Raw genomic sequence first — 130658 nt, forward strand, 5'->3', positions numbered from 1 at the left:
CCTCACGAGATGCATTTTGCATTGAACTTACTGCAGGCTTTGACACAATTTTACTCTCAGAATTTATAAGCACTTTCTTATTAGACCCAGCTGAAACTGACTCACCATCTGCACTTGACTTTCTTTTCTTAGAGGTACCTTCTGTCTTTTCAGTGAAATGTATGTTGTGTTTGTTACTAGATTTCTGAGAAAACTTCTTTACTTCCAAGCTGCAACTCGTTTCACCATCGAGTTTTTTTGGAATCACAAAAGATGACAGGTTAGAAGAATGTGGTTTTTGTGCACTCAGTTGGTTCTTGAAAAAACTCAATAATGGATCCCATTCTTCAACAAGTCTCTTCAAACATTTGCCAAGAGACAACCATCTGGTACTTACATGTTTTAATATTTTCTTTGTTTCTTCACCATGGAGTGCTTAAAATTTTTTTAAGCTGTCTTTTTGTTTGGAACTTTTTTGTAGATAATAGTATATCTATCAACAGTTCATCGATTTTAACCGGTAGACAAGCAGTGCCTTTTTCTCCAGCCAAATTAATTAAATGACACAAACAGCCCATGACAATGAGCCCCTTCTGTTTCTCTACCAAAACTTGAACTGCGCCATTTTTATTACCTAGCATAACTGCCGCGTTGTCTGAAGAAAATCCCCCCATATAACTTATAGAGGTACATTCAAACTTTCTAGTTTACTGACAACTAGATTTCCAATATTTCTGCCAGTTGCATCGCCCTGTAATTCTGGTAAAGATAACCAGTTGTATCAACATTTTGTACATCTTTGTCAAAATACGTCACTGCAATAGGATATATTTTTGAGTCTGTATCGTTAGTTTCGTCTGTTGCCACGGAATATGGTACTCTCTGTAACTGTTGTATAATGTCTTCTCTTGTTTCTCTAGCCATTTCTCCCACAACCGCTGTTGTCTTGGTTCTTCCACAAGCATATTTTTTTACTATTTCTGAATCGGGAAACATTTTGCGAAACAGCGGTCCCGCATGATCAGATACGCTAAGCGGGATATTGTGCTCAAGCAAGAACGATGTAAACAAACACACTGCTTTAATAACGTTATCGGCTCCGTGCCCGGCACTGACAAAAAAACTGTTTATTTTACGGCTAGAATCAATACTTTTTACATAGCTTGTATGTTTGATAGACTTCACGTGATTTGAAATGTCATTTTTACCACCATGCGAAACATCCAAGTCGCACCTGCAAATGCTACAGAAGGCAAACTTGTTGCCCTTTTCAGACTTAAGAACAAATGGAAATTCCTTTGGTATAATCTTCACGAAAAGATTGCCAATACTGTTTTTTTCCTGCGCAACTCATTTCAGTAATGTTTTTATATCATTACACCATTAAAAACAAAACTGAAACACAAAAATACACACGCAAAACATAAGATCGCAGCTTCACACTTTACAAACAATGATAACCACGTGCAACATCTAAAACCTAATCGCCATTTTTACGAACTACTTCGTCATCGCAAGGCCACGATGGAAAACTACAGGAAGCGGAGACACTTGACCGAAGAAACCCGACTACTCACTCTTGTATCTTCGGAATTCTTGCCGTTAGACAAGTGACATGCTACATGGCCAATGACTGCCGATTGCCGAAGCATGGTGAGTGGCGACATCAAGTTATGCAATGCAAAAAAACTTATGTTTATATTATTTAAGTAGTAGGTATATTGTAAATTTGGCAAAATAATTGCATGCTTTTATGGAACTGTAAATTAATTTAAACATCGCTGTTTTATAAATGGTTATTATTTTAAGTCGGGTGAAACAAAAAAATCGTAAGAAATTACATGCTCCCGTACAACCGTAAGAGACACTGCGTATTCGTACATTTTACGGAAAAATCTTAAAAATTGGCAAGTATGAGATATACTCAAAATGAAGCAGACCCCTTTGATTTGTATTGGGATGTATATCTAGAGAAGTTCCAACATTGTGTAGATATTGTTTACTATTAAATGGTTGCTACAGAAATAGAATCTTAGAATTCCCTGACTTTTCCCTGTTTTCCAGAAGTTTAAGAGAAAAATTCCCTGACTTTCTTTTGAAGTATATACCATAAATATTAACGTGCATGATTAAATGTAATATAAAAATTTCAACATGAGGTAAAATAAGGTTTTTTTGTGTTAATTTGACGGCAGAATTGCGAATGTGTTTTTTTTCTTCGACATGGCTGGTGAGAGCTCTTCGACACATATTGCTGAGTTGAATACTTTTGTAGCACAAAGTGCAGTACGCAGAATTTATGTTTGATATGCTCAAACTGTGGCTCCTTGAGCCAATTCTCTTTAAAAGTAGTTTTCTTCGACATCTCTAAGCTAAAAAAAAGTACATATTAATATTTTCAGGTTAGGTTAAAACATTATTGTTTATGAATTCTTAAAAAATATAACTACACAGATACAAAAACTACTATTACAAATTCACACCTAGCAATATAATGGGCCTACTTAGAGAATTACAATAGCAGCATTACAACATGCAATACTCTTGTCACGCAACAGAACACACGGATTATAACAGTTGAAAAAAAAAATTAAAAAAAATAGGTAGAAAAAATGCATAAAACATAACCGCACACAAAAGCCACGTGTTTTCGTATCAGCTTGGTAGTTTTCAAAATGAGAATTGATATTGCCTCTTTATCAAGTGCACTTTATTTTCTTATGATCGCATCAAAAACTAACTTCACCTGAAACAACGCCTTTAAATTCACGTAATAAGCTTTGTACTCACCTTATTCCACGTGAAAATAGCCTTCAAAAGATAAACAACGCCATGCCCGTTCTTCAGTTCACTGCACGTACCGGAACATAATACAAAGTCTCAAGGGCAAATTAAAAAGGAGCAAAACACGAACAAATGAAGGCCTGGGTTCGCTAGTGAACAAACGAGTGCCTGGATTGGCCAGAAGTTATGGTGGGTGGTTGTAACAGCCTATTGCAACGGACAATCGTAGACCATGGAAAAAAAACGCAGTTGCCGTGTGCCTTAAGCAGCAGCCTTTTATCGGAGTCGTTCGGTAGCGGTACGAGCGCATCAAAACAAAGCTTTGTTTGAATTATATGCAACTTTAAAATTTCCAGAATTCGTAGCATTTTCCCTGACATTTCCCGGAATTCCCTGACCATTTTAATTTCCCTGACATTTCCCGGTTTTCTAGTCCTGTAGCAACCATATATTACTTTATATATTTTCTTACCAAATTTAAAATAAATGCCTTCTCATAAGGGAGTAAATGATACAATTTTAGGTTCTGTATCCAGTCACAAAAGTTACATCTACCTTCAACGAACACACATGGTATTTTCGGCAGGATACCGAACAAACGATAATCAGAGAGAGGATTCTTTCTCACATGCATTCCGAGCATTTTATCTGAGAAAATGGTGTGCAGTATTGCCAGATATCTGCGGGAACAGGATGGGAACAGCTACCAGCCGACAATAACTGGAGAAGCTGCCAGGTGAATGAGTATATTGCGCTTTTGAAAGACGAATCTGAATTCGGTCTTGTGTGTTTGTTAAAGAACTAGAGAGAAAGTCTTGCCTCATCTAGAACAGAGTAAACCTAGCTAGGCAAGCATTTTTGGTGCTTACTTGAAAAACTACAAGCTGTACCTCCAAACTGTATCAACTTAGCTCTTTTCAACCATCACACACACACATGGAAGGTATGGTTGTTTATTGCCCTGCCTAGAAGTTCCGATGGGACTGCTGATACCAGAGGAGAAACAAAAACAAAGATGCCAGAGCCAGCATGCATTGCACTGTTTCAGCATAGTAAAATATATGCTTTGACAGGTAACGTACAGGAAGAATTACACTAAAGAATAGAAAACCAGAAACAATTAAGCCCAATATAAACTAAATTTGCAAATGGTACCGTGATTGTACGGGAGGGTTTGAAGGGAGGTTGTCGACAGGATACTACTTCGTAAACAAGAGGTGGTGGTCTGCCATTTTCTTTGTATACATTGGCCCACCTTTCCATTTTTATACTTATGTTCTCCTGCTTCAGTCAGTCAGTCAGTCAGTGAATGTATGTTTACTTCAATAGATGCAGAAAAAACATTTGTAGAAACATTGTGACCAAAAAGTGCTTCTGTCACTTTTATTCTAGCTTATACGTATCACTTATACAAATTTTAACTGTCTCTAATAACAATGTGAGTATTGCTACATCGTATTCAACTTCTAAAATTAAGTACCCTCCAAATACCCAATATGAACATAAAATTTCACAAAATGTTTGTTTTCACTTTATTCAATAAAAGACTCCATGATGTTTTTATGAAGGATTTATTCTTTACAGTAAATAATAAATGCTTATTGCACACTGAAAACAAATAGTGCACTTTATTCAGAATTTAAAATGCACTGATGCTATGTCAAAATGTAAATTGAAGATCAAAAGGCACCATTTGTTCAATGAAACTAAGAAAGCTATATAACATTATAAATTATTATTTGGCCATTTTGTGGTAAACTATGATCATGACAAATTTACTGAAGTGATACTTACTGTGAAGGACAATTCAAAAAAATTTAAATAAGAAAACTTCAATTTAATAGTCAATTTACATTATACACAATAAATTTACATTAAATACAATTTTTCATGTTTTTACCAATGTGATTTTTCTAGATGAAAGTAACAAACTCAAAATTTAAATACACATTAAGCACTTTCAAGTCCATAATAATTCACTAACAAGGTGTACACAGTTTTATAACATTTGACATGAGAATTTAAGTATGTATGTCCAAAGCCAATAAAACTATGCACATACAGGTAGTAAGTCGAAAGGACTAATCAAGCCTTGGAAGTTCAAGAAGTATTTGTGCAATTTTAACAAATCTCAAATTAATACAAAACAATATGAATACTAAGACCTTAAAAACGCTTTGAAACTTTCTGAGCTTTTGGGTGGTTGTTTTAAAAAGCCACTTTTATTTTAAAATGTTTGAAAATAATGTATTTTCACTGTTTGCTACAGAAAAGAACAATGGTTTTAATCCTATAAAATTTTACTATCAAAATAAACAGTTATAGTGAAACTAACAATTTTAAGATGCAGATTTTCTTAATATAAGACCTCATGCCCACAGCAGCATAGGTAAGTCATCATCACACTTTCAAGCCTTACAATTACTAAATATTCATAACCATTTAACAATGAAAATAAATAACTATTTTCATTGCACACACTTGGCATGGCTGTGCTAAATCTTATGCAAGCTTCAGATACAAAATACTGTTGATATTTTTCAACAAAACGGGAAGTTCGAAATTAATAGTATGAAAACATTTATACATCTCACTTTAAACACAAAATAAATCTTATATACAATGCACAATAGCCTTTAAGAATCGACATATTTTGAACTATAAATTATATATTAATATTTTAACATTAAATTTTTGTATATGAAAAACAAGAACTCAATTTCACAGAAATAACACACACAAATGTGCACACATAAAGTTATAACGTAATGGCTCTTAACACTTGGGGTGGAACAATTAACCTGAAGCACCATCACACACCACTTCACCATAGAGGGAAGAGAGAGTTCAATTACAGCATTTAACAATCCCATAACTCTGACTGAAACATGACAATTTGAATACCAATACAGAATAGGGCAATAATTATTGGTACGTGCCTTTCATAACACAAATTTGGTAATATAGCCCTATGATAACTTCTGTTGTTTCGCATCCATCAAATATACTATGCTTTCTAAAAATAACTTATGCTGTTACAGAAAAAGATATGGATTTCAAAAGCCCTTGAAATGTGTCTAGTTATTGTCACTAATGCTGAAATACTTTTGTTTAGGAATTCAAAAAAAAAAGTATATTCACAACAGAACATTTAAATTGGCAGTTGTAAATGTAACTAAGGAGAAATGTTTATTTAAAAAATATATATATCTAAAGCAAAAAAATTTATATCTGTGTTGAATGTTATAAAGATACATGTTTAATATTGGTTTTAAATAATATTAATATTAGAATTGTCTTTCACAAAGAAAAATAAACACTTTTTGCAAGTGACAAATGTCTGGCAACAGTCCTAGCAGATGTTTCTTATTAGTCTTAATCTGGTATGCTCTTCCACATAAATGCAACTAAGATTTTTCACTTTCAATATTGAATATCACAAAGTTTAACAAACAAAGTAACGACTTTTATAAATAGGTTAATATTTACATTATGTTACACAATTCTCGTAGAGAAGAAGATTCACGACCATCATTGTCCAGTGTAGTATTGCACTTTACCGTCAGCTGAATTCACTTCTTTCATAACATCATTCCACGCTGTAAAAATAAAATTGCAACTGTCAGAACAGAAATGTCAAAAACAACACCACATGGCAACAGCAGCTACATTTAAATTGAATACCAGACACATATGAATACTGCCATGCCTCACTGACAACAAGCCCTCAATAGGCACATACAGGGAGGACAGTCCCCCCCCCCCCCCCCCACCGACCCTCACTCGACCTGCTTGCGGCAGGAAGCATAGGAAGATATATTCAAGATGTGTCCAGTTTGCTATGTTTGGTAATCAGTTTGGTTGTGCCAAACATTGATGCTACACGTGCACAATGTTAAAAAATACTTCCACTGTTCATTATTAAAATTAACTATGCTTGCCCGTTAACTGTGAACTATTTTTTAAGACAAATAATTAGGGATGGCCATGCAGACAGATTCTACCTGGAATCGCATCATATTTAGAATGGTAGGTCTCGTGAAAACTGTTGACAATTGGGATGTAAAATAGGTTTATATAAGTTGATTCTTGCCACAAATTGCGTATTTTCTGGCTAGTAAGGTGACAATGTTTATGCAACTCGCCAAGCACTAATATACTAAAAATTCGGAAATGATTTTAAGGTTGATCACAACCGCAATCACCTATAGTTACCGTACTAACTGAAGTTAGATTTCTGTACAACATTAACATAACTTTTTCTCTCCTTACACAGCAACAGAAACTGGCTTCTCAGCCCTCATTTGGAAGGAATTTATTTTTAACAGATAGACTCCTGATTGTTCACAGTATGCTGATACAGTGATATGCTTATTTTAAATGTTAACCACATAGTCAGCACAGAGAGAATTCCAAAGAAGAAATTATTTGTAAAAAATAAAAAAAATATCACAGTAAAACAGTGGGCTGATGGGACAATTGTAAAAACTAAAAATACAAAAAAAAAAAAAAAAAAGGCCAAGACAGCTATGCACAGGCTCACCTATTTGGTTTAAACTGTGTGAGTTGAAGCAGGTCTTTCAACATCCTGAAATATCTTGCATGAGTGGGGCACAAGGAAGTGAGACAAAGATCTTTAAGGAAATTTAAAGGAGAGTTTGAGGGATATTTTTTCATGAATTATAAAGTCAGTGGCATGGCGTAGTGGTAAAGTGGCAATCCACCGGCTTGGGTTCAATACCCACTGGCACATTTTTTTTTTATTTCTCGCAATATTAAACTATTATTTACAGACTTTAAATATATTTTAACAATTAAATGTATGTATTAAAAATGAATATATTCAAATTAGAAAAGTTTACTGTAATTTAGTTAATATATTTATATAGGAATTGTTTTAAATTTTGTCCTGCAATAATAACATGTAGCAAAAATTTGTTAACTTTTGTCTTCATTATCTCCCCATTTGATCCTTTTTCTTACTCTTTCGTGTGTTCAGAACCCAAGGATCTGTCAGCTGTTTCAAATCCCCTATAGTCAGCTATTACTATATATTTTTTTCGTACAGTTCGTAACAGCCTTTACAGTTGTGAACAATCTCTCACCACATGTCTGCAATGATTTTTGATAAAAATGTATTATTTCATTGGAAAAAATTTAATGCATCTTATGATAATAAGTAAAAAGCAGCATAGAATTTTCATAAATATTTCTTTTATTCAAAACCTTACACCCAATTATGTAATTTAACTGTTTCAATATATTTAAATTATGTAGTTAATAGTTAAATATTGCAAGAAAACAAAAAAATTAAAAAAAAAAAAAAAAAACTGCACCAGTGGGTATTGAAAAAAATATCCCCCAAACTCTACTTTAAAATATTTAAAGGGCTTTTACTTGGTTCCTAGGGCCCACTCAGGCGAGATACTTTTAGAACATTGAAAGAGACACCTATCTGCTTCTACTCGCACAGCTTAAGACAAATCGGTGAGCCCTGACTTGAACCCTGCCCTTGTTTTTAAGATATAAAATAATGAATTGTGAAAAAAAAAAAATTGTTCTATGCAAGGAGCATATCAAGTGCCTTACAAGTAAATGTTTTATTTCAGACCATATTTCTACCGAGTGATATAAAGATGGTAACCATTTTTAACACTACCTAAATAGAATTAATTACCCATTCATGTACAAAACCAATAAGTTTATTAGTAATTTTTTTTCCCAAAGTGCACTTGGGCAGTATTGGTATTAGAATAAATAAAAACACCCGTTAGATTTGTCATATATGACAAATAATTGCCACCAAAAGTTAATAACCAAGCAAAATTTGCACACAATAATAAATAATCTCATGTAGCACAAAGGTGACACATGCCTCATGATCACTGATGCTATGAATGTTCTAATGACTTCCGTTTGGAACTGTCTATGCTTAGAAATTTATTTCCTTATTGTATCTCTTGTTGACATTTATCCTGATTCTCTATGACAAATGACAGTGATAAGTATTATATTGATAAACCATACCTGCCAACCTAGAGTTCGAAAACCGTAAGATTTGTAAATCCTATAACTTCAGCAACTCTTTTTAGTACAGTAATGTGTGTTACATATAAATGAATTGCTATGCACAGTTAACATAGTCACAAACTAGGCTAATAGATGCATTGCTGCACAATTAATGGCAGGGCGATGGAAGAAACCCGGGAGCTGAACAGATTAACACATTCAATTCCCAAATGTGCTACATGCTGAAACGAAATTGTTTCACAAATCAAGCACCCAAATAAATCTAAAGAAAATCACAAAATTTAAATTTTATGTTGTGCTGCATTCATTAGACATATGTAATTATTGAAAAAAAATATAGAAGGAACAGCAGTCGTATTGCGTAGTTTAACCAACATACAGATAATTATTCGTTATCATTAATTTTGTTTTGAATATAACTTTGTTCCTTGTATGCCATCAGATCAGCATTTTGTTGGGAATGGTACCCATTTTTGTCTTGCTCTCTGTGTACTGGCATTCGTATTGTATTCCACCTTACCTCAGATTTCACACACACCTGCAAAAAAAATCTTGTTTCTAATTAGATTAGAACACCTTCCCATTGCCAATGTTTGTGAATGCACACATCATTCTGTCCAGAATGAGCTATTCAAAATCATGATATGCTGCACAAAACACATAGCTTACAATTTTATGCTAAGCAATTACATGAGAAAATGCATCTGTATACGACTTGCTGAATGTTGGCTTGCAGTGCTTCATTTTATTGTTAGTTTGTTCACATTACACACTGTGAAACACCAAAAAAAAAAAAAAAAAATCTTAAGATATGTTTTATATCTATACTAATAATTAAACTGTTCAAGGCAAAATGTACATTGACTGAATTATGAAAAAACTATAGCTGTAATAAAGTTTATAAATTTTTTGTCTAATTGTTTGTTTGGTCGAACATAAATCAAAATATACTCGGCCAATTTTAATTATCTTTTTTTTAAATAGAAAGGTCTTTGGATTACTTAAAAACTAGGATATATATACGTATATATAATAATAAAAATCCACCCCTAAGGGAATGACAAATGGGTAAAATTAGATTTTAAGATAATTAATTGTATCTCAAACTAATAAAGCATAAGAAAAGATTTTGGTTACCAATAATAAACATGGGAAAACTACCAACCACAATTTTTATATTTTAAAGTTTATTAATTATATCTCTGAATTTAATTAAATGTACTAAATGGTTTTGGGTATCAATAATTAACACACAAAAATTACCAACAAAATTTTTATATTTTGCGAAATTCAACCCCTAAGGGCTGAAAAAGGAGTAAGTATGTTTTAAAGATTAATAATTATATTTCCATATTTAATTAAGTGTAATAAATTGGACGGTCTTCAGGTAAAAGGTAACAAGTCACATTTTGGTGATTTTTAGTCAACAAGTCACTTAAACTCTTAAGTATACTTGGGTCATTCCACGCAAAAGGGGAAATTTCATATCCCAGCCTCATTTCTTAAATAAAATATTGTCCAATAAACGTGACAATTTTTTTAATAATGTACTATAAATTGTTTTAAAAGACAGTAAACTTGAAATGTCAGATAATTTAAAAAAAATGTATTTAAAAAAAATTGTTTAGCCTGGAAATATCATTCCCTCACTGTTCCCCAACCACAGTTAACATGTTGTGACACAATTTCTTTTTGAAAGTTATGAGCAATGAGATTTCATAATTATTAGGGTTAATCCAAACAATTAAAAGTTTTAGAAAATGTGTACATTTCATTTTTCCTACCTATCGTCTTAAAAATAAAAAAAGTTAAATTATGTCCCCATGTTCGGGTATCATTCCCTCACATCTCGATGTTAACTAATTTTCTGGTCAGTAGATGCCTATGAAGGCCATTGCTAGTGAGTCAGTAGATAGCTATCTTAGTTGTTGATGTGAAGCTGTGATAGTTTCAGGCTCAATGGTGATTATTAATTTTTTATAAATTCAATAAGTTTTGAAATTTCATGAGTATTTTTTCTACACATCATTCCCTCACAAATCATTAATCAGCTGTAAGTAAAGTAAAAAATTTAGTTTTAATAGTTTTACGTAACAATAAATGGGTATTTCCCCAAACTGTAAGGAAAAGTTTAACAAGTTCAACCTGCTGTGTTTGAGGAACAGTTAACTACAATTTCATCATTCCCTCACCATCATTCCCTCACTATGAGGGAATGATGAGTGTTGTGAGGGAATGATGTCCAATGTACACAAGAAACCATCGGACTTGGTAAGAGAGCTTTGTTGTTACAAAGACAATTTAGCTTGTCTTCAGAGAAAATGCAATGCTTGCAAGAGCAAGACTATTTACTATGAAATCATAGATCCTGAGCAAGAAGTCAAAGTAAAAAAGTGGATGGTAAAAGTGCAATGGATAGAGGTTAAAGGCCAAAAAAAGAAGGTAAGTAAACCATTAAAAGAAGAGTTTATTATTGATGTAAGATCATTGGTAACTGAGCTGGAAACTATCTTTCCTAGATACCTTCTCCATATAGGAAATATTGCACACCAGTACAAGACTCTAAATGCAGCAAAAAATCGGTTGGATGAAAGTTCTGCATTTATTCATATAGACTTTAGTGAGAACTATAATTGCAAATTCAGTGAAGAAATACAGGCTGTTCATTTTGGTGGAGGAAGGGAACAAATTACCCTTCACACTGGTGTATTTTATCTTAAACAAGAAAATTGAAGGCAAACTTTCGTCCTGTGTCAAGGCACATCCATTTTATTCATTGAGCAAGTCATTAAGACATGATGCATTTTCGGTTTGGGCTCATCTTAAGCCTGTTTTCGAGTGGGCATTCCAACAAAATATCAACTTGACAAACATACACATACAGAGTGATGTGAGTTGTTACACAGTATAGGAATAAAACAATGTTCTGCATATAAAAAAAAACTAAGTCATATATATTTCCCAACATTTCAATTTTTACTTGGAACTACACCGAGTCAGGGCACGGTAAAGGTGCTCCTGATGGTATTGGGGGAACGTTGAAATGAACTGCTGACCGCATAGTTGCGCAAGGCAAATATGTTGAAAATTTTGAGTGCCTTACAAATGTACTGAAACAGCATTATCCAGGTGTGAAGATTTTTGAAATTCAACACAAAGACATTAGTGCAATGGAAGATCTAGCCAAACATGCAGGAAATGTTAAGTGTTTCGCCAGCACATTGAAAGTGCATCAGGTTATGTTCAATTCGGCTTTTCCAGTTCTACATTTCAGAAGTTCAAGTTGTTTTGAATGCAAAAGTGAATGCTCTCACTTCCACTTGGGCAAAGGTTTTCAACTTGAAACATCTGCAGCTACCAGTAATGTAATGCAAGACAAACCAGAAAGCAAAACATCTGGTCCTTCTTCCAGAAACCCCAATAAAGGTACTATACTTTTTCTACCTACAGAGACTGACAAATCTGTTTTGTTAGGCTCAAAGAAAAACCTCCGATATGAAGATGTCTATTCATCATCGGATGAAGATGATAATCTAGGGACCAAAAACTCTCTTCCACTCGGAAGTTTTGTCCTAGTTCGTTTTAGCAGTGACAAGAAGAAAAAGAACACAACAAAAAATTTGCCAGTTCCTGGGAATTATCCAAAGGTGTGTACAAAACAATGAAATCGAAGTCATGTTTTTGAAAAATTCTTGTGGGGACAATACATTATTTTATGTAGATGAAAAAATGATGTATGTTTTGTATCTGTTAAACAAATTGTTGCCACTGTCACAACTCCTATTGTTATTAACAAAGGGTGTAGGATTTTTTATAAATTTAAAGACCCAATTCGAGTCTTCTAATGACATGCCAAGGCTTTATTTTCCCTTCAGATATTGTAATTTGTGGTAAGATAAATATAGTGTACATAGTTTGTAAAACTAGATTCAAATTGTAATTTAAACTTGGCATAGCAAACTCACGAGACTGATTACATGCTGTTTTAGCAACTGATTATGCTTAAATTAGTATTTTAATATTGAAAGTTGTACATTATTCAATTGAAAATTATGTAACTTTGGTTAAGAAACAAACATGTTGCCAAGGAAACCAGAATATCAGAACCGAATCATTCCCTCATTCTACATTTATCATTCCCTCACACGTCATTCCCTCACCCATCATTCCCTCACATCAGAGAGAAATATTTTATTTTATAAATGTGTTGAAATTCAATATTGTTCACTGCCCATATAAGTAGTCAGTTACTGAGGTCTTCTGGTTCACTTTGACTAAATAAAAACCATTTTCAAAAAATTTTTTTTTACAACTGTCTCACAATATATATTTGCCCTATTACATGGAATGACCCACTTAGAATATGTAATGCATTTTTAATCATTGGCAACTATGTTGGTAAATATGTTGGTAAATAAAAGAATAATGCAAGAAAAATTTAAGTATTTAAATTCAATTTTTATCTAAAAGTATTTTGTTTCTCCTGCAAAAATATTTTAGGTACCAATATTAAATATACAAAAACTACCAAACAAAATGTTTATATTCTGTGAAATTCAACCACTAAGAAGTTATTTGATTAATAATTATATCTCTGAATTTAATTACAGTAAAACCCCTTATTTGCACTTTTCAAGGAACCCCAAGGAAAAAGTGTAAATTGCGGGAAAGTGTAAATTGTGGGAAAGCACTTTTATTGGCAGTTAATGCTAAATTTTAGCTTAAAAAAATGTATCAGCATTTACTGGTGCTACAAGACAAACAATAGTTGTTTACAACACATTTAGGGCACTGCAAAAATATAATTTTCTTAAATATAAAAAACAATGCAACATAAAGCCTACATTAAATTTTCTCTAGTACAGTTTTATAGGTACATACTAGTATAAATTCAACACTTTTTAAAGAAATCTGAAATTTTTGTTTGACTTTTCTTTTGTTCAGTTTGTATGGTCTGAATTTCTTTTTCCAAGGAATGAAGTGCATCAACTGCATTTTCAATGTTTGGTGCACTGAGAATATAATTCCTTAGAGTCTGTAGGGCTTGAAGTGCATCGATCGTCGTCGGTATGGGAGTTTCCACTTCCGAATCATCATCTTCACTACTTTCTTGTTTTTCTGCCAGATGACTATCAACAATGTCCTCCACAGTCTGGACTTCACAAGTTACAACATTATCATCCAGTTGTACATAGTCAGTGAAGTCTCCATTTTGTGAAAGTTGCAGATATTCTTCTTTCACTTTATCTGCTCCAGGCAAGTTTTCACTGGATCCAGCACTCTGTCCACTGTCAACAAAGAAACCAGCTTTCTGGAAACAGTTGGTTATAGTTTCTGGTGTAACTTCCTTCCATGCTCTTGCTGCGAAATGTAGTGCAGTTAGTAGATTTATTTTCATTTGTGTTGGGTCCTTGCCATTGTCCAGCATGGCAACTGCTCTGGATACAATGCATTTGCGGTAATAGCACTTGAAAGAGTTGATGATGCCCAGATCTAGGGGCTGGAGTGTGCTTGTGCAATTCACAGGGAAATACACAATCTTCACATTCCTCAGCTCTATGTTTATTTTGTGGGCAGGGCACTGATCAATGAATAGCAAGACATTTCGGTTACGCAGCGCCATTTTTCTGTCAAAAGCTTGGATCTGTTGCTGAAAAAGAGACCCTGTCATCCAGGATTTATTGTTTGCTTCATACAAAGTTGGCAAAGTTTTAATGTTTTTAAAACAACGTGGTTTTTTTGATTTGCCGATTACAAACAACGGAAATTTTTCAGAACCATCAGCATTTGTAAGTAAGAGAATGGTAATGCGATTTTTGCTCAGCTTGCCACCATGGCATTTTTCCCCTTTAAAGCATAATGTTTTATTAGGCAATACACAGTAAAACAAACCTGTCTCATCAGCATTGAAAACATCTTTAGCTGAGTACCCCTCCAACTGTTCCTTGAGCGACGTGTTTTTCCAAACATCAGCAGTTTCCTCGTCCACACTCTTGCTTTCACCACACACAACCTTATAAACAACATTATGGCGCTGGCGAAATCTGTCTATCCATCCATTAGAAGCTGAAAAATCATCAATTCCAAGCCTCAAAGCAATGACTTTTGCTTTCTCGCGTAGTACGTTGCCATTGATTGGAAGATTTGAAGAGCGAGCACAAATGAACCACTCATACAACAAACTTTCAAGTTCTTTAAATGTAGAGTCTTTCACGTACTTGCGCTTCTTCGCACTAGGCCCGCATTGGGCAGCATTTGCTTCAATAGAACACCTATTTTTAATTATTGTGTTTAAAGTACTAACAGGAATATTCAGTTCCTTGGCCAAAACCACTCGGGTACCCACATGCTTGTCAAACTTCTCAATAATTTTAATTTTATCTTCAATAGATAAAGTATTTCGTGGAACTTTATACCTATCCATCTTCAATCAAAATCTTGCCATAAATAATATTGTGAACGATAAAAAAACACGTGCTAACCAAAACGGACGTTGACTAATGTAAACAATGAAAGCCATCATAGATATCTACTGTACATAATGCAGCACTACTAAATATACGTACTGTGTATGAGCGCTTTCCGGTAGTATCGATAGCTCAGCGCTTCGGACTATGCTCTGCTACGAGAGTGCTCTATGACACCATAAATAAAACCGTTTGTGGTTCTGCTACGAAAGTTCTCTATGGCAGCAAAGATTAAAACGTTAGTAGAGGAGAGGCACCATAGAACTTGTCGATACATCAAAACGAAAGGTTACAGACAATAGGCGAACTACTTCAAACTTTTCACATCTATGACTAACGTGACGAGTATTTACATTTTTACCGTGTTTTGAAACGTACATTCCGGGTTTTTTGGTTACGTAGCGGTGTAATTTCAGGGAAAATGCAACACGAAAGTTAATGTACAATAAAACGGACCTACATAAAATGACGTTATTTGCGGGAAAACGTAAATAACGAGAACGTAAATACGAGGTTTTACTGTAAGTGTAATAAATTATTCTAGTTACCAATAATAAACATACGAAAAATACCAACCACAATTTTACCATTTTGCGAAATTCAAAACCTATGATATTGACTGCAATGTCGACCAAAACGTCGGTGAATTATTCGCCACGGACACGGCTACAACCCAGAAGCCAAGCTACTTCAAAACCTAAGTTTGGTAAAAGGGGTAGGCGGGTTTTTAAAACAAAACTCTTAACACTTCCAATTAAATTAGAAATAGAAGTAAGAAACTAAAAAAACTTGCATCTAGAGTTACCTATTACTTATGTTTAGCATTGCAGGAGAATGCTGTAAGCTCCATAATTTTAAGGCCAGATTTTTAATTTAAACATAAACTGTTACTTTCACACACGCAACAGATTCACCTTCCTAAAATGCCCTGCCTTGTGTTGTGTACTGCCAAGGTAAGACCAGGCATACCTGGATGGGGAACATTTCCAACACTCAACTGTATGGTTCCTTTTGATTTCAATCAGACTCATAACATACATGTGCACTGAACATGAAGAGTGAAACTGCAAAGTAGAAATTAACAGACATTTTATACTGATTTTGTAATTAAGACTCTCCACCAAGCATACTTCCTGTGGTATGATGCATTAGGTCCTATCAAGAAAGAAAATATTGCAAATGATTATAATCATTTACAATGTTGTCTTTCTTTGCAGTTTCATTTTGATGCTTTATAATGTCTCTAACACAGCTGAGAGTGGAATAAGTATTTATTTGTATACTATTTTTTTCTTCAGAATGGGGGAAGTAACATGTCACAAAAGTATATGAAAAATAAAGGTGTTACTCCTCATTATTTAAATAAAATAATTTTGCTAAAACCACAACATTCGTTAAGTTCAATTAAACATTATCTAGATGCTCGGTTCCATTTTATTTACTTCCTCTACTATTTATAATGAAAATTTTGTTCAACTCCAACTTCAAACGTGTACACCAATACCGGACTTAGTGCAAGCAAAACTAGTGAAGTGGTTGAATGCAATTGCTTAAAATTCAAAGTTTTACCAAATTTATTTTTTACATTTTCACTTGGAGACATATCAGGCAATATCTGTGTCACTGTGCTGAACAGTACCGTTGTTTGCCTTTTTTTTTATTAAAAATAGTACCAACGTAATTTATATTACTGCAGGACCATTCTTAGTTAATTTAATTAGTAACTTTTGAAATGTATAATTTACAAAATAAGTATAACATCTCAAATGGGAAATCTATCAGTGTCACAATGCTTGCCTACTGGAGTCCCCATAAGGTTATCATAAAACATAAACCATTTTTCTCTGTATAACTATATCAGTTTCATATATTTACTATAACATTGACCAATGTCAATGATATCTAATATAAATGATTCATAATTGTAATAAAATTACTATCAGGCGGTGTGGAGATGCTATTCAACTATAACCATCCTAATTTATATATCTTTGTTTTCATTGATCATTAAGAAGAATGCTAGAGGGGTCTACAGCAGTAATTAGACAACCACCAGGCTCCAAGCTCACAACAACTGTAGCGCTCCTTTGTGTGTTATGCCATGCAATATGTTTACACTGTGCAATACATCCCTGCGGGTGACACATATAAAATATTAAGAACTTGCATGTGCATAGTAAAATATTTAAAGGGTTTGATTTGTTTACCATGTAAACTTATTTTTTATTGATTAACCAGCATTGTTTAGTAAAAAAGAAACACTAGAGACAACAGAACGGATCAAGTGCTGCCAGCTAAATTCCTTGCATAAGTAATTTGTGGAACAAGTTCACTATATGACACCTTTGCATTAAAGATGAATTTTACTGGGTGGTAAGAAATTAGGGTAAATGTATGACATCAAGGAAGTTGGCCAATGACAACCACTATAGTGGAGGAACGAAGGAAAATATAGTAGGTAATATTGGTAACAGCAAATGACTGAATATCAACGTGAAATTGATACAAATGATAGTGGGCGTTTTGGAGCAAAAATAGCGGTTGTGGTACGAGTAGGGGTGAACTAATAAGTGGACTGGTAATTTGTGCACTTTTGTAATTCTTTACAGCACCATTGTAAGGTATATTAAGGGCTATGTATGAATTTTGTAAATAATATTTTAGTGCAACTGTTTAGTTTCCAACTAACCATGTAACCGACAATGTCCACTAGCACTCACTCCCCCAGTCTTCTATTATAAACGGCAGATAGGAAGAGTCCACACACCCTGGGGTGTTCAAATCATCACGTAGTTCTATTACCTAAAAATTAATTTTTAAAATTTTTTTTTCTTAACCAGGACCTAACACCACAAGCTTCGCTGAGCAGGCACGTTTTAAATAACTATTTACACTGCATAGCCTGACCAAGTGACGTGGTTCAAAAATCCTCTAATCTGGTGGCGTGCCAGCAGGCATTTTTAACAGTAGTCAGAGCATGTATTGCATATTGAGTGGTGTGTTGATTAAATGGGAAAGTCAGCTGTAGAGCTGGAGCTGGAGAGCCCACTAAATGAACAGAAAATTTTATAGTGGATTTAATAGCATCCCTGCTGCTGAGAGCAGGGTAATTTAGGCTTCAGGGTTTACAAGATACCACCTACTCTATCGTCAGCTATCTGGGTAATGTCACTCCCTGAACAAGTGTCTAGCCAAGCCTCTACGCCCATTGAATCACATTGTACACAAACTCTTACAGTGAGACCCACATTGAATTCCTTCTCTAATCATTTACAAACTTTTAGTTTGTAGTCTGAAATTATAAACATTTTACGAGCATCCCAGTAAATTTGTTAATTGAAATAATCTTGATGATAACAGTTAAAAATTGTTAAACTAATGTTTTGTCAATGTATGAATCACTAATACAGTCAAACCTCATTAATACGAATCCGCTTAGTACGAAATTCCCGTTTATGCAAAGTACTTTCACAGTCCCAGAAAATTTTTAAGCACAATCGTACTAAATAAGGACTCTTAACAAAAGTTTATAAGTCTGATGCTGTTGGTTATACTAAAGGGAGTATATTTGACATTAGATACGGGAACAGAAACGAACATATGATTCATGTGGAAAAGGTTGTTAAATGAATGTTGCAATGAAAAAAATAATCATTGGCCTGACAGGATTGGTGTGAACCAGGTGGTGATACGCGAATAAGCACTTTAATTTTTGAAAAATTAAAATGTAATTATCCGGACAGTAATATCGGTTTCACTGTCAGCAAAGGATGGTTTGGAAAGGTACGTGACGTGAGTTGAAGGTCACACCCGGGCGGGAAAGTCAGTCAGCCAACTGACGATAAAGTATATAACAACGTATCTCCTGTTACGCAGTGTTGTATTTGTCATACAAAGTGCAATGGGAGGCATATAAAGATAAATGGTGTGATATATTTATAGTTGAGTGTTATTCAACACATTTATATTACGTAAAGTATATTTTCCTACACAATTTTGGAACACATTCAATAAATCAGCCTTGCTATTTATGGAAACTAATACTTCAGAATACGCAATTTTGAATAACAAGAGCATTTTTAGGAACGAATTAGTCGTGCTAAGTGAGGGATAGGTGTATTATTGATGCCATCAATATTACTGGTTTTATCAGTATTATATATGTTTTAAATATATTGAAAGTATTAAGCATCTATTGGAACTAAATAAAATACCAAAAAGAAATTTCAAGATATGAACAGCCCTAATGTATACAAACTGGTGATACATAAAATAATTTCTTGGATAACTTTTAGAAAAGAAAAAAAAATTTGAATGATTTTTCACTTTAGCAACATTGTTGCAAAATATACTGTGTTTGGGATTTGATACATTTTACTGACTTATAGTGTGATAATCATTATAAGTTTTTAAAATCAGATGTGTCATAAGTCACCTTAAAGTACTATGGTCTCATTTCTCAACGCTAATATAGTCACTCATCTTTGCACACTGCGATTGCTGTATAACAACAAGTAGTCTGCATGGGTGCTCCGATATTGAAATAGTGGTTAGTGAGTGCAGCTACAAATTGTCTAGGTTCAATGCACACAATCCAATAGTTACTCAGATTATCAAACAAAAAGTAAAAAGAAAAAGTAATCTCAAAAAATGTTTTGAAAAATCTAAGCACAAAGAATTTTCAAATGAATAAAAAGTTAAAAAAATCAATGTTATTAAATTAATTCATCGTTACAACAGAATAAAGGCTTGAAAAAGCATTTTATTTTAAATTTTGTTCTTAATAAATGGCTGAATTAGTATAAATTGAACCACATTAAGCAGAAAGGGATGAATCCACAATTTTGAGAATATGTAAAAAACTATTTACTGAGACAATATTTGTAACTGTAAGAATTAAGGACAAAACATGCACAAGTTAGTTAGTTCTTTACTGCATAATGTTATACAATTATAGTTCATATCATTGTAATTGCTAATCTCAATTATTTACCAATACATATAACTATATTAGCCATTTGAAAGAGTGCACAATAAAATTGGTGAAATATAGTAAACTGGACCTCAGTACACTTGAAAGGTTGCATGAACAAATAAAACCTCATTATTACATAATATAAGCAAAATAAAACATTGACTTACCGTAACCAACAAAGTTGACAATCTTATCATCTGTGACTTGGGCATTTGGTTTTTGAAATCGTGCCAAAAACTTTTCGATGCTGAATTTACTTTGTGGCAGCTCTTCAACAGTCGCATTGTTCTCCCTGCTACTAGGCTTTTCACTTATTAGAAATGCAGCATTTTCACACAGTTCTTCTTCCCCATTAGAAAGCAACAACTGTTCATTTACTTCAAAACCAAATGTCAGGTCACTATCAAAAGCTAACCCTTCGCGGAGGGACTCGTTCATTAAGATAACAGGTGGTCTTCCAGAAGAATAGCTAAGAATTCTATTATTTTTGGCTTTAGGAATTGCTTTTGTTTTACTTCTTAGCTTCACTGATTGTGCATAATTAGCTGCCTTAAAGCTACAGTCTTCTGTTGGAGCGATGTTGTCACCATCACTTTTTATTTTAAACACAGATTCCTGAATGCATAGCTGAAGAGAAAGTTGTCTTTCTAAATCCATTTCATTATCTTTTGTGTCACTAGCTCCAGTGGTTTTTGATGTTTTCTTTACACTACTTTCACTGTCAACTGTCACATTTGTGGATGAAGTATTTTCAGAGTTCACTGCATGTACATCTACAACACTAGTTTGGTCTGTGCACACGATATCTACATATTTCTTGACTAAAGAACTTATAGGAACATTTACATTATCGACTAATAAACGAGCTGGAAAAGAAGTGTTACTTATTTTCCCAGACTTTCTATCACATTTGTCCACAAACAAACTTTCTTCAAGTGAAGGATAATAATCATTTAACACACTTGCTTGGGAAAGTTCACAATTATCAGACCTAACAGAGTCTTCTATACAATTATGAGATATTAATTTATAGTCCAAAGTTGTATTAGTCATGGCATCTTTCTTTTTACCCATTTCATTCTGCTGATTTCCTGACTTATCAGTTTCCAAACTGAAATCAAACGGTAAAGTTTCCTCGGAAAATGAAACAGGATCAGTTACATTTCCCACAAATACAACTTTAGAAGCACTTACAGGCAGTGTACCAATGGTATTTTTAGAACCAGCTGGTACAGCAGGTACAATAGAACCAGACAAACCTCCAGAACAAACTAGACCTGTCATTTTTGATGAGTTCACCGAAGGCAACTTGGAACTATTTAAGTTAGAACAACAAGTTCCTGTTACCGGAACAATGTTAGTCGCAGCCATGCGTGCAATATCTGCGTAAGATGCTTGTGGTGTGGAACCACTTGAAGTAGAAGTTTTGTCAAGAGCTAGCCTTGGTGTTGTTGAGGAAACTGGAAGAGAGTGAACACTATCAAGATCACTGCTGTCAGATTTTTCTGACGGGGGCATACTTGACGTAGACTTCCGTCGCTGGTGTTCTGGCGAGCGAGGCCTGTGGTGTCTGTATTGGTACAAAACTCCAGACACTTCACTACTATTTACCATGTGGTCATGAGGGAGAAATCCACTTCCTTTCTGAGTTTGATGTGACAGGAAATCCTTAGAAACATGTCCCATATAACTTGTCCCGTTGCGCTTGGGCATATCAAACAAAGATATCCCACTCTTCCCTCCACTGCTGCCAGATCTCTTTTTGCGTCGCTGCTTTTTTGTAACTACGTGGAATTCCATCTCTTCAACTTGAACACTTGTTGTTGCACTCTCTTCTTTAGAAGGTGACCTATAAGCTTTATTCTTTTCTTCTGAAGATCGCCACCGTTTGCCTTCTGAAAATGTTATAGCCGGAGAAAAATATTGATCTACACTAGTAGATGTAGGAGTAAACAACGAATGATTGTCGTCACTACACAATTCACGACTAGAGTCATATTTCTTATTTATAGCAACAAAGTTATTATCTAAATGTGAACGTTTAGCATTTTTTACATTCACCACGGAAACTGCAACATTACTGTCGGCACTCGTAAATGACATAAGATCCTCTATTTTACTTTTGCTAATTTCTTCTAAACTGTTTGACTTCTTCAACTTGTTTTTCTCTGAGCATTTATCTTTAGCCATGTGTTTCACTCCTTGGATTCTAGATTTACACCCCCGTTCATCATCATGAATACCATCACGCTTACTTTTGATGCTTCCTAAATCATCTTTCTTAGCACTGCTGCGCTGTTGCTTGCTGCTCAAGGGCAAAGGACCACTGTTGTGAGAAGTGTGCTTATGTCTTCCTTTGCCATCTGTATCAGATTCTATAAACTTGATGAGAGAATCTATGTCTTTATCACCTCTGTGACCTTCAATGTTCTGCGACATTATGACGTTCCGATCATTGAATATCTGAAACATGTCAACATTTTAGAAGTAAAAAAAAAAACCTTGACAATATTAATAAGATCATTCAAATTATAAATATTAACTATCAATTATTTTATGCTTTATGTTTATTTGAAAAATGAACAGTCAATGTCCTAATAAAGTAAAACCTGAAACTGAAATTTCTGTAGAATTCAATATTTCTTATACACAAAACATTTATTTTAAACATTTCCTACTGAACACATAAAACCTAGTTCATAAATGGTAAAATAAGCAACTTTTATTCCCATGGCAAGTGTCATCAAACTAAGAAAAATCCATTTACTAGTAACAAAATGAGCTATTAATACTACAAGGCCAGAATGTAAAAAAAATGAATGTGAAAAAATTTAAAAACCATGCTTTAATTCTACAAGCAGCAATTAACTGCAGGCTTTGTAAAACTTATGGTGGTTATGTGAAAGTTAATGAACGTCACAAGTGTTTAAAACAATAAATACTGTTTTAAAGTTTTCATGGTTGCTATTATTATTAAGATTAAATTTTTTTAATAACATAGAGGTCTTGAAAATGTAATTTCTGCTCGTATTATTTGCCTGCATATGACTTTCTCTCTTGACACTTGGAGAATGTTAATATATGGATTGACATGCAAACAGACCAATGCACCAGTCTTTTGGCTAACTCTACATGTTTCTGAGGCATGTAGATTATAGAGGGTGCTAAAGGGAGGGTTTACAAGGTGTAGTTAACACTGCCAAATCATAAGTATTACAAGCTCTTGATCTACAAGCCACTTTCTGATCACTTACCTTCGCACGACGTTGCTTACTTTTCCTTTCATTGTTACCAATCACTTCTAAACGACATGCTTGCGAGACAGAATTTCCATTTTCATCCAATGACTTGCACTGAAAAAAAAAAATAAAATTTCTCAAAAAGTAATCTACACCAGAAAAAAATGTTTTATCTCAAAGCAAAGGCATCAAAGAAAAAATATTTTAATTATTAAATATTATTTAACATACAAAGCAACATATCTAAAATAAATTTCCAGATTTTCAATTTTGACTAAAAATTATTCCAGAAATTTTTATTTAATTTAATATCATCTTGAGTGCTGGCACAAAGAAATAGAAACTCTACATTACACTCAGTGTTGAGAAAAGTACTGATAAATTGTAACTGAGCCCAATTACAAGTACTATGTGGACATTTTGTTTTTATAATGAATATAAATAACTGATTTTTAAATGTACTTCATAAAAAAGATGAGTAAATTACAGTTGCCCATAATTCTGCTACTTTTAACATTTGTTGAAGTAGGGATGGGTTGGTACCAGTTCTCTGTTCCTAAGGTTTTCAGCATTTTAACCAGCACCGAGAACTGTAGCTAAAATGTTGGTGCTGGCACCGGTACCAGCAGTATAGCAATACCCTTTATGAAAATAGTCCTTCACTACAACTTAACTGCAGCATGAAATGGCTGAACTCACATCAAATTTACATATAAATTATTTTTTGGACTTCTGGGGAATAAATTCATCATAACTGTAAAATAAATTACACGTGAAAATATTTAATATTCTTGTCACATCTATAAACAAATTAAGTTTTTCAATCATTACATAGCAGCTGAAGGTACCTTAAGTGTAGTTCATTGATATGTACAACTGTATAACGTGCCTCAGCAGAGAGATGTGAATAGAAAGATGCCATATTTGTTTAATTGGTTTTTAAAATAGGCAGCTAATTGAGTCATTGACACATAAGTATGCATGACTGGTATATAAAGAACAATTAAAAGTGAAAATTCCATAGTACAATTGTGAGTGATTTCTAAATATTCCCGTGATAATTTTCTACATTGTAAAATTTTATGCTTTTTATGCACTGCTGTGGAGTGTAAGTTCACTGCAGCTGCAGCCATCTAGCGGAATGGCAAGTAACTTTCTCTATTAGGCAAACGAGATTGCTTTAAAAGTGGCACGTCTTTGTTTTTAGAGTTAGTGGCGTTGACAAAGATCCCGTGGACACGTGATAAAAAAAATGGTTTAAATGTTCACCAGGTGTTTATTGTGTAATAAACTTATTTCAAGAGGCAAGTCGAAATCCACAGCCAACTTAAAAAAAATTATCAAATGTACATTCTTTGGCAACTGGAAACACCAAATATTCAGGAAATAAGTCTGTAACCATCAATGTTCCAATTACATCCTCAAGGGCCAAAAGTAACGAAAAATACTTTAATAAACACTCTGGTAGTGGAAGTGAACGTGTTCAGACACCTGATTCTTTGATGAGCAGGCTGTGGATAGTCCAAAATTTCAGGAGTACAGTAAGTCCTCTATTTACGTCGTACCGATTTACGTCGTTTCGGATTAACGTCGCTAATGTTTGAGTACTCATGTTTCAATTTAAGTTGTCGCCGATTCACAATAACGTCGTTTACAATGACCGTAAACCTTTATTTTAACCAAAACACCGTATATAATTCGTTTATAATTCTTTGTTTCCTTCGGTAGTTAATTTATGCTATGTAGCGTAAGCTACACGTTCACCGCCTTATCTTATCGTGCATCATGAGGGACGCTTCCTGCTCTCCGCTGCTCTCCGCGCGGTGATGCAATACTACCAGCCCGCCCGCTCGGCCACCCACGTATCTCGCACGTAGAAGTGTTATCTACTTCCCGCAACGACACAGCATTTTCTCCTACCCCTTTTCGTCCAACTCCTTGGCACTTCAGTAGAGGTGTAAAAGTAACTAAAAAAAGTGTACCCGTATGTATTCGTTACTATAACAATTAGTACTCGTTACTTTTGTATCGTTACTCGTTACTTCTGATACCGCATAACATGCTATGTTATGTAACAGCAACGAATTGAGTCGTATTTCGTACGCGTACAGTATGACGTCGCGTAAATAATAATAAATCGAATATAAACAATTAAAAGTATTTGATAATTAACAGCTTTTGTTAACCAAGAAACAATAAAATCTCATTAGAGCAGCTTTATTATAATATCTCTTTTAAGATAAGAACAAAAAACGTGAAAATACGCGATAATAAAAAACAAAAACATACATATTTATAATTTGTAAAAAATACTTTACGTTGTTTCTGTTCCATTCTCAAACTTTGTCTACACACACAATACCTTTAATAAACAGTAAAAAACTTGGACGACGAATTTCCAAATTATACTTTTCTTAATAAACAAACATCGTTCTTTGTAACGAATAAGCGCGCGCATGCGTAAAACATACGAAAAATGCGAGTAACGAAATGCATTCGTGTGTAACGTTTCGTTACTCGTCACTAGATGCCGCACCCGTTACTCAGTAACGAATACATACGGTTTGCTACAGCTCTACACTTCAGTCGCTATGATATCATTGAGTTGGCCGGAGTTTTAAACGTGCCGTTGTTAACTTTATCGTGATTAAATGCGTTTGTAGTAGGCCTACAGTATCAGCTCACTGCAATTTATGATTGTTTCTTCATAAGATGTCTTCCAAACGACTATATATCTGTTTTTATATTTCAATCAATAAAGGTAATAAAGCAGCTGGTTAAATAACCATTCTATAAAGCTGAGAAGTACTAGTTGGACTTGTTTCCCACGCTGTCGGTTGTAATTTGCTGATAAAATTGCCCGTTGTCACGTCTGTATGCCAGCGCTTCCGGCCGACCTTGGGCCGTGGTCGGCCGGTGGCATGAAACATGGCTCATTTTGCGTCGTTTCTATTTACGTCGCGGTTTTCAGGAACGTAACCCCGACGTAAACCGAGGACTTACTGTACTCTGAAATATCCATCAAATTCAGTGAGCCTCAAAGCTGTAATTTTTCTGACTCTGAGGCTAGAGATTCAAGCAAAATTGGAGTATCACCAGGTTTGTCTCCAAGCGGTGAAAGTTCTGGTACCAAGCCAAAAAAAGTGCTAGCAGTAAACATCTGGAAGAAATGTACAGAGAGCTTCATAAACGTGTTGTGGTAGAGCTTAGAGAAGTAAGGCATGTTGCTCTAACCACAGACTTTTGGACTTCCTGTGTGATTAATGATTATCTCTCACTGACTGTTCATTTTATCAAAATAGAAATGGCACATTGGAACTCTGCCAGAAAGTTGTTGAAGTAGTACCATTCAAAGAAGACAACATTCACTGCTTTTTTTAGATTTACTTAACAAATGGAGCTTGGCAGTTGTAAGGGACGGTGGAACAGACATCAGCAAGGCACTGGATGATTCCATGTTAGTTCCGGTACCATGTGCTGCACATCTTCTCCAATTTGTAGTGAGAAAGGCATTTGTAGATAATCCTATCGTAAAGAACCAGTTAGTTCCCAAATGAAAAAAGATGGTCTCTAGTTTCAAACATTCCTACCACAATACAAATTATTGAAACAGTGCCAACAACAGCTTGATCCCCCCAACACAGAATGATACAGGATGTATCCAGATGCTGGAACAGTACACTTCACATGATAAAGTGACTTTCTGAGCAGAAAAATGATTATCATCATGGTTAGTAGTAGAAAAGATGCACTATAGCTGCTGAACTATCTGCAGATGAGTGGAAGAAACTGGAGCAGTTGATCGAGATAATGGAGATATTTGACACTGCGAGTTTGCAGCTGGGCAAAGGAACTTCTTCGCTCTCGGAAGTAAGTCTAGCAGTGCACTTTGTGGAGTTGGAAACAGTAGTCATGCCACTGGTTTACATTTACAGTTCTTGTAACTGATGTTGATAACTAACTGAGCAACAACCTTTATTATCATTAGCTTTAACTAATTGACTGCTGTAGCTGACAACACACTAACAATGCTGTGCTATATTTTTCAGGTGATGCCATTAATTTGTGTTATCCAGCACCATTTGGAAATTCCTGGAGGCATTGGGCTGCAGGGCTTAAAAAATGATTTATTGGCTTGGCTGAAACAAGATTTTGGCTTTATCCATACATGCGACCTAATAGTAAAGGTTACTCTGTTGAATCCCCATTACAAGATGAACCCTTTTCAGGATTGAAAACATGAAAAAATTTTGAATTTAGTTAAAAAATCAAATATTTGTAAAATGAAGATGCTCAAGGAAGCTAGTGTAATCCCTCAGAAAGTAGCTTCATCTTTAACAAGTGATGTTCAAAGAGGCAGTAGTCATTGTATTTGGGGCAGATACAAGCACTTGCTTGCTTCTAGTAGCTCAGGACCTCGGTTATCTACTAATGCTGTAAATGAAATAAGATCTGTTTGCATGAACCAACTTTGAACCTAGAGACTGATCCGAAGGCAATTGGTCCATACTGGAATGACTGAGCATAAGAGACTCAAACAACTTGCCCTTAAATACCTATATATTCTTTCCACCACTGTGTCTAGTGAGCGTACCTTCAGCACTGCAGGTGCCCTTTGCGACGTGAAGAGGAACAGACTAGAACCGGAAAGGGTCAAGATGTTGGTTTTTTATCACAAGTATTTAATGTAGACAATAAGTCTAATGGACAATTTTTTGTTTAATTTTTTGAACATTCACCATCATTTTATTTATTTCCAGTATTGTAATATTTTTATTTTTTATTCATATGTTTTAAAAGAGAGTGTATGTAAATTTGTTGAGGTAATTGCCAGATTATTATAGTAAATTTTAGTTTTATTAAGTGTTCTCTATATTATTTAGAACTATTTTTCACTAATACATATTACATTTGTAGTAGGTTGGTTTGTTTGCTGTTGCTTGAAAATCATACAAAACATTTTAATTTTTTTGATAGCCTATTTAAAGACACAAACATTATGCCAATGCATTTATTTGTAAGCATACAATAAAAACATTGAGGACAGAATAATACAAACTAATTATTATTTTCAGTGTTATTAACAGTAAATTGTTGAAGATGTAAGTCTGGATACAGGCTTTTTAGTGATTTTTTTTGTAACTGGAACAATAAATAGTTTATTACTTGAAACACCTCATAAAAAATGTGTAAATAAAGCTTATTTTATTTTTAAGTGAGAACCGAGGACAGAGAACCAATTTTTAAAAACTGGTACCGAACCGAGAAAAAACAGGAATTGACCCATCACTAGTTGAAAGTAACAAAATATTTTGCCAACTTAAAATGTGAATTTTTTTATTTTTTGTTTGTGTACAATAATTTTACTTTTGAACTTTCCATACATTTTAAACCACACAACACAAAAAACATATTAACACTAATGATTTAAAACTTAGTAAAAACAGAATCATGAAAGAAAACAATTATTTTTAATTATTTTGCAAAATAATTATCTTTTGAAAGACTTCTCACTTAGATGACCCCTTTTAAAACAAACATATCCAGTCAAGCTAGTGCACTTGATGGAATACAAAAACTGTATTTTAAGAAAAACTTCTTAAGTGTTGGCAATTAAAAAAATTAGTTCCACAAAGTTCACTGAAATCCAAAAAGAAACTCCGTAAGGATTTCAGAGCCATATTTACATCAACAGCAGCAGGCAACTTACAGATACGTAATTCTCAGTGGAGTACTAGTGCATTTTAAAATAATTACTAAGGCTTGTTCTCACACGTCAATTTTAAGTCATTATATTTATTTGAGAGCTTTTCATGTAAATTTATTTTGATACTTCTCTTACATTTGTTGAGTCACAAACATTCTCATCAGATCTTTAATAAACATTATTTTTGAGCTTCAAAGGTCGAATGATTATTATCATAAACACTTGGGCACCTTTTCATAGCTATTAGACAATGTTTAGTAAATATCTGTTGAGAAAATTTGAGACAAACCATAATATAAAAGAGCACTTAGATGGAAAGATTTATAGAAAAAGCCCTCAAATAATAGTAATGAAAAGAAAACAAAATAACCAACAATGCATATAAGAGCCTTAAAATGGGAAAGAATAATTACTTCCCTGTTTACAAAGCCATTCTACATTTCTGCAACACTTTTTATTTCCAATGCTGTGTTGAATACATTTACATGGGTAACAATTGCAAGTACTATCAACTTCAGTACAGATCACATAAGACTGAAGGATTTCTGGATTAACTCTAAAGGTAACATTTTTATAAAATAAAAATAAGATAGAAGAGCTCCTAAGAGTAGTACCATCTAGATCTCAAGAGGATAAAAGTTAAATGTAGATGTGACACACAGCTTCAAAAGTATGGCAAGACAGACTGCTGCACTTTCAGTTTATTGCAGAACATAAAAAATGGAACAATTACTGCCAAGTACATGAAATGTAATCATAATAGGTAATAAGAATTTCTTTTTAATTACTTTGATTACAGTATATACAAATACAGTGCAACGCCAATAACAAACCAAGGAACTCAAATAAAAATGCATTAAAATATATGAAATATCAATACATAGAAAAGAAAAATGTAGAGCTGGATCAGATCCCGGTTTATGCCAAAAAACCAGGAATCTCTGGTAGGATAATACTTTTTCCAATATCCCTATTTTATTCCAGTAGTATACATATCCATGTGCCAAACTTGTTTTTTTGAACTGTCTTCACAGAAAGCATTGCATTAACCTAATTCAATTAATGTGCGCAATAGAAAATGTACAATAACTACCAACGGTGGCATTAAAAATATTCATAGGCATGATCGTAAGCAAGCACTTTATTTAGCATTTGAAACATACAATAAATTACAGGGTCAATGCATATAAGTGATCCAGAAAAAAAAATTGGTTGCTTGACCATTTTATAATCAAATGATTTTTGCTTGATGATTCCTACATGATTAGAGAGTGAATAATGTTTTAAGGAAACTAAGTGCCTTAGAACTTACAGCAACTACTGGTAGGAGAGACAAAATTTCTCCAAAACTAAGTAAAGAAATATCAAAATTTTTTAATGAATATAAATCAAGGTAGAATGATAAGCATGATCCAAGTGTTATATTATAACAATACTTCTGTGATAAGTGTTTAAACAATGGTATCCATAGTACAAAATTGTGTTATGTAACAGTGGATAAAGAAGCCTCCATATACTGTGGAACCTGAAGTGACGATGAAACATATATTCAAATTATTCAAGTTCATTGTTAAGTAACACTTCTCAGAGATATTTTATATAAATACAATTAATTTTATTCATACAGTAATAATAGTTTAAACCACAAGTAAGTGTTAGTCTATGTCAATATGCATACTCTTAGCTTCATTTTTATTTTATTTATGTTAGTAACTTAAGTTTATTATAGCTTCATTTTGGAATCTCTTGTTTTAATAAGTTAGTAATAAAATTCTATTTGTAAAACAAATGGTGTAGGGAGAAAAAGTTGAAGTTGTTCTATTAAGAACCAAAAGAGTAGGATTTTGACTGCAGCGTAGAATTGATGTGTTCATATTTAATCTAAATTTGTAACTGAAATTTTGTTGATTTACTCATATCTACAAAAAAAATTACATTCAAAGATAATTGGAAGATTCATGTGAAAACTACGATGTGCAAACTATTTACGAAGATTTTACTGGTTTTATTGGTCTGCAAGATATGTTGCAGTGATTTTACTACAAAATATTGGACTTTCAAGAAACAAGTCTATCTGGACAATCTTCATTATTTGTGGATAATCTAGTCAAGAAGCACTAACATCAGTTATCTGAAATCGTGAGGACATTATGAAACAGCCGAGTAGCTTTAAAAAGGTTTTACCATCGTTTGCAACTAGTTCCTGTGTGTGCTGAATGAAGAGATCACTAAGAGGAGAGTTTTCTTCGGTAGCTGTGTACTACAAACTGTCTGATGAGTATAAGAGAATTACTTCAGTAATACAATGCATCAGATTCAGAATGAAGCAGATTCAAACTTAATGCAGACTGTATGATTGTCATGTACTCAAACTAAGGGTATGGAAATGATATAGTGCATGGGTAAATTTTTTTTTTATATCCATAAAGAGTAGCATCCAAATTACAGCTTCACATTGGCCAAATTGCAAACTTTGCTATTTCAACAACCTGTATTCAATGTTTTGATATTTATTGATATCATCTTGTTCAGTGCATTTACGAACTAATGCTTTAAATTATCTCGATGATTCCTCAAAAATAAGAGTAATAATGAATCTACTCACTGACTAGTTAAGGTAAATATTAACTTTATTGGCTCAAAGACATTGCTATTATTAAAATATTGAGTAACGATTGCTATAAATATACCCACTAATGATTAATTAATCACACTGAAAGTGAATTTAGATGCTATAAGTAAATGGTACTTGTAAAACTGAATGTTACCAATAAGTACGTTATTGTACTCCAAACAAGGTAATTTAAAATTAGGCATGATCTCTGTTTCACAGTCTGTGTTCATAATTATTAAAGATTGAATTATTTGTAATTATAGAACTATCAACAGTACCGACTTGAAATCCTCACTTATTCTTAATTATCTTTTAATGTAATGTGAGTAAATGTCAAGCTTAGCGGCAGCAGTTAGCAGCAAGTTTCCACAAAAGTAAAGTTCTATGTTACACAAATGAGTGGAGGTAACATGATGTGCCGGCAACCTGAAATCGTTATGATCATACGACGACTACAACTAAATATATTAGTCATGTAGCTACTAAAGAGTCTGTGAATAAGATATGAATAAATGAGCTTTCAAATGGTAATGGGCCAGATATTTCCAAGAAACATGTCTTCTTCAGCTCACATATAAAGTTTATGATTTGAAATACGTTTAATCTTTGCTAATTTGTGGCCACTATAACAATAAATTGTATAGCAAGTTATGTTTATCATTAAACAATTGAAGCGTGCACAACACACTTCATGTAAAAAAAAATAAGGTTTAATGTAAAGATAACATTAGTTGAAATCATAATTTAATAAAGATAAAAATAAAATACATAGTCAAATCAATGCTCGTCATTTTCGGAAAACATTTGTTTATGGGATATTTAGGTCCTCTAACCTGACTTGTAGAAAAATCTCAAAGATGAAATTTCTACAGCAGTATTATACACTATGGAAGGTTTATCTGTAAATATTTAAGATTTTTAAACTTTGTACCAACACGATCTAAGGTGTCATAATTTAGGATTTTTTGAAATTTTATGATTTTGAAAGCTCGTAACTCTTAAAAGAAGCAAATATCAGGGTTGGAATATTTTGTAAATGCAGTGCATTAAAGTAGCTATACATACCCACAAAAGTAATATTGAAAACAGATTTATTTTGGGAATGATATGCCTATGAAAATTGAAAATTCGTAATTTTTAAAGTCAAACGTTTAGGTTGTTTTTATTCTTCTATTTGGGATGTAATTTTTCTTAAATGTGTGCTGGAAATAATAAAGGCCGTATCTTCCTGAATAAACAATTTTTGTTTCATTAACCTTGGGTTCACCAGTTCCGAGTAATATAATTTTACACAAACCCTTACAAACTCAAAAATGAGCATGTTTTGTAAATCAAAACTGGCTGCCATCAGAATTCAGAAAAAGATAGAAATTTAAAATTTGTCTTTTTGACTCTCGAATCATGTAGAAATCATCAAACAAAAATCATGAGATTAAAATGGTCAAGCAACCACATTTGGATCAATTGACATGGAATGACCTCAAAGTTATTTCACAACTGTTGTAAAACGATAGTGTCACCAATTTCATCCACAATTTAAAATAGGAATATTAGATATACTAAACGCATAAGAAATAGTACATTGTTTTTTTCCTATCAGCTATCACGTACCTGTATAAAAAAATTGGTTACGACCATGGACTACATAAAAAAAACACAGGAACTGTTATGGTATGAATGAAATGTGATCAGTGCAGTTTGAAATGATAATCAAATTGATAATTACACTCGATCTAACATCATTTTCACACAGTAGTACCTTACTTGCTGCATTTATCTGTGACACTATACATTTTGCGACTTGCACATTGAAAGCAACATTAATGTATGTAAAAGTACCAGAATCGATTGGAAATTCACTGTAAATATGTTTGTAATATTGCCTAATGAGTATGTGGCAATTGTAAATGATTAAAAGTAAATAACTTGACTTAAAAGTGTAAATAAGAGCCAATTTTGTCACAATTTTACAAATAAGGCTTTTTGTTTTAATTTCGTGGTTATCATAAAACCAAACATGGTAAGCATTATTTTGTGGTATTTTGTGGTTCTTGAGGGTTAAAAACCACTAGATTTAGAACTCCACAATAAAAATTACATTTTTTCTTTGTTATAGTACGGAAAATTTAGAAATTTGCAACTTCAAATAATTCCTGATCCCATCCCATTTCCAGCAGGAATTTTTTTCCCCCGCCCATAATTTTCCCAAACAAAAATTCCCACCCTGCTTAGCTCTAGAGAAATGTTTAATGAAGCAAAAAAAATGACAACCACCAATATAATATTATATACTGAATTATTGTAATTTTAAATTTTTCTTTAGGCTATCATAAAATATAACACTCTCCAGAAGGAAGCTACATACTAGTTTCATCCAAAGTAAATTGACAGCCATTAGCCTGATAATCTGCCATATTTCTCAAACTCTATTCACTGAATTTAAAAATAAATTAAAAAACAAAAATGCTATCATGTATAAGAATACTCTTAAGCAATTGAATAAACCAGATACAGAGACTGCTAAGATATTTTAATTTTTTTATTAATTTAATTATATGTTTTTAAATGTTCTCAATAGAAACTGATTTTTCCTTACACTAGAATTTCAGCTAGACAAAAAATTATGTTATCTCATACCCCACAGTAACTCTGAAAATATTCATCACAGAAGAATAATACAACAAAATGTTTTTGTTTTGAAAAACCTATGTGCCTTATAATCACTATAAGAACACATGGTAATTCTTTACACAGTTTACTGTTTGTATTCTGCTCAAAGCGAGAGTGCATACAGCCTGCACAATTATTTATTATAACTACTTCTAACATACTTTTTTTTAATCCTTGATTAAATAAAGATCAAACTTTGATGACAGCCAGTGCCTAGATGAAGTGATAAGATTTTACGTTCGAAAATAGCACTAACCAGATATGATGCAAGTGTGATTTGTTCTCCAACAGCTGGATTATATCTATGTTTTACTATACATTACGACTTGAAAACATAGGACATAAACCAAATCACATGTTGAAACAAAGTTTATCTTTAAAACTTAAAAGTAATGATACATATTAAATAACAGAATGTGTGCTATGTACTTAACATCTATAATTTTCTTTCAATAATAGATTTAAAAATTAATTTTAAATTGAACATGGGTTTGAATGTAAAACTGGCACACAGCAATACATGCCCATACAATAGCTAAATATTTACAAGTACTTACTTTTGAATCCATTTCTTTGCTTCCATGAAATGTTAATCGACCTTCTGAAAATAGAAATTTGTTTTAACAAAATTAAAATTTTTCAACTACAATTTGATTTCATGTGACTATTTTTAAAGCAATACATTTTATAAAGAATATAAAAATGTATAAAAACAAGCCGAGCATGAAATTTGCTCACATAAGTACGAACACAGAAATGTACTTACATTTACATAGAACAGTTTTAAAAACACTTTTTTTTTCAGCAGTTTTGATGCATGTAAATTTTATAGTATCAGTAGAGTGTGAGCAGTAAGTATCCACAAAAGTAAAGTTTTGTGCTACACAAATGAGTGGAGGTAACATGATGTCCTAGCAACCAGAAATCCTTATGATCATATGACGACTACAACTTCATATATTAGTCATGTGGCTACTAACGAGTCTGTGCATAAGATATGAATAAATAAGCTTTTAAGTGGTAATGGTGCAACTGTTAATTTCAGTTTTATATAATAATTCCATTTAACTCTCATTGACAGGTATACATACAACATTTAACAGCACAAACAGGGAATTTGGGAAAAAAAACTATCCTAGCATTTGTCTGGAGTTGATTCAGAAAACTGTAGCAAACTTAAAACATGACTGCTAGGTAAGAATGTAAACCAAAGTAAGTTTTAATCCAAAACATAAGTCATATTTTACCATTCTGTCACATCCCTTGCTACCAAGTTTTAAACTACCGTGTTGTATTGCATAATCGTCACACATTTTATACTAAAATCAAGTTTAAAAGTAGGGGTGCAATGTTTACGCGAAAAAACAATTTTTTTGTTAGGTAAAATTATTCATAAAGACAAAACCCATTCATGGAAAGTACGTTTATTTGAAAAAAAAAAGTGGAGTATACACGAGTACGCCAAACAATTTATATTATTAATTAATGCAACAAAAACCTTTCTTCAACTTTAAATAGAAAAACAAAATCTGTGACCTGAATGCGAGCCACTTGAATCTGGACATGAACTAATGCGTAACTATCGTAGTCATACACACCAAGAGTGCGGACTATTAAATGTAGTTAACCCGGCACTCGACAGAGAGTGCGCGTTGCATGAATCGGCGAGATATCAACATTCGAATATGTGTGCGCGCTCTATACTGGAAGCAACATAACCAAACGCGAATGATGCCAACTAGTGCTGGCTACATTTTTATAAGCGGTTCACCGCAGCAATGCAGAGGAACAGATAAAGGTTATAACATTTCAAAACGCCTTTAAAAGAAAATTTACACATTTAACAACTTCGTATTTCCATTAATTAAATAAGTAAGTAGTAATGTCCGAATAAATATTAGATTTCTACTTTAAAATACATTGTTTTATACGGAAAAGATACCTACACAAAGCACTCAGAATCTAATAGCAGGACCAAAAACATCATGCGACGTTTACGCAAGAAGTTTTTTCATCCAAATTTTGATGCCCAAAAATATGGGTGCGACGATTATGCAATAAAACAGGATATGTAAAAAAGAATCTTTGGTAAATATTGCTCTGCTGTCATGGGTTTTACAAGTAACTAAAAGTTTTTTTATATAAATAAAAAAATTTGTTTGTAATAACGTTAGGATAGTCATTACGATTATCCTTAAGATTAGGCCATAGTAAAAGTAACTCTGAAACAAATACAATATTGATCAATGATGTATCAGAGCATGTTCTTTATTCCTTAAAGATTAGAAAAACCAGTTTCTTTTCCCTTCTTCACTTGTTGAGCTCAGATGAACATGGAACTAGTGTGCACTAGACACCTGCGAGTACTCGAAATTCGAGTTTCGAGTCGAGTTTTTTAGTAATACTCGAACTCGAGCTCGTGGTTTTCAACAACTCGAAATTCGAGCGAGCTTTTCTTGCACTCTACCTATAGAAAAAAAAACTCTCATTATATCGGAATAAAAGTCTTACAACACTATTATCCTTTACTTTATAATGTAACATGATCGACCGTATACATGAACACATCATTTTTACGTACCCGGGATTTACGAATTTCCGTGATTAATTTTTTTTACTTCTATAATTTTCCGCATAGCATTAATGTATCACTTTCCTGCTTTATGCGGAAGTATTTCCCGCTTTATGCAGAAACATTTCCCGCATTTTACTGTAAAAAGCGTTTAAATTGTCCGGGGTCTCATCATTTACGCCATTAAATGTGTGATATAAAGTCCCGTTTAAAAATTTTATGAAAGTTCCTGCCAGTAATGGCGCACGTAAATATAAATATGAAGAAAAGACAAATGAACAACAACTTACGAAGAAATATGGATGATGTACCATAACTGCAGTACAATTCCAATAGTTATCTTAAGATAATTACCATAAAAAGAACTAAAGATTCTTTGTAGATACCATAACTACTGCAGAAGCATGATAGTTACCACATTTGCACTATAGTTGCCGTAATAACCGAGAAGTGTATTTACCGTGATGGTAATGTATTTATTTAGGACATATTAAAATTAAAGAACATTATTGAAAAAAAAAGGATGTTAAATCTTGATATGTACGGTTGGCACATGTTGCTAAGAAATAATGTGATCTGAAAGAATGCAGTACTACTACGAAAAGTGAAAAGGGTACTCGTGGATTTTTAGGTTATGGCAGTCTCTCTTTCGTTTTTCAGTAATATCGGCCGAAAATTAACAAGAGTATTGGAAGTTGGCAGAAATGCCGATTCAACTAAATAATGGCAAAATCGGCTTCTTCAATACAGCTCTACATTTGATGACATGAGTAAACATATTTCAGACTACAGGACATTGAAAAAGACTTTAATTTCCATGTAGGTTTATTGTGCGTAAGTTTTTTTTGCAAGTGTAAATTGAATTAAGTAAAATGCTTCTATTTTTATTACTTTAAATTGATTAAACTTAATGACAAGTTACAGATATTTGACACTAATTTTGAGGTTAAACAATTTGGTAAATATGTAGAGTAACGGTATATGCGAAAAAAAATGCTAAAAATCTATGCTCTTTCACTTCCTCTTTTCAAATCAACCGGCGGAGATAAGAAATTCCAAATACTTTAGGAGATATAGAATTTTTTAATTTTGCAATACAACACCTGTACAACCATTAGACCGACGCCATTTTTGTTATTTTGCCGTATGTTCGTGAATGCTTAATAAATAAAATGGTCGATTAGGTCAGGTCAGTTACATTATTAATACTTTCAAACTAAGCGGACATAAAAAATAATGTGAATTAATTTCAATGGTTCTTTAGTTTTAAAGTATTTATAATGTAACTGACCTGACCTAACAAACCCGGACAAATGATGAACATTAACAACTCACGTAAAATATTTTTGTTACTTATTACTTGCGCAACAATATCCAAATAAAAAATAAGACTTTAAAATTAGAAACGTTAAAAACCCACCTAAGTTGGAGGCGGGTACATTTCCTTTGCCATTAGAAGGAAATGATGTAGTCGTTCACCTACGTCGCGATACCTCCGACGGAACATTAATAAATAAATAAATAATCACGTATTGGTTCATTTGAATACTGGCCAATCACGGAACTGTCACGTGACAAAATTGTCCAATAAGAAACATAATAGATACTCGTAAACCAGAAACAATGGTGATCGCCGCATGAATACCCAGGTATTGTGATGAAAATTAAAAAATTCGATATTCCTAAAGTATTTGGAATTTCTTATCTCCGCCGGTTGATTTGAAAAGAGGAAGTGAAAGAGCATAGAATAAAAGTATTTTCGGAATTTTAGCATTTTTTTTCCGCATATACCGCGACTACATATTTACCAACAATTTTACTAAAGCATTCCAGCCACACAGGTTGCCAGCGAGAAATGCTTCTCATCTGCTGTAAACACCATCTCCAATCGTAGAGCTAATTTAACTCCTGAACGTGCAGAACAAATTATTTTTCTGCATGATAGATTGAAGAACAGAATTTAATACTCTATGACAATCTCTCTCAGAATTTTTGTGCTGAAAAGTGGAAATGTTGAAACAATGTGAATGTACTTTTCAAACAACATGATTTTTGGTGCTCAGTTAGTTGAAGCTCAGTAAGGACTCCAGAAAAATTGACAAGGATGAAATTATTCCAAAGATATGTTACATTTACACAAACATATACGTACTTGTAAACTGTGGTTATGTTAGTTGGATGATATCAGTTGCTAATGAACCAATGGAAACAGGTTAGATTCAATGGAAAACATGTTTTTTTTCCTAGCAGTGCCAATTATAAAAGCACTCTGTAAATAGTTACCCAAAATTAATAAGCCCACTTCATTTTAATACTTTATTCAAACATTATACCTACTAAGTTTAAGGTAAAAATAATTTCCCAAAAGTGTAACTGTATCACAAAAGCTCAAGCTTCGAGAACTTTCAAGTAAGCTCGCTCGAGCTTGGCTCAAAGTAAAATTCTTAGGCTTGCAGACCTCTAATGTAGGTCTATCTATTTAGTAGGCTAACAATGATAATGGTTTCTTTTTTTATTTCCATATTTTTCTCAAAAGTTCTCACATTTTATTACTCCATCACAGTAAATTTATGTGCAATAAACTTTAAAAAAAAACTCGAACTCGACTCGATACTCGCGAGTATTTTAGCAAACTCGCTCGAGCTCGACTCGAAGTGAAAATCTTCTGCTCGCAGAAGCCTAGTGTGCACTATAATAAAGCGTGAAGATTGTAGATGGGTCGAGACTCAATGAATTGAGCTTATTTTAGTTGATGAGAATCAAAATGGCTTAAAAATAAAGTCAAAGATGTCAATATGTTCAAGACTCAAAATGTGCTAGAGTTGTACATGTCAGGCACTGGTGACCATAATTGTGATGTACAGGAAAACACTACGACAATAGCACAAAACAAACTTTCTCATAAAAAAACTGTGGTTATATATGCAAAAATCAACACATCGTACATTTGATAGTTAAGCATGCTGTATCCATGCACTACTATGGAGACTCCACTTCACACACTATATTAGATTTTTGAAGTGAAAATGTCTTAAGCAGCACTCAGTGATTTTTGGTAGAGGCAAAACTTATGGGTTGGCATCACTGACATGCTAGTGACGTGTTGCACCAAACTGGCGACATGCAGCCACCTGTGTGCATGTATACACATATATACACTAATACATTGTATATACTTGACTGTATCATGTTCGTGTTGGAACCTTCTTGGATGGGTAAAATCTTGTGAGTTTGCGTCACTAACATGCTTTAGTAGCAGTAAGTGAAGTTAAATTGATCTTGTGAAAAGTTTAATTTGTATATACTGTGCATTGCCCAGTGAACACATGACCTAGGTCTGACATCACTGGTAATTCATAGCTAGGTAATGAATTTTTACGTAAATTTGACATACCATTGACATCTGTTGTGACTAAAAAAATTATGTAAGGAAAAATGATATCAAGCTGACATCATACTGATATAATACCAAAATCATTTTCTTACGTACATTTGACGTAGAAATGATGTTATATTACACATTTAAAAACAAAGTTTTAAGTTTTCACTTCTGTCGACAATCCCCACAACCGCCTTTTCGTTTTTTTCTTTTCTGATTCCAGATATTTATGAAGAAATGTTTAAAAAATATTAATGAAGCTGTTAAGTTCCAAGCATAACCCAGCCGTGAAAATACATACAATTAACTTCTAGTAGTGACCTTGGAGCAAAAAGTCAAGCAAACTTTAATTATAACTATTTGTTGGCCTTAAAAGGATATTACAATGCATCAAACCTACATGGAGGATGAAGCTACCTTTACTACACAACAGCAACATGAAAAATTAGCATTTTATACTCTCAAGCCTTTGAAACTTGTTCAATATCTTGTATATCTACAAATCTCTTTCAAAACTGTGAGTTGTCTGCAGAAGCAATTAGACTTGACTTTTCCAAGTTTCTCATGTAGTCAGAAAATTACACACACCAGCAAAACTGCACACAGTTAACTTATCTTACAGTTTGTTTAAATGACTATAGTCCATCCACGGTAACCTACTACTTTTTTAAACGAACCTTTGAAAAAACACACCAGGATGCCGCATGTTTGGTTCGTTTGCAAAAATACTTTCCATCATATGCATATTAAACATGCATTAACACTAAATTACCGTATAATGATGTTAAATAAAATTTTACAAAAAAAGTAACTATCTATGTACAATATTATTAATATTAATGATCTCGCATGTGTGTAAATGAAACAGTGAGAGAAGTGGTGTGTTGGCAATGATTAGAACGAAATAGTTCCATAGCCAAAATATATATTTTTTGACTTTCCGCGTGTATTTAAGAATTTGTTTGGGTATTTGTTAAGTTTGAACATTTTTTTAAATCTCTGGTGAAATAAAAACGTTATGTTAACGGTAAAAAAATATTACGTGCCGAAACCGTGGTCGCGCATTAATAATGTTAATAGTCACTTGTTTGTTTTCTCTTTCAGCCGCTTTCAGCAGCTCTTTAAGCAGTCTGCAGTCTGTACGCCATTTTGCAGTGTGTTTTAATATATTACTGACCGTGAAATAACGTACAGTTTGTGTTTCAGGATTTTGTGTTAATATTGTGTATTTTAACTTTGTTATATTATTTATTATCTACTATTGTAATGATGGAATTTGTTATCGTTTTGATATTTTGTGTGGTTCTTGTGATTGCTGTAATGGTAATTGGTTCCGGGATGGGGAAAGCTACTTCGTCGCAGCGTCAGATGGACATCATTAACGTCGCTCAGAACTTATATCTTTTAATTAGGAAAGGCGACTTGAAGAAATGTGACGTTACGCAGACGACCGCGTTTCTTCTCAACATCGCAAAGTCAACTGTTCTCAAGTAAGTAGGCTTTTTTCGTTTTCATGCACGTAAAAAAAATATCGACTGTGTCCTAAGTATTGTCGGCCTGTGTTTTAACTCACGAGGTTTTTTGTGTTTTATTTCCAATTTATATTTTTTGGTGTGAGACAACACCGCCATGTGGCGTCTCTGTTGAAAACTTAACCTAAAATCATATTAGGCCTACTCAGGTCCTAACAATAACAATATAGGCACTTTCAAGTATTTTTATGGGTGTGATACACGTTTGTTTATAACGATGTTTATAAACTTTATGATAGGTTTAACTATAACATAAGGGAGTGATTTTATAATTTGCATTTAATTAGTTTTTCATCTGTTTGGGAGATCACAAAATAAATAAAAAACACTTCATTAATTTCGTGGACAAAGTCTGTAATGTTTCCATTTGGTGACCACAAAGCAAATATTTGTGACAAAATGCCATATTTGGAACACTGCCTAACTGCGTATTGTGAACGGGTCCCCGGAAAAGTGTTATGACAAATGTTTTTTTTTTGGTTAGGTACTACAAGAAAGACATTGAAGAAGTTTCAACACCAGGAAAAAAGAGGAAAAAAAGGCCACAGGAAGGAAAGTCACTTGACACAGTCGACGATTTCACAGTAAATGCAATCAGGAATGCAATTTACAGGATGTACGCTGAAGGTAAAAATTTGATACTGAAGAGTAGTTTCGATATCACTGGGGTAGGCCCTACTTAATTGTATTCATTTCATATATCCATATGCAGATTGACCGGTTCAGTTTTTTTCCCGATATCATAAGTCCTTTAAAAATACTTAACATTTTTGGGTGGTTTGTTAGGTTTCTTTATTGATATGGTATTGATATATAGAATATTGTGCAACATATTAAATACGTACACGTCCTTTTAAGGTTAGGTTAAAGATAGAAAGAAAATTGTTACATTCTAAAACTACAAGTAATGTTTATATCGTTATACACAGTATACATATTAAATAACCTCAACTTTTATGATGTATCAGAAGGTTAAATAATGACTATTTCCAGTATCAATAATATCCAGTTGTGCGCTTTAGCAGTAATTGGTTACAAATTAGTGAGTTGTGGTCTAAGCAAGCATGGTTATTAAAAAAAAATTGGGATACTTAATTGGCTAAATTGTACTGTGTGGCAGGGTCCAGTACAATATATATTCTATTGCAAAATAGTGTCATGCCCCGCCTAACCCTTTAGAAAATATAGGGGTATTGTTATTTTATAAACAATAGTCCTACTTCATTGTAATGAAGTATCATATGAAAACACAACTTAGCCAGACAAACTGTGTGTTAGTGTATGAAGTAACAGAAGGTTATAAAACAGTAAAAGTTTAGTATCGCGTATCCGATTCGATACATTGATCCTGATCGCATGATCCTGCAAATATTGATCCTGTGATTGATGATTCTTGCTTTTCTAATTTATTACGTTTAAAAATCCTGTACAAAACCAAAAATAAAAACCTGTGATGTAGTAATGAGTTATGATTTAAAGTTGAATAATAATGAAAATATATATGTCTTATTAAACTTATGATAATTATTTTTGCTATACCACAATATTTGATTATGTTCAGGATCTTTGATCTGAATAAATGAAAAAAAACATGCACCACACGATCAATAGGATGTACAGGTTCATGCATAAAGATCTAGGGATCACATGGGATACACGATACAAAACATTTACCTACAACACAGTGTAGAGCTTGTAACTTATTGATTGCTAAATTGAATGCTGAAATACTAATGGGTAAATATTTACTTGGGCGGTATTTCCGAAAAAAAATGTTAAAAATCCGAAAATACCTTTATTTTATGCTCTTCAACTTCCTCTTTTCATTAAAAGTGGCGGAGATAAGAAATTCCAAATACTTTAGAAGATATCGAATTTTTAAATTTCATCATATGTAGTTGAGCGGTATTTGCGAAAATAAATGTTAAAAATCCGAAAATACCTTTATCATATGCTCTTCAACTTCCTCTTTTCATTAAAAGCGGCGGAGATAAGAAATTCCAAATACTTTAGGAGATATCAAATTTTTTAATTTAATATTTTAAAACTAAAATGGTCGATTAAGTCAGGTCAGTTACATTATAAATACTTTCAAACTAAGGTGATATTAAAAATAATGTGAATTAATTTTAATTATTCTTTAGTTTTAAATTATTTATAATGTAACTGACCTTACCTAACAAACCCGTAACAAAGGATGTACAGTAACAACTCACGTAAATTTTTTTGTTACTTATTACTTGGGCAACAATATCAAAATAACAAATAAGACTTTAAAATTAGAAACGTTAAAAACTCACCTAAGTTGGAGGCGGTAATTAAACACCGTTTTAAACAATAATTGAACTAAATAATCACGTATTAGTTCATTTGAATTCTGGCCTATCACGAACAAAAACGTGACATCATTATCCAATAAAAAAAATAGATACTCGTACGTAAACAAGAAACAATGGTGCACGCACGCCACAGGAATGCGCTGGTTTTGTGCTGAAATTTAAAAATTCGATATCTCCTAAAGTATTTGGAATTTCTAATCTCCGCCGATTTTAATGAAAAGAGGAAGTTGAAGAGCATAAAATAAAGGTATTTTCGGATTTTTAACTTTTGTTTTCGGAAATACCGCCCAAGTAAATATTTACCATTAATTTAAAAGTATTTTTGAAATGTAAGTTTATTAAAACTATTTAATAAATGTAAATTGTGCACTTAAATTATCTTCTACGGGGTTGTGGTTTCGCTTAGTTTTGTGTACCTCTGTTATTTCATGTATTGTTAATGTATGCAATAAATTTACAGGTTTGAATGTTACAGTCGACACCATTTTGAAAGAAATCAGGGAAAGACAAATAGATTATTATGGTGGAAGATCAAGTCTTCATAAATTGTTAAAGAAGATGGGATTTTCATGGAAAACTGTTGATGGACGAAAAGCTTTGATAGAGAATGAAAACATAGTATTGCAGCGAATAGATTTCTTGAGAAAGTATAAAGAAGAAAAAGAAAGAGGTGCCAATTTCATATTTGTTGATGAAACATGGATTTTCCAGAGAGGCAAGGCATTAATTTATTTGAAAATTTGTTCTGTGGTCCAATACAAAGTATTTCATTTCCATTTCATATATTTTTCAGGAACTGTATCAAAGTCATGGCAGGACAAGAGTCTACAATCTGCGAAGAGACGTACTGTTGGAGATGGTAAAAGGTTTATTGTTGTTAATGCTGGAGGGCGCACTGGCTTTGTGCCAGGAGCAGGATTACTTTTTGTTTCAGGTCAGAAGACTGCAGACTACCATGGCGAGATGAATGGGGAAACTTTCTTGATGTGGTTTGAAGACATGTTGGTGCATCTTGAGGAACCCAGTGTCATCATAATGGACAATGCTTCATATCACAGCACCCAGGTATGTGCAATGGTAAAGCAGTGTCTTTTTATTGCTCAAATTGTAATGTGAAAAATTTACATGTGTTTATTATTGTGTATAAGTACGAATATTCGAGACTAATACATTTTGCCAGCAATAATTGTTATCTTAATAGTATGCCTACACTACATTTTTATAAACTATAATGTTTGAGCTGAAATTGATTACACACACACACACACACAGATATATATATATATATATATATATATAATGTAATTGAATTACATTGTAGTGCAAACTAATTTAGTAGAGGGTTTGAAATACCAAATAAAATTTTTTTATTGCAAACAGCATTTGAAAATGACATAATTACTTGTTTGGTAAAAGGACCCACTTTATGAATGCTCTGTTGCCCTACTTAATAAATTAAAATAATATTTTCAAAAAAATTTCTAGTCACTAAACTAACATGCTTTGTTAAATTTAGAAATTCATTACGACAATATGCCAAAACACATGTTTGCTTTGCATAAGTACAGTAGAACCCTGTTATAATTTGTTTTTAAGGGGCTACAAGAAAAAAAAACATAAGCAGGAAATTCAATTTAGTACTTTTTAGTGTGGATTTATTGCCAATGGACTCAACAAGCTGCATAAAGATATATTTGATGCTCCAATTTGCTTGTAGCAAGCCAAAAACAATTTTTCTTTAACATCATGGTGCTTCCAGCTTCTATCTGCTTTGTCTTTACTTACACATTGTCTCATTGCTGTAAAATTGTCATATTTCTGTATAATTGTCATAATTCACGACAGTGTTTACAGTGGAAATGCTTAAGTCCAGTTCTTTTGCCACTTGAACATGTGATTTAAGTGAATACATTTGAAAACACACAGAATGGCTTAAAATTTATGAATTTATTTGTTTTCCAAGGGTGTCAACAGGCAGTTAACTGCTAACATACACATATACATAGACAGTATAGACAAAGGCTTTTAATTTTTTTCGTCTTCTAAAATTTTATGAAGTGAACATTACAAGCACGAAACGCATAATTTGTGAAACATTATATCCAGGAATTAAATACATTGTCCTTATAGGGAAAATATTGGACTTGAAAAATAATACATTATAGGCAGGAAAACTTTATAAGCAGTAAAATTGTAACAGGGTTCTACTGTCATGAATTCTTATCAGCTACTTGAGTATTTAGTTAAATGTTGGCACAACGTAGGTTGAGAAAACACCTACAACGAACTGGACCAAGGCTGCACTGATCGCGTGGCTGGAGAAGAATGGGATAAAACATGAAAATAATTTGTTGAAAGTGGAGCTGCTGAGAATAGCTAAACAAAACAAGCCCCGAATACGGTATATTATTTCGTTTTTTTACAGCATTTCTTTAAAAGTGAGATAGTTGCAAAAAATTACGTATACACCTTGTTCTAACACACTTTTCAGATATGAGGTAGACGAGTTGGCTCGTAACTATGGCCACGAAATTCTACGACTCCCACCCTATCACTGCCACTATAATGCAATCGAACTAGTTTGGGCTCAATGTAAACACCATTACAATAGTAACGTGGGGCGGGCCAAGAGATTTGACAATGATGCAGTTGCAGCCATCTGGAAAGAGGCTCTTGATGCTTCCACACCAGAGAGGTATTTTCATGTTGCATGACCAATGGGGTATTCCTTTTGAAGTAGAAATTGTTTTATTTTCCTGTAGAACATTCCTCAAGCTTCAGCAAAACCCTTACCATACATTTTTACATAATACGTAAGTATTGTTGCCTAGCAGCCTGGTCCTACCATTCCTTTTGATAACTTTGTGTGCTAGTGTGTGTATAGTGTGATTATCATTTTGTGTATATTCATATACCAGTAATACAGCTTTAAAACAATTGGTAAAAATAAGTGGTTTGAATTTGTGTAGTTGTCGTTTTGAAAATGTGTTGCATGTATGTGTTTGTGTTCGTGTTTGTGTTTGTGTTTGTAATTTTATTCCCATGTGATTCATACATATCTGTGTAGTTTCTAGATCTAACAGTGGTGACTTATTTGCAAGGTTTTTTTTTTTTTTGTAATTGCAGTCCATTTGCAATTGTTTCATTTCCATAAATAGTTTTGTATTTATTAGTAATTGTGATATTACTTTCTGTTATGCTTAATCTTGTGTCAATGACTTTAAAGTTATGGTGGGTTCAGTGCTGTAGGCAGATTTCAATATTCAGATAAAATTTCAACGTAGAGAATTTTGAATATTTTCATCTAGCGAACTTGAATAGGTATTTACACATGTAGTTCTTGCACATTAGTATTTTCAAAAGTTATGTTATTATAGTGAAATACATATACAGTAAATCATCAAAACTATTCAAAAAATTAAATTTTCGCTATATCTCACTGTTTTTGTCTGGGACAAATTTTAACCAAAAACAAACACAAAACTTATGAAATAAATATTTTATCATATGCATTCTAAGCCTTTATTGATAACATATATAATATTTACAGCTTTATTATATCTTGAATAAACCACTATAATTTTTTTTTTTTTCAGATAACATAAAACAAAACATGTTACTTCAAGTATTAAATAATAGCTTTGATAGTTGAGGAAAACACATTAAACGAGTTTTGTTGTGTTTAAAAATACTTTCTTGTGGAGTGAGTTCAAAATTGTATGTAATAAAGAGCATGCCATGCATTGTTTACTATGCCGTTTTGACAGAAACAAACATATTTTGTTATAGAGTGGTTTTTGCTATAAACAGGTCATTTATATAGAGGTTTTACTGTATACATTAATTTTTTTAGATGGGCGAGGTGTGTGGATCACGTGGAGAAGCTAATTCAAGCAGACTGGGAGAGAGAAGTCCACATAGACAGCGGCACCATTCCTCCACTCATCATCCACCTCGGCGAGGATAGTTCAAGTGAAGACAGTGACAGCGAAGAATTTGAGGTTACGACACAGCAAGTAGATGGAGACAGTGAAGTACTGGCAGTTCCTCTTGATGATTTACCCGGGTGTTCTTATTGAGGTCTGTATGTAATAAACACCTGGGCAACTGTAAGTATTGGGGTTTGAAACATTTTTTTTTTTTTTTATGCATTCCCATGAAGTATGTTGATTACTGGAACTTTATGTATTAACTTTATATTACACGTATTATGAAATGAATATTAAATTTCATTTCTGGATTCGTATAGGTGTATGTGAAACATTTTATTTTGTTGTGTGTCTTCATTTTTCAGTGAACTTACTTGGAAAACAAAAAGCCAGTCCCCATCCAGGGCCACAAATAAATAATGCATATAAGTGGTATAGAAATTACTGTCAATTCTTCACCACAATTTTACTGTTCATAAAATTATGATTTTGTCTAATAAGTATACTCAGGAAAATGTATATAACCATATTTTTATTTGTGGCCTTAACCGGCAAAATGGTAGGGGTTTATTAAATAAAAGAAGAAAATTCATTTTTAAATGTTTTCATCTGAATTTGTTAATTTTATTAAACCTTCAATCCTTAGTCTTTTCCAGATTGCTTAGATGGACAGCCATATGTATAATTTACAATACTTTTTTTTTCAGATGCAGAAAACTGTGTTGAACTGTACTAAATGATGATATTTATTGCTTACATAAATGTTGTAAATTTATATATTCTCCTAAAAATTTACTTTAAATTATATGTTATTTCTTTAGCTAACAAACTTATTTTTTAATATTTTTACCATTGGGTATCATAAATAATGTTATGAACATATGCATGTATACTTAGATCATATTCAAATTACTTTTATATATATATATATATATATACATACATACACACATTGTTTTGACAGCTGGTGATTGTAAACAAACCATTTGACATTTGTCACATGGCAATGTTTTTGTTTACATACGGCGGAAGGATACATAGTGACATTAAAGTAGATCCGGTGAAAAGCAGGGCTTCAGAAAAGTAGGAGGTTACCGTGGATGGACTATACACACTGACCAGAAAGTGTATGCTTACAGTTACGCAGATGTACAGAGCTGTGCAACCAGCCAGTAGCAATCTTTCAGAACAAAGCTTGAACAAGGAATCCACACATACTGGGTGGATGGTTTCATTCTCTCATTAAATACTGATCACAAAGTGACATTATTCACATTTGTAAATAAAATACATATTATTACTCTTCTTGCTTTGTTTAGAATACACCATACAGTAGATCATAACCTCAATCAGCACTTATCAAAATGCACCAGTTCAATAACTGCATTGTTAGTTTTGTAGTTGAGGTCTCAGAAAACACAACAGTAAATGTCTGTTGACATAAGATGAAAGATGATGACTGTTGCAAGCTGTAGCACATGGCATTAACATGCCAGTGACATCATAGAGCTGTCTCATGCATGGTTTGGATAACAAGGATTAGGTCCAAATTGACCAGAGCCTAAAAGCAAGTTTCTCGCGGTTTACAGTAGATGCATTGACTTTTCATAAGAATCTAAATTATTAGTTAATTGTTCACTGTTCGTAATAAATGTACGTAAAAATAAAGTTCCATATTTCGACAAAAAAAAATTATTTACAGTAACCAGTAAGATATAAAATGTGAATGAAAATAATTGAAAAATTGAACATTAAATGAAAGAGTTGAGACAGTGCTAATCTCAAAAAGCATCTTGACGGGCAAACTTATCTGCCATGCACCAAGATCAATGAACTCTAGCAGACAGCTTGCCAATTAGCTGACTCGCGGCAGGCGTGGACTTCACTTGTTGACGTATTTGTCAGGAACTTGAAGAATAGGCCCAAAGTTATGAATTTTTTTATATTTTATACAGTATTTCAATGTTCTTGATTGATATTAATAAGACAAAAAGTTTTTTTTACTTCACACTTCGGAACACATTAAAATATCCACCTTTCTCTGTATGGAGAATTGTGCTTCAGAATATGGAATTTCAGTAAACAAACCTGATATTAGGAATGATTTAGTCATCCAAAGTGAGGGATGAATGAATACTAAACGTAGGTACACATCAAAATACGGCAATTTAGTATGGGGTAGTATTTAAGTAATCTGATGCCCAAAACAAACCAAAGAACAAAATCTTTTGTAAGTATGGGAGTTACTGTAACATCATGTTGTGAACCCTTAAGTTGAAACTACACAAATTTACGAGATCATTACAGTTCTGGTGAGTAAAAAATTCTGTGCCTTTCATGTTTTAGTGACATAAGACCGTAGTTAATAACCACATAGATATGCAAAACAAACTGTCTAAATTATTCTGAATCATTCAAAGCAGATGCAAGTACAGTAAACTCTCCATTATCCAGGCCCAGATTATACAATTTTCAGGTTATCAGTGCTTAGATTTAAACAATTAATTTTTAATATTCTGAAGCACTCTGGCGCACTTATTCATTTGGCCGTTCTACATTTTTAAACATCCTGTCACTGTGTTGAAAAACTGTTTGGTCCAACCCTTCGTTATCTCCCACCCCTTCAGCTGTCATATGTCACACTTTAAACCTGAGGGGGATGCCCCAATTGCTGCTACAGCCTCTATCATGTTTGTTACAAGCACTGTTATGATTTGTCTACTGCCCGTTCGTTGACCTGACAGGAACCGAGTGATTGACATGACTGGCTGGCACTCGGCTGGAGAAAGGGAAACTGAAAAAATTATAAAAATATACTAGGCAAAATAGGTGTGTGCGATCTTATGATCTTATCTTGAGCAGTGGTGAGTTAACTTTCTCTTTTCGGCGCTTTAAACTGCCACTGAAGAAGCACTGTACATGAAGACAATCTTTACTTGTCTTTCACAACAGGTTTCCATGATGCAATTGTTCCTTAAAAATATCATTTTCGCATGCTATATATTTCCCATCTTTTAACTGCAACGTTTCAAGGTGAACACTGCAGCCACCACTCTGCAAGATGCACATAAACAGCAGCATCCCTCTTTGATTTATGGAAACTTTCCTGTGTTGGGTCTATGAAAAGCATACCTTGAAGAATTGGTGTGTTGAAGTGCCACTTATATATTCCTCCAGCCTAGCAGGCACAAGTTTCTTGCTGACTGTAATGTGCATGTTAGTTTCATGAAAGGACAAAGAACTAAGAAGAAAGAATAACTTGCCTCTGAGAGAATACAATGAAGCAGACAACAGCCACCCCTTCCTCTCCTATAGCATATGGAGAAGGACCACATAGCAACACACAGTCGGACTTGATTGTTTACATTCCATTAAGCTGAGGCACAGTACACCATAACCTCACTTGTGCTCATAGAATTCAACTGATAAATAAATTTAGAAGTGACCCAAATACCAGGGCTCCTTATTGTGAAATAGATTATCCAGGCTTTCTTTTTTAACAGGATTTCAATTATCTGGGCATCGGTAGGTCCCAATCAAGAGGTTACTGTCATTTAAAAAGGTAATAATACAAAAACAAATGATACAGTTTTGACTTTCATAACATAACATTCTGAAAACTTTCTGCCAAGCATATAATACAGGCTGAAATACAAATTTAAAAACATATTACAAAGAATACAAAATTTATAAAATGCAAACCTCCAGTTGGTCCGAGAGATGTAATCCAAGTGTGATTAGGTGGGATGGATAATACACTTAAGTGATGCGTTGGATAGACATTTGGATGTATCATGGAAGTTTTAGTAGTGTCACTTGAAGGTGCCTTTCTGTAAAGTTCTGAGCCAGTACCTGAAAATAAATAATAGTTATAATTTAGATTATGCGTTAATAGCAACATCTTATTGGAGTCACAAGTTATAATTATCAATATCAACGGTAAATATTAGCAAACCATATCTTAACGTTGACTAAAAAGAGGAAAAATTTGGTATTAGAGAGAACAAGAAAATTATTTTTCAAACATTTAATTACTATGAAAAGTAGGTATCAAAACATGTGAAGCTTGTGGTCACTTACCACAACAGATAAAAGTGTAGGTGAAACAATATTACACATTAATTCCATCATTACTGATTTATGGGTTCCAAACTAACTGGGTATTATGAAACATTAGGTGTATAAAGGTAACAATAATAATATGCAATTGGGTTTTCGATTAAGGAAATATTTATAAAACATTACTCAAATGGAAACAAGGATGCAAAGATGGCTACAGTCAGGGTCACATCATTTTAAGATAGTTTCTTTTTTTTTTTTTTAGTTTAAATGTTTCTCATTTAAGTTTCATAGCCCACAAAAAAATTTAAAATTCTTGTTCTCATGAGCATTAATCAACAAAATATACTACCTGAATTAAACACAAAAGTAATTTTCTATTGGTGTTGATACTAACTAGCCCAAAAACTTACATTTTACTACATACAACAAATATCAAATAATTGTATTTTCCACAATACTGATGCTACAACAAGTATGGAAAACAATGGTACAACTCACCTACTCTACTAAAAACACATAAGTCCTAGGTGCACATCATATACTCACTCAATTTACATTGTACTTAGTGCACAAAGAAAAAGAAACAAATTATTAATTAAACTGAGAGTGACTATACTGCATGCTCCTAAAGCAATAGTGTGTACTACTTACCCACAGTTATTAAAATCTATCAATACCAATTAGTCCATATACCTTCACCACTGAGTTCAAAACTACTTAAATGTAAACCACAGAGTATTATAACATTTGCCACACAGCAGAGCTGGAAAACATTGGCCATTTCATCAACTGTACAAATATTTATAACATTAAAAACAATCTCTGACCTTGTTACTGAAACATTTACTTAGCACCAAATGAAAACTATTAGTTAGAATCCCTATAAAAATAATACTATCGACTTTACAAACATAATCTTAACCTACATAAATTAAATGCAAAAGTTTCAGGCAAAATTAAAATTAAAATTTTAAGTGTGAGTTTCTTTCTTCAGAAAATAAATTTTATAGATCTATGATGCAATTCTTATCAGATTAAGAGGCAGTTTATTGAGGTGGCTGCGTAATCGGGTGCATGGATGCACTCGCAGATAAGTAATGATGATGTTCAATTTGCGCTGTTTTGAGGTAACAATGCCTATTCATTACAACATGATTTGAAGTGGTGCAGTCATGGATTTCAAGTACACCAATCCCTCACTTAGTATGACTAATGCATTCCTAAAAATGTTTGTGTTATTCATAATCACATATTCTGAAGCATTAGTCCCCACAAATATCAAGGTTAATTTACTTAATGTATTCCAAAATGTGTAGGGAAATATTCTGTATGTAATATAAATGCGTAGAATAACACTCAATGATAAATATGTCACACCATTTATCTTTATAAGCCTACCATTGATACTTTGTATAACAAATACGACACCACGTAACGGGAGATACGTAGTTCTGTACATGAAAATTAAAGTGTTTATTCGTGCATCACCGTTTGGTTCACAGCAATCCTGTAAGGCCATGATTTTTTTTCATTACACCATTCTTTTAACAACCTTTTCCAAGTGAATCATCTACTATTCATTTCTGTTCCGGTATCTAATGTCAAATATATTCCCGCAAGTACAACCAACGGCATTAGATATATAAATGTTTGATAAGAGTCCTTATTTACTATACATATGATTGTGCGCACAGTTAACTTGGTTAAAATTAAGTTAGGCCAATATTAAGTGTGGCCTTCATGACATTCAGCATGCCGTAATACTTCTAGTTTTGTCTCAAATACTCCAACACAATGCATTATGCTCACTTGGAAGCCATGATTCCAATATGATTCCAACTGCAGGTGCTTGCGTACGTAGTTACCGGCAGACGTTGTGTTTGTGCATGCGAGTTCCCTGCCATTGGATAAACTGAAGTTCATCACGGCCCGGTCTCTGGCCGGGCGACAACGGTACGGCCCGCCGGCATACGAACGGATGTAAAAACTTTTGGTCCTTTACACCCAATAACTGCATTGTACATCAGCAGATAGCATAGTCAGACCTAAGCGCATCTCTCCTCCCCCCCCCCCCCCCCCTCGTACAGCTAACTGTATGCTGTGGTACATCTGTTGTTTACAGAGTTGAAGCATACTTCGTAGTGTCATGCCCAAATTTATTTTTGACTGGGGCGATTTTGTGCTAACTAAAATTTACAGACGTGCTATTCCAGACTGGTGCAGTAAAATTAACATTGTGCTAAATGAATTCCTGCAATTTGAAGAAGTGCTAAGTGAGGGATTGGTATAGTGGTCTTTTCATCTACATTAATTTTTAATTTCCAAGCACACCCCAAAGGCAACATTACTAGTGTTAAAATTAACCACAAATGAACAAAATAATTAATGAATATTAAAACCATAGTTTATCTTAATTTAATAACTAATCACTTCCTTCATAGCCTATTTTATGAGCCCATTTAAAATGGTAGAACGATTCATATTATGCAGAAATATTTCTGATGCCTGTGTGTGTTCAGCCAATTTTTATTTTACACATTCTTGCAAGTCAGCAGCAGCAATGAGGCCCTATGTTTGAGTTTTAGTCGCAAACGAGTTGTAAGTTACATGGTATTATCTCAAACGCGTTTTGAGTCAGGTTGTGTGAGACCAAAGAGTTCGTAATGGAAGTGGACTGGTCCAAACATTGTAAGTTCATCTTGCATGCAGGATTATGAAAAATGCGGTTGAATAATGATAGCTTTAGTAAATAAACAAACAGAAACAGCATAAATAGAAATAAAAGTCGTCTTAATTTTATTTCAAGTATAGGTCTTTCTCAATACAACTCTATTCAATCCACAAAAAATTTATTGTATCTCTGTTTTACTAATTTACAGTTTTGTTATTTAAAAACGCTATGGATCAATTAGTCAAAGAAGATGTACTAAACCATTTATATTACCTAACATCAACTTTATATTAGAATCAATAACCATAATAAACAATCTTTTGAAAATTGGCATGTGTCCTTTCTCAGGAGATACAATAACTTTATCATGTCGGTAAGTCCGCCAATAGAACAGACTTGATTTTTTTCTTGTAATTTTGCATGAAAAGCCTTGTTGTGAGGGTTCAGAAAATTGTATACGGCTACATTTTGTGAGTGCTGCAATTTCTAGCATAAGGTGAAAAAGGCATTTTTCAGTAAAAATCTAGTTGTGAAATTAATATTTAATATTAAGTCATGAAACTCACAATTACTTGAAATTTCACCAGAATTCCAAAAATCAGGTTGATGATAACATTACTCATATTAAACCTTCTTTCCACTCTTCAAAGTTGACGTTCCTGAATTGTTTACCTTTGTGCAGCCTTTCCCATAAATGTTCATAACTTTTTATGGCTGATCCTATGAGGCTGAAAAGGTCTCATTTGAAAAAGGATGAAAAGTACTATAATACTATAAAACCAAATTTATAGATATTATATGTTATCATTCGATAAAAAGAAGAAAAAAGTTATATTGCAGAAATGTTGCATGTTAGTGATAAATTGTTATCAAAGTAATAGTTAGAATAATTATATTAATTTTATTATTTAAAAGTAAAAAATAGCCTGTACACTCTAAAAGGCTAACAAAGTTTTTACATAAAAAATATTTTTACAAGTTAGTACAAATCAAACTAAATTTTAACTATATACTACTCAGGTGTTAATCGAACAAATTTTAATTTCATTAAAATGATATAATGAATACTTATCTCAACATTTTGATGAGGGAAGAGCTTGGATTAGAAGGTAGTGAATATTAATAACTTAAAAGAAAATAATACATACAATACATCACAGAAGCACGCATTTCCCAACCTTTGATGGATCGGTCGGGTTCACGAATACTCGTACTAGTGCTAGGGCTGGCAGCATAAGCAGATGATGTGCTAGAGGAGCCCAAAACACACTTCACAGAGTTGTACGAAGTAGTAAGTTGCAGGGGGTTCACGTCTACTCCATACTGGACACGATCATCTCTATCTCCCTGAAATCATTATCAGGGTTGTTAGCAACAAAAACAAAACAGATAAAACTTCTTTCCATTTAAATGTTCACATTTCAGATAATTCTAAACAAATGTTATTGTGAACTATGAATACAAGCCTATTTAATTCACATGTATGTAACAAAAATAGTTTGGCAAAAACTGTCAGGTAATTAAGAAGAAATGAGTTTGCTTACAACTAACTGACTTCTCACCTTCCGGAAATGAGGGATCGACATATCCTTCACCTCTCCACTCAAAACCCATTTTTGAACTTAATCATGAGCATGAGTTTTGGTAAATGGGATAAATTATCTTACGTGAAATAAAACTGTGTGGGAATATCAACACCACTTAACCCTAATTTATCATATTCATTAATGCTTATAACATTAAAGATGCATTGAACTGTTTGACCATACTCATTGTAAATGATGTTTCTGCAGCTGTCTACTATTAATCCCACACTCAGAGTATCGACTAGTTGAAATATCACGCATGTTGTACACACCACAATGGTAGGTACATCTGGACTATTTTCCCAAAGTTATTAAAAATTGAAAAAAAAAAAACCATTTTAATTGCAAAACAGATACTAGTAAACAAGTTGTTTAACTATGGGTTTGCTGTTATACATATTCCAAAATGCTGCATGTCAAAATTCAAAAATTATAACAGAGCAGCAAGAATTCACTGTCTTGAGCAGTGTTACTACTTTTCATACTTGTCCCTGCCAATTCTACAGGTAGTGTGCCTCTCTTCTCTTCCTAGCTTGTGAAGTGTTTGCCCCCTCTGACTTACTCTCCTTTCTCCCTTTCTTGATCGGCCGACGACAGCATACCTGGTAAAGTTTGGAGCGCGGGCTCTCAGTTCTGTGGCCCGGCTCGGCTTTCACTCACCGGCAGTATGCCAAGGAAGACAGCTACAACCAGGTGATGCCTACGAGCTTAAGTTTGTTTAGGTAACATATAACTTAGTGTGCCTCATCTCTTGTGCTCCAACTCGCTTGAAGCAGGAAGTTTGTTGATTGGGACAAGCAACAAGTGCCTTTCATTTGATTTATCTTTGGCTTACCCGTTATAAATTATGTTCAGATTTCTAGAGTCTGTTTTTCTTTGGTGTCGTAAGTTTGTTTGGGTTGTTTGAATGCCATCGCGACAGCCAAGCTTTAGGCTTTAGTTGTTAAGCCTGTATTTGCCTCTAGCCTCCATTTCTTTCTGTACAGTTTTTCCTGTATGTGATGTATTCCTGTCAGTGGCTCTGAAGGCAACCTTGTTTTCGCAAGTTTCACAGTTTCTCAATTTGACTAACTTAACAACCTGTTATTTGTAGCATTGTTCAGGCTTAATGTTTATGTATTCCGACATTTTGTATTAGTCTAGTCCCCATAGTTGGTGAGTGGTTTCTGTACAATATTACTGGATTATGTAATAACTTAAACCATGCTCAAGCAGTATGCAGCAGTACTTTGATTAATGGTCAAAGAATGCACACTACAACAATGGCACACTCTGATGAAAAATTCCATTAACTTGCAGGAATCAACTATGTTTTAAAGATATTACAGTGGTGAAGACAACATACTTGTCAACTTGTCAGTTTTAAATGTCAGACAAATACTAGTTATGCATATCTGTGAGAAGCTATAAAAAAATATGAAAGTAACTGCCTTAACTGGTTTCAATACAGAACATGGCAGATCTTTCTTCTGAAATTATAATGCCGTTTTAATTTCAAATGTTCCATTGAATATAGAAAATCTGCCTTAAAAAGCAACATATACTTAATCTATTCAAGCTTTTAAACTATGTTGTCAAAGGGCATCAGCATTTCTATAAAAGTGACAAAAACCTGTATGCCCACCCCTTGAAGTATAGCTTTGATTTGCATGGCTTTGAAAAAATATTTCAGTGAATCAAAACAGGATTTCAGGAAATAACTCTTTTACATCCAAGTGAATTGTTATGTTCTGTGCATGAAAAATGGCAAAAAATGTTTGTTGTCTCCAATTAACATATCATGCAGCTTACTTGCTACATCTTAAACCTACTGTAAAATTAAATACTAGCATAATTACAATTAGTCTCAAATCAATGTATAGCCTAAGTACGATTTTTGGCAAGCTATATGTAGGGACCCCAGAAAATGGTAAATAAAACTGGCTCATTTCGGTGTAAAAAAAATGACAAAAGCGGTGCAAAAAAGTGGTGTAAAATAAGCACGTGGTGCAAAAAATCGGTGTAAAAATAAGCAATCAGTAGAGACCCCAAAAAATTGTGAAAAAATTATGCCATTGGCGGTGTAAAAAAAAAAAACCTCATAGCCTTATTGCTTCCTTATTTGCCTGGCCAATTTTTGGGACATAAGTTTCTCTAAGAGTGTTGGCTGATGATGGCAAATCCCCTGCACCTAAAATGTATACATAACTTACACTATACTTATAAATAGGTAGCATTTATAAGGTTATCACTGAAAATATTAATGGGCTAATTTACTCAAAACAATTCTTAGCCAACAAAGTCGTAATGACGACACAAAGTCTGTTTCAACTTCAGTAAACAACAAATGTGCCGTGGGATACAGTTAGCCAAACCAGTGAGGAAGAGATGCGCGTGCAGATCTATGCTATTGGCTGTTGTACAAACATCACCTATGGCAAGTTAAATTGTGGCTATGAAGTGTAAGGACCAAATGTTTTTATGTTCGCACGTATGCCGCCGTGCTATACCGTTTTCACCTGGCCACAAACCGGGCCATGAACTCAGTCTAGCCAGTGGCAGGGAATTCACAAAAGCAACGTCTGCCCATTCAGCTACCGGTAACTGTACGTGCTTGATCACTCATATTGCATCGTATTCAAGTATTTGAGACAAAACTAGCAGTATTACGACACACAAATTGTCATGAAGGCCACGCTTATGTTGTTATCTTTGAAAGATTTGTGCAATTGGAGTGCATGACTTGATGTAAGCTTTTGGACATACGCCATTGCTAAGCACATGTATGTCTGTAGAAGAAAACTACAAAAAACCCAAAAGACAAAAACACAAATTAAGCAAAAAATTGCTGTTTTCAACAGGATATATACACCACATAATATTCCATAACAGGAATATGGTCAACAAACAAAGAAAAACAAAGAAAAATGGACTAACAGAACGAAAAAACCCCCACACACCTATGTTCTCGTACCATGTGCGTCTTTGCCTGAGGACGGGAGCAGATAGCAGTTCCCGAAACGTCGCTTGTTTCTGTTTTGGAAAACTATTGTGTTTGTTTCGTCTTTTCGTTTTGTCGTGTTTTTGTCTCGTTTCAACTGTTGAACTGAATTTTTTTGGGTTCAATATTTTTGTGCTGTCATCATTTGTGGAGGTTTTTTTTCGTTCTCTTCTGTTTTGTAAATCTATTGTTTGTTTCGTCTTTTCGTTTTGTCGTGTTTTTGTCTCGTTTCAACTGTTGTGCTGTATTTTTTTGGGTTCAATATTTTTGTGCTGTCATCTTTTGTGGGGGTTTTTTCTTCTTTGTTTTGCCATGGTTCGAAGTGTGATAGAAAATTTAATGTAATACTATTGCTTAAATTTAAAGTAACAATGCCAATAAGTTATGGCATGATTTAAAGTAGCACGGTCATAGATTCTAAGAAGCATTCTTTTTCATCTACATGAATTTTTATTACCATGCATGCACAATGGCAATGGCACATTAAACAGAATACAACAAATTAATAATAGTTTACCCTTTCCTTAACAGCTATTTGCTTCTTTCATTAACATAGTACAATGCTTTATACTATGCAGAACATCTCCAACACCTGTGTTCAGCCAATGATTAAATTACGCCATCATGCAAGTCAGCAGCAGCTATCAGTGCTACTTTACCTTGTGCATATCAGGTTGTGCTAGTGGAAAGTCATGTGGTTGGTGATTCATCATAGACATACATTTACAGAGTGTCTACAAATATCTGATGAATAAATTTCAGGACTTTTTCAGGATTTATTAATAAAATTTTCTTAGAACTTTTTTATAACACAGGATCATTTGTACAGAATGTCCCATAACTCAACATCAAGCTGAAAACATTTGATAGGTCACGGTTTCCATCAAAAACCAAAATTAAAAAAGTGTCAGTTTTGAGTTATAGGCAGTATTTTTTAAGTTTTAAAATCCTCACCCTACATCAAATGATTGGATAGTTTCCAAAAATGTTTCCTAAACAATCATAAATAACCCTTCTATTGATAACAAAAAATCAACTCAAACATGCTATACTTTTAGGGAAAAATTATATGTATTTCAATAACTTTTTCACTAAACAATTTTTAATTGGGTAAATTTGACTAGTCATACTGTAGAAAAAATTATTTTGCTAACATAAAAATATTTGAAAATATGGCTAATTAAAGCCAATAACTCGCAAAGATAGCAAAGTAATATTTTTACAGTGTGAATAGTCAAAGTTACCCGATAAAAATTTTGCTGCATAAGTTGCAAAAATAAATTTTTCCTCTTATAGTAGGGTTATTTATGATTTCATCTGGGGATTAAAAAAACTTTTGAACAAATGCTTGTATCTTGAAAACTTGACACATTTTGAATTTTGGTTTTGTGATTGAGAACTGTGATTAATTAGCCTATTAACTGCTTTCAGCTTGTTGAGTTATAAGACAGCCTGATGTTATAAGCAAACTAAAAATATATTACAAAATTCTATTTGCCAGAACATGCGAATATTTAGGTTAGAATGCTGAAACCTTTACAGATATAATTTCCATATGATATAAGTAGTTATTAATATTTAATGTGCAACTATAAACTGAAGTGAGTCAAAAACTAAATGCAAGCTAGCAAAAGGTTGCTGGATATTAAAGTTTCATGACATAAAAAGCTTCATATTTATTTCTGGTTTTTTGTGACTTGTGACCAGCTCTTCAGTTTTGTTACCTTTACGTGACTTTCAGAACTTATGTCACCTAGAGACATCCTGATTTAGTAAACAAAAGTAAGGAATTACGTTAATAGGTTAAATAATCATTCTTAATAAAAGAAACCATTAAGTTGATGATTTTTTTAAATTATTAGAATTGTCACATACCTCCAATATTAATAAAATTATTTAATAGCTGAGAAATATTGTTAGTACCTTCATAGGTAATATGCCCAAGCCCTGCTGTATGAACAATGCAGGCTGTGGGTTTTTTTTACACTGTAATTTAATTTTAGGTTGTTTAATTTCATAATGTAATTCAATCATTTATAGAAATGTTCTTTAAAGGTGTTTATTAGACATGTAATTATAAATGAAAATTGGTTTTTCACGAGAGCAATGCCTTGAATAAATGGTAGTCAATAAGCACACTTACATGGTTGGAAAAAAATTATTTTGATCACCATACACTCTCATGAAAAAAACGTATTTGATTAGCGCTGTTTTGTTTAGTGCTTTGTTTCCTGGAACAAATTAGGGTGTTACTTCGAGGGACGGGTATACTTAATGTCAAAACACAAGTAACATATAGAAACTTCAAACCTTCTTTGAATGATTCTTGCAAAGGAGAATATTAATTTAAAATAATTTCTTGAACATGTACATTGCAAAAGCGTTATGTCCACGAAATTATTTCCAATCATTCAGAGACTCGTAGTTTTATTTACTTGTTCATTAATTGATTTAGCATATAGAAACTGGAAAAACAAGCTAAAAGTGTCTAACCCCCTGGTTCAGTCAATGTTTATACTATGCCATTCCACAAGTCAGCACTCAGTCAAGAGCTTCAGGATTTACCAATGAAAGATATATTTTGAAGCAGTAAAACAAGTAGTTTGGCACTTAAAATTCAAAAGAGTTATGTTAAAAAAAAGTATAGCAAAAAAGTTTTCTCCTTGATACAATAAATAATATTACAAACTTAATGATGTGAATTTAAAATTTTAATGTTGACAGTGAATAAATTGTATTAGTGAGTTTAATAGTTCAATCAATATACTATTACTGTCGAGATAGTTCGTTTACAATTAAAAAAAATATGTAAAACACAAGAATGTCCTTTACGTACCCCACATTAGCACGTCACTCCTATTGGGTCATTGTGAATGCATTATTGTGTTGCAATGATCCGTGGGTACCGTATCCTGAAACTGCTAATTCTGATATTACTAACCTTAGGATTATACAAGATTTTTTACTTCATCCTTCTGACCAACATAAAATTAGACCAGACAACATTCGTTGCATATACATACATACAATAAATCAATCAATAAATCAATCAACAAATCAATCAACAAATCAATAAATCAACAAACAAGTCAACCAATCAATCAATCAATCACACACACACAAACATATATAAAACTAAAAGTTGTAGCTATTATCAGTGAGATGGTTTTTTGGTTCTTTGGCATCTGCACCAGCCTTTCAAATTAAAATTTTCATAATTTTTTTTAATAATAATTGTTTATTTTATGTTTTTTTCTGTGTACGTCTAATTAATTAGAAAACACTATACACCTATTTAGGACACACTGGCCTCTTATCCTGGCATTCAGAAATTACTAAAACTAACATTTTGTCGCGGTTCAAGTTTCGGGAGGATCGCTACTGTTTGATCGTGTATATATGTAATTAATGAAATTCAGTGTGTGACTTTTATGGTTCAGTGCGGTATGGTGCTCTGCAAGAAAACTATACTTAAGACTTCCTAGCTATTGATTCACACTAGTGCGTAGACGAGGACATTTCCTGTGTTTTAAATCTCCCGCCCTCACTGCATTCACTGTGTGAGTTGGCAACACATCCGGCTACCAAGTTTCTACAGTTGGTGTCCCTGGCGGCAGGCGGATGTAACCAGTCGTCATCATGGAGTCTGGCCGGTAAGACGTCGTTTCGGGTACACTCGGTACCAATCTGTTTTGCCGTACATGTGATGTTGGTCATCGGTGTAATACAGTCCATTTTTTCGTATGACCAAACATTTTGGTCCTCCGGGCCGGATATTTCCAGTGTTTTTCGTATCGTGCGCAAGTTATTGTGGTGCGTTTTATCGTTTGCCACGCGGGCATTTATTTGTATTATCGGCCCGCTGTTTCGTTAAATTCCGCTTCGTGTAAAGTTGTTTGGTATTCCACGCCGTCTACCGTTCAGATTCTCTGTTATGCTGTGTTAGTGAGGCTAATAATTTGCCGGTGCGTGTCTCGTGAATGAATTAACCTAACAAAGTGCGCGAGTGAGCACGTGTTTTCGAAATGATGTTCGCATTCGCGGACATCTTGTTAAACATTGCCTAGTAGATTTTCGCCGATTTATTGCCTCGTGGATTGGTTTACTGTACTTAACCTCAATTATGGCTGGTGCTCAGGCGGCAGCATTGCGGTTACGTCTCGCAGAAGGTCGTATGAAACGTGCAAGCGATCTCTCAATTGCCGCGGCAAGTGATGTTTCAAAGGTGAAGTTATTGTTAGCTACCGTCCGTGATTTGCCTGCCGTGAAAATGTCGTATGATGCAGACTACATCACAGTGGAAGCAGCATCGGCTGACCTCGAGGATTATAATGCAGAACTGCACCTGCAGCGTATGATGACGTTTGAAGAGCAATACTACAGTGTGATGGCCGCTGTAGACGCTGTGGACAGTAAACCAGACCTGCTGGAGACCTCCGCTAGCGAGACTTCAAATGGCCGTAAGTTGAATGTTGCTTTGCCGAAGATTCATCTTCCTCATTTTGATGGTACTCTCCAGAAGTGGCCTAATTTTGCAAATTTATTTATGAAACTTGTCACGGAGAACTCTCGGTTGTCCTCTGTTGAAAGGTTGGCATATTTAAAGGGTGCTGTCTCTGGTGAACCTCTTGGCATAATTCAGCCTTTAGAATTGTCAGAAGCAAACTTCGAAGTTGCATGGGACTTGCTTGTAAAGAGATATGATAACAAAAGGTTGATTGTGTCCGCTCATGTAGAGGCCCTGTTTAATGCACCTTCAGCATCTGTCGAAACCCCCAAGTCACTTCGCCAGCTACTTAATGTCATCTCAGAAAACCTTGCTGCTTTGAAGGCACTGGGAGCTCCAGTGGAGCATTGGGACATGATCCTTTTACCGATACTGTCAAGGCGGTTGGATCCCAAGTTGCAAGGAGAGTGGGAACTTAGTTTGAGCCATGAGTTTCCTAAACTTGAAAATTTTGAAGCATTCCTTGAAAAACACTGTAGGGCCCAGGAGTTGGTTGGTTCGTCTCGCTCCAAGCCTGTGCGGCCACAGTTACTGAACCAAAGGCCGCAGTCCTCTTCTATGCCTAAGAATCATAATTCATCCAGCTTTGTTGTCAATTCATATATATCACAGTGTTGTTTGTGCAACTCATCACATACCTTGCACCAGTGTCCTGAGTTCGGATGTATGACTCCCAGTGATCGCTTTGAAATAGTAAAGAAACATAGATTGTGTTTGAACTGTCTAGGAAAGTCTCACCAGTCAAAAAACTGCCCATCTACATCATGTCGCACTTGTGGTAAGAAACATCATACCCTGTTACACTTTGTACAGAAGACTTGTTCTGACAAAAATGACGTGTCGGCCACCTCATCACCAGATCAGTGTGTGTCTACTCTTCCAACAGTTATGTCAGCAGTTACTAACTCAGAACACACCATTCTGCTATCAACAGTTCAAGTTGCGGTTTTGGACTCTGCAGGGAATGCATGTACAGTTAGGGCCCTGTTGGATTCCGCTAGCCAAGCTAGTTTCATTTCAGAGAAGTGCATGCAGAGGCTACGTTTACCTCGTATTAAGGCGCACCTCCCAGTCACTGGCTTGTCAAGCACACCTGTCAATATCGCTCGAGCCTTTGCCTCCATTGTTATTGCTCCTGTTGGTGGGGTTGGGCCTCAATATGCCTTGGATGTCTTCGTCTTGCCTCGGATAACTGCGGATCTGCCTTGTGTAAAGTTGTCACCTGAAGTTAGCAGGGCAGTGTCTAACCTGAAACTTGCAGATCCTACGTTTGACACACCTGGCCCTGTCGATTTGCTCATCGGCGCTGACCTTTTTCCCCAACTGCTCACTGGAGGCAAGCTCAGTGGCCCACCTATGGCTCTTGACTCTGTATTCGGTTGGGTTTTAATGGGAAGGGTGCCCTCTGAGCCACCTCAGTGCTCTAAGTCATTTTGTGTTTCACTTTTCACATCATTCCCTCCGTTAGAGGACACCATGAGAAGATTCTGGGAGTTGGAAGAATTTCCGGCCACAAGGCATTGTTCTCCTGATGATGACATCTGTGAAAGGACATTCGTTGACAGCCATACCCGGAATGGCGAGGGTCGTTATACTGTGTGTCTGCCATTTCGTGCCTCGCAGCCGGAATTAGGTACCTCTCGTTCTCAAGCGGTTCGTCGTTTGATTGGGCTCGAAAGACGTCTCAGAGGAGACCCTCAACTGCGGAGCATGTATTTTGAGTTCATGACGGATTATCTGACAGCTGGGCATATGGAAAAGATTCCCCCCGAACAGGTGCATTCGAAACAGGCATACTACATACCGCATCACTCTGTCGTAAAACCAGAGAGCTCAACAACCAAATTACGTGTAGTCTTTGATGCGTCTGCAAAAACGTCCAATGGATTATCCCTGAACGACAACTTGCTGACTGGCCCAAAGTTGCAACGTGATATTGTTGAAATTTTGTCCAACTTCCGACTGCACATGGTTGCCTTTACAGCAGACATAAAACAGATGTACCGCCAAATCGGTGTTTGTATTGAGCATCAAGAGTACCAGCGTATTGTGTGGAGATTTGCTGACACAGACCCTATTGAAGATTATTGGCTGAAGACAGTAACGTTTGGTGTGTCTGCAGCTCCTTACTTGGCCCTTCGCACGTTGAAACAACTAGCTTGTGATGAATCTGTGGCATTTCCTTTGGCGTCTAAAGTTTTGCAGGCAGACATCTATGTTGATGACATCGTGACAGGCTCACAGTCTGTCAGCTCTGCATTGGAAATCCAGCGCGAATTGATTTCATGCCTTGAACGAGGTGGGTTCAGACTGCGAAAGTTTTTGAGTAATCACCCAGCTTTACTTGACTGGTTGCCAGCTGAAGATTTGGAAGTGCCACAGTTGTTTTGTCTTGACCCGGATAGTCAGTTGGCTGTAAAGGTGTTAGGGCTTCAGTGGAACCCAGTCTCTGACATGTTTGTGTACAAGATTAAGAGTAGCTCCATTCGTGCCACCAAACGCACCATATTGTCTACAGTTGCAAAAATCTTTGATCCTCTTGGCTGGCTTAGTCCGCTGTTAATGGTAGCTAAGCATCTGCTGCAAGTCCTGTGGTTGAAAACTGTTGACTGGGATAGTGATCTTCCTGAAGATCTGGCACATCGCTGGAACCTATTTCACAAGGATCTACCCCTGTTGTCATCCATAATGATTCCCAGATGTATAAGAGGGTCAAACTGTTGCCGTTACGAGTTGCATGGTTTTTCAGACAGCTCTGAGCTTGGCTACGCAGCAGTCGTCTACCTGCGTGTTCTTGGCCCTGATGAAGTTAAGATCCATCTGTTGATGGCGAAGTCAAAGGTAGCACCTCTAAAGGTTCAGTCACTCCCAAGATTGGAACTGTGTGGTGCCCTACTCCTTGCCCGGTTACTCAGCCATATCACTCAGAGTTATACAGAAAACATCACTGTGTCCTCGGTGACAGCCTGGACTGATTCGCAGGTAGTGTTGGCATGGGTAAGGTCATCTCCTCACAATTTGAAAACTTTTGTAGCGAATCGAGTGAGCGAACTTCAGAACCTCACTGATGCTGCCTGGTGGAGGCATGTACCGTCAGCGGAAAATCCAGCAGACTGTGCTTCACGAGGTCTACTACCAGCGCAGCTTCTGGAACATCACTTGTGGTGGACAGGCCCGGTGTGGCTGAAAGAGTCTGTTCACCACTGGCCTTCAAGCTCTCCAGGTGCTACTGAAGTGGATCCAGTCCTGCTGGAACAGAAGTCTGTGACCTTCACTACTGTTGCTTCAGGTCTGTCAATTTCTTATTTGCTGCTCCGTGTCAGTCGGTTGATCAAGCTGTTGAGAATCACTTCATTCATCTTTCGTTTCGTATTCAACTGTCGCACCTCCAGACAGAGCCGGATCGTTGATGAGTTTACCCCAAAGGACATGAACAAGGCATTGGAATTTTGGTTATTGTTTGTTCAGGCAAGTTTCTTTAGTAATGATATCATGGCTCTCAAGAAACAGCGTCGCCCTAGTCCTCAGCTTCGAAAGTTGGCCCCCTTCCTTGATGAGCATGGGCTGATAAGGGTGGGCGGCCGGCTGTCTGAATCAAAGCTTCCCTTTGAGCAAAAGCATCCTGTGTTGTTGCCCAAGTCTAGTGCGTTGACTGACCTCCTTATTACCCACTACCACGAAAAGAATAACCATCCTGGTGTGCAGACGCTTAGAGGCATCCTCAGGGAACAATTTTGGATTCTCGGAGACAAGGATGCCATCACTCGTCGCCTGCGCCACTGTTTCCGTTGCTTCAGACAGAGACCGGCAACTTGGCAACCCCCTATGGGTAATCTTCCTGCTATGAGGGTACAACAAGTCAAGCCATTCGCTCATACCGGGGTGGATTATGCTGGTCCCGTTTTGATCAAAGCGGCTAAAGTCCGGCGGGCACCTGTGGTTAAGGCTTTTCTTTGTATATTCGTATGTTGTGCAACAAAGGCGGTGCATATAGAGTTGGCCTCAGATCTTTCCACTGATGTCTTCCTGGCAGCATATCGCAGGTTCATAGCCAGGCGAGGTAGATCCTCAGACATTTACTCTGACTGTGGTACCAATTTTGTCGGTGCTAATAATCATCTGAAAGAATTGGCCGAACTGTTGTCTTCTGCTGCACACCAACAAACCGTTGCAAACTCTATGTCCCAGTTCGGTGTTCGCTGGCACTTCAATCCCCCTGCGGCTCCTCACTTTGGAGGTCTCTGGGAGGCTGGAGTTAAATCCTTCAAGACACATTTACGACGAGTGATTGGGGAACAGGTACTGACTTTTGAAGAGATGTACACTGTCTTAGTACAGATCGAAGCCACCCTCAATTCGAGACCATTGTGCCCTGTGAGTAGCGATCCTAACGACCTTAATGCGCTAACCCCTGGCCATTTTCTTACTTTGGAGCCTTTAGTTGCCTTACCTGAACCTGATCTGAGAGATGTTCCACTTAATCGTCTACAGAGATGGCAACTAGTCGAGCGTCTCCAGCAGGACTTGTGGCATCGTTGGCATCGTGACTACCTCCATACCCTGCAGCAACGTCAGAAGTGGCATGAGCCGGGAAATGGTCCTGCTCTCGACCAGCTCGTACTGCTTAAAGAAGAAAGACTCCCACCCCTTCAGTGGCGTCTGGGGCGTGTCACGGAACTGCACCCTGGAAGGGACGGAGTGGTGAGAGTCGCTACTGTGCGCACGTCTAGCGGGCCAATCAAGCGTGCATTGGTAAAATTGTGCCCACTCCCATACATGTGTTGAAATGGATTATTTCAAGGTGGGCGGAAATGTTTGATCGTGTATATATGTAATTAATGAAATTCAGTGTGTGACTTTTATGGTTCAGTGCGGTATGGTGCTCTGCAAGAAAACTATACTTAAGACTTCCTAGCTATTGATTCACACTAGTGCGTAGACGAGGACATTTCCTGTGTTTTAAATCTCCCGCCCTCACTGCATTCACTGTGTGAGTTGGCAACACATCCGGCTACCAAGTTTCTACAGTTGGTGTCCCTGGCGGCAGGCGGATGTAACCAGTCGTCATCATGGAGTCTGGCCGGTAAGACGTCGTTTCGGGTACACTCGGTACCAATCTGTTTTGCCGTACATGTGATGTTGGTCATCGGTGTAATACAGTCCATTTTTTCGTATGACCAAACAGCTACGGTGTCGATTGGTAATGGGCGCCACCACGTGGAAGGGCACGTGGACCCAGCTATCATCCGCCTCAGGGCGTGACGTCGCCCGTGTGAGGCAAGACTGGACCCTCAGTTATCTCCCGTAATACACTCAGACCTGGCCCACTCTCAGCGTCGGGCACGCTTATGCTATACCAATTAACAGTGGGCTCTCCAGGCGTCCCACACGCCTGCTCACGAGGTACAGGTCGCCACGTGGTCGGTGCAGAAAAAATACAAGAAGACAGTTATACTTAAGGTGTTTAATGCGTGCGTGTACTCCCACACACGGCTTCATGAGGATAGGGTTCCAAGACCCTGTGCCGGAAATTAGGTATTTCGACACGTTTTTTTAAATTTTTATTATAATTTTAAATAATTTTTTGGAAATTTTATTTTTTATATAATTTGGTTACAATTGGGTGATTTACATTTTGTTAGGCTGGTGTACTCTACTTAGTTAAACTTTGCTGCAGTGGCCCGAGGCACCTTTTCTCAGGGACCAATCTGATCTTTTGCAAGTCTAAGACGTCATTAGCAGCCCGGTTGACATTTCTCGCGTTTGCAGTCACGTTCCCGGCCTGTAACATTATTTCCCTGCATGACTAAATTTGCGCACAACAGCTCTGGACGAGTTGTTAACCTTTCTCAGAGATGAGCTTAGAACAGCCATTCCCGTCACGCATACATCTTAGGTTCACTCCTAGAAAGTCACGTTAGGACACTCTTTCCCAGCCTTGTTGCCTTTTTTGTCCACCCTCACCTCCCAGTCCCCCACCCTTTTGGTTTTCAGAATTTAGCTCAGGATCATTGCCCTGACGTGAACCCGCCAGGCAGTGCCGGACTTCAAGGACGATTTGCCACAGAAAAAATATGTGCAAAGATGGACCACACACGACATCTAGCGGCAGAAATAGTAACTTCTTCTCTTGTCGCCAGCGAGTGGAGCTAACACCCGTGACATCTGGTGGCGACATTGCCAACCTTCCTCTTTCTTTCCCCTGTAGGCCGCCTGAGAGCAGCACCGACTGCGTCATTAGCCCCAGACTGGTGCAAATGTCTCGGGCTAGTCTATCCCTTTTTTGTTTCAGACACCCCTCAACAGGTAGTGCTAAAATCGGCCAGTGCTACCAACTTTGAGATATCGAAGTTAAGAGTTTTTTGTGATTCCCACACGGAGAACTTCAGAACCTTTTGGTCCGGACATCCCAGTCTCCCCCCCACCAACTTTTGTTTGAGCATTACCTTTTAATTACGAGATGCGGCCCTTCCGCGGACACTTCGCGTTGCGATTCCAGACGGACTGTTTTAGGTTAACGGCGAGACGCACCACTAACCTTCTGTCCGGCTGTAACCGACTATGTAGTCGATTAGACAAGGGATGCTATCCCTATTATTTCTTTAAGTAGTTTAGCCCGTCTGTACAGTACACAGTATGGTAGTTATTTTTTTTTAAAGTAATTTTTTTGAAATGATGGAAACGTCCGCGCCTGCCGCGTATCCGCGATCTTCAGATCCGGACTTGCTACGCTTCAGAAGCTAGACGGCAACTTCCCTGTCTGGTGAGTTACTATCAGCTTTATTCCCCGACCTCCCTTATCTTTTTGCGGGCATTTTCTGCCCAGTTTGCTAACTGTCTGTGTACTAGTTCTGATATCATGTTTGACTCTGACTGTTCACAGACAGGGTCCACGAGCCGGATGCAGACTTAGCATTTTCACACTCTTCCTCTTCAACAAACAGGCGCCCTTGCACCATGTTGACTACTGAACTCCGGGCAGCGAACCACCGAACTCCGGTGCTACAGTATTTATGAACCTTTTTTCAACAATCTTTAAATTACTACGTTCGAAGAAATAAGAATTATATAAAACTTTCGTTCTGGACTTTAAGAACTGACACTGGGATGGTTTATTTTTTTTATTGGTTTATTTATTTTTAATGAAACTTTTTATAATCTAATTTAGGGCCGGCCCATATTATTTTAACATATCCGAGAGCTCTTTAATTATGTAATTGAAATTGTATTTTAACACATTTTAATATCTGTTATAAGTTTCCTTAAATAAATATAGAGTAATTATATTCAGACGAAATTACACCTTGTTTCTGTTCATTCCTCATGTCCTTGTGAAACTAAAAGATCCACCGTTACAGCAGTGTATAATGTTAATGGTATTATTTATGTATTTAATCTGATTTACCTACACTGCCACAAAGTAACAAAAAATGGTAGTATTTAGCGTGATTAACTTTTTATCTGCTTTGTTTTGATTAATGAACAATGCTGTAACAAAAATGGTAATCAGAGCGCAGTGCTGTAACAACCCAAGGCACTTAATCGGATCATGGGAATAAGGCCCACGCACTTTGCCGCACAAGCGATTACTTAAGAAGCGTTAAAAAGTCTCATTAAGAGTCAAAAAATTATTTAAATAAACAGTCCCTCGACCGAGGCAAGTCCCTGGGTGCGGAAGGCAGCGACTTACCTCGGTCGTTGGCGGCGGAGAACTGCCCGAGCGAAGGGCACCCTCGGAACAACACACCTTGCCAGATCACCGTTACGCCCTTCCGATTACGTGCCTTGCAATCTTACATAAGGAATTACAAAAACACTTCTTAAAAAAAGGCACGCTCTCCCACGGCTATACTATTATTTTACATACAGTTATTAATTTCTTATATTTAAATACATGCCGACTTCGTTCACGTTCGGGTCCGCCCAGCAACGTCTTTATCTTACACACTAAAACTTACATGCTAAACAAAACAAAAGCCCCCCCTCCCCGCCCGTCAGTGGCAACACAAATAAATGGGGAAAAAATAAAAAGTTTTACAATATTATTAAAATTTAGGGGAACGTCGCACTGCCGCTACAGCGCCCTCTTGAGGTAGTTCGTGGCGCGCTATTCAAACACATGACTACGTACTCGTGACGGTGCGACTGCCAGTGCGAGAAGTGGAACGGGGGGGGAGGGGAAAAGTGGCGGAGGCTGGCAAGGCTTCTGGGGCGCTGGCCCGGTTGACGTCAATTTTATAACAGGAATATGGTAAACAATTACCACTAGTGATATATTACAGCCATGTACATTCAACTTAAAATCTTATAATGACCCTTTTCGAAGTAACATCACATTTTTATTAAGAACCATTAAAAATTTTGTTTAGAAAGTTTTAAAAATTAAGGAAATAAGCAGTGAAGTAACTGATGGGTTTCTTTAAAGTGTCACATGATGCATTTCTATTTGTGAGCACTGTAGTACCCCGCAGCACACAGCTGGCAGGCAGGGAGTGGCTGTATGCATTATCCCTCACCATGCCCACAGGTACACACATCACTTTGAGGCAGACGTTCTTCCAGCTGTGACGACTTAACTTGATGAGCTCCAACTGGGTGCTGATATTTTGATTGTTTGCCTTCCTGTAATATTCAGCCTACATAACGAAAATGCTTTCATAATGGTATTTTGAGAATGAGAACACGCTGGCTGTTCATGTGTTCAGTAATGTCGAGCGCAGTTTTGTTGTGTGGCGGAAGGAAGCATGCCAAATGCATTAGCACTGGTGTCTTTTTTTAGTATGAATACATATGCTAACCACTTGACTGCAGTTTGGCTAATGCATGACATATACTTATGATAAGTTTAAGGACTCAAAATATTTTGCAAACACCACCAATAAACTTATAGAAATCACGTAAGCAGTAACATTTTTATATTATACAAGCTAGGATCTATGCTTTGCAAATCAAGTAATAAAAAAATAGTAATGAAATTAAAATTTCTTACCTGAGGAAAAGGAAACCTTATAGAGCTGTCCACATCTCCGTTACATTCTTGAAGTCTATCATTACTCACTTCTAGAGTTGCAAGTGTCGTGTAATTAACCTGCATTCTTGCATCATGGTTTTTAATCACTTCTGTTTCCACACTTTCATCATCCCCCAATTTTCCACTGGTACAACAGATGTCATCACCCATTATATCACCACTTAGTTCCTTCTCTTGGTTCATTTGCAGTTCACCATCCTTGCCTATCTCATTATAATGGTTACTAACACCACTTTGTTCAGGAACATTTCTATTGCTATCATCAGAAACACTAAAGTCTCCTAACTCTATCACCATAATATCATTTTTCGACAATGAATGACAAGCAACATCATCTCCTAATGGAGACGTGGTCGTTTGGACTGATGCACTAAGATCATCATTAGGAAGGTGTAAAGAGCAATGGTTAGTTTTATCTTTACGTTTAATTGACATTGCCGTTTTTGAGCAACAAGTTTTTGACTCATCTGGATGGAGATAAGACCTTGGCGTGAGTTCCAAACCAGTGAGTGTCAGAAGTCCACTGCCATGCACGCCTCCAACATTCACATTGCTTGGAAGTGAACCTCCTTCTCGCTGCCTCGCACTCACACTCACACCATCACGATTGCAACTGTTCTTCTTGGATCTGCGGCGGCCGCCTCCACAAGCATGGCCTGAGCACAAACACATCAACATGACAAAAACCTAACAAATAAACAGTACACTTCAAAAGTAATATAAATAGACCAGCAAATGTTTCCTAAAAATAGTTTAAAGAATGCACATGACAAATTAAAACAAATTAATATTTGTAAAAGTTCTACAGTCTAAAAAATTTTTAAACGAAAACCTCTCATTAGTTTTTATTACAATTTAAGCAACTGACTGACAAACTTAAATTTAAGCATGCTGTGGTGTCATTATTCCCTCTAAATTAAAAACATCATAAAGCTAAATTTTTGAATGACAAATGTTCAGTAACCCTAATATTTTATGTTATAGTATGCATATACTATTTACATCACTAAATTTATTGATATACGACCAGTCATGTTCTTTAATTGCGTTGTATAAGCTTAAAAAATCACCATTTCAATTGATTCTGCAGGACAAGAAAATTTTATCTTCTTGGAAAGTACATCAAGTTTGCTATTCACAAAGTGTAGGATGCAGTGGATCTTCTTTGGCTAAGGGATAGTCAGCTTTGGTGACTTCACACTCTTGTAAATTAGAGAAACATAGATCCAAAAGGTGATTGGAGGCCAGAGTGAGGTTAATTTAGGAGGAACCCAAACCAGCTATGAAGCTAATCCAAGCCTGAGCTTTGTTTCAGATACATACCTGTATGAATTATGTCCGAAGTATGTAGATGGGACCAGTCAACACCGGGCACATTAAAATCACCCATAATTAACACATTTTCTTGACCATTTGCCAACATTTCTTTGAGATTTTCAATGTAAGCTACATAAGTTGCTATCGAATTATTGGGGGGAATATATATGTTCCCTAGCATTAAAGATTCAGTTTGGGTTATTTTAATTTCAACCCAGACAGCTGCAATTCCTGGATAATCATATGTATTATTAGGTAAAACAGTTTTAACAACTTTTTTTAAAAAATTGCAATTAAGTAACCACCTCCACTTTCCCTCACTGTTAATGTAGGATCTCTGTAGGATCTAAAAATATAGTAGTTGTCGAAGTAACGTGAATTTATACCTAAGTTGTTAAACCATGTTTCTATGAGGCAAATTATGTCAAGATCAGATACTTTTAAGTTATTATTCATACGCTTTGGTTCTAAGTTCTCTAACATTTTGATATAGCATATCAAATTAAAATGAGACTGACGACACTAACATTCCAGGCTAAGAGCATTATTGCCCCCTTCCAGGCTCCGAATTGTAGAAGTTTTGTTCATGTGATTTGAATTAGACTTGCTAGTTTGATCATGAAATTCAGAGGTGGAGTCCATGTTGTTTAAAATTTGATCAGGATACAGTTTTCCATAAAAGGACCGATCAGACAACCATTTGCCCAGAAAACCATATTGTTTATCCTAACGAAGTCATCTTCCAGAACCAAAACATGAAAAGATGCATAGGTGTTATATTTGGATCTGAGCTTAACAACCTGCTGATGTAATCCACAATTTCTTGTTCATAAACTGATGGATCAAAGCGAGTTATGAAAAGGGCTATGGTTCTTTTGATTGCAGGTCTGACTATGGATTTTAGTGTAGCTATATTTCTGATGCCAACTTTCATGTGAGATTTCTTTTTAGATTGTTCTTTTCCTGCTTTTCATTTGCTGCGAATGAAGATTCCATATTCCTGTTGGTTTTTGGCTTATGTGAATATCTTACAACAGTGTACAGTGTAGCCCTGACTATCGGCCTTAGTGGAGTTGCTGATAACACAAGAAATCTGCTGGGTTTTAAGTAGGTCAGCCGACTGGTTACCCGATGACATCTCTGACGCAAAAACATTCCTGGCTGCGTGCACATTTTTCTTCTGTCCTGTACCTCTTGCCGCTTGACTAAGATTTTTGGTTATCGTTATGTTAATTCAGGCCTTGCTTTACTTGGATTATTTTGTTTTTAAGATCACAAATTTTCATTCTTGAGTCATTTAAAAGAGTTTTCAATACCTGATTTAAATTTTTTAAGTCATCAATTTTAACGCACAAAAAAGATTTCACAAGATAGTTTGCTAGAATCCATACTAGTTTGGTAATTCCCAATGATTTTACAGTATTTTAAATGTCCCTAACCTATATCAATCAATCCATTTTACAAACTCATGTTATTATAGTTAGACCTAACTTAACCATTTGATAAAATGATAAACTACTGGAAGTATCAAAATACCATCTTGCAGAATGACTTGAAAAAATGCCAGGAAACTAAGAAAAAATCTTTCAAGGGGGCCCCCCCCCCCCCTTATGAAACAAGGCTTTTCTTCAGAATTACTGATGTTTTTACAAACAGTTTTGGGTTTCAGAAACTATCTCCAAAATATATATAAGATCATATCCATTCTTAAATTAAACCAAAAAATTAAAATAACTTGCTGCTGAATCATCAAAACATGTGGTAGGTACTAAATAAGGCAGTAAATAAACTCTATCTTTTGGCATAAACAGGGCAGAACCAACAAAATGTGTACATTTCTAAATGTTGTAATAACTGAAGTATATGAAGACATTTGGACAGGGCTAAAAGTACATAAAACACATTGTAACATGTCTTCACATACCATAACAAATTTTCTTGGCTTAACTCATATGGTTTCCAAAATGTTAAGTGTAAACAAATGAGAAGATAAGGTTAATATAGTATTATTTTTCAATTTTGTTCGGATGTTTACCAAGATACCAAGTTTATCTTTATTTGAAAAACAAAAGTTTTGTGTCACATTAAGTAATGAAAGAAAAATACATAAAACAGTGTATGAATATAAAAAGCATTGCAGCTTTTCCTGTAAACACAGCCATCATTTCTTTTATACCCACTAAATAACCAAATATACTAAGATATAAGACATACAAACACAGCATAAAGAGAAACTTATAGCGTCTGTGGCGTCATAAATAAAATCGATGGGCTCTGTAGTAAAAAATATGTTTGAGATATATTGAAAAACATTATTGAATTTTTTACATAAATGAACATAAATGAGCCTAGTAACCTTTTACCACGGTTTAATTTTAATTTACTATTTTTAATTCAATATTTTCCTTTGCATATTTTTCCTTGAATCCCAAATCTTTTGAATACTGGATATTCTGTGTGATTCGGCCCATCCCTATTTTATATCAAATGGTTAAGAAACCAGACTCGAAGAGACCTGAATGCAAGGATTCTAGTGAACTCTGAACACTGACTGACTGTTCATTAACAGTTATGTGAGAGGTTGTGACCAAATCTGCAGCCCCTGCCATGAGCATGCTTCCTCGGGTTATTATAGAAGATCCTTTTTTCAGCATTACAGTGCCATGGAGTATAATTAATAACATTTCTGAAAATTAAAGACATTTTGCCAGTATTATCTGCATCCACAAAACTATACTCTGAAACTTTTAAAGTAAAAGTATGTTATCCATATGTTATTCCCTACCAGAAACATTTTAAAAAATCTACAATATTTCTTTAGTCATCATTTGGTACAGAAACCTTCAAGTATCTAGGAAGTGTTTTGAAGGAAGGGGGCAAAAACAAGGATGAAATTAAATTCATTCTACAGGTGTGCGAGAGGTTTAGTGCGGAAGAGGGAGGTGTCATTAAAATACGATTAAGTGTTGTAAAATACCTACTGAAGGATGAGGAATGGTAGAGTGACACAGGAATAGAGGCATTTTTTTGCTGACCCGGCCACAGGCTGAACGCAATTGATGATTGATGGATTGATGGATGGATGATGGATGATTACAGATGATGGATGATAAATGATGAGGAATATGGATTAGGAGGATCATGAAGGTACAGTTAGGGCATCCACGACTCTCTTACACTGAACCATTAAGATATGACATAAGAGAAACAAGAAATTTTTTTTGCTAATTAAAGTAAAAATTGATTATTAGTTTAAAATTAGAAAACCGGCAATTAGTCAAGAAATTCAGGGAAAGAGGAAAGATAAAAGATACGATAGTGTGTTAAAAGACTTTAATGATATTCAAAAAACAGCTACTGTTTACTTGTCTCCCCTTTGCAAAAATTGTTAATTTGACCCTTTCAGGAATTGAACCAAGATTACCTTGGTGAACGGTAAGTGTTCTGACCACTAAACATTTGCCTGCCAAGATCATGTGAACTCTATGTAAAGATGATAAAATGAACCATGAAAGAACTACCATGTTAAAAATACTACTGCTTTTTAATTTTAAAAATATTAAGACTTATCAAATAACAAACCTGATGTAAAATACCCCAGGTTTGTTGCACCATCAAATTCAGAACTGAAGGCTTGCACTAAATTTTGAAGTGATCCTCCTTTAGTCTGGCGTTCTGAAATTCCACCATCCCTCTTGTTCTTCCGTCGACTGCCTGTGATATATCGGCAACTGCCAATATCATTCGACCGTATTAAGTTCCCACGATGTGTGTCCTCATCTTTCGAGTCATCTGCCTCGACTTCCTGCAGTAGTTCCTACAAATAAAATCTTTGTAAGTGACAGGAAATGAAGAAACTTGACACTTTTGTAAAGTTCCCTTAAGCAAACACAAATAAGCTTGCAAAATATATATGTATATATATTTTTTAACTTTCATTTAGTAACATTACTGATTCCTATAAAATATTTTATTTTACTCTTATTTACACTGTTTGTAAGTTAATACTCAAAAGTATTCATTTTCAACTACCATAATCAATAATTCATTCAGCCTTAAAGGAACAAAAACTTATAGGTAAATAAACTAGCAATATTAAAGGTGTTGAGAATGATCTATTTATAATTTTAAGAATAATTTCACAAAAGAGAATCTCAATTGTTTATAAATATTAATTTACATATTTCAAGTACATAAAAAGTTTCAACACATTGTAAGGGATGTAAATAATTAAAAAAAACACTTTAACCATAATTTCATTGAAAAACATTACAAAAACCCAAGCTATATTATAGCTGATATCCTTCATTTCTGCAAAATCATATTATTAATGTTCATTATAAAGCTCAGCTTCCTGTCAGTATCATTTTCAATTTCACTCCTGAGTTTTTATTTACCATCACGACCCTCATAAACATAAATATTGTAGATCACAGGGAAAAGTTAAGTTGTTTTGCTTCATTATGAAAGGCTTTAAAATATTTTAGAAGTTAACAACTTCATTGTATTCAGTGTATTCAGTCCATTAACTTTCACCATATTTACTTTACAAAGTCAAAAGGGTGACACCTCTGTCAACCTAAAACCTCCCAGCTCCAGTAGGAATTAAAACTTATGACTTGGCATTAAGGTGGCCACTTGCTTTTCAAACCATCAAATAGTGAGCAAAAATTTGGCAAAAAAAATGGATTTAAGATGGATTTATATAACATTTAAGTACCTTTACATGTTCTTATGCAAGTTAAATTTTTTTATTTTTAATGTTTTTTAAAACTGAAAATAGCTTAAAAACATTCCCTCACAAAAGTTATTAGGAGTGAATAAATAGTACACAATGTTTTAAATGTTTTGGGGTGAAACACACCTTCTGCTTATTTGTTCCACCATAAAATTATAGGATCACCACTCAAAATCCTATATTGATGCATTGTTGGTGAAAATTCTGCATGCAATTTCAGTGCCTTTCACATAGAGAAAAATAGTCATTTAATGCATAAGCCTGAGTCACCCTTAGCACTTGTGCAAATTTAGACATCTTTACAGCCAACCAGCTGGCTACTTCAAACACACAATGTTTAAATAGGTAGTAATGAATTAATTATGGTTACTGACTTAACTTATTAAGAATTTAAATTTAAAAGATCAGAAGAAAATGAGGAGATAATTTTCTACCCTTAAAATGTTTTGAAATGTTAATCTTTGATTGGTCAAACACGAATTAAGCTTTTGCATGTTAGTTAAAATAACTTATATATGCAAAAGAATTTACCTAGGATTACAGTATTTACGAACTGCAAGATTGGGTAAGCAGTCAAATAAATTGCATGGTAGAATATCCAAAAATGTTCCTTACACAATGGGTTGCAAACACAAACAGCACTGACACATGGACACTCAATACCAGACCTAACCAGCAGTGGCTCAGAGCAGCACGCCTTTCCTCTCCTCAGCAAATGTACTCAAACGCTTCCTGAAGGCTGACAGCTAACATGCCCATTGTATTATCTTATCATAACTAGGGGTGTGCGGGAATAGGTTTTTGTACTGCGGGAAATTTTCGGGAAAAATAAATTATTCCAGCGGGAAACGGGATGGGATCGGGAAAATTAAAAAAAAAAGCAAATATTTAATTATAATATGAGAAGATGGCCATTTAAACGTTTCTTGCAAAGTTAGTTGTTTTTTTGCTGCTATTTCTTTTGTCTGCTTCACTTGCCCTTTTTTCAGCGGCGACTTCATATTTTTTAGCATCCTCAAATTCTTTTTTTATAGCCAGACGTGCTACCATGCTCGCATCTCAAAAATTTTTCACACGAGACACACTTTGCCAGGGATTTACTGTCAGACGTTCAAAATACTTCCAAACACTTTTAGGTTTACAAGTAACAAGCTGATCGGTTGCGACATCCATTATTTGTAGGCTGCTAGTTTGTTTTAATATACAACGGCATCGAAAATAGGAACAGATACTTTGCACAAGCCTTAATAACGTAACGTCAGCCGACAAAGCCCGCCAAACTAAACAGTAAACAACTATTTTTTTCTCCGAAAGCAAAATCATAGATGTTTAGATACTCGTGAGCAGTGGTGTAAAGCTACGTGATTTCATATTTTACAAAGTGCCAATACAGTTCTCTACATCGCCACTGCTATCAAGTAATGAGAACGGTTACGCTTCGTTATGTAACGCAAGTCTAGTATTTCTTATATCTTTGGCGAAAAGGTTGGATTGCGCATGTGTATTGTTTGTGTCTAACGACACACGTGGTTTTAGGTTAAGTATTCGATGGTGACGGCAATAACGTTATATAACTGACTATTCACGTATCTTGCAAATTTGTACCCTTGAAGAAATATATTTATGAACGCATACAATATTTAAGGTACTCCATGTACGTTTTTTATATTCCAATTAGATATGTGTAAACGATTATCATAATTCACTGCACACCACAGCTGTCGCTACGATCGGCATACATTTAAAAGATGTTTTGCGTTTAAATAGTACGGAAACCCTTAAAAAATGTACGAATCCATAAAAAATATTGTTGTAAAAACAGTTTGAATTGATAGAAAACATTTTCACATGATTAGTAAACATTTGTAAATTTTTAAACAAATTCCCGAAATTTCGGGAGTAATAAAATTCCCGCCCGGCATTTCGGGAAGCCTATTTTCCCGACTTTCTTCCCGAAGCGTCGGGATCCCGCACACCCCTAATCATAACACATTTATTGAAAGGAAAAAAAGGGGTTAACACTCAGCAGGTAAGTGAAAATTTTTAGCTGGTCTCTCTCTCTCTCTCTCTCTCTTTCTCCCCCCCCCCCCCCCCCAAAAAAAAAAAACTATCCAAGTATGAAAATGGAACTTTTCAATACTCTAGAACAAAAATCTCAACCAAATTAATTAAATATGTCAGATATGTCATTGTTTACAGCTGGTTACACAGTTTCTTTCCACCAATTAAGATCAGTCACATTGAATGGATGGTTTATTTTCTACTACCTTTGTATTTCAATTTTTGTCCAAAACATTTGGGTCAGCAAATCAAGTCCCTCTGTTCTTTGCAGCCTGTTTGACCTAACTGATCAAAACTTTGCAGTTGGAATTGTCATTATCTGCTAGCACCACTGTGAATAATATCACTTTCAGTCTGATGTAGAGCAATATGAAAGACTGCTCATTTTCCAAAGAGCATATCAATACCTTTCACTGTTCTGTGCATTGTTATCTGTACCAATGTGTGTAAGTATGCACTTCTACTTACTGCATTACCACTAATACATGATAAAGTGTACACTAAATATTTCCACACTTAATTATTACATCTATTAGGTAAAATGCATATTTTTCATTCCTTCTACTCACTGACCCTATCCACAACTATGCAATCAACACTACACCTATCCCTCACTTAGCACGTCTTCAGATTGCGCGGATTCCAATTCCGGATTTAGCGCGATGTGAATTTTACTGTCCCAGTCTTGAATAGCATGTCTGTAAATTTCAGTTAGCACCAAATCTCCGTAAAAACAAAGTCGGTAACGACGACACAAAGTCTGTTTCAACTTCTGTAAACAACACATGTGCCGTGGGATACAGTTAGCCAAACCAGTGAGGAAGAGGCGCGTGCAGGTCTGACTACACTATTGGCTGTTGTACAAACATCACCTATGGCAAGTTAAATTGAGGCTATGGAGTGTAAAGGACCAAATGTTTTTACGTCCGCGCGTATACTGCCGTGCCGTACCGTTGTCGCCTGGCCACAAACCGGGCCGTGAATTCAGTTTAGCGAGTGGCAGGGAATTCACTCAAACAATAGCAATGTCTGCCCATTCAGCTGCCGGTAACTGTACGGGCTTGATCACTCATAATGCATCGTATTCAAGTATTTGAGACAAAACTAGCAGTATTACGACACACAAATTGTCATGAAGGCCACGCTTATGTCGGTCGCACTTTAGTTTTAAGCAGGTCAACTGTGTGTACAATTGTACGAAATATGGATTCTTACTAAAAGTTTATTTAAGTCTGATGCTGTTGTACTAGTGGGAATATATTTGACATTAGATACCGTAACAGATATGAACAGATGATTCAAATGGAAAGGGTTGTTAATGAACGTTGCAATGAAAAAAATTATCATTGGACTGACAGGATTCGTGTGAACCGGTGGTGATACGCGAATAAACTCTTTAATTTTTAAAAAATTAAAATGTAATTATCCTGACAGTAATATGGGTTTCTCTGTCAATAAGGATGGTTTGGAAAGGTACACGACGTGAGTTGTAGGTCATGCCCGGGCGGGCAAGTCAGCCAGCCGACTGACAAAGTACATAACCACGTATCTCCCGTTACACTGTGTCTTATTTTTGATACAAAGTGAGATGGGAGGCATATAAAGATAAAGGTGTGACATATTTATAGTTGAGTGTTGTTCAACGCATTTATATTACGTAAAGTATATTTTCCCACACAATTTTGGAACACAATAAATAAATTAGCCTTGCTATTTATGGAAACTAATGTTTCAGAATACACGATTTTGAATAACACGAGCATTTTTAGGAACATATTAGTCATGCTAAGTGAGGGATAGGTGTACTAGCATTCAAATTGAATAACCCATTTTACAAACATAAATTCTTTATTTGAAAAGAAAATTAATGATTTGAAAGTTCTTTAGATGATTATAAAATTTGAAGGTTACCACAACCACATTAATGAAACAGGCTTTTGATAAGCAAACGTTTCACAAGTAGCAGTGCTGCTGGATTCCAGGCACACCCATCAATAACCATATTTATGGATCCAATATAACATGTGTAAAACCAATGCTATTAAGTTGGTGCAAAATACTAGACTCTACAAAATAATTAACACTCTCTCCTGTACTGTACAAGTAAACCATTCATCAAATAATTTAAAATAACACAGGTTTGCAAACTGCTTTTATTTTGGGAAAGCTAAAATTAATTTCAGGAATGATATTTGAAGTTATTTTCAGGAGGTTTGCCTTCTCATTACATGAGTGAGCAAAATTTATAGCATGAAATAAATACTGATAAAACACAATCATGTTTATTTCTTTTTTTATGTAATAAATAACACTACGTAGTGCCGTAATTGTATGTCTAAAACAGTAATGAAAATGGAAAATCAGTAGTACTTGAGAGCACTGCAAGCAGTGATTTGGGTAATTAAAAACAGAGTAATGATATACCCTATGGATGCATAGGGTATATCATGCTGCATGAGAATGACTTGAATAATGATGCCTACTTACAAGTCTTAATTTTCATCCAGTCACTTGGCTCCCTCGAACCGGAAAGACACAAGAAAGAGACTTAACACCTGTGGCAACCCACGGAGAGGGTGAGATGAGAAAATGGGTGTGGAGCAGCAACCCACAAAAATCCCCTGGCTCATAGCAATGATATGTTCTTTAAATGATTATTTCAATAGGGAATTTTGATATAATACAATTCTTTCAACATATACGCCATTGCAAATTTTATACTGTTTGTCATGGAAAAATAAGAATGCAAATAAAAATATAAAAAAACTCAAGAGAACACTCCTAAATCAACTTATGACAAACTTATTATATCAGACAGCACAGACGAACACAGTCTGCTAACGACAAGAAAGTTTCAACAAAAACAGTAAATGCAGACAGACCACAACATTGGACACACAGCGAACAGACGAACCTAACGATGATACTAAACAGGTATTGTGGACAACACGACGATCACAGCACAGATGAACACAGTAGACTTCCTATAACAAAACAGATGCAACGTTTCGGGAACTGACATCTGTTCCAGTCATCAGGCACAAACGGACTGATAATAGCAAAGATCTCTCACATTTCCCAATAAAGAAACCCTTTGAGAATTGCATCTGGCTCAACTCAAAAATAATTCACCAGTGTTTGATTTCTACTTTCCAGTACAGTGAAGTGCATTTATTTATACTTTTACTATTTGTTGTTTAAACATGTACGTCAATTTATTTAGTAATCAGCTTGAGTTTTCACATAGAATGAAAAAAAAAAAAAACATTTTCATTATATATAGTTAACGGTACAAGCCACTATAGCAAAAAAATATTTGAGCATAAAATTACTTAATAGAAAAAAAACTAGAAACAAGACCACGAAAATTAAAAAAAATTAATACCTCTTATGTAATTTGCACAGCTATGCTTAACTTACTCTAAAAAGATTACTCTTTCCTTCACGATCCTTTGGACATTTGTATGTTATTGCTTCATCAAGTAGAGCTTTCAATTGGCCATCATCTAAATTTGATACGCCAGAATTTTTGTCTTCATTCTGCAAAAAAAAATTACAACTGTTTAAAAGCTGAAACAATGTTCCATAAACACATGGAAAAAAAATGTAAAGATTAAAGCTTACAATATTTTAACAGAATGAAATATGGAGTGGATTTCAAAACACTTAAGTTCTAATCTTACTTTTATACAAAACCTTACACAAAGAGAATAGCCATTACAGAGCAGTTTATGCAGGACAAGTATTTTAAGGTTTTTTGTTTTAAAAGTCAAGTTGAATATATCTTTAATGAGAAATGTGTACAGTTCGGTGATCTCAGGTTGTGTATGAAAGTTGTAACTGAGTAAAGACATTACCTTAAGTCTCAAAAATTTTATTTGGCCAAATCATACTTTTCCATTATTCACACAAACTGATTTAAAACAAATTACATGTTTTACTTTATTAACTACTGCAAATAATACTAAGTAAATAAAAATTTTGGCTATCTTTATTTGCTATTAAAAATCCTACATTTTGTTTAGTACTCAATCATGTTCAGAAACAGAGTAAAATGTATCAAACTAAAAAAACTTAAACATATCACACAGGCTACATCAATTTCTGCACTTTCTTTCTAACCAAGTATTTACAGTTTTTTAATCCTCCCAATTTTTTTTTATTTATAAAATATTTTACTTAACTTAAATGCACTGTTATATTATTAATTCTATGTCTAATATGTTTATTATATGTAAAACTAAGCAAAAAATCAACTGAATTTCATTATCCGACTTCATACAGAAAATCTCTCCTGTATGCATCACCAAACACACTGACACAATTATTTGAAGGTTTTAGAAATAATTTGGGTCTGTTATTTTTTTCGCCCACTAAGGCTCACCACATAACCGGAAAAATGGTGCACACACACATCCACATGCACATGCGCACACACACAAACTTTCAACATATACCCGCTAACAAAACAAGTAGCTAATTATACAACAAAAAGTAAAATTTGTACACAAACTACTTTTTCTTCGTAAAATATTGTTAAGTTCTCCTTATCCTCTGGGAAAAGAGTTTTGTATTTACAGCTCAGCGACAGTTCGGGTAATAATCCTCAGGTGTAAATTGAAACCTATTCTCACCCATCCTCACCCCTAGGAAAAGCAACAATCACTAGAGGGGTACGGTAAGTTTTTGCAACTTTTTGATGTTCTGTATTGCCCATTGCAACCTAATTGTGCTAGGGTATCCTAATTTTGGGTAGTTGTAGCACCTATGTTGCAAAAAAATACTTTATTCAGACTTTTATTTGACATTTCTGTAACCTTAAATTTTTTTTATAATTTCTGAACAATTTTATATATTATGCATTTTTGCAATTAAAATGTTCACAATTTGGCCTTTAATGTTTTACTCTGCATATTCCTATATATAGCTTCACCCCCTCCCCCCAAATAGTTTCTGTGGACACTTTGCCTGGTCTGATATTAATCAGTATTGCAACAACAAGCTTCTGGCAATTAAAATTATATTTTCCTATTCCAAGGTGGACTATTATTATTATTATAATTATTATTATTATCATCATCATCATAATCTAAAAATTATTATTTTTTAAATTAAAATTTTAACACATTTGGTAAACAATTTTTGTTGTAAATCATCAGTAGAATAATATAAAAGACCAAATACTGTATTCAAAACAATTTTAAAAAATCTAAGATAACTCTTATATTTAAATATACTATGTGTTAAAAAAGTAATAACTGTTGGGAGTTTTTTAATACAACATAAAATATGGCTTCCTTTCGAAATCAGTTTATGATACAAAGAAAATAAAGTATAGATTGTAAGTAAAGATTAATCATGCTATGTGTTTATGTTCGCCAACTTACATCAAATCTATTGTTATAGAGTAGCCTATTAAATATGAAAAAAAATAGCATCATAATGCTAATACGAGATCTGTTATCAAACACTGTTTAATGGTTCAAGTCCTGAGTCCCTAAACTAGTTGAAATCATTAATCTGATTTTGTCTGCAATATATATTTTTTCTTATTGCTAAGTAATTCATTATTAGTGTTAGGTTCAAATGTTTGTAAAACAATAGTCACCTAAATAAGTAGTTTAAAATAAATGAAAAATTACTAATAGATTTAATACCAATTAGTATAAGATATATTTTATAATTAAATTTTGAATTAAAAAAACAGATAATTTTAATTATCATGAAATCAGTTTTTTAGTACTGAAAAACCAAGATTTTTTTTTGTTTTATAAATTGGTTTAATATGATGTATATTTATTGAAATATTGTAGCTTAAGTAATTTAGTTTATAAGTAAACCAGTATGTTAGCACCCAATCACAAAATTTGATTTTAACTGACTAAAAACCAAAAATAACTAACAAATTTCATTAAAATATAAGTATCACAATTAATAAATAAAATACTGTATAAACATAGGTATGTGCATACATTTAGTAATGTATTATAAATAAACAAAACACAAATAATATACAGCAAAGTAACAAACATCTAAATTAACATACATACACATACTTTATACTTTCATGAAAACACAAACAGAATGAGTTCAATACATCATTATGCAACGTAATTATGAGAATTTAAGTGGAAAATGTATTTATGACTTTTGCTAAGTGAATGAAAAGGAGAAATGAGCACTTAAAAATCAACTTTCTAATATTATTTCTAAAACCTTAAACCACGTAATATGGAGCAAATTTGTTTCATTTAAAATAAATAAAATTTTACAAAATTTTAAATTCATGGCATTTAGACAGTAACATTATTTCCCTTTTCACTTTATAAATGGGAGTTGAAATGTTCTCCTGACCTAAAATTTAAAACCAAGATGTGAAATAGGATGGTCCATAATGACTTGAGAAAAATAAAAGTTAAAAATATTTATCTCCACACTGTGCCCGTGTTTCACTATGCAAACAAAAATAACCAAATCAAAATTTGGATCAGTTAGCGAAAGTTTAGGGGTCCCTATATGAGAACAACTATTACAATATACTCCTAGAAGACTTTACTAAGAAGTCATAGATCAGTTTCTATCAGGGAGCAGCACTTCCCACTGTTTGCAGAATAAAAAGTTCTGTGGCTATCCATTAGGTAGCAGCAATAGTAATAGTAGTAATGTTGCGAAAAACAAGCGTTTGTTGATTTTCCTGTTAATCTTTTATAAGTGATATTAGTTGCATTTCAGCTTGTTCAAACTTGATAAGTACTTATTAAGGAACACATAGAAAGTGTATTATCTACATTAAAATAAGCATTAATTAGGTTTAACTTTAGTTAGCAATGAGAGTAATAACTTATTTGACCTTAATATATAACCTCAAAGTTTCGTACAGACTTTCTCAACCACACAAACATGCTCGTTGTCAAAATGTGCGAGCTCTGGTATTTGACACAACAGCTGCCAACACAGGCATGGAGAGTGGAGCATGTGCTATTCTTGAAGAGAGTTTAAACATTAGTCTTGTGTGGATTCCAAGTAGGCACCATGTATTTGAAATTAAGCTCTTGTCTGTTTTCAGCACAGTTTTTGGAGTAAGTGGGGGTCCAACTGTTGCTATACTTAAGCATTTCAAGAGACACTGGCCTCAGACCGACAAAGATGTATATTTTCAAGGCAGAAATGAATTGTTTGACTCCAATGACCAAACGAAAAAGCTTAGGAAAGAAATGGTGGGCTACTATACTGCCATTTTAGAGGACCCACATCAGTCAAAGCAACCTTGAGATGACTACTTAGAGCTTTTGCAGTTGTGTAGTGTCTTTCTTGGAGGTACAAGCCCAGGATCAAAAGTAAAGTTCAGAGCCCCAGGTTGTTTGCACAATGCAAGTTGGATGGCAAAGGCTGTTTATTCCCTTAAAATCTATTTATTCAAAGAACAGTTTACCCTTACACCTGGAGAAGAAATGGGGATTAAATGAAGTACGCTTGTTCGTAACCCTCATCTATGGTTGGCTTTTGAATGAGGCACTGAAGGCTGGGAAAGCTGTTATGAATTATGCCATTCTTTTAAAGCAAATTGAAGTATAATGCAATGTTAATAAGACTGCTTTTATAGCATTTCGACGCCGCCTGTGGTTCTTTTCTGAACATTTGGTTGGGCTGGCTCTCTTTGTTCCCTGTGTCAGTTACGCCACCAAAGGCTATGGCCCTTAAGAAAGTTGAAAGTAAATTGTTCAAGCGCGAGTGTCCCCTGGAGACATACGTCACACAGAGAACAGAACTCTTTGACATCCTCCTTACAAATGGAAAAGAAAATACTGCTCCTTTCCTTTGCAAGGACCCTAAGTTGTGGCCTTCTGATCATATCTTCATTAATCTCCAAGAGAAAGTATGCCAAATTTTAATACCAGTATCACGAAAAATGAAGCACAGTTTCAGAATCTTCTCTGGTTCGTTCCAGCACAGAAAAGTTTCTGAAATCCAAGAAGGCGACGCTAATGGCCGATGATGTTATTAATGGTTAGTAAACGAGAACAAAATGTTCTATTATGGAACATTAACATTTCAGAAACTTGAATTATGACCACTGTTAATGTAAAATAACTTTCCCCCACTATTTCTGTATTCATTTATATCATTAGTAAAGTTTGTTACCACAATATCAGTGTTTTAAGAAAAACTCAGTTTTGACATATAAAGTGTTAAATCATGGGGACTCCTAAATATTAACCAATTCACCTCAATTTTTTTTCTCAATTCTGTAATACTATATGGAATAAGGGCAGGCTTGTGAAGAATACTATTTCCAAAATTTTATTTCTGGACCAACCTAATGTGCAATGATCTATTGTTTACTATGAATAGTAATAGTAATCTGGATGAGAAAATCTCCAAAACTAATCTTTTCTTGCCCGAACTCAGATGGGTTATTTGAGACAGTCACATGTTTAGGTTGAAAATTGTATTGGTTGATTTTGGGATCTTAGTTGCATTTTGTTAACAAATGAAAGCTCCAGTTTCTTTATCTGGAGCCTATCTTTCTCTGAAACTGTTGAAAGCATCACCATCATTTACTCATGCTACATACAAAATATAGTTGCAAACAAGTAAACCATTAGTAGACATAAAATATGTACCTTGAATTTAAAAATGTTATAATCTCACACGAGACTCACTTACTTGAGCGATTTCCAACATTACAGTTTTAACTAGTTTTCCCATGCAGAAAAACCTTTGCATTGAAAAATGGATAACAGCATAATTTTTTTTTTTTATAATACAGGTCAAAAGAGGTTGTCAAACCGCATTTATGTCATGAACAGGAGATATTACCAAACACAATCCTTCAGATTCCAAATGATAATTTCTTTACACATTATAAATTCAGTTTTCAGGTAACAGTGGTCCCCATAATATTTACTTTATAAAAAAATTGAAACTATATTTTTGATTTCATTGTTCATGAGGAACCACTTTTTAAAATTAATGCATTTAGTCCCAACTCATTCTGCATATATATATATATATATATATATATATATATATATATATATATATATATATATATATATATATATATATATATCTGTGTGTGTTAATATACATGCATAAAAAAATACAATCAAAGGCTTTGGGATTTGAAACTACTAAATAAATGAGACAATAACATATATACAGTTGAAAATTCAAAATTGACAATAGGGACAAGAAACAGTGCACGGGCATACAACACAAATTATAATTTTCCTTCCTCTAAGGCCAGTGCACACAGCCACTAACATGACACTGAGCCATACAGCGTTAATAGGACTGGAGTACAAACTGTGTGTTGAGCTTGTCAAGTGTTCGGGCTAAAGATGGGAGTAGAGCGAGACCCAGCTGGTAACATACATGCTCTGCTCACCCTGTCTTGAGGCCTCCCAGGTGGAAATATTGCCTGTTCACAATCATTTACAACATAATTCTCTGTAAAAATCATTTGCCATTGTTAATTTTGGCTTTTTTTAAAATATGATTGAGTTTTAAGTCTTTTCCAAATGTAAAAACAAATTTCCAACACAAAAGTTCATAAAAAAAATTTTACATTTAAAATTATTTTTCTAAATCTCTTTCTCAACTTGACTGAAACACATACTTTTAATAGCCATTGTGTATGTTGTATGAACTTGTTAAGCCTCCGTTAAACACAGTTTTTCTAGCATAGTAGCTGTAGACATGTAGAGACAAGGCAACAATATAAAAAATAAAGAACTCAAGTAGAATAAAAACACTAACGCCCCATGACTTGAAGCTTCCCAGAGCACACACATGGATTGAATACTTTAATCATAAAATTAACATATAAGAAAAGCTACTTACATGAAATCATTATAAAATTGTTGTATGTTGCATGTTATATTATTTTCAAGGATAGTGCATTTGTCATATTGCTATTGGAAGCAGTAGATTTGAAAAGAGGGGTGTAGAGCCTATAAAGTTTCCATTTTTCTCTCTATCACTGCTAGTCACATGAACAGTTTATATAAAATGTATGTTATGCTGTATTACTAATGTCATTAGGCCTATATAAAAAATCTAGCAATTTGATTTAGTGGTTACAATTCCAACTAGAAGGCTAAATAAAAATCATGGGTTTTATTTATGACCTCCAGGTCACATGTGTTATGATTTTTATTAATTTTAAGAAATTTTCACATAGATAATTTTTAAATTATTTTTTATTTTAATGAGAAAGATTTTTGTTTTTTTTTTATTTTTTAAGTTGTATGGATAAATAAATTTTATAACTAGCACAAAAAACTCAAAAAAATGAAAAGCTTTCAAATCTATTCACAGACGCACTGGTAGTATTGGCCGCGACATAGTGCCACGTAGTTCGGCATCAGAGTGTATAGCTGACCAAGAGATGTGAAATCGCAGCTTACTGTGGTTCACTCAAATTTCTTAAATACTGCAGCCTATGTTTCAGCACGCTCGAGCATTTTGCAAAATATTTTTGGAAGTGCTATTTTGGGTAGTGACAAAGTGTTTTCAGTGGTCACATTGTTTTAGATGCAAATAGGGCATTTAGAGTGTCAGAAATTTTTGGCGTCCCTGTTAGTTTACTCACATAATGGGCCTTAAAAGGTGGCAGTCTTTTTTTTTCCCCCCAAGATTTTGTTCACTGCCAAATAAATTCTAGTTGCACTTATTTTAGGTGTTGGTTTTGTTTAGTCTTGCAGAGCACAATATACATGAGTGGAGTAGCCCACGTTTAATTTGGGCTGCAAGAACCTTTCCCCTACAGCTCGTGAGGGCTAAAGTACTGGTTTTGTTTTGACTTTATGACTAATGCATTACAAGAGAAATTATTAAAAGGGCACAAACAGGTGGAGACTGTTTCACCAGCTAGTTTGTTTACGAGAACACTTTGTCATTGCCCTTTGCACTAGTTAGGGGTTTTGTATTTGGTGAACCAAACGAGTTGTCATCACAGGGACACTTAGGAGTGTTAAATGCAACAGTTGCAGGTTGCATATTATCGTGTGAATAGCTTACACTGGAAATAAGACATAGTTCTTGTTGGTTATGGACTGGGGATGGCTACGATGGTACTGGGATGAGCGAATATTTGGCGATTAAGACAGCTGCAAGTATACTTGCTGCACGTAATGATCAGCTAGTAAACTTTCTTCAAATTTTGCCCAGCAAGAAAAAAAATAGGGCATTTAATTTTATGGTGACAGCCAGTTGTACAAAAATTTTGTATTTAATCTAAGTTTTACTTAGTAAATTTTTTGACGCTATGGTGATCGGGTTTAAACAGGAACTAACACTATGTAAAAATGACTGAATATGTACCCATAGTTTGTAATATTTAGGTAAAATTAATTATTTTTTTTTGAGTTTTTGGGAAATCCATTATATTGTTGGTAGCTTGTTTTGGTTTACCTGGGAGTTTTGTAAGCTGTTAAACGTTGAGGTCACTGCAGCACATAGTTTATTGCGCATATTTTTTAATAAGAACGAAAGGAAGTTTTATAACAAACTTTTCCTGTTAACAGCCATTTGGGAGATAATTTGGTACTTATTACTTGTACCATGCAATATTTTTGTAATGCGATCTCAGTATTTCCAGCATTAACCTTTGAGACATTAGTAAAACTAGTTACTGATCCCGCAACGCTAGTAAAGGGAATTCAAACTATGTTTTCTTTTGTCAAAAATTTTCTTCTGTGTTTTCAAGTTTTTGGGAGCTCCCAGCAAGAGCATTGGACTGAGGAGTTTCCATTTAAATTGCGCTATCAAGAGAAACTTCACCTTCTTGGCCAGGTCAGGATGTTTCACTATGGATTCAGACTGGGTACTGAGCTGTCCCTTGCCTCCATACAACTGTCCCAGAATCACCCTGCTATAAGAACCTCAAGTGTATCACTGCTTCTACACTCACAATTAAGCAATTTTTGTTTCAGTTCACTGATACTCTTTCGCAGTGGAACACAGACGAAAGATATCAAACAGCGCTTGGGCTGAGGAATTAAGTCAAAGCGGAAGTGACTTAGACAATGTCAATCACTAAATGACAACATGCTTTCATTATGGACACAAAAATAAAACAGCTAAATCAGTTATATAAAAAGAGACATACGGCCTAACCCAAAAATTAATCAGGTCAAAAGATTTCAATAAAATTGCATACAGGTGCCTTACACTAAAAATATTACTGCTCTGTATACATTAACAGAAACTAAAAACAAAAAATACAACTTAAAATGCACATCTGAGAAGTTTACAACTCAACCAGTTACAAACAAAAAAGTACTGCAATACTTGTCAACTTCTGAAACTAGAACACAAAAACTTAATCTTATCATAACAAAAATCTGGCAATGAGAGCACTCAAAATTATGAAATATCATAAATTCAAGACTCCTCACAATGCATTTTCAGAAAAAAAAAAGAAAAAAAAAAAAATATATATATATATTAGCTAATTTTACCACACTGCATTGAGGAAATTTATACTTCCTGAGCACACACACATTCTGTAAGAACTTTATACAAAATAACGCCTACAATCAACTGCACTAAATTACTCTTTTTTCTATTATTGGACTAGTAAAAAGCTCCAAAATATTTAACCAAAATGTATCCACAAACCATAGAAATTTAAACTTTGTTGATGTGATAATGTCTTATAAATCAATAAACGCCGGCTGCATGTACGAAAAAGCATGACTCATTGTCACGTTCCACCTGAGCCGAGCGTGCAAGCGAGAGCGCAAAACAAGCGATAGAGAGGCAAATCGGCCTAAGCGTTCGGCTTGTGACGCATCTATCTCTCTTCCACTCCATCGGCCGATGCGTCCGAGTAGAAGAGAGACAGCAGCAGCACACAACCTACACGTGAACTGTTTTGTCAACTGTTTATAAAGTGAAGTGAAAAGTTTATGTGGTTTACACTGTTTATTACAACAACAATTGCGACAAAAAAGGTAATTAATTCTTGCATTTCAAGAATTTGATTAGCGATATAATCTCATATTTTTGTTCTTTGATTATTTAAAAAAAAGTAGCATCGGTCGGCGAGTGCAGTAATAATAGATTATGTTACAATTTTGACTAAAAAATTATTATCTCATATAAACGATTATATAAAAAGTCAACTGCTTTTATTTAGTATTCAATGAAAAAAATTGTAATTTTCAATTAACTCCTTTGTATTATACAAAATAATGATAATTCAATTATGATAATTCAATTCATAGAAGTATGCAATTTATCATCAATGTTTTCTTATGAAGTTATCACGTAAAATTATCGTCCGTAAACCGACTTTACAGACAACCCCCCTTTTTTTTCCATTATTTAAAAAAATTATAATTATGTCACAATTCTCAAATTCACTTTTTGTTAGAAATAATCTGTGAACATCTTCTCATTAACAGTTACCCACTTGTCTGTATTTCATTACTGAGGTAGTTATTTGATAACTATGCTCTTTACTGATTCCTGTTATTAACAAGAATAAACACCATCTCTGCCTTTGCATTGCTATATAACACAAGCATGGATAACAATACTCTTGCTATTATCATCTGAATTTGAAGTGATTGCCAAACAAAAGTTCAATTAACAAACTCAGGATAACAGAAACTAATAAAAAACATAGGCCAAGGAATCAACAGAAAAATTGTATGTCACAAATTAATAAAAAAAGACAGGAAATAAAATTACAAAGACTAATGACATTCACAGCACATACACAATGATTTTAAATTCCAGTTAGTATGTTAGCAACAATAAAAAAACCAGCATTTACTATCCAAACAAATAAAAAAGTCTAAAAATAAAAATACAAAACTGGAAAACGAATCACAGCAACAGTGACACAAAAAACACACAAGACACAACATGAGTAAATAAAAAGAGCACAGAAGACAACACAGACTACACCAAATTGTCGGGCCTAGAATCTGATACCTTCGTTAGGTAAGACATCAATGCAGCAAACAATTGCAGAAGACTAAATATAAGGATAAAAGCTGAGTGTTTACATGCCAAAACTTAAGTTTATCAATTTTCCATCCACTCTAAAATTCTAATTATAAACACTTTTTCAACCACTGCCATGTTTGTTCCTTGTCTTGCACAAGTAAAAAGAATAAAATTAGGAATCATTCTACAAAACTGAAAAAAGAATGTGGAAACATTTTCCTAAGCTTGGTAATTTGAGAACACACATTTCTCATAAATCAATTAGTCAAGCATACACTTTACAAAAAGTATTTCAAAATTTTTATATTTTCGTTGCCCATTTTGTAGTACACACAATCACTGATTTGTTTTGTATTGTTGCAGTTATCTTTGTAATTATTTCTGCTATGACCAATATTCATTTTACAATCACCAAATGTGCAAAATATCTTTATTGGAATTTATAACATCAGGAAACTCTTACATGTAACTAGACTTCTCTGAAGGCTTGTATTGCTTGTGTTTCTCATACTTAAGTTGTAAAGAAAAATGTCATTCTTGAATGACAACCAAAATTACAAAAAAATTTCATAAAACAATAATTTACACACAAGTTTAGTGTGGAACCACAAACTCTAAATAAAATATATTTGATAATTTTTCAAAAACTGTTACAGCAATTGATCCATAATTCACTTGTTTGGCTACAGTTGGAGGCATTCATTGTACATCAGACTAACCTTAAGATAATGGCGCACATTCAAGTACTGTTCATTTGACCTTGACATTCCCGTGCTATGATGGTAAAAAACCCTAATCTTTAGTGCCAAAAAGTCTGAAAACCAAATAGATACCACACACGACCATAGAATATGATTTTCAGTGCATTGTTCTTGTTCAATCGTAAAGTTGGAAAGTATGTACTGCTTTAATTTGGAAAAATCGGCAGATCAGTAAGTACATGATTGTGTGTGGTGACTGAGTAATTGAGAATATCCGTTTATACAATATTTTTATACAGTTTTACTATCAAGCTGGGTCAAGAAGCTCGTTTCAAGCTGTGCACAACTGTATACGAGAAACCTAACCTGATATCATAATAAATTCACTCCTTTAACTTTGAAAAAAAAAATGATTTTGTAAAACAAATAATTTATAACGCAGGCAATTAAATGTATTGTGTGAACACCAACAAAATAACCTTCTTTTGAAAATTTTCATTAGAGATTTTTGCCCAGCACATTTCTTTCTTTTAAGCAATTAAACTCACCATTTTTAATGTAGCATACACCCATATGACTTTTTACAGTGAATGAAGTTGAGATTTTTATCAACCCCCAACAAAGTGGATGGATGCCCGAAATTTGGTGACAAATTTTTAAGTCCATTTTTGTGAACCTGTAGAAACATAAAGATATAAATTTCCAGTTTCAGAATTGCTAAGAATAAAAATTTAAGCTACGGGAGTTTATGCTAGGAAAACGAAGATATTAAATTTTAATGTAGAAAATAGATTTTGAACATAAAAATTAAGTGTAACCTAATAAATTAACTGTAAACACACAATATTATTCCTCTTATTTACTTTGAAAAAAGAAAAAAAAAAGGACAAAGATAATACTGTGGGACTGGAATTATTTCTTGACTTCGGTACATACACTATTATCTCACAAGTTAACGTGTTAAATGAAATGTAACATAACTTACGATTTTTCAAAATGAATAACTTCACACCTAATTCAATTACTGTTACAACATAAATTAGAAGTGGTGATGGGGTCAAATGAACAAAAGGCAAAATGGAAACAAGAGTGCTGATAACCCCAAAAGGTTATTATTTCTGCATTAAGTCACATAAGCTTCTGTAAATAATCCTGTACTCAAAAATTAATGTTTTATCTTTTAGGGTTTTTTGATATAAATATTCTTTCATAACCATAGTGACTAATAGACCATGCAGATAAATTTCCAATTTAGAATTTTGTATGTTTTCATGTTTGTTATTATCACTTGCATTTCAACAGTGTTTTGTTTCATTATGGACTAATTTTTGCAACTATTTTATTTTCAATATTAATGTTTGACATATAATGTGACTGGCAAAGACACTAGCACCCAGTCCACCATACCAGCCCCACAAGTCCTTTCCTCTGCCCCAGTTCTCTTCCAACAATCAGAGAGCAGATATGTCGCTTTGCTATCTCCGAACTTTCCTTGTCATCATTCACTCTTCAGTTACTTTCTATTTATATTCATGATTTCTTTCATTTTTTCCCATAAAGAAACTAATCCCAAAGCTTTTGAAGTGGTTATTTTAACATTTGTTTTTTGTTTAGTGACTTTGAAATACACCAATTTGAAAATCATCAATTTTAGTAAACAATATTTGAAGGCTCGTTAACCCTAAAAGATGGACATAAATAGTCTAAAATTTTAATAGCATCTAGAGGTCTGGTGTTTTTTTTATGGAAAAAATCTAACATGAAAGTTCATCCCTTTTATAAAAAAATTACTCTAAAATCATAAATTTAGACTAATAAAATTATTTTCTAATCAAGTTAAAAAAATTTTTACTTAAAACCTAACAAATTTTTGATTGCATGAATTGTAGATGGTTTCATTTAGATTAGGATGTTTTTACTTGGAGAATATATCTTAATAAATAAAATAATTATTTAACCTCCCATTAACCTTCGAAACTACCAAAAATGACATACTTGTAAATGAAACAGTAAATATAAGTAATAAAAGTGTTAGTGATAAAAATGTGAACAAAAAAAACTTGTTATACAGGCCTACTGTTAGACATGTATAAAATGAGATAATGTATAATTTAAAATATGTCGGTAACACGCACTGGTTATAGTTTTATATGCTTTGAACCAAAATAAAAAAATTCATTTATGGTAAAAATCATACACCTTAAAACTACATTAAATACTAAAGGTCTATTTCATACAGGTAAATGTGTTGAGAGAACAAATGGCCTAAATAAGTATCATACATAACTATATTGCATACATTTAATTGATATACAATGTTTTTATATTATAAAAGAAGACCTCTCAAACATGAATTCAGTACCTTAAGTAAGATATCTATGCCTGCATTAACTATACATTTAAATATATTAATTTATTTATAAATTGTGACATGCACACCAACACTCTGAGAAGAGATTACAGGGGTGTGCACGGTACAAAAAACAAAAAAATGCACAAGAGACACCACAGACAAAGGACACAAAACAAAAAAATAAAAAATAAATAAATTCAAAAATACAGACAATTAGTGAATTTAGAATGCCAACAAACAAAGATACACAGTTTATTGAGTTGACTGCAAGTGCTACTAAAATAATTTACTAATTGGTTAAGCTTGTTACTATTAGGTCTGATCTATTATAATTGCTTATTAATCTAAAATAATATTTTCTCTTGATTGTACAGAAAGTAGACGTAAGTCGTCTATGATACTGGGGAACTCTTATACCAGTATTATCCAAGATGTATTTACAATTGATTTTAGATGAATAACAATTGGAAATAAAAAGATGGCCAAGGAGGGCACGCCGATCAAAAAGTGATGTTAATTTAGGAGGGGGAAATGATTTTTGAGTAATAAGTTTAATACATTTGTTTTGAATATTTTCAATTTTATCAATATCAAATGAATTAATGTTGTTCCATATTACTGAACAATATTCTAATTTTGACCTAATAAGTGCTAAGAAAAGAGAAATAATAGAATCTGAATTAATGGCATAGTAAGTAATATATTTAATTAGGGCAAGTGTTCTTCGAGAACTAGAAATTAAAAAATCTATTTGTTGATGAAAAAATAATTTAGAATCAAGAAAAATTCCAAGATCTTTTAAAGCAGTCGTTTTTGGAATTAAATAAATTATATAACAGAACAGTGTAACATCTGCTACTGCATATTATATCAACACTGTATTAGTTGAATACTGTAAATATGGTTTACAGTTAATCTTCTGGTAACAGGTCAGATTACATACTTATTTTACAATACAAGCCTTAATACAAGCTTTATTTATTCTCACAGGAAAATTGTATAGTAATGTTGATTAATTCAGTATGTTACTTATATTGATATTGTCTTCAGGGGAATGGTGCACCGGCATCATAGGTAACAAAACAATATGTGTGTTAATAATTCAGTTGCTAGAGAAAATTTGAAGTATTCTGATGTATAACTTATTTATTTTTTAATTTTTGACGTGACAACATCTAATAAATCGATGAACGCCGGCTGCACGCACGGAAAAGTGTCCCGTAATGCACATTATCGCACTACGGTGTGTCCCGTTACGCTCATTGTAAACTTGCGCCGCATCTCTCTTCCACTCGATTAGAACAACCATCGATTTGAATTTTCAATCATGTTTTCGTCATTTGAATTATTAATATTATATAATTTAACGATTGTCCACCGATTTTCAGCACAATCGGTACAGTTATTTAAAAGTAATGTTGAATTTTCAAATACGTTTTTGTACGAACAATGGTGTTTTACAGTTACACATAATAATTCAAATTACACCCAGGATCTTTTGCACAATGTTTTAAAAAATATTGTAACACATTATAAATAAGTTTGGTGTATTTGGGATGCGTATTTGTTATAAAATTGTATTATAAAAACGAAATAATATTATTCCCCTACGGTGCTGCCATCTACGGTAACGGACGCAAACCGAACAAATCGCGCTATCTAACCGCTTCCGCGGCAACCAGGCACTCGTGAATACATATTTTCCTTTGTTTATCGCGAGGGGCGTTATAATTAATGAATTATAAATAAAATTTCGTGCCCGGTGCCACAATTGCACATCATTTTGAGAACTGGAAGACATAAAAACATAAAATATTCTCGACGAATTTTAATCTCGGCCCCAGCGCACCACGAGCGTCTGGGTTGGAGATTAAAGCCAAAATTCTTTCTTAAAGTTACTAATACTTATTTTATTAACTGCGAGAACATTTTTATTAAATTCTACGTTTAATTTCACGACGAACAAACTTCGTCGTTAAATGTGTAATTGCGAAAAAGCGTAAAACATTCTCGACGATCTTGAAGTTAAATAGCAAACATGTATAAAAGTTATAGTTAAAACAATCTCTTCATTAAAGTAATAAACATATTTGAATTAATGAGTGCAAATAAAAGTAAATTTATCAATTAAATTGTAGATTTCATTTCACTCCTTTGTATCCATACAAAATAGTGATAATTCAATAAAAATGATTCAAATTTATTCATAAAAGTATGTAATCATTTCATCAATGTTTTGTTATGATGACGTCACATTAAACTATCGTCCGTAAACCGACTTTAGAGACAACCAATTATTTTTTTTTTTTTTTAACCAAAGTTATTGTTAATTTTCTGGAATTTTTAATATTCAACCTTAAGTCAAAACCATAAAGAATTTAGTGGTACAACTTTCATAGATAAATCTTCATTAACGAGAGATATTATTAAAATCATAATTATATCTGTAATAATTATAAATTTAATGTATTTACTGTTAATTTTAATGAGCAGTTACAAAATAACATGATATTCATTTCAGAGTTCAAATGCATTCATGTTTAATTTATAATTAAAACAGGTTACAATTTTATATCATACTGGTAACTCAAAATTTAATTACATTTCAGCAGGTGTGTATGCCAATCTCAAGTTAAATACAAATAAGTTTCTGTTTATCTTTCATCTTTGTATATTTAGTTTATATTCAAGTTTTTTTCACTGTCATCTTATTGACTTTATTTTAGTCTTTAGTTTATTACAATCAGACCTAAGGTACAAAAATGGTTACTGATGTTTTAGCAGCGTGTAATCTCGGATACAAAAAATGACCAATCACGCTGGTCTTTAGCGACACCTTTTGACAGTTTCCCGAACTTTTTGAATGCGTGTTCTCTCTCCCCCTTCCCTCAGCGCCAACCTTTGGCATTAAGGGTACAATAAAAGAAAAGGGCAGTCAAACTGCAGGATCAGAGGTGTGAATGGGTGGGTGGGGGGAATTTCCAAAGGCCGGACACCAGCTGTACACTAAGTCATGGGGAGGGTGACTGACAAAATTATTTGCCCCAAACCTTAGTTTCTCTTGACGGCCCCGAGGAGAATAAAGATATTTCTAAGAAAAAAAAATTTGTAACTTAACACTCTTTCTCAGTGTACAAACCAATGCGTTTGGAATAGCTTTACCGATTAATCATGCCTTGTACTTAGCATAGAAATTCAACTAATTTTTGTCTGTAAGTTAAAGATATTACCGGAAAAAAGAAACACAGAGGAAACCTAAAAAATGATGAACTTTACCTAGAAACAAAACAAATAATCTGTTAAAAAATATTTGTCAAAAAATCTCTTAAGTTTTATTTTAAAAATAAAATATATATTAAGTTGTGAAAAATATTGTTTTGCCTCAGTCACAGAAATAACAAATATACGATTTACTTAAAAAAAAACTAAAGAACCAACATCAAAATCATCCAGCTAATTTTTTTTTCTTATTCTTTTAGTTTCAAGACAATGTTCACAAATAATCTAATGTAATTAGTTGGATTGTTAGAGCGGCCCGAGCATTGCCAAGTGCACCATACTAAGGCAGCTTGGACAGCAGTAAGACGCGACCTTCAATTCCGTAATATTTAACAATTCAAGGTTATATTTGTTAAGTAATCCCTGCACCATGCAAACAGAGTTTATTTTATTGAGTACATTTAATTATATTCACGTAAGTAGGACTTTAATAATCCTCTTTCCTCTCGTGAAGGTTATTAGACTAAGCCCTATAAATCATATTTTAAAAATTTGTTCAAGCTTGTCAACAAGAACACCCAAGAAACTAAATATAATTATTTCTAACGCAAATATTTAAACATTTTTCCAAGTCGGCTTGACTTCTAATAGGTACCTCGAGAAGGATTTCAAATTTTTATTAATTTTGAAAAGTGTCTGTCTGGAGTGTGAATACAGGATTATAATTTAGGTTAAAGTAATATACTGTAAGTATTGAGCACATGACTTCAATAGAGTGGATGAGGCATATCTTATGAGAAAATTACGCTTTCAGAAGGAAATTTGTTGAGGATATATATTTTGTTTTGAAGACGCTTCTCATTGTGGCTTGCTTCACTCTGTTCGCTTCAAGGAAAACTGTGGAGAGAGAGACTGAAAGAATTTTTTTTAAAGACTTTTCAGTGATGCTCGCTAGATGGCAGACCTCAAAGCTACCACCTTCGACAACCTTCCCTCGCAGGAGCTCTCTCGCCAGTGACTTGTGATATCTGACCCGTTAGTTTATATGTGATCCAGCTGACTACATATTATTAATAAGTAAGCATTTATGAAACAGATTAGCCAATTTCCAGCTTATTCTTGACATATGACTGTTTTTAAACATGCACCAATCTCCTTAAAGCCCAGCAAAACACTAGTGTAAAATTCAAGAGACAACTCTACATTTCTGTGGGTCACTTTTAAACCCTATGCTAACTGTCCAAACATGCCACGCTGGTGCTTAACATTACCCTCACACATTGGCTAATGAGTAATCGGGGTCACAGATTAATGAACACACTACGTGCTCAAGACAGTTATGCGACCACACCCTCCACTTCATATTGAATGAAAATGCTGATAAATTTTTTCAAAAAAAAAAAATTCAGTTTCCATAAGTTATCTGTTTTATTTATCCTGTATTGAAAACTTTTCAAAATAAGTTTTTTAAATAAATTTTTTCCGACAAAACTGTAAAGCTTACTAGAAATAATACTATCATTACAAAACACATTTAAAAAGCTGAGTACATAATAAAATGAAATAAATATTTTTTTCCGTATCGTGAAGTCATAAAATAGGTAGATGAAATCAGCCAAGCAATATTGACACATGTTACCACAATCTATACCAAACTTGTACCTACTTTATTTACTGTGCAATATACAAAAATTTAATTTTTAATAATATAAAACCAAACTCACATACATTCAAGAGTTCTTTGTCATATACTAATTATTGATTTGAACTTTCATTATTTGTGTGAATTAAAATATTGAATGTTCAACACCCAAAACACCCACTTTAGCCCATATCTCAACTATTAAATTTGGTTCTTGTGTCTTTTCATATATATATATATAAACACTATAAAAGGAAACACTAATGAAGCAGCCATGGCATTTAATCTCAGGAAACCATGGAAAACCTATCAGGATGGTCCGACCAGGGTTTAAACAAAGTATCTCCTGAATGCAAGTTGAATGTTTTGCCAGTACTCATTTCACTTGATACATGTTTCAAAACATATGGGAAGATAATTACGTATAGAGAATTAGCACTTAAATTTAAAATTTTGCAACCCCACTTATAATCCACTTTCAACTCATTAAGTATTTAGCTTTACTAATGTCAACATTGGCATGGGCCTTTTAACTTGTGTCCATGCATCTATCAGGTGAAACTGTGCTATCATAAGAAACATTGCACTTTTAGTAAGTCAGTTTACCTGACAATGGTAGTGCAAATATTTAATAGGTGGCACAATCTTGATGATGTCATAGTTTATTGTAATTAATACTATAAATAAAACCACACACGACAACACCCAAAGAACATGTTTAATCACATTTATCTTCATAGAAACAGGTGAAATGTACATTAAAAAATCAGCAATCCACAAATATACAATAAATATAGTATTTTCAGTGAGTCAGCCTAAGCTTCACTGATAATAAACAGGAGATCCCCAGGCTTCACTACCACATCACATACCTTGCATGGTGAATTAGGCTTAGCAGTCACTGACAACAAGGACCCATGCTAATATAGGCTACATGGGTGAAAAGAAGGTTCCTGCTTAATTAGTACTTATGGTAAAATCTACAGGACCAATGCAAACAAACCTGGCAAAATGCATTACAAATCTTTTATAATAAGTGAACCAGAAATAGAAATATGAAGGCTGAGTAGAATAAACAAAAAATACAGATTTGAACAACTGAATTTCATCTGAAAATAGGATTTACAGGTATATTAAAACATTACACATGTATAAAAAGTGAAAAAAAAAAAAAAATAAAAAAAAAAATTACCTGTGAAATGGTAAATTAATAGTTTCACAAAAAGTCAACATAACTACACAAATATGTAGGGTTGCATGAATTCTGCTATTATTTAACACAATGAAAGTTAGAAAACATTTGTTAAAATAAAATAAAAATGGTTTCAGTAATAACTCATTTTTAGTGGCAACTTGTTTATACTGTATATTCTTTGATCTTGTAACGTGCGGCTGTGCTCGAAGTGACATTTCGTCTAAAGAACAAATATAGATTGGCAGTGGAAGCGCCAGGCAGAAAACAGAACTAAATACATTACCCATAGGGGCACAGCGCACGCACAACAAAATTTATGATTAACCTCCTTAAAACTTGGGAAGGTTATGTGGATTGTGATCACAGGGTAAGAAAATAATAATAAGATCTGGTTTGGTTTATATAGGCATTTACTAAATCTTACTTAATGATTTTGTTGCTGCTGTTTTTGTCTTTACAAACATTATCCAACTGAAGATGACCTATGGCATTACAGCCGAAACAAAATAGGTACCAAGAAAATTGTTGACCTTATTTGCTATACTTAATACATTAAATCTTGTTATACAAAAAACAAAATGGGGAGGCCTCGGGACGAGATATTATAATTAATAACAATGGTTATACTTGACTGAATCTTAGGTCATTTGGTCTTTTAACTTTACAGGCCATTGAATATTGAGCGCGCAGGCTCTTCATAAAACAAATTATAAAAAATTACATTTACTCATTAAATAAATAAAAAGTGTCCTGAAACTGGTTGTTTAGAATTATAAATTATTTTGTGGTTTTTCCACTCAGGGGAAAAGACGTTGAAAGCTGGAACTCTTGAGAAATTCTCCGATTGCAGGAGGCGAAAAATTTCGGTGAACTAACTCATGAAGTGCGGATTCGGGAGTTGAAATTGGAGCGGAATTTCTCGTCCTAATTCTTGATCCCCGTCTGTAACCAGTACTGGTTAACAGGCGGCTGATGTTGGGCGAAGTTAAGCCCAGGAGAACAGCAAAAGGAAAAGTGTGTGTAGGGCGACAAAACAACTTACCTAAGCTGCGGGGTGAAGTAGATCAGGTCGGTTCCTGGAGATGGACAGGTGATACACGAAGCAGAAGTTCGCGGTCACCATGAAGAATAATAAGGTAAGACAAAAAAAAATTATTTCAAAAACTAAACTATTTCGGGCAGCTAAAAAATTAACAATTTAGTGTTAAGGCACATGGCCTTGTCGATAACCGACTACATGCTTTAGAGAAAGCCGTTCACGACTTTTCAGAAGCGCGTTGTCTCGGGCTGCGAAGAGAGATGCGCCCTTCTTGCATGCTGCCCGCCGAATCGTCAAAAATGGCGCCGGCTCGCCTAATTAAAACTGCCTTTGGTCGCCTGTCCAGGGGAGGGGCTTCGGAAAACCAGAAGGGAACCCGAATGGTTCGGATTGGAGTAGCCGCACTCTGGCGAGTGCCCACGGAACTACAAGCCCTAAACGACCTCTCGACTTGGATGCAAGTCGATCCTTAAGGCCTGGCTTGGATAGGAGGGGACTATGCTGTCCTCTGGCAGAGAGGCAAGGGAGCATGCCCGGTAGTTGGCGAAACTCCCGCGAGATGTCGTGAGGATGCAGAACGGGGGCCATCGGGGGCGCAAGGGGCTGTGGCCTTCATCCCGGGCATTAGCATGGACCAGAAGGAAAAAAAAAAGGGGGGGGGGTTACGCCCGGTTACTGACCCGGCCTGGGAACAGGCTGGTCCGACACGACTATACGTGTTGTTGGGCTGATGAACGGAACACCATTTCGTGAGAGGGACAGCTAACTTCAGCACAGCTCCGAGAAGAGGAGTTAGCATATTTGGAAGCAGAGAACAGCTTTTCTAGTCACGCTACCGTCTAGGGTGAACAGCTCGACGCGTGACGCCTAGCAGGGTCCAGACGAGACGATCGATGGCCCAGCATGTCGCCAGCAAACCTCAGCCTTAATCGCTGGGAACGGCGTTGGAAGCACTAGACTGCTAAACAAACTAACCCGTCGGTACACTCGACTGAACAAATCTCGATGAGGAAAAAAGCAGTGGGACATCATATGGAAGATAAAAAAAAAATTTAAAAATTTCGTAAAATTAAGTAAATTGTACATTGTGCCTTAAAGTAGCACTGAAACGGCACAATCTTTTACCTTACAAAAAGAAGTTGCTTCATATCTGACTGATTTAAACATTCAATGTGTTTTTATAAACAAGACTGGGTTAAATATTATATCTCCATTACATACAAAGTTGTCTTATAATTGAGATCATGTTACATATGTTTGATGAGGTTTTACGTCATATGGTGCTTTAGACAACGAGACCTACATCCTTGAGTACGCACTCTATTGAGTGCCGCTTAGAGATCCTTTGCAGTTTGTAATGGAGTAACTAGTCCACAGGATCTTGACCCCCTGCCTAGGCACCACAACAGAAATGTGAGATAGAGGACATAAGCACTGGGTCCCTCCCGCTGCATATCTATAGAGTGGCGAGTGTGGTGACGAAGTTCACATCCCTGCCGCAGTTATCGCTTGGCAGTACTCTTTAACTTTCCTTTTTTATATGTTCATACAAAGGGTAATTTTGATTTAATGCAGTTTTTGGACATATGCCATTGCAGTTTTGCACTGTTTATGGAAAAATTCTGAAAATCAAAAATAAATAAAAATATGAAGATCAGTTTATTTGTGCCTGATGACGGTAACAGATGTCAGTTCCCTCCCGAAACGTAGCAACTGTTCTCATTGGAAATCTTCTGTGTTCGTCAGTGCTATCGTCATGTTGTCCATAGTACTTGTTTATCTTCATCGCTGTGTTTATGTGTTTGCTGCATTGTCCAGTTTGTTGTCTGCCTGCATTTAATGTCTCGCCGTTACCCCACTGTGTTCATCTGTGTTGTATTATTTTTTACATGACTTAAGTTCTTTCAGCAGAATTCTTGGGCTGTATGATATTTATATGTTAAACAATTTTTTTCCGTGCTGTCATCGTTGTTGTCCATATAACTTGTTTAGTTTCATCATTGGTTCCATTTGTCCGACTTCAGCTGATTCAATCTTGTTTTCTGTGAATTTTTTTATCTTCATATCTTTATTTATTTTTGATTTTCTGAATTTTTCCATGACAAACAGTGCAAAACTGCAATGGCGTATGTCCAAAAAACTGTATTGTCTTTTTTCAGTGGATGTTTGCACCATGAATTACGAAAAACTCAATATGTGATGTTTTTTCTTCAGTTTATTTGGAGTTCCAATTGCAACAATGTGTGATCGGCATCAAACGATTCTGCACAACTTAATCTGTTTCTCATTTGTATAAACCATCATGTAACACATATGTGTGCTGTCAAAGGAGCAAGATTCCATAACCCTGCACCAGTTGGAAGTGAAAATTGGTTGCAATCAACTTCCAATCGTAGAGCATTCCCAGATGTAGTAGACAAAATTTTTGGTAATTAAATTATTCTGTGACATTTGTATCACGGTCAAATTTTTTTTACGCATAATGTATTTTTTAAGATGCATTTCTCTAGAAGACTGTACATTGGTGTTAAACAGGTAGTTGCATTTTAATTATTTTTTATTAGAATTATTGCATTTGTGACAATCAAACTTATCTTGGCACAACATAGTGTTGTATACATGTGTGTTTAAAATCTAAGACTTGTTCTCCCCTGGGTTCTTTATTAAAAAACTTTACATTATCCTAATTAAAAATCAAATATCTCAATTAAATAAAAGAAATAAAGTATAAAATTTCATACAGGCAACTAAAATGACTTAATAAAATTCTGTACAAAAATTTATTAACATTTTTTGCTAGTGCTCAATCTTAATACTCCTGCAAATATTTGAAGTTATTCTTGTTTTTTTCTATAGAACCAAGATTTGTCATTTTTAGACTGCTTCCTCTCATGACATGACAGTATTCAATGCCCTCTTATGGCGTTATTCAAAAACATCTTAGAAAATGAAAATAATAAAAACATTTAGGAGGGGGATTTTTTTTTTTTTTAGAAAAGTGGTTTTCCTTGAGAATTACCAAATTTTAATACTAACAATTATTTTAAATTATTTATGTTACTAAATTAACAGAGCCAAACTAATTCTCATTATTATCAACTAAAAGTGCAATCACCTAGCCAAAAGCATTGTATGCTCTACGGACAAAAAATCAGTCACCCTAGTGCGCACATACAGATGGATCCTTAAGCATGTACAGATGATGCAGCAAACAAGTTCCGTGCTCATCCACACACGCACTGCCTCTACGTAAGCATAAGATAGTAGCATTCAGTGAGACACTGTTTCAAGTGGACAGTGTACATCACATGGGTAGATATAAGGATGTAACAAGAGTGCCAAAAAGGGGCAACCATGTTTGGCCATGCCCATGGCCAAACTGCGCATGAAATTGCTGGATGTGTTGGTGTTTTGCAACGGATTGTTCAATGTATCCACAAGCAGTGGTATACTACACGTGGTCACGAAATACGTCAAAATTTCGGTTAGAAAAAGGTCCTGATTAAGAGGGAACAGAAACACGTTTCACAGCTTGTAAATCAAAATCACTTTTAAATCAACAGGAATTGCTGCAGTCAGCGAATGAAGGTCCATCCCAACCTGTTAACAAGAAAACATTGCGATGGGAACTGCATGCAATGAACATTTGGAGTCTGTCACCTAGCAAGGGGCCATTGCTCGCACAAGCACATAAAGCTGTGCATCTTCGATGGGCTAGAAATTATAGAATGTGGACAGTAGTTGACTGGCAGGACGTAACTGTCTGACGAATCACGTTTTTGCCTGTATTCCAATGACACACGTCATTGAGTGCACCGAAGGCCAAATGAAGCATTTTATCCTGGATGTGTGCAAGGTCATGTTGAAGCCAGAGGTGGGTCTGTGATGTTATGGGGGTGTTTCTCATATCATGGATTAGGCCCGCTCACTACTGTTACCATTAACATGAACCACAAGTTTATTTAAACATTCTGGATGATCGGTGTTACCTTTCGGTCAACATCTGCATGATGAGTATACCCAGATTTTTCAAAATGACAACAGCAAAGTTCATCGGTCTGAACGCATATGTAACTGGTTTTATGCACACTCCCCTACCCTATTACATCTCAATTGGTCTGCAAAATCAATCCAGATGAGATGTACTTGCACACAACCTTGTGGACTCATTTCCTAACTGAATCATGCAGTTATCAAGTCCAGAGGAAGAGAGGAAGAGTTACACTGTATTAAATGATGCTTGTAAAAATTTCTCCATGGGAGACTAATGTTTTGTTCAGTGAACTTAGTATACCAGGAAAAGACACTAAAATGCATATAACTCACCTCCCGTAAAGGTCTATTAAAATACACTGCATTGCTCATTCAAACAATATAATTTGCCTAATAAATGTATGCATGGCAAGAAATATTTTAATAACTATTAAAATATGCAAACTCATACAACTTCACTCAATAAGAGCAGTGCAAAATCATTACTATAAGGAGAAGTGCACAACCTGAACTTTCTGATATCCATGAACAAACGTGAAGAAAATTAAAACTTTTTCAACAATCTCGTACGCACTGAAAAGCTGTGACTGAAAATGATCAATCCAGACAACACTAACTAAAGCAATAAACTGCAACAAAAAAAAAATTATTATAGGTCTTGAAAACACCTAAAATATTGCACATAATGTATAACCTAATAAACAAAAACCATTAATGGGAACTATGACAATAATTTAAATTATGTAATAAATTCCATTATTCAAATTATAAGAATTGAATACATCTTTTTCCCTGACAACAACACAAATGACAATCACACAAATTTTTCATACTGTATTTAACGTGGTGCTAATGGTTCACTAATATAAACATACAACTCAAAAAATAACATCTTTTTCACAATGATAAAATACTTTGTCTAACCAAACTACTGCCTTCACAGATTCATCACATTACAGCAGTATTTAAAGATGCCGTTCACTGAATTTTATTTCTTGTTTTAACAAATAAGCAACAAGTATTCATATTTATCCCTTCTCTGATTATGTATATATTTCCAGTCAATGTTATTTTCAATGCTTTACAATCATATAAATACAAACAATGTTTCTCTCCCTACAGTCAGAATCACAAAATGATTACTTACTGGACCTATAAAGATAAATATTGAATTGAATTTCAATTGTACTGAAGACTACTGCAATTGAGCAGAAGCCCAGTGATGTGTTTAAAACAATTTCCATATATGACCAAGCTAGATTAATAACACTTTTGTTTGAGTCAATTTATAATAGAATAAATGGTGGCATGTCAAATAAATACCACAGTGTTTGCTGATAGGGACATTAAAATATAATTGTATTTAAGATTGTAGGGTCATGGTTTCTGGGAAATAAGTTGAATAAATCTAATAGAAAGGTTGCTTAGGTTACGTTAACTAAATCAATAAAATGTATCAGCAAAAAATGTGGTGGTAAACCTGGATACTGACAATATTTATTTTGTTAATTTATCCCACTTAGTTCCAGTAAGCTGTGACTTTGAACATTTACACATTTTTGAGATCCAACCAACTGCTGGAAGTCAGCAAGAATGCTGAAACACTGACCTCGCAACAGTGCAAAGGCATTACAATACCTACACCTGTGAATGGCATGATTCAGGTGCCCCTGATTTGTAAGATAATGTAGCATTCCATGTTCAAAGAATAAGAAGAGTTGTGAAAACTAGTTAGTTCAATGTGAGCTTAAGTCTCATGGTTTCGAAGAAACTCTTAAACAATATCCTTGCAACAAAATGTCCAGATTGAATTTCAGAGACGTTGCCACTCATTTTAAAAATGCAATGGTTACTATTTCAACTAACTGCATACCAAATTATAAAATTTTCGACAGTTTTAAGCCAAAAACATTATACTAGACATTTTCCACTTTTTAAAAGAATGATTATTTGGCACATTTTATCTACAAATTTGGCAATAAATATTCATGTACCAGCAAAATTCTTAACGTTTTTAAGAGCAATTATACGTATACATAGATATACCTTAGTTGTTCAATAGCTTCAAAAGGCAAACTCAGAATTTACACACATTCGTGGCCGAATTATCTTAGGGCCTTGAAAAATTACCCTGGTAACTGAAAGTGGAATCAGTTCGACGTTGGATCCTAAGAGAAAACGGTATCGTATTAATGAAAGAAGCAAGGGTGGGTTGGACCGCATGTGAGTAACTTAACCCCAAACAGTTATACATTTACATTCTATTGCTGCATTCGAAGCCAAGTTTACACGTCGCCCTCTTCACTCTTACTACACATTCACTTCTTGCCGACATAAAAAATTACAATATCACATCCAGCTTTATAAATTACTACGTAAATTACATACAAAACCCGGGACAACAGGTAGCCAATATATTAGTAAAGAAATGTCATACCTGTTTCTCATCGCTTCTAGACGCTGAGACACTAACATCCACGTTAGTTGGCAAACCTAAATTCACTTTTGGAACATCAGGCGTTAAGCTGTCATCAATTTGACCAAATTTATCGGGCGCCTTGGGTTCGTTGCCTTTCTCAGGCCATGGTGCCATCTTGTACGTCAAAGGTCCTATAATTGGCCAATTGCTTATCGGTAAAAAACAATTCTGTGCGCATGCGCATAATTGATATTTACAATCGTCGTGCAATTATTACACAGCCGCAATTTATCTAATTACGTTACTATCACTAAAAAAAGTGTGAGCTAAGCCTAACCTTTATAACTACACATAAGGATGCATTTCAATTCACAATACATGTGTTAGTTTCGCTCGCCGGGCCTGTCCGTAATAGTACGGCTTTTCCATGCGTCATCACACTCCCCTCAAGTGTTCTATGCGCACCATTGCAGCAAGTAGTACGTTTCTTTCAACTATAGAAGTGTAATACAATAAGAAAAATTATGTAACATTTCCTTTAGGGCTGCATACAGAGAATATTTAAGTACACACTACCACAAAAAAAATTACGCCCTACTCTGTACTAACCGCAGGTTTTATCACATGAGCTACCAATGACCTATTTTTTTTTATTGAATAGCTCTATTCACGAATTACCTAACTATTCGAAGGTGATTTTGTGTTAGAGAGGCGGAATGATAAGTGCGATACTTGCAGGTGTTTCTAGCGCAGTATCACCTCTAAGTGCAAGACACTGAACTTGCACACAGTCTTTCGTCGTTGCTACAGTAACTATCATATTTTAACAGTACCATTACATTTGACATAATTCCTCCTGTGGCCCGGTCCTCACCCCATCAGTAGCCATCCTGGCTAACGGAACTAACGGAATCTCCAGACATACCCAAGTCAAGTGCAGCCTCAGGTGTTGTGGAGTAAAAAGCAACCCCTTCCCCCACCCCCCAGGCTTTTTTTTAAATAACCCATAAAAATTGTTCTGAAATATTCTAGTGAACATGTATATAAACTAATCTAGCCAAAGTCTTGCCTTCAAGTGAATATGCAAACTAAAATATGTGTGTACCCCAACCCCCCCAACCAAAAACAGAGGGAGTAGTGTTTAACGAACACAGTTATTTCACCTTAATGCCATGGGCCACAGTTATTCATAGTCTACTGAGTACATCACATAATCATAATAAATACCAATTTTAACAGAAGGAGAAGTTAGAGCAAATAACCAACAATTTCTAACAAGTTATATTTTTAACTTATTAATTACTTTATAATTAACAATGCAGCACCTTTGGACCATAAGTTATACAGTATTTTGTGGAAGGAAAGTACTATATGTTTATTTTTTATCATCTCTGACGTCGTACCGACCATGGCCTTTAAGCACGTGCTCCGCACCACCAGTACCGTATCCCGTTTTCGGAGCGCGCCCCTTGCCCAGCCGGATTGAGTCAGGCGAGCGCCTCGGGCGTGACCACAATAGACATAATGAAAGTTAATGGTACGGAACCCCGGAGACTCGAACCCATAATTCAATTAAAAGAAAATCAATTAGTACGAAATTACTAATTAGCCGACAAGTAATAAGTGCGTCGTAGACACTCCGGGCGAGTACACCACGCACGGAGCAGACAACTAACCTCATTAACAGTCACTGCGGCCACTGGCCTTAATTAAAATGCCCGTGACTATGATCAAGTCAGAATAGGATAAATCCCTCTAAAACAATTCGCAGTGGGACAACATGTTAGTAAATTTACAGTCGCCAACTTGATGTCACAATTTAAATAATTAAAAACATTAAAACCATTGTTAAGCCTTAAGCACCCAATTACCAGATGCTACATTTTAATTGGGCACCTGGAAAATGTTTTAACTGGTAATAGAGTAAATTAAATTAATATAAGTTTTTTGACGCCGACTCACAAAGAAGAGAAAGTTTCTCTTCCTTGCGAGGCGGCCATGTTCGGCAGTCTCGAACCACTCCGCGCCGGGAACAGACGTGTGTCCGTGGGCAGTATCCAAGTTTTCTTTCTTTGATTATTTTATTCTATACTAAATCTTTAAATTTAAAACCTCTTATTAATTCATCGCTGCCCACGTCGACTCGGCGCGTATTTTACGGAACCGGGCCTATCCCGAACGTCTTCATCATGATACCGCGACGTATCGTATCACAGAACGTACGGTACTGGCCGACTCCAGCGAAAGTGTTTATACTTAAGGACGCCGTGCATATGCCTGCTGGCTGCACACACGTAAGTGTTTCGCCGAATTTAGGAGCCCGCTCATAGAGCCCCCTCTGCACCCATTAACTTTCGGTGCTGGCCGTCTCCAGCGAGCATCGACCCACGTCCCGCGAGACTGCCGCGGTAACCATTGTCACGTAGTGTTGTGTTGTTTAGTGTCGGTGAGGATTTTTGTAGCGGGACTGAACCGCGGAGCGGACTTGTAGAGTGTACCGTGTACCCACATGGACCCCCGGTGAAACTCACAAATTAAATGTATTCTCGCCAACTCGTATATCATTTTCCGTAATTCCCCGTCCGCCGTGTACCTGGCGGGACATGCGGGGGCAGAGTACCCACGACCCCACACCAACGGCCTAGCAGCCCGCTAGCTTGGCGCCCCTCCGGACAACAAGAGCATCGCGACGCCCGTAGCGCCCGTCAGGTACCCCCCGGGCCTTTCACAGAGGTCGGGTGACGGCATCTCATAATTTTATTTAATATTTTTTGGGAACAGTTTTGATGCAAGACTGGTGCTAACTTCCCTCCCACCCCCCAAGAACCAAGCAAGTTGTCTAGCAAAGGCTATGGTTTGGGGTGTACATACATTTACATCTGAAACTTTCAACTTTGTTATCACTGAATATACTTCTAGTAATTGTAGTAATTTAATCCAAAACCTTTATTATGTTAATTCCACCAGACATATCCGGGCCGATATTTCGGTGTATAGCCTAACCCAGCTGTGTGAACTTTACACCATCATGCAATCGCGCCACGGAGTGCTTACAAATATTGACAATCACTAATGTTGAGTTATGGCCCTGCAAAACTGGGCCCGACCATTTAGTTGAATTTCAATATATGGCAATGGCCAACTCCAGCAAACAAATAACAAACACTATCATTAGGACACTAGGGTTCAGAGCTATATAATATCAATCATTTACTCTCATTATGCCTATTGCATAAATTGACAATGTAGGTGTGCCACATTCAATAAACATAAAAATGTCTTAAAAAATATTCTGTCTGTTTTAGAGTCTATCCAGAATTAAATTCACATCCTACGAACCAGCATAATATACTGGAGAGGGAAGTGCAACAATGTACCAGTTAATTTAATGTAGAGTAAACACCAGCCAGTGGACATAGTGGCACAGTTGATAACCCACAACAGTAGTGTTGGTAGATGCTGATGACCTGTTGCCTTCTGCCGAGATGATGTTGACGAGGGTACCAACTAACTTGAATTATGGGCCTGTGAGTTAGTCGGCGGGTAAAGCAGAGAATCTTTCTCAAGGTGTTACATCGCTACATGGCCTGTAGACATCAGATGGTGTCCCGACAGAGAAAACCCAGCTGTTATAGCCACTGGCAATGCTATGCTAATGAAGGTTGCTATTTATGATATTATTTTGGTAATTTTGGTATGACTGTTTTTATTGACATACAAACCTCTGCCTGAGACATGACCTGTCTAGTCCTGGAGCCTCGGCTCATCGAGACATGTATAAATAGTCACATGGTCGCAATTAACAGTGATGAACTTATGCTGTCGATTGATGCTCAAGGGCCCTTTGGCCTTAGACTGCAAAATTAGGGGGCAGGCATCATCGATATGCAGCATTGAATTAAAAATTACACCAGATGTAATGGTTAAAAACAGGCAATGGTCCTGACATGTGACTTGGCTAAACATACATAAATTACATAACACTTAACCATGGTGCCATCCCCCAATGACGACACTACAAAACAAAACCCTTAACCACATGTGTACGATTACGCAAAGACACCACTTAAATCTTGTCTAATTAATTATGTAAATTGAATAAGCTCATTTACGTTGATCTGTGCCTTCAATTGATTAAACACCATGTGGGCTAGAGAAAAGATGACCCCCCGAAGGTCCTTGGGCTGTATTAAATAGAATCTACTCCATTATAGGTGTGTGTTGGCCCTGTGTGGGTAAAATCGAAAACATTATATAACTTAAGCCCATTATGTGAGGTCTGGACCACATCCTGCAACCAGCCAAAACCTATTGACGTGACCTGGCAACAGTGTCCGGTGCTGGAGTGGCTTGAGGTGGGGGGTGAAAACCCCCCAGGGTGTGACGTCCTCAGTCGTTACTGCCGAACAGTTCCTGTAGTCGGGCAGTCAGCCGGGCAGAGAGGGGCTGCAGCCTCGGGTCGCAAGGTGGTTCGCTCGCTGAGTAGGCGCTGGAGGCGTGGGGATTTCAACCAGAATCAGGGTACTACTGCGGGGTTCGAGGGGCGAAAGAAGGGTTGGGGGTGTGGGAAGAGCAGGGACCTGGTTGGAGAAGAGTCTGGAGAGTAAGGGACAGGGGAGAACTGGTAGGAATGAATGGGGAGGTAGGCAGGGCTCGGCTCGACCAAAAGGGGTTGGCTGGTGAAGTAACCATGCTAGTATGCTGGAAGCTGCTCCTCCTTGTCTCTCGGATGTTGTCGCTGTCGGAAATACCTACGATCTGCTCTGTTGCTAGGCATGGGAACAAGGAAGAGGAATGGGAGAAACCCCTAGAGTGTAATCCTCATAAGGCCGCTCCAGGAGGAAGGTCTTAGAACATAATCCTCGAAAGGCCACTCCCGGGGGAATGTCCTGGAGCACAATCCTCGAATGGCCGCTCCAGGGGGCGGGATTTCAGAGCTTAATCCCGAAGACCACTCTGGAGGAAGGAGAGCAAGTGAGAGAGGTCAGCAGAAAGTACCACACCAAATTCTAGACTCCTGCTTTTATTCTCTCAGAATTCTCTGGGGTAAGGATCTCTGCCTGGTACAGTGCAAGCCACGCTTATATACAAGGCGGTTACATTATAATTATAATCGATATTTACAGATTTAGCCTTTGCAACATGTTCTATAATATGTCACTGACTGTCCTGGTAAAATGCTGATTTCGGAATCTCGGGATGCTCCCAACACGAGCGGAAGCCCACTCCTTCCCTGAGTAATGCCACAATGAATCCCAATTATTTACATTCTGCAGCAGGCGCCATCTATTGTCGCCAGGTGCATCGCCATCTTACAGGATAACTAGCTTGGACATAGATATTAGGTAAAATTACCCTGCGGTGTCTGGGGCAGCCATGTTCGTTTCAGGGATTAGCATGCAGCACTCGCACAAGGGGGCCGAGGCCAAATGCAGGACATGACACTATAATTACATATTTACTTAAAATTGTCCCAATGGAGGGCACAACTGATTACATTAATCGGCTGGTGATTTCAAGCCAGCCGTGGGGAGCTAGCTGCTGAGCCGATGAACGATGATTGGTTGAAAACTTACTCTATTGCTGAAACCATGGTCAGTGCTGAGTAAAATTTGAGGGGCTCCACTGTCTGAAATGTGCCTAGACTTGTTGGAGAATTGTGTCGAACTGAATGAGCCCCTGATCATCGTGTGCAACCAAGGACCAGCTCCCTGCGCAAATATGCAGTGAATGGTGGAGTATTTCAGGCCATGTCTTAGCAGTCATGTTAATTCATAATTGGTCTTATTTAAAGATAAATGCCTGTTGCTGTTGTAGTGAACAAGTGCTGCATGGAAGAATTTTCCTCTTAACCCATGTTCTCCTTCCCCCCCCCTCCCCTTAGTTTCTCTGCTGTCTTACATTTTAAGGGATTTCTTTGCTGTTTCCCCAATAGTATCTATGCCTAGGTGAATTAGCTTCTCCACATGGCTTAAAAATGCTCGCTCCAGGCCGGCACTTCTTCACTTCTGGTTCACGTTAACATCATATCGCCTATGACAGTAAGGCCCGGTCTCCACCCCGCCAGTATTAGTCCCTGTTGGTGGAACGCACCCTTGCATCACATCTGCACAAGTCAAGTTAGTGATTATGTCTGCAACTAAGTAAGTGCTACACGCCACGTGTTAAGCACTCGTATGAGTACCAGCATATTTAATTCCGGTAATAATTTATGTAATGTCATAATATCCAGAAAAAAAGTGTGACCCCTTTAGAATACCTGGTTTGACGAACACCTTAATATATTTGTGGCCCCTGGCTAGATTTAATATAATTATAGTCCTCAAGGAGTGTATTTAATAACAGATTAATAGGCAGGCTCCAGGAAATGGAGTAGCCCACAAGCGACTAACAATCTCTGGTTTGACTGGAGTATTTAAAGTAAAAATTTACCATGTAGATAATACAAATATATTTAGACATTATATCAGTCGTTTTTCATTTGTGGAATTTAACTAAGTAAATTGTAACATGTTTAGATATTAAGTTTAAATAAAACAAACATTTATTAGTGCTTTATGGACGTGGTGCACGAAGGCACTGTCACTCGCCTCTCCCACCGCTGCCCTCTTGCGGCAGTCTTCAAGAGTTCGTGGTACAAGGTGGACGTGACCGTCACATGTGGAGGCTTCCACATTTACATCACTGAGATCTACATGCCGGTAAATCTTATTAATCAACAGAATTATCCACGAATATCTGGACTAGTTTGCGGTGCAGGGCGTAACCCTCCTGCTGTAGCTTCTCTTTTGCCGCGCGAACCCACTTTAGAGTTTTAAAAAGAGTAAAGCGCGGATTGATTCGGATCGTTATCTTTCTATAGTGGGACGGCCACCAGAAGGCATAGACGAATAACTTGAAGTAGAAAATATGTTAACAGTGTTTCCAGTGTAAATTGTAGCTTTCTGACTCAGGATTAGTACCTGTCCATTGGCTCAATGTGAATAAAACAACAGCCACCAAAACATTTGTTTTATTCACTAGTTTGCCGCCCAACCTACTTAGGAATCAACTACCTATGCGGAGAAGGGAGCACTCAAGGATGTTGTTTGTTAGTAGGGCCTTCACCAACAGGTGCAGCCACAGAGCTTAGTGAGCCACACTGAGGCCTTAGACCCAAACCAACCCTTGGGTTAGACTTACAGGCTAACCTGGTGCCCTCCTGGACCAATCGCATATTTAAATTACTGTAAATTAGTTCCATGTCACTAAGTTCAACCTGGTTCTCAGTTACAGGACTGCTGGGTGGTGGCATTTGGTGTTGGTACGCGTGGTGAGCAACAGAAGATACAGAAAGAGTTAAGACAGCTATGGAAAAGTGCGGACATTGTGTGGAAAGTGCAGACACATCGAGCAGACTATTTTAGGCACCCCTCTTAGATGCTTTTGCTCTTTGTCATGTGACGATGCTAAGACATTTCACTCCTCGCACCTTCCACGCCTGTTCCAGTATCTTGTGACAGCAACATTAGACATATGCACTGATAATACACACAATCTCTTCGCAACCCAGGTGTCTCAAGTTTCAATACCAGCAGGATTTCTCCTTCTACTGCTCTCTCTTTTCACCTCACCTCCCTACACAACTCACTGATCCTCTCGCCTACCATGTGTTGACGTCGTACCACCGGAGGCCATCCGAGCCCGGTCTCAGCCTGCCAGTATTGGCTCCCGCTGGTGGAACGCACCCCTAGCAAACCCAACCCAATTCAAGCGCGGTGCTGTGATGCAAGTACTCCCAGTGTTACAATTTTTCCACAGAACTCCACCTAGCACGAACAACCGTCAATTAATCGTTGAACGCACTCGTAAAACAATCCCATTTAATCAACACGTAATTCTAAAAGTGCGTCGTAGCACACGAGTGCAAGCCCCCTCAGGGTACAGTAATTAACAAATGCCCTTAAGTTTCATCACGGCCCAAGGGATTAAATTAAGTGTAAGGTAAAGTGATGAAGAAACATCTAGAACAAACCACAAACATAAACAGAAACAGTGGTTTTTAACATTTAATTGCGAGTCTTTCCTTTGAATCACTTTTTCAAATAATAAAGTTTCAATGTTAGAAATTAAAATTATAGTCAATGTTTAGAAATGAAATTATCACCTGAATAATTAATCACACAAGGGTCATGTACATTTAGTGAGTAAGTTATCAAATATAAAACCATATTACGGTAACCTCTTTCTTGACTCGTGGCTTGGCGCACGGCTAACGCCCCCCCTCCCCCCTCCATCGCACGCCAGCCCGCTCCGGCAGTTCTGATCAGCTCGCGGCCCGGGGTGAAAGTGTTTGTTGGGTGGGGAGCCTTCAACTTGCAATTCTCTGATTCTTCACACTGGTAATTATAGTCATGTCTCAAACCTTCTTTAACGTTAACTCCCCACGCGACCCCGGGTCGGTTTTTACGGTGCAGGGATTAACCCAGCTGTCGTAAATTTCGGCATATGCAACAAACATCATATACACACAAATGACATGTATTTGACCAAAAGGAAGCCCATTTGGACGAAAATTCTGTGTAGTGTGATACTTTGTTAACGTAACTTTGCACCACGTCATTTGTGCGCGCCTAATTTTCATTAAGTGTACTTTGTTAATGTAACTTTGCGCCACGTCATTTGTGCGCGCCTAATTTTCATTAAGTGTACTTTGTTAATGTAACTTTGCGCCACGTCATCTGTGCGCGCCTCTCTTGCATCAAGTGGATTTGGCCTGCATACTGTTACCCGAGAAACCAGTGCCACGAAACATTGAACATGTACCGGCCTGCACCCCGCAACGGACAAGTAGCCCTCAGGGGCACGTCTGTGCTCAGTAATTGTATGGTGTGACGTCAATCCCTTGAATAAAGGCACGTCGCTACTACGGCAATCCCACGCATTCTTTTTTAACGTAAATTCCCAAGCAATACCGCCGACGGTTCTAGCGGACCACGCTGGGGCAACGAACCACGAACCCCCATTGGCTAGACACCGAGCTAGCCTGGCGCCCTCCCGGAACATAAAACGTTAACCAGACCAGCCACCCCGCTAGAACTCGCGCCCGGACTCCAACACGAGACCGCGGCTGACGGCAAATGGCGCCCCTGCGTGTGGCAAAATTTTAAGCAAAAAACGTGAAAATTGAGCAAACGGCAAGAAAACGGCCATCTTGGACGCACCAAGAGCGGCGGACAAAGGATCCATCAACCCCCACCCCCAGCGCTGACATTCCAGCAGAGCGTGCGACGCAGGCGAACAACATCACAGCCCAGCACCACCCCCAACCCCCCCGTCACTCCCGCACCCGCCCGCTTTCACTTTCGCGCGGCGGTCAGAGTACTCTTCCCCCCCCTCCCACCTAACCACCCTCGTTTTTCACTCTCCGCTTTGTGCGGCCATCCGGGCGCTCAACCCCCACCCATCCACCCCCTACCAACTCTCCGCTTCGCGCGGCCATCCGGACAGCTCCCCTCCCCTTTCAATCCTCCGCCCGTCCGCTTTGTGCGACTGTCCGGGCACCCATCTAGCCGGCGAGTGCGACCCCGCGCGCAGACTTGCACAGCGCGCACAGAGCCACGAGTGAAAAACACGAATCGACACAGCTGAACACGCACGATAACAAGAGATGTATGCAGATGAATGCAGCGGGTGTTACCACCTCTACCCGAGATGGTACTTAAACGGCAGGATCGCCGCGGGGTACGAGTGTGGCTATTGTCAAGAGTATCGCACATACGGGATGACGATGTGTGGAAACCTGTCGTGTCCTGGGGGAAGTAGCAGGGGCTACCACTGCGACGAGTGTGCCGGCCTATGGCATCGTGACTGCACCAACGAGCGTGAAGGGACTTTGAGGCGCGAGTCCTTCACGTTCACGTGCGCGCGATGTACCGCAGAACGAGCCACCCAGGTGCAGTATTCGGAAGCAATGCTAATAATTCCTCCCCTACGATACGCCGCGACGATTCACGACATCGAGACGCCACTCACGCAGACGCATGACATATCACAAACGCACGCCCCGACGATATCCGCACCGTCAAGTACAACCGTCCCAACGCCGACGACCGTCATCCTGCCGCCAAAAATCCCGCTCCCGTCGCCTCCTGTTCCGGAGCCACCAACCTCGGCATCCCTCGTAGACCTGACGCCACTCATGCCGACGCACTACGCCTCACCAAGGACGCCTTCCGTCCCGACGCCGACGCTCGTCAACCTCTCGCCGCCAATCCTGCTCCCTCCACCTCCGGGCCCAAAGCCACCAGCCCCAACACCCCTCGCAGACCTGACGTCACTCAACATGACTGTGACGACGCTTGACCCACCGAAGCCGACCGAACGACGCACGACGCCGACCGTCCCACCGCAGTCTGTCACGACATCCCGAACCCGCCTCGTGTCGGAGACAACTCACGATGCCGGGATGGCCTCGCCACCGCACCTGACCACCGTCACCGTGCCGCGAAGGACCATTCCGGCGCAACCCGCATCGTCTCCGACACACGCCTCATCCGGGACGCCACCAGACTCGACACCGACACGTCGCGCCACACCGTCGCCACCGCCTAGCTTCAACGTCATGCAGCCGTCCTCACTGCCACATGAGTACGCGGTCTCAAAAGGGACGCTGGACAAGGCAACGCCCAGGGCCACGACGCCGAGACGCCTGTGCGAGGCCCCGCCGCCTGGATTCGCCCCGCGGTGCCCGCCTGGCTTCGAGGCCCAGTCGCCACAACGCCATCCCTCGGCCGGCCTGCCACAGCAGCTGCCGAAGCGACGCGCCCTCAAGCCGCCACAGGCGCCACGACGCCACCCCTCGGACAGCCTGCCACAGCAGCTGCCGAGGCGACGCGCGCTCAAGTCGCCACAGGCGCCACGACGCCGCCCCTCGGACAGTCTGCCACAGCAGCTGCCGAAGCGACGCGCACTCTGTGCTCCAGAGGCGCCACGACGCCACCCCTCGGACAGCCTGCCACAGCAGCTGCCGAAGCGACGCGCACTCTGTGCTCCAGAGGCGCCACGACGCCACCCCTCGGACAGCCTGCCACAGCAGCTGCCGAGGCGACGCGCGCTCAAGCCGCCACAGGCGCCACGACGCCGCCCCTCGGACAGTCTGCCACAGCAGCTGCCGAAGCGACGCGCACTCTGTGCTCCAGAGGCGCCACGACGCCACCCCTCGGACAGCCTGCCACAGCAGCTGCCGAGGCGACGTGCCCTCAAGCCGCCACAGGCGCCACGACGCCGCCCCTCGGACAGCCTGCCACAGCAGCTGCCGAAGCGATGCGCTCTCAAGCCGCTAGAGACGCCACGACGCCGCCCCTCGGACAGCCTGCCACAGCAGCTGCCGAGGCGACGCGCCCTCAAGCCGCCACAGGCGCCACGACGCCGCCCCTCGGACAGTCTGCCACAGCAGCTGCCGAGGCGACGCGCGCTCAAGCCGCCAGAGGCGCCACGACGCCGCCCCTCGGTCAGCCCGCCACAGCAGCCGCCGAGGCGACGCGCGCTCAAGCCGCCACAGGCGCCACGACGCCGCCCCTCGGTCAGCCTGCCACAGCAGCCGCCGAGGCGACGCGCGCTCAAGCTGCCAGAGGCGCCACGACGCCACCCCTCGGTCAGCCTGCCACAGCAGCCGCCGAGGCGACGCGCGCTCAAGCCGCCACAGGCGCCACGACGCCGCCCCTCGGTCAGCCTGCCACAGCAGCCGCCGAGACGACGCGCGCTCAAGTCGCCACAGGCGCCGCGCCACAACACCGTGACGTCACCACGGCTACCGGGTCGCCTGAGCTCCCTGCATCTGCCTGACGCAATGCAGGTCAACGCCACGGCACCTGGACGCCCGACCGCCCCACCACCGCACGTGACCGTCACTCGGCCAATGACACCTGTCATCCGTCTGGCACGACGAGCCGCGAAACGCCCGCATGTCGGCAAGGCTGAGCCGGGCCGTGCCGTGCGCCACCCGCGCTTGCTGCCCGCCTGCCGAGAGCCGCCTAACCTTGGTCGCCGCCGCCCCTGCCGGCCGGCACCCTGGCCACCACCGCACCACCGCACGCTGCGAGACACCGCAGCCACACTCGGAACCACTGGCACCCCCCGAGAACGAGTCCAGGGAGGTGCTTAGGGCACAACCGCAGAACGACCACGCGGACCGGAACTGGACGACGAGGACGAGGAGGCCTCTACTCCAAACCCGCCCGGCACACCGGAACGGGAGAGGAGGCTGTACCCATCCACGCCGTACCAGACGCTGAGGGACAACGTCAACAAGCCGCCAACCCAGGACGACCCATCAGCAAGGGACAGGGTGTACCAGCTGCGGCCGCCACGACCCCCGCAAGCTCAGACGTGCTGCCACCCCTAAGGCGGCAACACTCCCGCCTCCACAAGCACCACGACGCCGCCCCTCGGCCCGCCTGCCACAGCAGCAGCCGGGGTGGCGAACACATCAGATCCAGTGCGCTGACCCTACCAGCCGCTGACCCCACACCGGCGCCACGACGCCGCCCCTGGCACGCCTGCCACGACGGCAACCGGGGCGGCGCGCACGCTGGCCCAGTCGGCCACGATCACCAGGTCCAGTGCGCTGGCCCTACCAGCCGCTGACCCCACACCGGCACCACGACGCCGCCCCCGGCCGGTCCACCACCGCGGCAGCCGGGGTGGCGGACACAGCAGGTCCAGAGCGCCGAACCTACCAGCTGCCGACCCACGGGCGCGCACACCTGCTCCAGAACGCAGGGCCTATCAGCTGCAGAGCCGCGAACCGCAACTGGACAGGGCTGCTGGAGCTAGGGGTGCTACCACGTGGCGGGACCATAAGCGGCGCAAGGTCGTGCTTCTCGAGGGGGGGGCATTTGACGTCGTCCGACCGACGACCATCCCTAAGCCCGACCAGCAACCGCCAGTATACTCTCCCGCTAACGGAACGCACCCCTGGCCGTGGCCCACCCGAGTCGAGCGAGCCACCGAGCCGAACGGCCAAACCAGACATTATTATTATAAAGCACACTAAATCCGAGTGGACTAGAGACGAACCACACCCATTCCCCCTCAAACAATTAATTACGAATTTTGCGACCTTAAAGTCTCTTCCAGACGCAGTCATTTAGTTTTTAACGTAATGAGGTCAAGCTTGGCGCGGCAGGGGCGACCGGGACGGACCTACGTCCCACGGAGAGACCACAACCATTGTCTTCATCGCAAGTAACGTCCGGTAAATATAGTCATTTAGCATAAACCAAACCTTTTTCTATTCACCTCTCCGTGCGTGCCCGGTCCGTTTTTTACGGTTCAGGACCTAATCCGACCGCGTAAACGTAAAGACGCCCCGCACCACACCTGGTGCGCAGGGTCGTTCTTCAGCATACGGCACGGGCCGTCTCCCGCAAACCACAGAACTTTCTTAAGGCCACGCGCCTTCGCGCTGACCACAAACCCGCAAGGGAAACTTCGCCAAGTTTAGTGGCGGTGCGTGTACCACCCCAGTGGGCACGGCACCCGCGTAGAAACAATCGCTTACGGGACTGGCCGACTCCAGTCACCCACAAACTCTGTGTGCCACGTCAATTGTGCGCGCCTAATTTTCATTAAGGTTACTTTGTTAACGTAATTTTGCGCCACGTCATTTGTGCGCGCCTAATTTTCATTAAGTGTACTTTGTTAACGTAACTTTGCACCACGTCATTTGTGCGCGCCTAATTTTCATTAAGTGTACTTTGTTAACGTAACTTTGCGCCACGTCATTTGTGCGCGCCTAATTTTCATTAAGTGTACTTTGTTAATGTAACTTTGCGCCACGTCATCTGTGCGCGCCTCTCTTGCATCAAGTGGACTTGGCCTGCATACTGTTACCCGAGAAACCAGTGCCACGAAACATTGAACATGTACCGGCCTGCACCCCGCAACGGACAAGTAGCCCTCAGGGGCACGTCTGTGCTCAGTAATTGTATGGTGTGACGTCAATCCCTTGAATAAAGGCACGTCGCTACTACGGCAATCCCACGCATTCTTCTTTAACGTAAATTCCCAAGCAATACCGCCGACGGTTCTAGCGGACCACGCTGGGGCAACGAACCACGAACCCCCATTGGTTAGACACCGAGCTAGCCTGGCGCCCTCCCGGAACATAAAACGTTAACCAGACCAGCCACCCCGCTAGAACTCGCGCCCGGACTCGAACACGAGACCGCGGCTGACGGCAAAGTCTATGAGGCTCCGAGGCAACATGACTATGCGATTACGAGACTACGAAGCTACGAGACTACAAGTATACGAGACTGCGAGATTTCAAGGATACATGACTTCAAATGGCTACAATAGCTCTATTCAGCAGCGAGAGTTATTTTATTTCTTGCAAAAAATCTTGTCACAAATACATAGTTACAATTCTTGTCAACGCATTTCTCCTCGTGTTATGTCGTGGTAAATATATATATATATATATATATATATATATATATATATATATATATAAACATATATATATCTTTTAATGTGGGATGCGGGATGCTTACTCACGATCGCAAGAGAAGGATGGCTTCGCTAGACATCAAGGAAAAGGAAACTCGTCTTGCAAGATAGCATTTCTAACTGTCCCAAGACAGTAATCGACTGAGTAACACATATATTTTTCTGTCTGTACTCCTCCTGATAAAAAAAATATTTTAAGTAATGGTTTGATAACAGGAAATCACTAAGCAAGCAAAGCTCTGGATAAAATTACTTGTCTCATTACGAAAAAAAATTACATGCAGGAATTGTTTTCTCAGGAATAACCAGAAAAACCACAAATAAACCAACAGAAGTCTCGGCAGGTATATCCAGCAGCACAAAGAGAAAACCAATAGAAGCATCGTCATGAATGACCAGAAGTACATGGAGAAACCACAGGAATGACAAGAAGCACCAGGAGAAACCACAGGAATAATCAGAAGCACACTGAGAAAACAAAAAAACAAAAAACATATATGGACACGAAGAATCAGGAGCACACGGAGAAAACCGACAAAATAGTTACAGGAATAATCAGGATTACAAGGATAAAACCAACAAAATATTGTTAGGAATAACTAGGAGCACACGGAGAAAACTAGCGCACATTTTCGTTAATCCATATCAGCAAATCACGGGGGAAAAAATGAAATAAAAAAAATAAAAAAGCTTCTTCTACCAGCGTGTGATAATCTTCTTTGTTCAGCAAATATATAATTCTAGCAGAAGCGTGACTAGTTGGTTCCATCGATAACTTGGTACTTATTATATTTGTATATATAATAATATTAGTATATACTAATAACTTTAGTATAATATAATGATATTTGGGTAATTTAATAATAAGGATTTCATGTTAATTTTTAGATTTGATTCGTAGATTTAAACTAAAATAACGTAAAACGTAGATTTCATTAAAACATTAGTTACCTATATATTAGAAATTTGACCTCCTAGGCAAAACCTAATCCCATATTTGAATTCATGGTACCAAATTCATATAAAATCAGCTTCAAATACCACGGCACAAAAACTATTGTTCCCTGTGTAATAGACGGATGCACTCTACATATACATCAACGTCTGTTATCTCAAACTGCTGTCATAAATTACGGGAGTCATGCGTGCCCAGCTCAGGTATACACAATAACAGTGTTATCGCTTAAGCTCTGTGGCTTAGTTGTGTCTCAGTTTTGCAACCGGTTAAGAACTGTATTCTTATTTTCAAAAACACATTGCAAGAAAATATGATATTTGACATAACAATTGTTCAAGTTTTTTTTCTCCTGGGATTTTTTGTGACTTCGACCAATTCAAGTTATGTAGCCAGAAAAAGTGAGTAAACATAATTTGCAATTTCATTCAATTTTTTACTAACTGATGAACTTCATGAATTGTTTAGGGTACTTTGTTTCCAATGTTCGAAATAGAAAAGTGAAGCGAAATTTTTTCAAGCATGTAGCAATACCTAGAACATGTCATAATTTGAATAAATAACTCTCTTCGTCAGTACCTATTATCCGAAACATAATGTGCGATAAAATCTTTAGTTTCGTAAAGAAACATAGTAAAGAACGTCGTACATTTTACAGAGTTGACGAGGGCTTAAGAAATAATATTAATAGTGATTTTAATATAAATAATGTTTTTTAATAACAAATAACTTTAGAGAGAGATAGAGATCAAGTTAAACAGGGAAAGGACAAAGGTTTATGAAAACATATTTATACCAATGTGTATTTTGTTATAAATGAATTTTAAGCCCGTATTTAAGTACGCAGCCCTGTTTTTTTTTACAGGTGCATGAATGTATGCAGGAATGAAAATCTGTAGAGTTCTTGTTCTGAAAATGTTTTGTGTGGGGGGGGGGGGGGGGGCTGCGGAGTTGCGTTTATCATTCCCGTTTAACAGTTACGATTTTGCAAGCGCAAGCGGGGCCCCTCAGCAAGGGACTTAGTTCCATGGTCCACCCTGTCACCCCCCCCCCCCTTCCCCACGGGCATTTACTCCAAACATGTATGTGTGTAGCCATTGAGAGAATGAATATTTTGCATGCTCAAAATAAGAGGTTCCATCTTAAAATTTTTCATCCGTACACCAAAATACACAAAATTTTAAAACAAATTTTTTTTTGAGGTGACGTGTATATATATAAATATAAATATATATATATATATATATGTATATATATGTGTGTGTGTGTGTGTATTTTAACCATGTCTGATGCATATTTATAATTATACCTATGTCATGGTTTTTAATGTGTGATTTAAATTATTTCATTAACCATGGTATAATTGCCAATTAAATTGGTACACCTGGTAAAATTTAAAAATCTAGTATTGTATGTCTATAAATTTTTCACGAAAAATTCCTCAGCCACTAGAAATGAAATATTGCATGAACATAGTTTTAATCCATACGATAAAAGTGTATAGGACTAAGCCGTTTTCAAATGTTCCACCCTGTCAAGACGCCGGGCGTTTAAATGGCTTGCGATACCAAACGTAATATGTTCGTTGTCGATATTAAACATTCTTATGGCAAACCCGTTATTTAAAACCCAAGTTTCTACGAAAAATATTTAGAGGTATTTGTCAATTTCTCTCCAGCCCACTCATTTTGCGTCGAGAAAAATGAATAATATCTTATGGTTCTTAAAATTATCTAAAAATTTCCTTTGGGGCTCTCAAATAAACATACAAAAAAGCCCCCGAAGGGGAAGGGGGTTGTCTACAACCTACCGCCATTTTGGATTTTAGGTCCCATTTTTCAGGTTTTCCTAAATATCTGAAAAGATATATTTTTTTGCGTACCATTATCAAACAACACAATAAAAGAGAATTAACTGTCCTGCAAAACAGAGCCCTGTAACTATTTGTAGTAGCTCTAACTTCTATGACATAATAGTTGTTAAATATATAACAAAATAGAGAATTTCAAATTCTGGAGGGGAAAATGGTATCTGTAAGCAGGATATTTCAGTTCCAGAGCTTAAAACAGTTCCTAGTAGCTTAATGACTACTTACGATTGATATAGGAGTAGGATATAAATGTATGTTTTGAAATAGGAGCTGGAGCGTGGTGGCGGTGGAGTCAATGACCGACCGACCTCTGACGTACGGAGGTCATTTTGGTCTCAAATTTCCTCAAAATTCTTCGAAGATAACTAAAAAATCTTCAAAATTCATAGAAATTTCCCTATTTCTAGGAAAAAATTCACTTTACGGAGGAATATTTCCCCTTTTTTCCTCAAAAAATTCGTAGGGACCAAATTTCCTCTGATTGGGGCAATTTTCCTCAGAGGGTGGCAATTTTCCTCAGAGCAGAGCATTTTTCTTCAAAAGCCCCAGCAGAGACTTCGCCTTGACCGTAAACTTGAAATTATTTCATTTTTGATAAAAAAAATCCGAAAAATAAACAAAACAATATTAACAATTGTTAACTTCAAATATTTAGTTACTTAATCCATTTCAGTCCTCGTTTAGATTCTCGGTGAGAGTAAACATATAATTTATTAATAACAATTTAAAAAATAATTAATTACAAATTAAATAAAATTTTAATAATAAATCTTGCTTATATTACACACACCATCTTGGATTTTAGAACCTTCTGTCATTGTGAATAGGGACGTCACGTGCATCAAATAAAAAATCAGTACTTTTCATCCAAAACAATTGGAAGAAATTTATAGTTCATAAAAAATTCATTAAATCAAATTATAATAAAATTGAACTTACATTTTTTTTAGGTTACTGTGTGTTTTTTATATCTTGGCTCTTGCTGAAATTATTCCAAAACAATTTTTTTGTTGATAAGCCTTGAGCAATGATTATTAGAATATAAATTGGCATAATTTGGTGTACATTATGTTTTTAAAACCTTGATTCTTTACACTACGTATCCTTAAAAATACACTAATCCTCAACAGCTCCAAAAATATGCAGTGTATAAAAAAAACATCAATTTTGTACAAACTTTATATGTTTATAGGTTTTGTAATTGATTTAATCATACACCAAGGTTTTCGCTGAACAATTTTACCCCCTTCTTTTTGTATTTTAATATCCAAGAATAACAAAACATTAGCTAAATGAAAAACTTAGTTTATTTACGTAAATACTTTGATAGTATAGCAGTACAGATCGGATGAAAAACATTCTACACGAGATTTGTCCTTGAAATGTCAAAAAATATTTTTACAATAATAAATGAGTACGGTAAGCAAGAGTTTCTATATATTTTAAATATCATTCAAATTCTGTACAGTGTTATATATCTTTTTAATAGCCTTTTAAAAATTATTCATTTGATCAAATTGTGATAATGAAAAATATTTTGGTTTGTTAGTTTTTGGAGGGGTATAGCCCCTTTTGTGATCGTCGCATTTAGCTTAAAATTCGCATATCTCATCCATAAGCCAAATCCATGCTTTTGGATGTATTT

At 36.2% G+C, this 130658-nt stretch overlaps 2 protein-coding genes across 7 annotated transcripts; one reads left to right on the forward strand and one right to left on the reverse strand.

The window, feature by feature from the left end:
• Nucleotides 1-3670: 3670 nt before the first annotated feature.
• On the reverse strand, nt 3671-112147 carry LOC134529565 (uncharacterized). 3 transcript variants are annotated; one of them, XM_063363788.1, is made up of 11 exons: nt 111714-111801; nt 96384-96511; nt 84590-84709; nt 77953-78187; nt 73012-73709; nt 56098-56296; nt 51919-52068; nt 35023-35066; nt 23490-23588; nt 20403-22698; nt 3671-6362 (listed from the first exon to the last, which is right to left on the reverse strand). In XM_063363788.1, exons 2-11 carry the CDS (start codon nt 96384-96386, stop codon nt 6295-6297), a joined length of 3912 nt encoding a protein of 1303 aa, XP_063219858.1. In that variant the 5' UTR covers nt 96387-96511; nt 111714-111801; the 3' UTR covers nt 3671-6294. The 3 variants fall into 3 exon arrangements, with proteins under 3 accessions (XP_063219858.1, XP_063219856.1, XP_063219857.1); XM_063363786.1 differs by lacking the exon at nt 96384-96511 and having other exon boundaries at nt 3848-6362; nt 111714-112137; XM_063363787.1 differs by lacking the exon at nt 96384-96511 and having other exon boundaries at nt 3850-6362; nt 56128-56296; nt 111714-112147.
• Nucleotides 38840-48804, forward strand: LOC134529566 (uncharacterized). 4 transcript variants are annotated; one of them, XM_063363792.1, is made up of 6 exons: nt 38840-41906; nt 42433-42575; nt 44748-45002; nt 45081-45146; nt 45222-45352; nt 48141-48804. In XM_063363792.1, the coding sequence occupies exons 1-6, from the start codon at nt 41683-41685 to the stop codon at nt 48252-48254; spliced, it is 933 nt and encodes a 310-aa protein (XP_063219862.1). In that variant the 5' UTR covers nt 38840-41682; the 3' UTR covers nt 48255-48804. The 4 variants fall into 4 exon arrangements, with proteins under 4 accessions (XP_063219862.1, XP_063219860.1, XP_063219861.1 ...); XM_063363790.1 differs by having other exon boundaries at nt 44748-45146; XM_063363791.1 differs by having other exon boundaries at nt 45081-45352.
• Nucleotides 112148-130658: the final 18511 nt, after the last annotated feature.

Source organism: Bacillus rossius, chromosome 2 (assembly GCF_032445375.1).
Source record: "Bacillus rossius redtenbacheri isolate Brsri chromosome 2, Brsri_v3, whole genome shotgun sequence".
Classification (NCBI taxonomy): domain Eukaryota; kingdom Metazoa; phylum Arthropoda; class Insecta; order Phasmatodea; family Bacillidae; genus Bacillus; species Bacillus rossius.

Coding starts and splice junctions, on each gene's coding strand:
- LOC134529566 (XM_063363789.1), top strand. CDS start 41,683: ATGATGGAATTTGTTATCGTTTTGATATTTTGTGTGGTTCTTGTGATT. Junction 42,576..44,747: donor TTACAGGATGTACGCTGAAG/GTAAAAATTTGA, acceptor ATAAATTTACAG/GTTTGAATGTTACAGTCGAC. Junction 45,353..48,140: donor CTTCATATCACAGCACCCAG/GTATGTGCAATG, acceptor TAATTTTTTTAG/ATGGGCGAGGTGTGTGGATC.
- LOC134529565 (XM_063363786.1), bottom strand. CDS start 111,869: ATGGCACCATGGCCTGAGAAAGGCAACGAACCCAAGGCGCCCGATAAA. Junction 78,188..84,589: donor GAAAGAGTAATCTTTTTAGA/GTAAGTTAAGCA, acceptor TTTTATTTGTAG/GAACTACTGCAGGAAGTCGA. Junction 73,710..77,952: donor CCTGGGGTATTTTACATCAG/GTTTGTTATTTG, acceptor GTTTGTGCTCAG/GCCATGCTTGTGGAGGCGGC.